The sequence below is a fragment of the Arachis hypogaea genome, chromosome 12, assembly GCF_003086295.3.
Source record: "Arachis hypogaea cultivar Tifrunner chromosome 12, arahy.Tifrunner.gnm2.J5K5, whole genome shotgun sequence".
Classification (NCBI taxonomy): Eukaryota; Viridiplantae; Streptophyta; class Magnoliopsida; order Fabales; family Fabaceae; genus Arachis; species Arachis hypogaea.
In genome coordinates, this window is record NC_092047.1 from 3,195,828 (window position 1) to 3,316,549 (window position 120,722).

At 34.3% G+C, this 120,722-nt stretch overlaps 11 protein-coding genes, 2 long non-coding RNA genes and 2 pseudogenes across 20 annotated transcripts; 13 read left to right on the forward strand and 2 right to left on the reverse strand.

Moving 5' to 3' along the window:
- The first annotated feature begins 2,112 nt into the window (after window positions 1–2,112).
- LOC112729503 (protein YLS7-like) lies at window positions 2,113–7,852 on the forward strand. The gene is made up of 3 exons (XM_072208524.1): window positions 2,113–2,346; window positions 4,161–5,853; window positions 6,803–7,852. Exons 2-3 carry the CDS (start codon window positions 5,560–5,562, stop codon window positions 7,604–7,606), a joined length of 1,098 nt encoding a protein of 365 aa, XP_072064625.1. The 5' UTR covers window positions 2,113–2,346; window positions 4,161–5,559; the 3' UTR covers window positions 7,607–7,852.
- A 6,725-nt stretch (window positions 7,853–14,577) lies between these two features.
- Window positions 14,578–20,332, forward strand: LOC112726384 (putative disease resistance RPP13-like protein 1). 2 transcript variants are annotated; one of them, XM_025775748.2, is made up of 4 exons: window positions 14,578–18,460; window positions 18,876–19,089; window positions 19,443–19,601; window positions 20,040–20,332. In XM_025775748.2, the coding sequence occupies exon 1, from the start codon at window positions 14,657–14,659 to the stop codon at window positions 18,440–18,442; it is 3,786 nt and encodes a 1,261-aa protein (XP_025631533.1). In that variant the 5' UTR covers window positions 14,578–14,656; the 3' UTR covers window positions 18,443–18,460; window positions 18,876–19,089; window positions 19,443–19,601; window positions 20,040–20,332. The 2 variants fall into 2 exon arrangements, with proteins under 2 accessions (XP_025631533.1, XP_072066186.1); XM_072210085.1 differs by lacking the exon at window positions 18,876–19,089 and having other exon boundaries at window positions 14,601–18,460.
- Window positions 20,333–22,075: 1,743 nt separating this feature from the next.
- On the forward strand, window positions 22,076–28,228 carry LOC112726385 (putative disease resistance RPP13-like protein 1). Its single transcript, XM_025775749.3, has 4 exons — window positions 22,076–26,083; window positions 26,347–26,559; window positions 26,980–27,092; window positions 27,863–28,228. Exon 1 carries the CDS (start codon window positions 22,216–22,218, stop codon window positions 26,050–26,052), a length of 3,837 nt encoding a protein of 1,278 aa, XP_025631534.1. The 5' UTR covers window positions 22,076–22,215; the 3' UTR covers window positions 26,053–26,083; window positions 26,347–26,559; window positions 26,980–27,092; window positions 27,863–28,228.
- A 2,235-nt stretch (window positions 28,229–30,463) lies between these two features.
- LOC112729504 (putative disease resistance RPP13-like protein 1) lies at window positions 30,464–32,281 on the forward strand (annotated as a pseudogene).
- Window positions 32,282–32,286: 5 nt separating this feature from the next.
- LOC112726387 (putative disease resistance protein At3g14460) lies at window positions 32,287–35,355 on the forward strand. Its single transcript, XM_025775751.3, has 3 exons — window positions 32,287–34,185; window positions 34,524–34,602; window positions 34,849–35,355. Exons 1-2 carry the CDS (start codon window positions 32,318–32,320, stop codon window positions 34,576–34,578), a joined length of 1,923 nt encoding a protein of 640 aa, XP_025631536.2. The 5' UTR covers window positions 32,287–32,317; the 3' UTR covers window positions 34,579–34,602; window positions 34,849–35,355.
- A 3,864-nt stretch (window positions 35,356–39,219) lies between these two features.
- On the forward strand, window positions 39,220–46,101 carry LOC112726388 (putative disease resistance RPP13-like protein 1). 2 transcript variants are annotated; one of them, XM_025775752.3, is made up of 5 exons: window positions 39,220–43,645; window positions 44,078–44,292; window positions 44,638–44,802; window positions 44,977–45,086; window positions 45,752–46,101. In XM_025775752.3, the coding sequence occupies exon 1, from the start codon at window positions 39,526–39,528 to the stop codon at window positions 43,639–43,641; it is 4,116 nt and encodes a 1,371-aa protein (XP_025631537.2). In that variant the 5' UTR covers window positions 39,220–39,525; the 3' UTR covers window positions 43,642–43,645; window positions 44,078–44,292; window positions 44,638–44,802; window positions 44,977–45,086; window positions 45,752–46,101. The 2 variants fall into 2 exon arrangements, with proteins under 2 accessions (XP_025631537.2, XP_025631538.2); XM_025775753.3 differs by having other exon boundaries at window positions 44,638–44,743.
- Window positions 46,102–48,019: 1,918 nt separating this feature from the next.
- LOC112726389 (putative disease resistance RPP13-like protein 1) lies at window positions 48,020–54,283 on the forward strand. Its single transcript, XM_025775755.3, has 5 exons — window positions 48,020–51,936; window positions 52,259–52,468; window positions 52,811–52,965; window positions 53,132–53,224; window positions 53,933–54,283. The coding sequence occupies exon 1, from the start codon at window positions 48,142–48,144 to the stop codon at window positions 51,916–51,918; it is 3,777 nt and encodes a 1,258-aa protein (XP_025631540.1). The 5' UTR covers window positions 48,020–48,141; the 3' UTR covers window positions 51,919–51,936; window positions 52,259–52,468; window positions 52,811–52,965; window positions 53,132–53,224; window positions 53,933–54,283.
- A 5,110-nt stretch (window positions 54,284–59,393) lies between these two features.
- LOC112726390 (putative disease resistance RPP13-like protein 1) lies at window positions 59,394–64,402 on the forward strand. The gene is made up of 2 exons (XM_025775756.3): window positions 59,394–63,365; window positions 63,805–64,402. The coding sequence occupies exon 1, from the start codon at window positions 59,576–59,578 to the stop codon at window positions 63,359–63,361; it is 3,786 nt and encodes a 1,261-aa protein (XP_025631541.1). The 5' UTR covers window positions 59,394–59,575; the 3' UTR covers window positions 63,362–63,365; window positions 63,805–64,402.
- Window positions 64,403–84,884: 20,482 nt separating this feature from the next.
- Window positions 84,885–87,129, reverse strand: LOC112726392 (uncharacterized). The gene is made up of 5 exons (XR_011868189.1): window positions 86,933–87,129; window positions 86,006–86,119; window positions 85,755–85,782; window positions 85,566–85,667; window positions 84,885–85,225 (listed from the first exon to the last, which is right to left on the reverse strand). It is a non-coding gene; the product is annotated as an uncharacterized lncRNA (long non-coding RNA).
- LOC112726391 (putative disease resistance RPP13-like protein 1) lies at window positions 86,682–92,269 on the forward strand. Of its 3 annotated transcripts, none has more exons than XM_072208525.1 (3): window positions 86,682–87,306; window positions 87,628–91,504; window positions 91,947–92,269. In XM_072208525.1, the coding sequence occupies exon 2, from the start codon at window positions 87,866–87,868 to the stop codon at window positions 90,089–90,091; it is 2,226 nt and encodes a 741-aa protein (XP_072064626.1). In that variant the 5' UTR covers window positions 86,682–87,306; window positions 87,628–87,865; the 3' UTR covers window positions 90,092–91,504; window positions 91,947–92,269. The 3 variants fall into 3 exon arrangements, with proteins under 3 accessions (XP_072064626.1, XP_072064628.1, XP_072064627.1); XM_072208527.1 differs by having other exon boundaries at window positions 86,715–87,306; window positions 87,928–91,504; XM_072208526.1 differs by having other exon boundaries at window positions 86,769–87,306; window positions 87,624–91,504.
- Window positions 90,163–91,500, forward strand: LOC112729507 (putative disease resistance protein At3g14460). The gene has a single exon (XM_025779681.1). It carries the CDS (start codon window positions 90,163–90,165, stop codon window positions 91,498–91,500), a length of 1,338 nt encoding a protein of 445 aa, XP_025635466.1.
- A 1,371-nt stretch (window positions 92,270–93,640) lies between the features above and the next one.
- Window positions 93,641–96,789, reverse strand: LOC140176937 (uncharacterized). The gene is made up of 2 exons (XR_011868190.1): window positions 96,646–96,789; window positions 93,641–94,088 (listed from the first exon to the last, which is right to left on the reverse strand). It is a non-coding gene; the product is annotated as an uncharacterized lncRNA (long non-coding RNA).
- A 4,071-nt stretch (window positions 96,790–100,860) lies between these two features.
- LOC112726393 (uncharacterized) lies at window positions 100,861–104,917 on the forward strand. The gene is made up of 9 exons (XM_025775758.3): window positions 100,861–101,190; window positions 101,284–101,530; window positions 101,658–101,807; window positions 102,917–102,974; window positions 103,059–103,151; window positions 103,300–103,398; window positions 103,774–103,832; window positions 104,322–104,381; window positions 104,466–104,917. The coding sequence occupies exons 1-9, from the start codon at window positions 101,024–101,026 to the stop codon at window positions 104,718–104,720; spliced, it is 1,188 nt and encodes a 395-aa protein (XP_025631543.1). The 5' UTR covers window positions 100,861–101,023; the 3' UTR covers window positions 104,721–104,917.
- Window positions 104,918–107,403: 2,486 nt separating this feature from the next.
- Window positions 107,404–113,998, forward strand: LOC112729508 (putative disease resistance RPP13-like protein 1). Of its 4 annotated transcripts, none has more exons than XM_072210087.1 (7): window positions 107,404–108,857; window positions 108,948–111,629; window positions 112,040–112,194; window positions 112,331–112,423; window positions 112,578–112,752; window positions 112,916–113,006; window positions 113,649–113,998. In XM_072210087.1, the coding sequence occupies exons 1-2, from the start codon at window positions 107,702–107,704 to the stop codon at window positions 111,611–111,613; spliced, it is 3,822 nt and encodes a 1,273-aa protein (XP_072066188.1). In that variant the 5' UTR covers window positions 107,404–107,701; the 3' UTR covers window positions 111,614–111,629; window positions 112,040–112,194; window positions 112,331–112,423; window positions 112,578–112,752; window positions 112,916–113,006; window positions 113,649–113,998. The 4 variants fall into 4 exon arrangements, with proteins under 4 accessions (XP_072066188.1, XP_025635467.1, XP_029146322.1 ...); XM_025779682.3 differs by having other exon boundaries at window positions 112,578–112,739; XM_029290489.2 differs by having other exon boundaries at window positions 107,404–111,629.
- Window positions 113,999–117,745: 3,747 nt separating this feature from the next.
- Window positions 117,746–118,924, forward strand: LOC112729509 (uncharacterized; annotated as a pseudogene).
- Window positions 118,925–120,722: the final 1,798 nt, after the last annotated feature.

The window sequence follows — 120,722 nt, forward strand, 5'->3', positions numbered from 1 at the left end:
TATTTATATTAATTCAATTAAATGAGTGTTTTAATAAAAGAAAAGATGATTATTATTATTATTATTGAATAATAACGATAATTATCGTTATTAATATTAAATTGGTTATATATATATATATATGTGTTGCTTCTACAATGTACAATAATATTTTTTTTCATTTGTTAACTAATTAAACTTGGTTATTTATATTAAATGTATTTAATGATTACTAAAAATTAATCATATAATTATCATTATTAATAACCAATTTATATTTATCTAAAATATAATTTTCTATCTTATTATTATTATTATTATTATTATTATTATTATTATTATTATATAGGTCACCGATTAAGTTTAACAATGGGTTTTAGTCAATGGTTTGAAAACTTTCTTTCTTTACTTATGTTGATTCGTGTAGAAGTTTATTTATTATAACTTCTCACTAATAAAATTTTAGGATAATGAATAAAAAATAGAATTATATCAATATAATTAAAATTAATATAATTAAAATAGTTAAAAATATTTCTAATTGATAATTAAGTTAATAATGTATTAATTATTAATTTTATATAATTATAATAGAGATATTTTTTAAATTATTATAATTATGAATTATTCATTAAATGTTAAGTATAATATTGTTATATAATTATAATTAAGATAATTTTCTGAAATAAATTTAAAAGAGATTAGTATAATTATAATAAAGAGATTATCTTAAATTAGTATAATTATGTATCATTCATTAAATACTAATTATAATATAATTATATCAATTAAAGATAATTTTTAAAAATAAATTTAAAAGAGAGAAATAGTGCAATCATTTTGGAGAAAAAATGGATTCACGAGAAAATGACACCTCATCATCATAAGTTGGGAGAAAACCCAGTTTTAGTATATTAAGTAGATTGGTATAAATTATAATAAATTATATAACATTTAAAAAGAAAATAAAATGAATAAGAAGAAAATAAAAATAAATAGAATAGATAGAAGACTACAATAAAATAAATTAAATGTGAGAATTTTTTTTGGTACATTTTATATCACATCCGTTTCAATAATAATAACAAATAAAAATACGTCAACTTGATATCTAAAAAAAATGATGAGATAAAATCATAATACAGTTCTAAAGTAAAAGTTTAAATTAGAACATAATATCATTACACAACACATATTGAAAGTAATTTTACACTACAATATACCACAAACAGGTAAATGACTTAAATTTAAATACGAAACATTTGTTATTTATGCATACATGATAACACCATGGTCTATAAATACTTCATAGATAACATATCTTATATAGCTCTGAATGATGAGCACAAAAGTTGGAGAGTGTAGTAGTTTGTGTTCACGATAGTTGTCTTTTTGCAACGACGCCTCATAGGAAGAAAAAGAATTGTTGTAAAAGCTATCAAATGAAAGAGTAATTGGTAAACGAATGATATTTTCTTCTAGCATACATGGTCTTTTATACTGGTAAAATAAAAATAGAAGGAATTAAATTTTATATTTTTATATTAGGAATAGAATTTGATATTTATCCTAATAAAATTATTATTATTATCAATATAAATGAGTTAACAACTTGCCACTAATAAAATAATTGGATAATGAATAAGAATTAGAAGGATATCAATATAATTAAAATGTTTAAAAATATTTTTGATAGATAATTAGTTTAATAATGTATTAAATATTGATTTGTATAAATATAATCAAGATATTTTCTTAAATTAGTATAATTATGCATTATTTATTAAAATAATTAAAAATATTTTTGATTAAGAATTGATAAATAATTTAATAATGCATTAAATATTAATTTTATATAATTATAATGAAGATATTTTTTTAAATTAGTATAATTATGCATTATTCATTAAATGCATTCATTTTGGAGGAAAAATAGATTTACGAAAAAGTGACACTTCATTTTCATTAGTCGAGAAAAAATTCAATTTTAGTATATTAAATAGATAGATAAGTAGATAATGATTCCAAGAGGTGGATTATTTTACTAGATAAGATAAGAAATGATGACTACTAGTCTACTAAGCACGATCATATATCGTATTATATTATTATATATTGTATAATAATATAATTTTAATTTTCTCTTTCGGTGAGTGTCATATGCTTAGTAATTTGTAATTGAACGAGATCCTCGCTCCTTTGTAGAAGTGGACAAGCATTACAAGATAAATATAGGCAACAAAGAACACCTTGTCCCTCATTTCTCAATATTATTTCTTCTAAATTCCTCATCCATCCCTTTCTACCACACAATTGCTTGATGCATCTTTCCAGTAGTTCAGAACCAAGGCAACATGGTACTCAAAGGTTTCTGCTTTTTATGCTTCTTCTTTTTGTTTTTGAGTAAAGTATCGTTTTTTTTTTCATCGTTTGATATAAGTTCCAAAGTTATCTCTAACGTTTTAAAGTTATCCCTAACGTTTTAAAACTGACTCAATGTTGTTTTGCCGTTAGGAATCCGTTAACAGAATTTATGGCGGAATAAAATTGAGACGATTTTGAAACGTTAGAGACTTAAATAGGACGAAAACGTTGGAAACCAAAATGATACATAGAAATAAATTTTAATTTTATCCTTTAATAATATCAATTTTTTATTATACATAATATTCAATTATTTTTTAATCACATTTAAGTAAATTACACTTAAACATATTATTTTCATTTTAAATAAATTAAATTTTTTTTATAATTTTACTCTTAAAGATTTTTAGTTATCATGAAATGTTTGTAGAATGACTAGTATATAAACTTGTAGAAAAGAAAAAAATAACATATATACAATAAAATATAAATTATACCTTTTGTCTCTAATGTATCAAAATTCTTTAAAATTATAAAAAAATAAATTTATTAAAAATGAAAGTAATGTGATTAAGTGTAATTTATTTAGATGTAATTAAAAAATAATTGAATACTATGTACAGTAAAAAATTAATATTATTGAAAGATAAAATTAAATTAAATTTATTTTTATGTATCGTCTCAATTTTGTCCCACCGTGAATTCTGTTAACGGATCCCGAACGGCAAGACAACATTGAATCAATTTTGAAACGTTAGGACTTAAATAGGACAATTGAAACGTTGAGGACAACTTTGAGACTTATCCCAAACGTTGGGAACAAAAATGATACTTTACTGGGTATTTATTTTCATTAATACTTTACTCTTTTGTTTTTTCATTAATTGGGTGACCCCATTTGGTTTAAGCTCATTTTCTTTTCTGGTATTTATTTTGGGGGCCACTTAGATAAAGACGGTTAAAACATCTTTTTTTAAAAATATTTTTAAGTAATTAAAATTTAATACATATAATTGATTAAACTATGTTATTTTTATCAAAATTAGATCAGATAAATTGATTTGGCCAAAAAATTGATAAACTATATCTTAAACCGGTTTAAATTAATATTTTTTTATAAAAAATAATTATAATATTTCTTTTATAAAAAATGACTAAAATATTCATATATATATATATATATATATATATATATATTAAGAACCCTAAATTTTAACTCTATTTTTTTTGTGTTGTTATAAGATTAAAATTTAAGATTTTTAAAATTAAAAAATATATATAATAAAAATATTTTAGTTATTTTCTATAATAAGGTTATTATAGTCATTTTTTATAAAAAATAATATTAATTTAAATCGGTTCAAAATTTGGTTTATTGATTTTTTGACTAAATCAATTTGTATGATATAATTTTGACAAAAATAATATAGTTTAACTAATTATATGTATTAAATTTTAGTTAATAATAAACATCTTTAAAAAAAGACGTTTTAATCGTCTTTATCGGAGCGTCCCCATTTATTTTTTGTAGGAAAAATGTGTTCATTAATTGGGTGACCCCATTTGGTTTCAGCTCATTTCCTTTTCTGGGTATTTATTTTTTGTAGGAAAAATGTGTTTTTTATTCTTGGGGTACGAGTTTTTATGCTAAATTCCATTCCTTTATGGTTTCCGAGCTTATTAATGTTGATGAACTGCATGCTCATGTGCTAAAGAGTGTACCTTTCTGCTCATTGTTTCATAGTTTGATTTTATTCATACTTAGTTTGTAATCATAATCATTCCTTAATTATTTGTTTCTGTCTGTGTTTTAACAGTGCTGGTCTTGTGGATTGATTGATGATTAGCAATTTCACTGCTTGAAGAAGCAGCTTTGATAGTTAGTTTAGTAGTTTCTATGGTTTGGGAACTCAAAAAGCCTTTGATGCTTCAAGTTTTAGTGTAGAGCTTATTAGCTTTGTTTAAATGAAAGCCATGACTTTGGATAATCCAAAGAGTTCTCCCAATGAGTCTCCAAGTCCAAGACCTCTTTCTTGGATTGTGGTTTTCTTGGGAGTACTTGCATTGTTCTTGATTTGTGCTTCTGGAATTCTTGCCTCATACCCAGTTGGCTCCACGGTTCGCCAGTATTTCTACGGCATAGATCGTTCGAGATTTTATGATATATCAGTTTTTCCAGTTCATGAAAGTTCCACTGATGTTTCCTCCAATGAACCATCCTCAAGTGATAGGAAGGTAGCGAAAACTGTTATCGAATTAAATTCACAAGAACTCTCTAGTGAATCTGCTTCATCAGAATATACAGAAACCAGTACTGATAAGGTTGATAGCAACCTGCATGCTCAATCTGATTTAACTTCGAATTTGCCTCTGCCAGTGGCTGGTACTATTTCTTCCAATGTGACTGTTAATGTTACAATTGAGGCACCTCCAGACTCAGTATCAACAGCAGTTCCAGCCTCATCTAATGAATCCTATTCTGGTTCTGTTAATTCAGGTTGCATTCTACTTTTCTTATTTTATACAAAATTAACTGTTTTTATGTTTGTTTGCTTTGTTTACTTCTGTAAATACCTATGATGCACGGGACACAACACGACACGGGACACGCAAACACGCGAATTTTAAAATTTTACATGACACGGGATACGCATACATATAAAATATAAAATATTTTTTAGATAAACTGTAATGATATTTTAATATTTTATTGATATTATAATATAAATTAATTTTTTAAATTATTTTTAATGTCTTATTTTAATTATATTAAGTATTTAAAATATTTTTTGTTTTACTAAATAATAATATATACTATATCTAAATTTATTTTAAGAATATATATTAAGAATAAGATCGGACACGTTGACACGTGATGGTATTTAGGTGTGTCCAAGTGTGTCCGGAAAAGAATTTTTTATTTTTTATTGAGACACGATTTGGACACAGCAGACACGCGTGTCGGAGAGTGTCGTGTCCGAAATGTGTCCGACACGCAGATACGGCAACTCAGCCAAGTGTCCGTGCTTCATAGGTAAATACAATGCAGCCATAATATAAGAAGGCATTTCAATTTATCATTATCAATTTGTTACATGTGTTTTTATATGCTTAAGATATGTAAATCATTATTGATGCTTGTATCTTGTTAGTTAAGGATTTCAGGTATAAACTTTACGATAATTTTGTTTGAAACTGGTCTTTGACTGGTGTTTTATGTTCCTTCTGTTATGTAGGCTGTATCTATTCCATGGAACGTGGTTACATGATTCGTTGGGACCGTTATACAGGAACGATTCGTGCCCCGTATTGACACAAATGGAGAATTGCCAGGGTAATGGGAGGCCTGATAAGGATTATGAGAACTGGAGATGGAAGCCCTTTCAATGTGACATCCCTCGTCTCGATCCTAGGAAGTTTTTGGAGGTGATGAGAGGCAAGACATTGGCTTTCATTGGGGATTCAGTTGCTCGAAACCAGATGGAATCAATGATGTGTATTCTCTGGCAGGTTACATTCCTCATTCCTTACTGTTCCAATATCTATGACCAATGAAACATTTTGGTTATTGGAGAAAAATTGGCCAGTTCTCACTAGCATCTTGTTCTTAACATCTTCTCATGATTACTCTATTATGACTTCATATTAAGATATCTTTGTGTGAAGATCATAACTGAGAATCGTTAGATGGTTTGACATGTTTAACTAAACTACTTGACCTAAGACACGACCACATCTCAGCTATCATTTTAGTATTTGTGACTAAATTTTCTAGAAGTTGACCATTACTACTATGGGTGTTCAAATCCAAACCGATTCAAATTAAACTGTTCATCCAATCTGATCTAAACTGAAAACCGATTAAAACCGCACTAATTCGGATTTGATTGGATTCTATTTGTTGCAAACCGCTGGATTGGATCGGATTTCGGATCTATTTTTCATAACCGATCTAATCCAATCCAAACCGTACAATGTGCTATAATATTATTATTTTATTATTATATTTACAATTATACTTATAACATGTTCAATTTGTTATATATTTTTCTATTATTCATGTATTATTATTATTTAATAAATATTTTATGTTCAAAATGTTATTTATTTATTTATTTTAACTAACCTATAATTTATTTCTATTGTTATGTTATCGGTAGCTTTTTAAGATATTGTTAAAACTTGTTATGTCATTGTTGATTATTTAAAATTTGATGTTGAGACTTGTTGTATGTATTTAATTTTTTTATATTTAAAAAACCGCAAATCCAAACCGATCCAAACCGTTTGTAGTCGGATCGGATCGGATCGGATTTTCAAAAAAATTTCATCCAATCCAAACCGCACTGCACATAAATTAAGCGTTCGGATCGGATGACTTTTTTCCTTAAAGCCGAACCAAACCGCACCGCGAACACCCCTACTTACTGCTTTGCATTATGATTGCATCTTTTTTCAGGTAGAAACACCCAAGAACAATGGAAACCGAAACATGCAGCGATTTTATTTTAAGTCCACATCTGTTACTATTATCCGAATATGGTCCTCATGGCTAGTCAAGCACAGTTCTGAACCATTTGATTATGCGCCGGAAGGTGTGGATAAGCTCTTTCTCGATATCCCTGACCAGAAGGTCATGGAATTTCTCCCAAAATTTGATGTGGTTGTTCTTTCCTCCGGCCACTGGTTTGCCAAACAGTCAGTGTATGTCTTGAACAATGAGATAGTAGGAGGGCAATTGTGGTGGCCAGACAAATCTCGGCCGATGAAGATCAACAATGTTGAAGCATTTGGTATATCTGTTGAAACAATGTTTACTGCTCTTGCAATGCATCCAAATTTCACAGGACTTGCAATTCTTCGTTCCTATTCGCCGGATCATTTCGAGGGTGGCGCTTGGAATACCGGCGGATCATGCACCGGGAAGGTTAAGCCTCTTGGACTTGGTGAGTTGGTGGAAAATGGCGATACAAATGCAATGTATGAGCAACAGGTTAAAGGTTTTAATCATGCATCAAAGAAGGCAACAAATGGATCAAAGTTGTTGTTCATGGATATCACTGAAGCCTTTAGTTACCGGCATGATGGCCATCCTGGTCCCTTCAGGAATAAAGCCCGGAATAAGATCACGGTGCGCGGCCCGGACGGAAAGCCGCCGCCACAGGATTGCTTACATTGGTGCATGCCAGGTCCTGTAGATACTTGGAATGAGATTTTGTTTGAAATGATTAAGAGAGAGTTTGAAGGTGGTAATGCATCATGAGATATTTATACCTGTCTCAGGACTAAGACTAGTCCATTCTTTTCTTTTTAAATCTTCTTAGCAGGGGTGTTCATAGATCGGATCGTATCCGCAGATCCGCGGTAAATATCCGCATCCGATTCGAAAATTGCGGATACGATCCGATCCGCAAATTGATCGGATCAGATCGAATCCGATCCGCAAACGCACCCTTTGTGGATCGGACTGCGGATATCTGTTCTACATCCGCATATCCGATCCGCGGATCCGCACAATAATAATTAAAAATAAATAAATATATATGTTTGGTATTATATTTACTTGTTTGTATGTTTTAGTTAGTAATTATTATTCATATATTGTATTATTTTATTTTTGTTATTTAGAAAAAGTTTGATTAAAAATATTTTAGGAATAAATAAGTTTAAAAGTATAAAAAAATATTTTTATTAAATTTTTTTACATAGAAATATGATCAAAAAGAGAAAGTTTAATTATGCGGATATATCCGATATCCGATCCGATCTGATCCGCACATTTGCGGATCGGATCGGATTTGATCTGGCACTAAAAAGCGCGGATATCATATCCGATCCGATCCGATGAAAATTGTGCGGATCAGATCAAATTTTCGACCATATCCGATCCGATCCGATCCGCGGACATCCCTACTTCTTAGAAGTATATTATATAGAGAAATTTATCCTTTTTTTTTAATATAAAGTTTAGGATGATAAGCATCTAGCTTATACCCATGTCTGTTCATGAGTAATGTTGTATGTTCCACATAAGTTCATATATCTTTTTTTCTTGTAATTTCTTATAAGAAGAGTGCTACACATACAAGTCATTTGGTTTACAAGTCATACAAGTTGGGAGAAACTTAACAAAAAGCACGCTGACCCATATACGATTTCCATGGCGTGCTTCGCGTTCCTCCTTCTCCTCCTCCTCTTCCTTCTCCTTCTCCTTCTTCTTCTCCTACTCTTCTTCTTCTTCCTCCATGAAAACGAGTTTCTTGCCAAATTTGATCTCCTTCGTGCGTTTTCTCTTTGTCTTTTCATTCGTTGTTTTATCTGCGTTTATCATTGGTATTCTTGCTTCGTTTTTTTTTCGATTTTCATGGTTTCTGAAATCAAGCTTTGAAATCGTTTAGAAGATAATGGAACTTCAGAAATACACCCAAACGATTACAGAAATACACCCAAACAATTACAGAAATACACTCAAAAGATTACAGAAATACACCCAAACAGTTACAGGAATAATTCACCCAAACGATTATAGAAATACACCCAAAAGATTACAGAAATACACCCAAAGGATTACAGAAATACACCCAAAGAATTTAAGAAATACACCCAAAATTCGTTGAAGTACACCTTATGCATAATTCAGAACTCTTTCTCTTTCTCCTCCTCATCTTCTGCTGCTTCTTCTTCTTCAAAAACGATTTTCAGAGCTTGATGTCAAAAAATAATGGAAATCGAGAATAACGAAGAAAGAAAACAGAGAGAAAAGCACGTAAATGAAGAAGGAGAAAGAGAAGGCAAGAAACGAAAGAAAAGAAGAAGAAGAAGAGGAAGAGAAAGAAGAACGTGCAGCAAGAAGAAGAAGAAGAATGTGCAGAAGATGAGGAGGAAGAAGATGAAAAACGTGCAGTCAAGAAGAACGAGGAAAAACACGACGATGAAGATGAAACACTTTAAAAAAGAAGAAGAAGAAGAAGAAGAAGAAGAAGAAGAAGAAGAAGACATAGAGAAAGAAAAAAAAAGAAATAAATGACTTGTATAACTTATATGGGAAAACACTTGTATGTGAAAAATTTCTCTTCTTACAAATTCTGTTCTATTCCCACTTAATTGCTGTGTTTGTTATCTATTTAATTTTTGTAGTGATTGTTTGATACCAAGTTACATGCAGAGCAATGAGAGCATGTGATATAAGTTTATCATTATCAAGGAAAATGACAATTTAAATCAAAGACAACATAATTCTTATAGTAAAATACTAAAATGAGATATATTTTCAGTTTTTTCACAATCTATTGTTGCTAGAAAAATAATAAAACTCAGCTAACAATTAAACAACAAAATTTTGCAGAGTCAAAATCTAAAAATTACACGTTTAAAATTTGTGTTGGTTGATTATTGTTTTCTCAGATTTATTCATACTAGAATGAGACCCGCGCGATGCGTGGACAATAAATTAATGATAGTATATAATAAATATTAAAAATGGTTATGTTTTGTAGAATTAAATTAAATAGGTGTAAATTAAAGTTAAATATAAAAGGTGTTTTGTTTAAAATAATTTGTAGTACAAAAGATTTGAATGTTAGAGTTGTACAAAGTGACATTTTTATTTGGTGGTTTGATTTTTGTATTTGTTTTGGTCGATAAATTTAGTCTTCTTATGTGGCGCTAGTCATCCTTTTTCTGTCGTAGATTCTTGTGAAGGCATGTTCTTTATGAATTGTTGAGTTGTATGCACTTTCTATTGTGTTGTTTGTTCCATCTTTACATGTATGTTCTTCTTCTAAGGATGTGTATTGAATTTGTATGGTTTTATTTTTCCTTAATCTCTTGATGTGCATGCAGTTTTCTAATAGCATCTACAATAAAAAGAACAAAAATGTGTAGAATTTTTTTTATTAAATAAGTTATTTTTAATAAGAATAATTGAAATAGTTAATATTTTTCTTTGACCCACTCTATCATACAATGTCTCAAGTATTGCAAATTCAAAATAGTGTTGGTAAATGTTCAATTTAAAAATACAATAAATATGTTTGTTTTGCACATTTTCATCTAATATAATCATTTCTAAGCAAAGAAACTCTTCTTTATTTGTGGGTGTTAATGTTTTTCATAGACGAACCACGCGAACTTTGATAAACTAATTTTCTGTTTGTTTGGTGGTATTGTCCAAAGAATGATGCTCCATTGGGTAAGTTTGAGATGTTGTGTAGTGCGAAAATAAATTTTTTGTGCTAAATTTGATGTTATTTGAAGAAATAGTTATAAGAGACTTATATAAGTAGTTCAAATAGTATGGAATTTGAATAATTGTAACGTTAAATTTATTATAATTAATGGATTATTATGACATTTGTAACATTGTTTATTACATTTAATGAGTTATTTATAAAAATTAATAAATTAATTATTGGGGTTATAAATTTATTGTAATGTTTATAACGGTAAAATATAATAAATATAGGAATATTGATTCTTGTAGGTTACAAATTTGGTTAGATACTATTAATTTTTAATTATTGTCATTGGTAATTTTGCAGCCTAATTTGCATATATTTTTATTACTTGTATATTTTATTTTTTACTGATTTGGAAATAATAGTTGATTTAGCAAAAACTTGAGTGGTTGATTCTAAAATTTTGCCTAGTAAGCGATAGCGCTGACATATCTTCTTGTCTTCCTTTTTTTGAAAGGATTGCTCTCCGTCTCTTTAATCTAGCAATTTTGGGTATTAACTCTTTCCATTTGTCATTACCACTGCAAATCCTTCTACAACAAAGAGAATAAGACATGGTCAAAAAATGATAATCCATTCCAAGTAAATTGTGGAAGCAATACTGCACATGTGGAATAACAATTTGACAAAGAGGAACACATAAATGTAAATTGTGGAAGCAGTACTCCACATGTAAAATAACAATTTATTATTTGATGATGAAATATTGCAATCGATAGTGTCTAGGGAGCAATAATTTTAAATGCACATTAATTTTGGTTGTGACAGTTAGACAGAACCGTTTAAAATGATATTATTTATAACAAATAAATAGGACTATTAAAAATGATATTGAACAACAGAATGATAAGAGTAAACGGAAAAATTGAAAATCTTTAGGAAGATACTTGAGACAAATTTCCTACGTTGGCAGTGCCGTTTGGTCTAAGACCCAGAATCGAGCTCCGGCAGAAAAATCTTTAGAATGGAGTTTGCCCTGGTTTCTGCAATTTATGCAATGCGACTCCGTCGGGGATGGACATCGCGATGGACAATTTGTTTTGAGGAAAAAACAATGGCTCATAGGACCAGAAGTAAATGGAGGAAATAGGATCTTGGTACGGAAGAGGTGCCAAGAGGAAGATTTAGGGTAAATGTTAATTTGTGTTTTTGTTATTTTAGAAATAAGGATTGATTTGGAAAATTTTAAGTTGTTAGTTTTGTTTTCTGTGTTTTTTTTTTTATTTGAAAATAAAAGTTGATTTGGCAAGATTTGAGTGGTGGATCTTAAAATTTTGCCAAGTAAGTGATAATTTATTTCTACAAAATATAACAATTTTTAATATTTATTATATACTATTATTAATTTACCGTTCTGGGCATCGCGCGAGTCTCATTCTAGTTAAAATTAGTTACTAGTATAAAATACATATTAAAATACAAAATACATATTAAAAATGTGTTAATTATGACCGATTTTGGTGACTAATTTTAATGTACAAATAACATTTATATAAAGAAAAGTCTAGGGAGTCAGCAACTTTTCCAAATTCTGGCCAGCATGTAACCAGCAGAGAAAAGTAAGCCATTAGATGAAATCTCACACCAATCTCACACTATTAAAATATCATTGATGGCTATTTGATGACTACAAATACCAAAAGTTGCTAGCCCCTATCACTCCTCTTTATATAATTCTAATTATACGTCTACTTAAATGTTTCAACTATTATTACATGTTTCCGCATGATGCCAACTTCTTTTTGTTGAGGGACCTTCGTAATAGGGATGTCAATGGGTGGGGCGGGGGTGGGGGATACCTCTCTGCTTCCCGTCTAAACCCCCAAAATTAATTTTCATCCCCACCCCGATACCCGCCATGGGGGGATAATTGTCCCCATCCTCATTCCCCGCGTTCCCCATATTTTTCGTGGGGTTCCATTCTCCATCCCCTTATATTTAATATTCATATGAAAATTATAGTAAAAAATATCAAAAAAATAAAAAACCAACTACAAAATACTATTACAAACACACAAACATATCTTATCCAAGATTATAAGTCCAGAAATACAACATAACAAATTATAATCCATAAAATAAAATCTTAAAATACAACTTCTATTCTAAAAAAAGCAATAAGATATAGTCTTTAACATCAAGTATTCTTTGATGCTAAGCATACTCAGCAAGAGAAATCATAATTGCTTTAGATACATAGAAGGAGAGAAAATCAAGCAACTATTTCAAAATCAAACCCTAACTATTTCAAAATTATAAACCCTATATGTCTAATTGCTTTAGATACATAAAATGAGAGAAAATCAAAATTATACAACACATTGAGTAGGAAAGACCGAATAATAGGGTTAGGATTTTTTTAATTGGTAAAATTACTAAAAAACCCACCTATGTTAGAAATAAAGTAAGGTTATTTAAGAAATTTCAAACATTCAGGGAATTATCGGGGATGGGACGGGGATCCCCGCTCGAGTCCCCGCACCTGTCTCGGGAGAATTTTGCTCTCCATCCCCATCACACGGGGAAAATTTCCCACCAACGGGGCCCCATTCAGGGTGGTCCCCGCGGGGATTCCCGCCTCCTGGGAATTTTTGACACCCCTACTTCGTAATATGTCGTTATATACCCGTTATTGTTGAATAATAATACCTTGCAAGTAGGGGCGAAGCTAGACAATATTTATCAGGGGACCAATATTCTTTTTAGCTTTTTATTTTAACAAAAAAAGTTAAAAATAACTCTATATATAATTTTAATTAAAAAAAACAACTAAAACTTAAAATTTACTTTTTATAAGATAACTGAACATATTGTATATTAAAATAATTAAATACAAATATCTCAAAACTAATTTCAAATATTGTAAATATAAGTTGTTACATACTTGTTTTTAAAATCTTCAAATACTATTCAATTCTTTTTTAGACGTTTCCTGCAAAATTATTAAAAAAATGTATTATGCTTCAACCTTCATGTAAATAATTTAAATCACAACCATAATTTATGCAATAAAAAAATTAGTAACAATATTATTAAAGGTTGGTGTTGATGTAACAACATTAGAAACATTTTCACTCTTCTGGTTAGTCTTTTTGAAAAAAGTATCTATTGTTTTCATCTTGCTCATGATTCAACTAAATTCCTACAATTAAGAATTTACATAGATAAACATTATGCAACTTAACTAAACTCAATTTATTTTATTTTTTACAAATCAATAATATCACTGTCACAAACAATTAATAATGAGAAAAAAAATTAAAAACAATACAAGGATAATATTATAATTACAATATTATAAACTAGATAAATAAATAAATAAATAAATATATAAATTATTCATAAAAATAAATAAAATAAATAACTTACAAAAAAAGAAGAATGAAAGATGATAATGGAAGACCAAAGACTACTTGCTATTTTCTAAGTTGTAATGATAATGAAAATATGGAGTGATGTTTTGTTTTCTAAATGAAAGAAGAGGAAAGAATGAAAAAAATGATTTGTTGACTTTTTGTTATTACCTTTTAGATTCTTCACTTTTAATATGGATTGAGGCTTTTTTTTAACCAAGTTTATGAGCCACTATTTATAGCCCAAATAAGACACTACTTTCTAAACCATTTTTTGAATGGAATTATGAATAGCATATATTTTTCAAAAGGGGGACGCCTACTTTTTTTTTTGAGAAAAGGACAAATAGGTCCCTGACCTTTTGTCCTGCGAACATTTTCGTCCCTGACCATTGAAAAATACTTTTAAGTCCCTGACCTTTACAAAACTTGGACGGATCAGTCCTTCCGTCCAAATGCCTTCGTCAGGGACTGATCCGTCTAAGTTTTGTGAAGGTCAGGGACTGATCCGTCCAAGTTTTGTGAAGGTCAGGGACTTAAAAGTATTTTTCAATAGTTAGAGACAAAAATGTCTGTAGGATAAAAGGTCAGGTACCTATTTATCTTTTTCTCTTTTTTTAAGGGGTGCTCTTTAATTTTTTATTATTCTTGTAAACAAAATTTTTTATTGGAGGCACTGCCTCCCCTACTAACTAAGAAGCTTCGCCCCTGCTTGCAAGTTGCATGCATTATTGCAGTAACATTGCTCTCCTCTGGTTACATTCTGGAAATCCATTCACTCACGGATTCATTTGCTGTTGTTGTGATCTGTATCATATCATGGCTGAAACACTTGTTGTTGGAGCTTTAATTTCTGGCTTTGCCAACGTTGTTCTTGACCGGCTCATTTCATCTGAGTTTGTCAACTTGGTGGCGGGCAAGAAGCTGGATCGGAAGCTGGTTGACAGGCTGAAGACTGCTCTCTTGGCTGCCAAAGCTCTGGCTGCTGACGCTGAGCAGAAGCAGTTTGGAAACGAACTCGTCAGGGAATGGCTTCATAGTCTCAGGGATGCTCTCTACACTGCTGATGACTTGCTGGACCGTGTCCTCATCAAAGCTCAAATTCGCAGCAAGGTACGCACTCGGCTTCCTAGCTTAATTAATTTGTCTGATAGGAAGATGGCGACCAAGATAGAAGAGGTGGTTAAAAGAATAGAAGATCTTCAGAAAGTCAAAGATACCCTTGGTCTGAAAGAGATTCCAACGGGTAGCTCCTCATGGAGACCTCCATCCACTTCTCTTGAAAGGGGGATTGTGTACGGCAGGGATGATGACAAACAGGCATTAATCAAGATGCTAAATGACAACAATCATCATAACTTGTCCGTCATCTCTATTGTTGGTATGGGCGGGGTTGGTAAAACTACTTTATCACAATGCCTGTACAACAATACGGATTTGATGAAGGGGTTTGATCTGAAAGCATGGATTTGTGTTTCTGAAAATTTTGATATCGTTGAGACTACAAAGAATCTTATAAAGGAGATCACTTCCGGTGTTTGTTGTCTTGACGGCTTTAATTTACTTCAACAAGATTTGAAGGAAAAATTGTCAGAAAAGAAGTTCTTCGTTGTTTTGGACGATATTTGGAGTAATGATGGTGACAAGTGGAAAAGTTTTATTACTCCTTTTCAGCATGGGAGGAAAGGAAGTACTGTTCTTCTAACTACTCGCAAGGAAAATGTTGGTCCAATAGTCCAAAATTATAACTCTTACTTTCTCAATGGTCTGTCAGATGATTATTGCTGGTCTATTTTTGCGGACAATTCATCCTTTCCTGAATCAAATGGGAGTTCAGAACTTGAAGAAATAGGCAAAATGATTGTCAAGAAGTGTGATGGCTTGCCCTTAGCTGCAGAAACACTTGGACGCTTGTTGCGCTCAAAGCATGATGTTGAAGAATGGAATAAAATACTATCAAGTGACATTTGGGAATTTCCTGTGACAGACAGTAAGATTCTTCCAGCATTGTTAATAAGTTACTATCATCTGCCTGCCTATTTAAAACGATGCTTTGTTTATTGTTCATTGTATCCCAAAGACCATAAATTTGATAAAGATGAATTAATCTTGCTATGGATGGCTGAAGATCTTTTACGAGCACCAAAGAGGAGAGAGACTTTGGAAGAAGTTGGTCGTGAATGTTTTGATGACTTGGCTTCAAGACTATTTTTCAAGCAGGTCGAATATAGTGAGAAGTATTTTGTGATGCATGATCTCATGCATGACCTGGCAACTTTTCTTGCTGGAGAATTTTATTGCAGATTATCAGAAGAACTTGGTGAAAAGGAAGAGATGAGGATTCTGACTCGTCATTTGTCATGCGATTATCCAATCTTTGAAAAACTCTGTTCCTCTAAAAGTATAGAATCTTTGAGGACATTCTTGTTTATCAATAATGCTCAATTTCATGTTAGGAAAGAAAGCACAAGGTTAACATGTGACATATTGTCAAAGAATAAATACTTGAGAGTTTTATCCTTTGATGAACTTTGTGTATTTCCTGATTCAATGGGCAAACTGATCCACTTGCGCTATTTGAATCTCTCTCAGACTGAGATTAAGACATTGCCAGAGTCACTGTGCAAGTTGTGTAATCTACAAACATTAAAGCTAAGATATTGTTCAAAGTTGAGGATGCTACCCAATGGCATGTACAATCTTGTGAATTTGCGGCATCTTGATATATGGGGTACTCATCTAAAAGAAATGCCAAAGGGAATGAGCAAATTGAACCAGTTGCACATTTTAAGCAACTATATCGTAGGCAAGAACGAAGATAGTGGAATCCAAGAGTTAGGAGGGCTTCCAAATCTTCATGGATCATTTGGGATTCAGAAATTGGAGAATGTTATTTATGTCAATCAGGCAAGGAGTGCAAAGATAAGAGATAAGAAGCACATTGACGAATTATGGTTGGAATGGTCTTCAAGTGATGACATGGTTTCTGACACACAAACTGAAAGAGATATACTGGATAACTTGCAACCGCACAATGGCTTGAAAGAGTTGACAATATGGGGATACAGGGGTACAACATTTCCAAATTGGGTGGGGCATTGTTCATACCAAAATATGACTAGTGTATCTCTAGAGTCTTGCAACAATTGCTACTTGCTGCCTTCACTTGGACAGCTGCCATCTCTTCAGTCCCTTCGCATTGATGATTTCGGACAGCTCAAGAGTGTTGGCATGGAGTTTTACAAGAATGAAGGCTATCAACATTCTTCGCCTATTGCACTATTTCCCTCATTGCAGCTTTTGGAGTTTGATAACATGCCATTTTGGGAGGAGTGGTGCTTACCTGACTCAGAAGCTTTTCCTCAGCTTAAGAGCCTTCAAATAAACAATTGTCCAATGTTAAAGGGAGATATGCTTAATAGTGTGCTAATGAGAATCGTTTCTTCCTCATCGGATTTTTCGAAAGTGCGCAAACTAGAAATACAAGAAGGTCATCAAGGATGGGGTAAAGAGATGACACTTGGTGGAGATAGTTTATCATTTAGTGAATGTGAATCTGTGTTGGAGTATGCAATGGTCATCAACCATCTAACTTCCCTCCAGGAAATACACATCTCAGGGTGTTTATCTGCTATATCCTTTCCAGGAAATTGTTTACCCAAATCATTGCAAAAGCTCACAATCTTGAATTGCAGCAAACTGGAATTCCCCCAGCAACAGCAGCAGAAGTATGATTTGGTGGAGCTACGAATAGAACACAGCTGTGATTCACTGACCTCATTGTCATTGGATGCCTTTCCCAATCTCAAGAATCTGGAGATAAGAGGGTGTTCAAATCTGGAATCAGTTTCAATGTCAGGGTCACCACACGCTGCTCTTCAACATCTCACCATCTCTAAATGCCTCAAATTAGTGGCATCTCCAGGAGAAGGACTGGCTGCACCCAACTTGACTCATCTCGATGTTAGCTGGTGCTCAAAGTTAGAGGCATTGCCACTTGACATGAATAGTCTTCTTCCAAGTTTACAGTCTCTTGACATTCGAGCTTGCCCGAACATTTGTAGGTTGCCAGAGGGTGGCTTGCTGCCTAAGTTAAGATCACTTACTGTGGGAGGTTGCGAGCAACAGTTGAGGAGTCTATCATGGATGAGCAACTTGGACACCCTCACTCATCTTACCATTGATGGTTCTAACTGTGAAAGCATCAAGTCATTCCAAGAGGTGGGTTCGCTGCCTCAACTTAACACACTGTGTCTCTTTCACTTTCCAAATCTGGAAACATTGGAGTGCAACGAGCTTCTCTGCCTCACTTCCCTCCAACAATTACATATTTCATTCTGTGAAAAGTTGGAGAATATGGCAGGAGAAAAGCTGCCATGTTCTCTGTTACTACTTCAAATTAAAGAGTGTCGTTTGCTAGGAGAACACTGTAAGAAGAAGCATCAACAAATTTGGCAAAAAATTTCCCACATCCCCACCATTCAAGTCAATGGCAACCAAATTTTCTGAATAGAGATTTTTGACCAGGTAATTCTCTTACCTTCATGTTTGTCATGGTACAACAATTAAATTCATACATGCATAAATTTCCTTTCCTTCAAGTAAAGAACTTTTCTCTTTCTTTATACAGCATTAACTATTTTAACTCATATGCCAACAACAAAATTTGCATTCTTTTCTTTCACTTATATGGAAAGCTCTCTATTTGCAGTTGTAGCTAAAGAAATATCCTTTGTTACTCTGAAAAACAGTCATTGCTATCTGTAATATTTGTTAACTGGTCCCATATTTTTCAAAAAACAGCATTTGAAGAAGAAGATAAGAACTCACATGAAAAATAAAATTGAAAGACAGGGAATACCTTTTTTGGGGTATCCAACATTTGAGATTTTTTTTAAACAACTGGACAAATCAAGTTTACTGTTTTTACTATCTTCTGCAGGTAGCTTGTGTACATAGCGAGATGTAATCCTATACCTTTGGCTATATATCTTCATTTTAATTCTAAGTTCATTTGAGGTGGTAATTAAGCTGGATTGATGTGCTGGGAACCAGAAACTGTGTTCTCTGATCTTGGCTTCATGTTATTGAAAAGCAAAGACATGATGGAGAAATTTGGAGTGATACTTATTATTGAAAAGCTTTTCTTGTTGTCGGTATATTTCTCTATTCCTCTCTATACTTTTATTTTTGCATTTTTCACAGAGAAAAAAAAAATGATAGCTTGATTTGTGGAAGAGAAGAGTGATAAAATGGTGTTTCTGTCTTTGCCAATTCTTTATGATCCAAGAGTCTTGTGTTGCAAGATTCATGTAAGATAGTAAAAGGAATCAGCATATGCACGAGGTGTATAAGCTTTAAAAATAGAAGGATCAAGTTATTGCTGTGTAATCTATTTTGTCCATAGATTGAATCATTTGATTAAATTAATAGTATAGATGCCTATAATAAGACATCTCTAATAGTAAGAGAAAAGGTTCTGTAATAATAACTATTTTTTCCTTTCTAGATTTGGAGACTTTGTCAAACAGATTTCCCAAGGTGACAACTAATGCCGTCAAAGAATATGATTTCCACATTGAAAGATGACAATTAGAAGGTGAAGTTGTAGAGATGCCATCAGACAACAATTTCATTTCTATCAACTTCACTCATTGATCTTTATCTGGTATGTGTAGTTTGTACCTATATTAAGCTGCATAAGATCAGAATAAATAATATTATTCTCACATATGGGATTGAAATTATTCAATAAAAAGTATTGTCATAGAATATTTGATCTGTTGGGACTTAATTAAAGAGGATAGCTATAAATATATAGGGTTATTGTCATGTAAAGTCAGTGTATTATGTTTATTGAATTCTTTTTTATAACTGCTCTAGTTCTACTTTGAGTTCCTGTTTTTGAGATGTCATTTCTTTTCACTGCTGATTCAAAAATCAAACCAATGATCCAAAGTTGTGTTCATGAGGTTTTCACATAATTGCATTACTAAAAAGAGTACAAAAATAAACAAGAAAAGAGAGAATGTAGAACAATAAGTGTGTGTGGCTTTTGTGATGACAAACACTTGAGTCTTGAAATGTTTTTTAATTTGTGTTTCAGGAGATACATTGAGGATCAAGCAGCAATTACCATGAGAGTTTTGCAGTTCTGGGTTGGATCTTGAATGGAAAACAAGCAACAGAAATGCAGTCATTTTCCACATTTACTTTTGTTTTTTCAAAGAAAAAAATAAGATAGAAGATTACTGATGTTATTATGAATATTAGATATCCTTTTATCTCATCATCCAGAAAGAGAACTACATGAACTGATTACTATACTTTTGCAATGTATTAAAGAGTTGCCTTTGATTTGATATATCTTTCAATGACAAGCAATGAGTCTGAGCTAAATAGAAGCTAAATAACTCAAATAAATACACACAGAGTAATGCTGAATGATTGGAAGGAGCAAGTCTTTCATTGCAAATTAAAGAACTGCTGTGTGATGTGATGTAGATTTGAGCAAATCCTTAGACTGCCTTTGCCATGTGTGTTGTTCAACTGGCAAATCTGTGGTGAGAATATTGATATGAATTATTTTCCCCTGAAATGATCTCTACCAGGGATATATTATTGAAAAGTAAGCATAATGGATTATGTTAACCTTATTCATGTATTAGAGTATCAATTAAACACTGAATTTCTGTATGATTGAACTGCACTTGTATTTTTAACTTTTTCAAGTGGCTAGTAATATAGTGTTGCTACAGAGAATAGGGATTGAAAATGTGACCTTTGTTCATCACCATCTGCATCAACATTGCCACAAGCTCATTCTAGTACAAGTTTAAGCCTACCATTATAGCAAAATCATTTCCACAAGTAATCTGCAAAGGACCTGCAATTATCAAGCATCATGACCTTAACTAGTTCTAAACTGACTGCTCAAAGAATTGCATCAACTATGCAATGATCTAACTTCATTGTTACTGACTTGGAAAATTAAATTGTCTCGTGTAATTTAAAATAGAGTAAATAGCCATTTTGATTGTCAAAAAGTTCAGATTTTGACAAAAAATAGTCTCAATAGATAGTAATGACAAAATGACTAAAAAATATATTCTATTTGACAAAATGATTCAAGTGGTAATTCGCTAGCGGAGTTGCCTGCATGACATATTAGTTGTTGACTAGGAATATCATCTATCTATCTATTTATCTATTTATACATGTGAATACTGAATAGGTATTTCACACTCTTCCATCTAGGGGTGGCAACGGGGCGGGTTTTCGCTCTACCCAACCCCGCCCCGTTGTACAACAACCCGTATGGAACCCGCCCCGCTTCTACCTACGGGTAGTAAAACGTAAAACGTTGAACCCTAACCAGCCCCGCCTCTACCCACCCCTATAATTATTAAAATTCAATAAATAAAATTAAATTTCAAAATTTATATAACCATCATCACATACATAACATAAATTAAAGTAAAAATTTAAATATAATATAATATTATTAATCATTTACTAATTATTTTACATATATTATATATATTATATATTAAAATTATATATATTATATATATAGCGGGGCCGGGGCGGGTATCACCTAAACCCGACCCCGCCCCGCCCCGCTCCTCCCAAGAACCCGCCCCGCTAAAAACCCGCCCTGAACAGATAGGGACGGAGTGGGTACCCGCGGTTCGGGTGGTATTGCCATCCCTACTTCCATCACATTCAGATTTAATAATCATTTCAATTATATGCGTATTTAAATACTTCAACTATTATTATCGAATTAAAATAGTAGAGAACAGTACTAACTATTAGCTGGGTTGTGCAAAAAAGTCCCAAACCTTCCTCAAGTTGCAATTTTAATTTGTTGCATCTCTCGGAATTAAAAACACAGAAGATTAACCTTCAAGGCAGCTACCACTCAGAGTCAATGTCGACATATTTTAACCTCACACTATCCATTATTGTTATTAATAATAATATGCATTGATATCATATGATGATGATCCTACTTTAAATTATATAGTTAATTAATTTCCACAAAGACTAGTTTCGGTTGGTCACCCTTTTGCTATTTGAATATTGTGTTTCAACTTTCAAAGAATATAAAAATTAGGAACGTGTTTTTGGTGAGGAACCTTCGTGATATCTCGCTATATACCTTTTATTATTGCTGAATACCTTGCAAGCATTATTGCAATATTGCTCTCTCTTGGTCACATTCTGCGAATCCAATCATTCACTGATTCATTTGCTGTTGTTGTGATCTGTATCATATCATGGCTGAAGCACTTGTTGTTGGAGCTTTAGTTTCTGGCTTCGCCAATGTTGTTCTTGACAGGCTCATTTCACCTGAGTTTGTCAACTTGGTGGTGGGCAAGAAGCTGGACCGGAAGTTGGTTGACAGGCTGAGGACTGCTCTCTTGGCTGCTGAAGCTCTGGTTGCTGACGCCGAGCAGAAGCAGTTTGGAAACGATCGTGTGAGGAAATGGCTTGATGGTCTCAGAGATGCTCTCTACACTGCTGATGACTTGCTGGACCGTGTCTTCATCAAAGCTGAAATTCGCAGCAAGGTACGCACTCATCTTCCTAGCTTCCTTAATTTGTCTGATAGGAAGATGGTGACTAAGATAGAAGAGGTGGTTAAAACAATAGAAGATCTTCAGAAACTCAAAGATACTCTTGGTCTGAGAGAGATTCCAACTGGAAGCTCTTCATGGAGACCTCCATCCACTTCTCTTGTAAAGGGGAATGTGTACGGCAGGGATGCTGATCAACAGGCACTAATCAAGATGCTCAATGACAACAATCATCATAACTTGTCCGTCAGCTCTATTGTTGGTATGGGTGGGGTTGGTAAAACAACTTTAGCACAATGGCTCTACAACAATAAGGATTTGATGGACGGGTTTGATCTGAAAGCATGGATTTGTGTTTCTGAAAATTTTGATGTTGTTGAGACTACTAAGAACGTTATAAAGGGGATCTCTTCTGGTGTTTGTAGTCTTGAAAGCTTTGATTTACTTCAACAACATTTGAAGGAAAAGCTGTCAGAAAAGAAGTTCTTCATTGTTTTGGACGATGTTTGGAGTGAAGATGTTGACAAGTGGAGTAGTTTTGTCACCCCTTTTCAACATGGGAGAAAAGGAAGCACTATTCTTCTAACTACCCGCAAGGAAAATGTTGGTCGAATAGTCCAACACTATAACTCTTACACTCTCAAGGAACTGTCAGACGATTATTGTTGGTCTATTTTTGCAGACAATGCATCCTTTCCTGAATCAAATGGGAGCTCGGAACTGGAAGAAATAGGTAGAAAGATTGTCAAGAGGTGTGATGGTTTGCCATTAGCTGCGGAAACACTTGGACGCTTGTTGCGCTCAGAGCGTCGTGTTGGAGAATGGAATAAAATACTATCGAATGACATTTGGGAATTTCCTATGTCAAATAGCAAAATTGTTCCTGCATTGTTAATAAGTTACTATCATCTTTCTGCGCATTTAAAACGCTGCTTTGTTTATTGTTCATTGTATCCCAAAGATTATCAATTTGATAAGGATGAATTAATCTTGCTATGGATGGCTGAAGATCTTTTGCGACCTCCAAAGAGGGGAGAGACTTTAGAAGAAGTTGGTTGCGAGTGTTTTGACAACTTAGCTTCAAGATTATTTTTCAAGCAGGTCAAGAATGATGATGAGAAGTATTTTTTGATGCATGATCTCATGCATGACTTGGCAATTTTTCTAGCTGGAAAATTTTATTGTAGATTGTCAGAAGGACTTGGTGAAAAGGAAGAGATGAGTATTCTAACTCGTCATTTGTCACACGATCATTCAATCTCTAAAACAATTCGTTCCTCTAATAAAATAGAATCTTTGAGGACATCATTGCATATCAATAATGGACGTCGGCTCCAGAAGGAATGCGCAACGTTACAGTGGGACATATTGTCAAAGAATAAATACTTGAGAGTTTTATCCTTTGATATACTCAATATATTTCCTAATTCAATAGCAAAATTGATCCAACTGCGCTACTTGGATCTCTCTAGGAGTAAAATTGAGGTATTGCCACAGTCATTATGCAACTTGTGCAATCTACAAAGTCTAAAGTTACGGGAGTGTTGGTCCCTAACTATGCTGCCTAGTAGCATAGGTGAACTGATCCACCTACGCTATTTGGAACTCTCTGGAAGTGCTGTTAAGACACTGCCTGAATCATTGTGCAAGTTGTGTAATTTACAAACACTAAAGCTAGAAGATTGTTCAAAGCTGACTATGCTGCCCAATGGCATGTGTAATCTTGTGAGTTTGCGGCATCTTGATATAAGGAAAACTCCTCTTAAAGAAATGCCAAAAGGAATGAGCAAAATGAAACAATTGCACATTTTAAGCTACTATATGGTAGGCAAGGATGAAGTCAATGGAATTCAAGAGTTAGGAGGACTTGTAAATCTTCATGGATCATTTGAGATTCAGAAATTGGAGAATGTTGGTGATGTCAATGAGGCAAGGAGTGCAAGGATAATAGATAAGAAGCACATTGACGACTTATTGTTGGAATGGTCTTCAGGTGATGATGTGGTTTCAGACACAGAAACTGAAAGAGATATACTCCACAACTTGCAACCGCACAGTGGCTTGAAAAAGTTTACAATCAAGGGATACAAAAGTAAATTATTTCCTGATTGGATTGGGCATTCCTTCTACCAAAACATGACAAATGTGTCTCTGAAGTCTTGCAAGAATTGCTGCATGCTGCCTTCACTTGGACAGCTGCCATCTCTTAAGTCCCTAAGCATTCAAGGTTTTGATCAACTCAAGTGTGTTGGTGATGAGTTTTACCAGAATGAAGACGATCATTCTTTGCATATTGCTCCTTTTCCCTCACTAGAGAGATTGGAATTTAATTATATGTCATGTTGGGAGGAGTGGCACTTACCTGAATCAAAAGCTTTTCCTCAGCTTAAGTGGCTTCGAATAACAAATTGTCCAAAGTTAAAGGGAGATATGGTTAATCCCATATTAATGAGTATCATTTCTTCCTCATCGGATGCTTCGAAAGTGCGCAAAGTGCAAATACGAGAAGATTACCCAGGATTAGATATAGGTACATCACTTCATGGGGATACTGTATCAATTAGGGGATGTCAATCATCTGTGGAGTGTGCAATTAAAGCAATGATCAGCATCAACCATCTAACTTCCCTCCAAGAAATAGAATTCTTAGGGTGTTGGTCTGTTGTATCCTTGCAGGGAAATTGTTTACCCAAATCTTTGCAAAAACTCACAATCGAGTGTTACAGTGAACTGGAATTACTCCAGCAGCAAGAGAAGTATGATTTGGTAGAGCTACAAATAAAATACAGCTGTGATTCACTATCCTCTTTCTTGTTGGATGCCTTTCCCAAACTCAAGATTCTTGCGTTTCGAGAGTGTAAGAATCTGAAATCAGTTTCAATGTCAGAGCCATCACATGCTGCTCTTCAAAGTCTCTACATCTTTTATTGCACCAAATTAGTGTCATTTCCAGAAGAAGGACTGGCTGCACCCAACATGACTCATCTCTGTGTCAGAGATTGCCACAAGTTGGAAGCATTGCCTCGTGGCATGAATAGTCTTCTTCCATGTTTACAGTCTCTCGACATTCGAGGTTGTCCAAACATTACTAGTTTGCCAGAGGGTGGTTTGCCATCTAACTTGAAAGAGCTTAGTGTGGGAGCTTGCGAGCAACAGTTGAGTAATCTATCATGGATGGGCAACTTGGACACCCTCACTCATCTCACTGTTGATGATACTTGGTGTGAGAGCAAAATAAAGTCCTATCCAGAGGCGGGTTCGCTGCCTCGCCTTCCCTCCCTTACCACTCTAAAGATCAGTTCACTTTGTAAACTGGAGACATTGGATTGCAAACAGCTTCTCTGCCTAACCTCCCTCCAACAATTACACATTAGGTATTGTCCAGAGCTGGAGAATATGGCGGGAGAAAAGCTTCCTTCCTCCCTCTTACTACTCAAAATCGAGAGATGCACATTGCTGGGAAAACACTGCAAGAACAAGCATCAACAAATTTGGCCCAAAATTTCCCACATCCCTGAGATTAAAGTCATTGATTAAGAGAATTTTTGAAAGAAAGATTTCTGAGCAGGTGATTTTATGACCTTCATGTTTGTCATGGTACTACAATTAAATTCACACATGCATAAATTTCCTTTTTCTTCAAGTTAGAAGAGAGTCATGGCTATTTGTAATATTTGTTAACTATCATATTTTTCAAATAATATCATTTAAAGAGAAAGATACGAATTGCCATGAAACACAAAATTGAAAGATAGGGAATATCTTTTTTTGTGTATCCAACATTTAAATAAATGGATGAATCAAATTTACTGTTTTTACTATCTTCTGCAGGTAGCTTGTGTACATATCAAGATGTAATCCTATACACTGGCTGCATATCTTCATTTAATTCTAAGTTCATTTGAAGTGGTAATTAAGTTGGATTGATGCGTTGGGAACCAGAAACTATGTTTTCTGATTTTTGGCTTCATGTTATTGAAAAGCAAAGACATGATGGAGGAAGTTGGAGTGATATTCATTATTGAAAAGCTTTTGTTGTTGCTGGTATATTTCTCTATCCCTCTCTATGATTTTATTTTTGCTTTTTGCACAAAGACAAAATAAATTGGCAGCTTGATTTGTGGAAAGAAAAGAGTTATAAAATGGTGTTTCTGTCTTTGTCAATTCTTTATGATCACAAGAGTCAATTGTTGTGTTGCAAGATTCATGTAGAATAGCAAAAGGAATCAGCATGCCCAAGGTTTATAAGCTTTCAAAATAGTAGTAGATGCCTATAATAAGCTATTTCTAATACTAAGTGAAAAGGTTCTGTAATAATAACTCTTTCTTCCTTTCTGGATTTGGACACGTTATCAAACCAATGATCCATCATTGTGTTCATGATGTTTTCACATAATTGTGGTGTGTTTTTTGTGATGACAGACACTTTTAAGTTTTGAATTGCTTTCTTAATTTGTGTTTCAGGAGATACATTGGGAACAGGAAGTACATTTGAGGTTTAGTAACCAACCATATCTAAATTATCTTCATTCAATCCAAAGTTCATCAGAAGAGGTGCTCTGTAATTTTAGCTTCAGGTTGGTATAGTTACTTTATTCCTGCTTACAATTTACTTTTCCCATTTTTGATGGGAGAAACAAAAAGACATGATGATAGCTTGATTTGTGAAGGAATTAGTGACATGTAGTTCAGGGAAAGATTATGTTTCTTCCTTTCCCATTGTTTAATGTATATGCTAAACTAAATGTACTATAAATATAAACTTAATTTTGGTTCTTTAAATACTGCCAAAGCTGTTACAATGCCAAAACTGCAATTCAATGGTGGAGTTTGTAAATTTAAACAAGTTCTTTAACATTTCTAATGCATTCAAGTTTATTACATGAATTTATAAATACACCTGTAATGTGGTTATTCATTAATAAAATCTGTTATCAAAGACAATCTTGATAAACTTTCTCCTTGTTCAAAAAAATATTAAGTCTGAGCTTTGAGTGTTTGATGGCTTGTGGATTTTGCTGGGAAAGTCAAGCTTACTAGCTCCGCTTTTGAAAATTATGTGAGTTCTTAAACTACTCATCTAGTCTAATAATTGATTGCTTTTTGTTCAAACATTTCATGAAGAGAATCATACTTTTACTAAATTGATAATTTAAATTTTACAATTTTGTGATCATATAATTTTTGGAGTATTCTTTTAGAAGAATTTCATATCATGTAAATACTTGCCAGTACAAGGTCCATTGTGCAACCTCTTTGGCAATTGCAGGTTGGGAACATGTAAATACTTGCCTAAAATTGTTACTGGAATGATAATTCTTTTTTTCTTTTTGGATTGATTATGCAGTCACTATAAATAAGCAGTTGGGATGTGGTTCAATCTTGGATTGGGGTAAAATTTTGATAGCAAGTTCTGAATGTACTTTTCATTCTGAATGGTTGGACGATTAAGATAATATTTGGAGGGTGAGATATGGCTTGTGCGTGCAAAGTAGCTCTGATTTTGTAAATTTTTCATCTTTTTGATTCATATTTATATGCAGTAGTGCTTGGATGTTTTAACTTACTGTAAACATGATTTGTGCACTTATTTGAGACTCTCTTGTATCCTTACTTGATTATAGTTGTACTTCTTTTTTGGTCTGAATAACCCGTGGTTTTTACCTCTTATATTGAGAGGGTTTTCCACGTTAAAATTTTAGTGTCTTGTTCCTATTTTTTTCCATGTTTCTATTATTCGTTCGCTGCCACTGTTTTGTTATTGGTATGTCAATTATTCTAACAATCAGCTATTCCAATTGATGAGGTATTTTCCAAATTGATGTTTCTGTTTCTAAAATTAGGAAGTTTTACCTTTAATATTTGGAATTTGTGTGCTTTTGCAACAGAAAAAGTACTTATTTTCCCAAAAAGAAGAAAGAAAGAAATTTACATAATTTTATATGAGACGCTATCTTTGTATTCATGAGATTTTATATGAATAAATATAAGAAGTATCTTGTACAAAAGATTAATCCTGAGGCTAGGAACAAACACATGGAACTATAGTTGACAGAAATTCTAGAAAGAATCAGAGAGAGCAAGGAATTTCAGAAGTAAAAATGAAATAATTCAAGCTCTCTATATTAGTGTGTTGATACCATTATGCTAAGAATGAAAATCCATAATAGCATTGATCCACAGGAAGATAATTGTTAGGATTAGCCTAATTTCATCGCCATTCCGAGCTCAGTGAGCTTTCACATGAGTTATAATGTCTGTGTATATAATTCTAGTTCTGTAACTTCAATGAATTTTGAAGTTGTTATGTGCTTCACAGCTAAAATTACTACAAAAGTTTCACACATGTACAGATGTAGCACATTGGATATGGCAAATGCAATTTTGCACTGTGTTTATTCTAGCCACTGTGTTCTCTGATCTTGGCTTCATGTTATTGAAAAGCAAAGACACTATGGAGAAATTTGGAGTGCCACTTATTATTGAAAAGCTTTTGTTGTTGCTGGAATATTTTTCTATTTCTCTCTATAATTTTATTTTTGCTTTTTGCACAGAGAAAAAATAAATGAAAGGTTGATTTGTGGAAAGAAAAGTTACAAAATAGTGTTTCTGTCTTGCCAATTCCTTATCACAGAGTCAGCTGTATAGGATCAGAACAAATATACTACTCTCACATGTGGGATTCAAATTATTCAAGAAAAAATATTGTGATAGAATATTTGATAGTTTGGGACTGAATTAAACAGCATAACTAGAAAGTTATATACCGTTTTATCTTATCATCCAGAAAGAGAATTACAGTAAACTCAATAATGTACTGAATTTGCAATCTAGCTCATAGAAGCTAAATAACTCAAATAAACACAAAAAGAAAAGAAAAGAAAAGGGAAAAAACAGTATACAGTGATGCTGAATTATTGGAAGGAGAATGTCTTCATCACAAACTATGTGTGATGTGATGTAAATTTGAGCAAATCTTCATACGAGTAGTTGATTTGGTGGTATTTTTTATATATACTAATCTAAATTTGTTCTTATATTTATGTCATTATAATTTTTTTTTAATTTTAAAATTATATTACAAAACACAATCGTTGCTCCTTATTTTTATTGAAAGCTACTTTTAGTTTGATTTACATTTACTGAACATAGATACTACATCATTTAAAAAATTATCTTTCAAAAACTAAATTTGATAAGTTATTTTCAAAAAACAAAAAAGTTTTAGGAAGATAATAATATCACTTTTTTTGTTCTATAAATTCGCACAAAATACAAAAAAAAAAAGGTAAAGAATGTCATTATAAAAAAAAAAAAAGTGATATTATCTTCTAAAATTTTATCGAAACAAGTCTAAGAAAAGTAGACTTGAAGACAGCTACCATGCACGCTACCATTATTGTTATTAATAATGATATGCATTTATATCATATGATGATAATCCTACTTTAAGTACATAGTTAATTAATTTCCACAAAGACTAGTTTCCGTTGGTGACACTTCTTTTCTTTTGAATATTGTTTCACTTTCACCTCGTCCTTGAAAGAAGAATATAAAAAATGAACATGCAAAGCCAGCTATGCACTCCACTACTTAGAAGTTAGAACCTTTTTATTCCACTCCGCGTGATGCCAACGCCTGTGAAAAAAATCTAGAGAGCCAATTATAATATAAGCTAATTTAAGTTAATTTTTTGTATTTTTAATTTTGAAATTAAAAAAATTAGGATAATAAAGAATGATTTTTTATTTTTTATAACAGACTTTTTGTTTTTCAACTAGATGACTCTAATTAGCTATCCTCCTAGTTGGTACGTCTAATAGCTGAGGAACCTTCGTGATATCTCGCTATATACAATAAGCACTATTGCAATATTGCTCTCCCTTCGTTACAATCTGAAAATTCAATCGCTCACTGATTAATTTGCTGTTGTTGTGATCATCATATCATGGCTGAAGCACTTGTTGTTGGAGCTCTAGTTTCTGGCTTCGCCAACGTTGTCCTTGACAGGCTCATTTCATCTGAGTTTGTCAACTTGGTGGTGGGCAAGAAGCTGAACCGGAAGTTGGTGGAGAGGCTCAAGACTGCTATCTTGGCTGCCAAAGCTCTGGCTGCTGACGCTGAGCAGAAGCAGTTTGGAAACGAACTCGTCAGAGAATGGCTTGATAATCTCAAGGATGCTCTCTACACTGCTGATGACCTGCTGGACCGTGTCTTCATCAAAGCTCAAATTCGCAGTAAGGTACGCACTCGGCTTCCTCACTTCCTTGATCTGTCTGGTAGGAAGATGGTGACTAAGATAGAAGAGGTGGTTGAAAGAATAGTAGATCTTGAGAAACGCAAAGATACCCTTGGTCTGAAAGAGATTCCAACGGGTAGCTCCTCATCATGGAGGCCTCCATCCACTTCTCTTGTGAAGGGGAATGTGTACGGCAGGGATGGTGACCAACAGGCATTAATCAAGATGCTACATGACAACAATGATCATCACTTGTCCGTCATCTCTATTGTTGGTATGGGCGGGGTTGGTAAAACAACTTTAGCACAATGGCTCTACAACAATGAGGATTTGATGAAGGGGTTTGACCTGAAAGCTTGGATATGTGTTTCTGAAAATTTTGATATTATTGAAACTACAAAGAATGTCGTCAAGGGGATCAATTCAGGTGTTTGTAGTCTTGACAGCTTTGATTTACTTCAACAAGATTAAGGAAAAGCTGTCAGAAAAGAAGTTCTTCATTGTTTTGGACGATGTTTGGAGTGAAGATGTTGACAAGTGGAATAGTTTTGTCACCTCTTTTCAACATGGGAGAAAAGGAAGCACTATTCTTCTAACTACCCGCAAGGAAAATGTTGGTCCAATAGCCCAAAATTATAATGCTTACTTTCTTGAGGGACTGTCAGATGATTATTGTTGGTCTATATTTGCGGACAATGCATCCTTTCTAGAATCTAATTGGAGTTCAGAATTGGAAGGAATAGGTAGAAAGATTGTCAAGAAGTGTGATGGCTTGCCGTTAGCTGCAGAAACACTTGGACGCTTGTTGCGCTCAAAGCATGATGTTAAGGAGTGGAATAAAATTTTACTGAGTGACATTTGGGAATTTCCCATGACGGACAGTAAGGTTGTTCCTGCATTGTTAATAAGTTATTATCATCTACCTGCACACTTAAAACGCTGCTTTGTCTATTGTTCATTGTATCCCAAAGATCATCAATATGATAAAGATGAATTAATTTTGTTATGGATGGCCGAAGATCTTTTACGACCACCAAAGAGGAGAGAAACTTTAGAAGAAGTTGGTTGCGAGTGTTTTGATGACTTGGCTTCAAGACTTTTTTTCAAGCAGGTCGAGGGTAATGATGAGAAGTATTTTGTGATGCATGATCTCATGCATGACTTGGCAACTTTTCTTGCTGGAGAGTTTTATTGTAGATTATCCGAAGAACTCGATGAAAAGGAAGAGATGAGGATTCTAACTCGTCATCTGTCATACAATCATTCAATCTCTCAAAATACTTCTTATAAAATAGAATCTCTGAGGACATTGTTGTATATCAATCATAGTCCTTTTTCAATCCGGAAAGAAGGCACAGCGTTACCATATGGCATATTGTCAAAGAAAAATACCTAAGAGTTTTATCCTTTGACAAGCTAAGTATACTTCCTGATTCAATAGGTAAATTGATCCAGTTGCGCTATTTGGATCTCTCTCGAACTGCTGTTAAAATATTGCCAGAGTCACTGTGCAAGTTATATAATTTACAGACATTAAAGCTAGAAGATTGTTCAGAACTGACTATGCTGCCTGATGGCATGTGTAATCTTGTGAATTTGCGACATCTTGATATAAGGAGTACTCCTCTTAAAGAAATGCCGAAAGGAATAGGCAAATTGAGACAGTTGCACATTTTAAGCAACTTTGTGGTGGGAAAGCATGAAGATAATGGAATCCAAGAGTTAGGAGGGCTTTTAAATCTTCATGGATCACTTGAGATTCAAAAATTGGAGAATGTGGTTGATGCCAATCAGGCAAGGAGTGCAAGGATAATAGATAAGAAGCACATTGAATTTTTGTTGTTGGAATGGTCCTCAATTGATGATATGGCTTCAGACACACAAACTGAAAGAGATATACTCCACAGCTTGCAACCGCACACTGGCTTGAAAAAGTTGACAGTTGACGGATACAAAGGTAAAATGTTTCCATCTTGGATTGGGCATTCCGGCTACCAAAACATGATTCATGTATCTCTATTGGATTGCAAGAATTGCTGCATACTGCCTTCACTTGGACAGCTACCATCTCTTAAATCCCTGTGCATTGAAGGTTTTGATAAGCTCAGGAGCATTGGTGATGAGTTTTACAGGACTGAAGGAGATCATCATTCTTTGCCTATTGCACCATTTCCTTCATTGGAGAATTTGGAGGTTGATAACATGGCATGTTGGGAGGAGTGGCAATTACCTGACTCAGAAGCTTTTCCTCGGCTTAAGAGGCTTCAAATAAGAAATTGTCCAATGTTAAAGGGAGATATGCTTAATCATGTATTAATGAGAATCGTTTCTTCCTCGTTGGATGTTTCGAAAGTGCACAAAGTGAAAATAGTAGAAGATCATGAAGGATGGCGTATAGATATGTCACTTGATGGGGATACTTTATCAATTAAGGGATGTGAATCTGTGACGGAGTATGCAATTAAGGCAATTATCAGCATCAACCATCTAACTTCCCTCCAAGAAATAGAAATCTCAGGGTGTTCGTCTGCTGTATCCTTTCCATGCAATTGTTTACCCAAATCTTTGCAAAAACTCAAAATCTATAGTTGCAGCAAACTGGAATTATTCCCCCAGCAACAGCAGCAGAAGTATGATTTGGTAGAGCTACGAATAGATCACAGCTGTGATTCACTGACCTCATTGTGGTTGGATGCCTTTCCCATCCTCAAGAATCTCGAGATATCATGGTGTTTGAATCTGGAATCAGTTTCAATGTCAGAGCCATCACACGCTGCTCTTCAACGTCTCACAATCTTTGGGTGCGACAAGTTAATGTCATTTCCAGGAGAAGGACAGGCTACACCCAACTTGACTCATCTCAGCATGATATATTGCAACAAGTTGGAGGCATTGCCTCGAGACCTGAATACTCTTCTCCCGAATTTACAGTCTCTGGACATAAGATGTTGCGAGGAAATTTGTAGGTTGCCAGAGGGAGGTTTCCCGCCTAACCTGAAAGAGCTTCGTATCGGGAGACAATGGAGGGATCTATCTTGGATGAGTAACTTGGACGCCCTCACTCATCTTACCATTCATGGTGGTGGCTCTGAGAGCATAACGTCATTCCCGGAAGTGGGTTCGCTGCCTCACCTTCCCTCCCTTACCAATCTGTGCCTCGCTGGGTTTCATCATACGAAGACGTTGGAGTGCAGCGAGCTTCTCCGGTTCACCTCCCTCCAAGAACTAAACATTGAATACTGTCCAAATCTGGAGAATATGGAAGGAGAAAAGCTGCCTCCCTCTCTGCGACTACTTTATATTTATCAATGCCCTTTGCTGGAACAATTCCTCCAGAAGGACCAGCGACCTTGGACCAAGATTTATAACAACCCCACCGTTTATAATTCTATATCACTTAGGGCAATTCGTGGTAATGCACAGGCAATAAGGTAATTCTCATGTTGTTTGGTTTTTGGTTTATATTGTATATCAAAAATGCTATTTGTATACCAAAATTCACCACCAATGTATTTGTGTATAAATACATGTGTTTTTTTTGAACCCGTGAACTCTTAGATGAGTACGGGTAGACTATGTCATTTGAGCTATAATTCATTAGCATAAATATATGTGTGGTTTAATTTATTTTCAATGTGTATTTGTATACTGTGGCTGACTTTGGTGGATGATTTGATGGCTGATTTTGGTGTACACGTAGCATAGTCGATATTATATTATGTGCAGAATGGCACAAGGTAATTCTTACTTTGTTTTCTTCATCAAACAGGGCGGCACATTTGTTTGCTGCAGCAGGCACAAACCAAGGGCCTCATGCACCATGAAAACATGACTCAAATTCAGTAATGGTACTCCCTCAATCCCTCATGAAAACATGATGCATTCCTTTTTTATTTTATTCTTTCTCTTATATAACATACACTACCAAGTTTTGTTTAGCAGTTCCATATTTTTAACAAAGAATCTTGTTTTCATAGTACCCCAAAAAGTTTTGAAATAAAAAAAAAAAAGCATAATTAAGGACAAACAGAGTGTGTGCGGTTCTTCTGATGACAAACATTAAGTCTCGAAATGATTTTTAATTTGTGTTTCAGGAGATACATTGAAGATTAAGCAGCAATTGTCCTGAGAACGTTGCAGTTTTGGAATGGATCTTGAATGCCAGTTTCAGTCAAAACAAGCAACAGAAATGCAGAGCCATTTTTCACCCTTACTTTTGTTTTTCCAAAGGAAAAATAAGATTGAAAGATAACAGATGTGATTATGAAAGTTAGATATCCTTTTATCTTATCATCCAAAAGAGAAATACAGTGTACTCAATAATATACTGAATTTGCCATGTGATGTGATGTGATGTGGATTTGAGCAAATCTTCAAAGTGGCTTTGCCATGTGTGTTGTTCAACTGCTATTTTATTAGCTGAATGTCACCAGATAAATCTGTGGTGGGAGTATTGATATGAAAAGCATAATGGATTATGTTTTAGAGCATCAATTAAACACTGAATAGAGAATAGAGATTTGGAGCATCAATTATGATTGGACTGGAATTGTATTTTAAATGTTTTTAAGTGGCTAGTAAAGTAGTGTTGCTATAGAAAATAGAGATTGAGAATGTGACCTTTGTTTATCACAATCTGCTTCTACATTGCCACAAGCTCATCATTCCAGCACAAGTTTGAGCCTACAATTATAGTAAAATTGTTGGGAATAAGTAGTATGACCACAATCCAATCAATCACGTGTCAAATAATTTGTTATTGTTATTATATTAAAATGTTAATATAATAAGGTCCTTGATTAAATTTATAGATTTATCATTGTGATAGTGATCATAATATTGAGAGATAAATCTTTTATAATTTAATCTAAATTGTTCTTGGTCATAAGATTATTAAAAAGGACATTAATAATCCGGAAAGACTAATATATATATATAATGGTCTTTATTGGATGAAGATTAATAGATCTCATTTATTAAATTATATATATAGATGGTGCATATAGAGATATGACCATTAAACTGACTCACTTTGAGAATTCCTAATGGTTATAATTACCGTATATTTGTCAATAGGATATTCTCAAGATGAACATAGTAATAGAGTTTCCTTTGACCTGCGACTGTCATAGTAATTAACAATGTATTTATTATACTTTGATTCCGAACACTTAATACCCTAGGGTGCTAGTTGAATGGATATTGGGTATGATTTAAATACCTGTAGAATTAATGATTAGTCAATAAGGAATCCGTCAACTCTCGGTAAAGAGTTTGAGCTCTATGATTATAATGACTGAGATAAATAAAACCTTGGCCAAGGGGATTGAATGAATGAAGAAATGAGTTTCTTAGGTCATTCACAGTTTATTATAATAATGGTAACAAGTTAGAGTTTGACAATTAAACCATACTCTAAGAGTTAACCAAGAGCTGTAAAGATGGAAGGAATTATACTTTGTTCTTCTAAGGTTCTTAGTAAAAATATATTACTTCATACTATCGGGTCGTTGAGGAGTGTTGCTAGACGCCAACCTTGATTAGTAAATTTAGTATGACTAATTTACTACCCGCTTAGTATTGAACCTATGGGGTCACACACTAACGAGTATTCTAATATTTGCTGTAGAATTATTTAATTATTAATTTAATTTGATCAAATAAATAATTATATTAATTCAAATGGAATATTATTATATTTTTTGCTAGCACTAAGAATATAATAATAGTATGATAATTGAGAATATTAAATGAAATTTGAGAATAATTAGTTATTCTATTTCTAAATTTGGATGAGATCCTAACTGATTCTGTTTCAAATTGAGTTATGATATGATTCATAAATTTGAAGGATTCAGATTTAGAATTTTAAGATATGATTTAAATTTGAATTGAGATTCAAATTTAAAATCAGAAACAAATCTCATACTATATATATGTATGCCAAGTAGGGGTGGCAACGGGGCGGGTAGGGGTGGGTTTTTGCTCTACTCGACCCCGCCCCGCCTGACAAAAAAACCCGCATAAAACCCGTCCCGCCCTACTCGCGGGTAGTAAAATGTTAAACCCTAACCCGCCCCTGCGGGTACCCGCCCCTATAATTATTAAATCCAATAAATAAAATAAAATTTTAAAAATTATATAACCACCATTTACATACATAACATAAATTAAAGTAAAAATTTATATATGATATAATATTATTAATCATTTTACTAATTATTTTATATATGTTACATATATTATATATTAAAAATATATATATATTTATATATATATTACATATACCGGGACGGGTAGGGGCGGGTTTAACCTAAACCCGATCCCGTCCCGCCCCGTTAAAACCCGTCCCGGTGCGGGAGCGGGTAATTACCCACCCCGAGCGGGTAGGGGCGGGGTGGGTACCCGCGGGTTCGGGTAGTGTTGCCACCTCCTAATGCCAAGAATAGAGGAAAACATGAGAAAGACAGAGAGAATAACAAGGGTTGTTATTCCTTTACCTCTACGCACATAAATGTATGTGAGCCTAATTTTTGAAGAAGAATTTTATGGTGTGCAAAGAGTTGCAAGATGTTTCTCAATTTAGATCAGATGTCCATTGGTCAAGGAGTTGACAGCAAATGTTGGTCTCGGTGTGGATACGCATAGCGCCTTCGTACTATCGAAGGAGAAAAAGATTTTTACTAGCGTACTAAGGTATTTAGATCTGATCTATATATTGTATATTATTGGAATAAAGTTTAAACACAAAATAGATCTTTAGGATTACCTTTTTTCTTCCGCTGCGTGTTATGAACACATAGTAATCCTTCAAAAATCAATCCCATTAGGTAGTGTTTGGAAGAGAGACTAAGACTGAGAGATAGAGATTGAAATAAGTTTTAGTATTGTGTTTGGTGTAAAGTGGAAGACAGAGATTGAAATAAAAATGAAGTTATAATTTAATTTGCACAAAGAATAAAGTTGGAATTAATTAATTAAAATTGGGGTATTTTAGGTATAAAGTGTTATTAAAGTTTTAGTCTCTTTTCTACAAAATTTTAGTCCATTGTGTTCTCATTTTTTAAAGGTATTGAAATACTCAGGAATAAAGACTAAAACTTTAGTACCAATCTCTAAGCCAACAAAAAAAATCTGCAATTATATACTGAATACTGAATTTATCTAAATTTACTTTAATTTCAGTCTCATACCTGAAAACAAACACTACTTAAATAATCTGTAACGAACCTGCAATTATCAGGCATATATTAACAGTAAGTTCTAATCTGAGTGCTCAAAGAATTGCATTTATTATTGGTGCATATTTCACTGTCGTATGGGAATGCACCAATAACTACTTATTTCAATATGCTATTGGTTGTTGCTTTTGTAATAACAAAAAAAATTAAATGTTAATAATTTTGTTTATTAATTTTTAGTTATTTTTACTAATATCATAGGAACACTTTTTTATTTAATTATGAGAAAAAATATGATAAATAAATTCAAATATTTGTTATAAAAAAACTAAATTTATCAACTAAAATAAATATAAAAATAAAAATAAATAAAGATATAATTTTATACAACTGTAATAACAAAAACTTTTATATTATAAAATATTTTAAATAAAAAATACATCAAATTTAATATTAATTTATATATATTTTAATAAATTTTTAAATAATATAATATTTGTTAAAATATATTATATACTATCGTCGATTTACCATCTTGCGCATACCGAGTCTTACTCTAATTAGTATCAGTTCCAAACAAAATTAGCCTACAAGATATCAAGAAAACTAACCTTGAAGACAGCTAGTAAGTTAAGTCAATGTCTAAAGTCCAAACAGTACACTATTAATTGCCACCACACTTCAACCCCACACCAGCATTATTGTTCTTAATAATGATAGGATTATTCTCTACATACAAATCATTTACACATACAAATTTATACAAGTCATTTATATTGTATTGTTTAAGAATTTTTTATGTATGTGTATTGATAAGTTTTATATAATTCAAAACTCTTCTTCTTCTTCCTTGCATTATAAAAGTGAATTTTATTGAATTAAGATTAACTTGTATAAACTTGTATGTCAAAAAAACTTGTATCTCAGGTCTCATAATGATATGCATTGATATCAAGATATGATTATGTCCTACTATAATTATATAGTTAATTAATTTCCACAACGATTAGTTTTCCTTGGTCCCACTTTTGCTTTTTAAATACTTTGTTTCATTCTTCAAATAAAAATGAAGTGCAAACCAGCTATACACTCCACCCTTTATAAACTTATTTGGGTGGGTTTGTAAGAAAATATTTTTTTTTAAATTATTTTTTTAAAAAAATTTTAAAAAAAAGTAAAAATAATTTTATATTTAAATATTTTATAAAAAAAACACAAGATAAAAGAGAAAAAGAGTGAAGGAAAAGAATAGGACAAATACAAGTGATCCAACTGAGATTTTATACTGCACCAAAAAAAATCGTATCTCGAAAAATAAAGTTTGAATTTCGGGATTGGGAAAATATTTATTTTTTTATTTTATTTGAGAAAAAAAATCCCCCCAATCAAGCACTTAGAATGATTGCACTGAGGGTCATACCAACTTCTTTTTGCTGAGGAAGAGGAACTTTCGTGATATCTCACTATATGCCTATTATTGATTAATGCTTTGCAAGCAAGCATTATTGCAATACTATTTCTCTCTCTTCGTTACATTCTGAAAATCCAATCACTCACTGATTAATTTGCTGTTGTTATCTGTATCATATCATGGCTGAAGCACTTGTTGTTGGAGCTTTAGTTAATGGCTTCGCCAACGTTGTTCTTGACCGGCTCATTTCTTCTGAGTTTGTCAACTTGGTGGCGGGCAAGAAGCTGGATCGGAAGCTGGTTGACAGGCTGAAGACTGCTCTCTTGGCTGCCAAAGCTCTGGCTGCTGACGCTGAGCAGAAGCAGTTTGGAAACGAACTCGTCAGGGAATGGCTTGATAGTCTCAGGGATGCTCTCTACACTGCTGATGACTTGCTGGACCGTGTCTTCACCAAAGCTCAAATTCGCAGCAAGGTACGCACTCGGCTTCCTCACTTCCTTGATCTGTCTGGTAGGAAGATGGTGACCAAGATAGAAGAGGTGATTGAAAGAATAGAAGATCTTGAGAAACGCAAAGATACCCTTGGTCTCAAAGAGATTCCAACGGGTAGCTCCTCATGGAGACCTCCATCCACTTCTCTTGTCAAGGGCAATGTGTTCGGCAGGGATGCTGACCAACAGGCACTAATCAAGATGCTCAATGACAACAATCATCATAGCTTGTCCGTCATCTCTATTGTTGGTATGGGCGGGGTTGGTAAAACTACTTTAGCACAATGGCTCTACAACAATGAGAATTTGATGGACGGGGTTGATCTGAAAGCATGGATTTGTGTTTCTGAAAATTTTGATGTTGTTGACACTACAAAGAATGTTATAAAGGGGATCTCTTCGGGTGTTTGTAGTCTTGACAGTTTTGATTTACTTCAACGAGATTTGAAGGAAAAACTGTCACAAAAGAAGTTCTTCGTTGTCTTGGACGATGTTTGGAGTGAAGATGCTGATAAGTGGAATAGTTTTATCACCCCTTTTCAACATGGGACAAAGGGAAGCACTATTCTTCTAACTACCCGCAAGGAAAATGTTGGTCCAACAGTCCAAAATTATAACTCTTACACTCTCAAGGAACTGTCAGACGATTATTGTTGGTCTATTTTTGCGGACAATGCATCCTTTCCTGAATCAAATGGGAGCTCGGAACTGGAAGGAATAGGTAGAAAGATTGTCGAGAGGTGTGGTGGCTTGCCATTAGCTGCAGAAACAATTGGACGCTTGTTGCGCTCAAAGCATGATGCTGGGGAATGGAATAAAATACTATCTAGTGACATTTGGCAATTTCCTGTGACAGACAGTAAGATTGTTCCCGCATTGTTAATAAGTTACTATCATCTGCCTGCACATTTGAAACGATGTTTTGTTTATTGTTCGTTGTATCCCAAAGATTATAAATTTGATGAAGATGAATTAATCTTGCTATGGATGGCTGAAGATCTTTTACGGCCACCAAAGAGGGGAGAAACTTTAGAAGATGTTGGTTACGAGTATGTTGATGATTTGGCTTCAAGACTATTTTTCAAGCAGGTTGGGAATGAGAATGAGATGTATTTTGTGATGCATGATCTCATGCATGACTTGGCAACTTTTCTTGCTGGAAAGTTTTATTGTAGATTATCAGAAATTGGTGAAAAGGAAGAGATGAGTTTTCTAACTCGCCATTTGTCATCGGAGACTGCAAAAACCTGTCCCTCTAATAAAACAGAATCTTTGAGGACATTCTTTTGTAATAATTATCATTATCCTTTTATGATAAGGGAAGAAAGAAAAATGCGTGGCATATTATCAAAGAATAAATACTTGAGAGTTTTATCCGTTCATATACTCAGCAAATTTCCAGATTCCATAGCCAAGTTGATCCACCTGCGCTATTTGGATCTCCATTGGAGTAAGATTGAGGTACTGCCACAGTCATTATGTAACTTGTTCAATCTACAAACTTTAAAGTTACAACGTTGTTTTTCCCTAACTACGCTACCTAGTAGTCTAGGTGAATTGATCTACTTACGCCATTTGGATATCTCTGGAAGTTGTATTAGGACATTGCCCGAGTCATTGTGCAAGTTGTGCAATTTACAAACATTAAAGATAAATGGTTGTTACCAGCTGACTATGCTGCCCAATGGCATGTGTAATCTTGTGAATTTGCGGCATCTTGATATCAGGAGGACTCCTCTGAAAGAAATGCCAAAAAGAATGGGCAAATTGAAACAGTTGCACATTTTAAGCGACTATATGGTAGGCAAGTCTGAAGACAATGGAATCCAAGAGTTAGGAGGGCTTTTAAATCTTCATGGATCATTTCAGATTTGGAAATTGGAGAATATTGTCAACGCCAATCAGGCAAGGAGTGCAAACATAATAGATAAGAAGCACATTGACGACTTATTATTGGAATGGTCTTCAACAGATGATGTGGTTTCAGACACACAAACTGAAAGAGATATACTCCACGGCTTGCAACCGCACACTGGCTTGAAACAGTTGAGAATACGGGGATACAAGGGTAACATATTTCCAAATTGGATTGGGAATTTCTTCTACCAAAACATGACAAGTGTATCTCTAAAGTCTTGCAAGAATTGCTGCATGCTGCCTTCACTTGGACAGCTGCCATCTCTTAAGTTCCTGAGCATCAAAAGTTTTGGTGAGTTGAAGAGCATTGGCAAGGAGTTTTACAAAAATGAAGGCGATCAGCATTCTTCGCCTATTGCACCGTTTCCCTCACTGCAGACATTGGAATTTGATGAGATGTCATGTTGGGAGGAGTGGCATTTACCTGACTCAGAAGCCTTTCCTCAGCTTAAGAGCCTTGAAATAAGAGGGTGTCCAATGTTGAAGGGAGATATGGTTAATCAGGTATTAATGAGAATCCTTTCTTCCTCACCGGATATTTCCAAAGTGCGCCAACTATACATAAAAGAAGAAGATGATGAAAGATCGGGTAAAAAGATGAAACTTGATGGGTATTGGTTATCAATTAGTGGATTTGAATGTGTGGTGGAGTGTGCATTTAAGGCAAGGATCATCCGCCATCTAACTTCCCTACAAGGAATATATATCTCAGAGTGTTCATCTGTTGTATCCTTGGGGGGCAATTGTTTACCCAAATCTTTGCAAAAGCTCACAATGTATAGGTGCAGCCAAATTGAATTACTCCAGCAACAACACAAGTATGATTTGGTACATCTACATATATTTCGAAGTTGTGATTCACTGACCTCATTGTCGTTGGATGCCTTTCCCAATCTCGAGAATCTGGAGATATTCTGGTGTTCAAATCTGGAATCAGTTTCAATGTCAGAGCCACCACACGCTGCTCTTCAACGTCTCTCCATCTATGGGTGCCGCAAATTTGTGTCATTTCCGGAAGAAGGACTGGCTACGCCCAACTTGACTCATCTCGATGTTAGCAGGTGCTCGAAGTTGGAGGCATTGCCACGTGGCATGAATACTCTTCTCCCAAATTTACACTCTCTCGACATAGGAGGTTGCCCAAACATTTGCAGGTCGCCAGAGGGTGGTTTGCCGGCTAACGTGAAAGAGCTAAGTGTAGGACAAGTGAGGGGTCTATCATGGTTGGGCAATTTGGACAACCTCACTCATCTTTTCATTGATGGTTCTAACTGTGAGAGCATAATAAAGTCATACCCAGAGGTGGGTTGGCTGCCTCGCCTTCCCTCCCTTACCACTCTACATATCCATGACTTTGATAATCTGGAGACATTGGAGTGCAACGAGCTTCTTCACCTCACCTCCCTCCAACAACTACACATTTCAAACTGTCCAAAGCTGAACAATATAGAGGGTGGTTTGCCGGCTAACCTGAAAGAGCTTAGTGTAGGAGAATGCGAGGAACAAGTGAGGGGTCTATCATGGTTGGGCAACTTGGACAACCTCACTCATCTCACCATTTCTGGTGTTGGGTGTGAGAGCATAAAGTCATACCCAGAGGTGGGTTCGCTGCCTCGCCTTCCCTCCCTTACCACTCTACATATCCAAGACTTTTATAATCTGGAGACATTGGAGTGCAACGAGCTTCTCCGCCTCACCTCCCTCCAACAACTGCACATTTCATACTGTCCAGAGCTGAAGAATATGGAAGGAGAAAAGCTGCCTCCCTCTCTCTTACTACTTCAAATTGACAACTGTTATTTTCTGGGCGGACGCTGCAAGAACAAGCATCAACAAATTTGGTCCAAAATTTCCCACATCCCCACCATTGCAGTCGAAGATTTCTGAGCAGGTAATTCTCTAACCTTCATGTTTGTCATGCGAGCACAATTAAATTCACACATGCATAAATTTCCTTTTCCTTCAAGTCAATTTTTTTTCTCTTTCTTTAAACAACATTAACCGCTTGAACTCATATGCCAACTGCAAAATTTGCATTCTTTTCTTTCACTTGTCGGGAAAGCTCTCAGTTTGCAGTTTTAGTTAAAGAAATATCCTTTATTACTCTCAGAAACAGTATTTGCTATATGTAATACTCGTTAACTCTTATATGTTTCAAAAGAAAATCACATTTAAAAAGGATGATACAATTACCATGAAACAAAAATTGAAACACAGGGAATATCCTTTTTCCATGTATCCAACATTTGAGATTTTTTTTAGATGTATTAAACAAATGGATGAATTAAATTTACTTTTTTAATGTTTTCACTATCTTCTGCAGGTGGCTTATGTACATATCAAGATGTAATCCTATACATTGGCTACATATCTTCATTTAATTCTAAGTTCATTTGAGGTGGTAATTAAGCTGGATTAAGGCGTTGGGAACCAGATACTTTGTTTTCTGATTTTGGCTTAATGTTATTGAAAAGCAAGGACATGATGGAGAATGTTAGAGTAGTGGCACTTATGATTGAAAAGCTTTTGTTGTTGTAGGTATATTTTTCTATTCCTTGCTATAATTTTATTTTTGCTGTTTGGAGCAGTGAGAAAATAAATGATAGCTCAATTTGTGGAAAGAAAACTGTTATAAAAAGTGTTGTTTCTATCTTTGCCAATTCTTTATGATAACAGAGTCAGCTGTTGTGTTGCAAGATTCATATGGGACGGTAAAAGAAATCAGAAGGATCAAGTTATTGATTTATAATCTTTTTTTACCATAGACGAATCATTTGTTAAAATTAATAGTATTAGATGCCTATAATAAGCTATTTCTAATACTAAAGGTTCTGTAGTAATAACTGTTTCTTCCTTTCTGGATTTTGACTGGTTATCAAACAGATTCTGACGTGAAGAAGGTATGTAGCTAATGCAGTCAAGATTCAAAGATTATGCTCTCCACATTTGAAGATGACAATCATGTACCTGAAATGATCATTATGAGAAGGTGAAGTTGTATAGTGATGCCATCAGCAACAATTTCATTCCTATCACCTTCACTCAATGGTGTGTTCAGTTTGTACATATATCAAACCAATGAGTGTCATTTCTTTTCACTGTTGACTCTAAAACCAAACCAATGATCCAACATTGTGTTCATGAGGTTTTCACATAATTGTGTGTGTGGTTTTTGTGATGACAAACACTTTAAGTCTTGAAATGCTTTTTAATGTGTTTCAGAAGATCCACTGGGAAAGGGAAGTACATTTGAGGTTTAGTAACCAACCATATCTAAATTATCTTCATTCAATCCAAAGTTCAAGAGAAGACGTGCTCTGTTTTAGCTTCAGGTTGGTATAGTTACTCTATTCCTCCTTACAATTTACTTTTCCTATTTTTTTTGGGAAAAAGAAAAAGAGATGATGATAGCTTGATTTCAGAAGGAAGTAGTTATATGTAGTTCAGGGAAAGATGGTGTTTCTACCTTTCCCATTTTTTAATGTATATGCTAAATAAATGTACTATAAATATCAACTTAATTTTGGTTTCTTAACTGCTGCCAAAGCTGTTACAATGCCAAAACTGCAATTCAGTGGTGGAGCTTGTAAATTTGAACAAAAAGATGCAACGTTTCTAATGCATTCAAGTTTATTACATGAATTTATAAATACATCCACTTTTGAAAATTGTGTGATTCATTAAACTACACATCTAGTCTAATAGTTGGTTGCTTTTTGTTCAAACATGTCATGAAGAGGATCATACTTTTACTAAATTGATAATTTAAATTCTACAATTTTGTGATCATACTATTGTTGAAATATTCTTTTAGAAGAATTTCATATCATGTAAATACTTGCCTAAAGTTTTCTCGTCTCTTTTGACATTTAGTCCTGCTAACTACTTGAATAATATGCATTGGTATGGATTAATTTTGATGTAATGGACCTCAATTTTCATTACCATATTGTCACTGGAATGATAATTTTTTTTTCTTTTTTGGTTGATTATGCAGTCACTATAAATCTGCAGTCGGAGAGTGGTCCAATCTTGGTTTTGGCTAAAATTTTGATAGCAAGTTCTGGATGTACTTTTTCATTCTGAATGGTTGGACGATTAAGATAAGATTTGGAGGGTGAGATATGGCCTGCACACGCAAAGTAGCTTTGGTTTTGTAAATTTTTCATGTTTTTGGTTTCCATTTATACGCATTGGTGCTTGGTTGTTTTGATTTACTATAAGCATGATTTGTGCACTCATTTGAGATTTTCTTGTATCCTTACTTGATTACAATGGTACTTGTTTTTTGGTCTGAATGATCCATAGTTTTTACCTCTCAAATTGAGAGAGTTTTCCATGTTAAAATTTCAGTGTCTTGTCCCGATTTTTATTTTTCTGGTTTCTGTTATTTGTTGGCTGCCACTGTTTTGTGTATTGTTACGCCAATTATTCTCTCAAGCAGCTATTCCACTTGATGATGTATTTGCCAAATCAATGTTTTCTGTTTCTAAAATTGGGAAGTTTTACCTTTAATATTTGGAATTTGTGTGCTTTTGCAACAGAAGAAGTACTTCTTTTCCCAAAAAGAAGAAAGAATGAAATTTACACAATTTGCTATGAGAAGTTATCTATGTATTCATGAAATTTCATATGAATAAATATAATAATTATTGCCTCAGAGGATTCGTATTTGCTAGGATGTATTTCTTGAGAAGCATCTTGTACAATAGATTAATCTTGAGGCTAGGAACAAAAACATGGAACTATACTTGAAAGAAATTCTAGAAAGAATCAGAGAGAACAAGGAATTTCTGAAGTAAAAATGATATGAATTCAAGCTCTCTATAGTAGTACGTTGGTACCATTATGCTAAGAATGAAAATCCATAATAGCATTGATTCGCAGGAAGATAATTGTTAGGATTAGCCTAATTTCATCACCATTCCGAGCTCAGTGGGCTTTCACATGAGTTATAATGTCTAGTGTATAGAATTCTAGTTCTATAACTTAAATGAATTTTGAGGTTATTATTTGCTTCATAGCTAAAATTACTACAGAGTTTCACACATGCACAGATGTAGCACACTGGATATGAAACTGCAAATGCAATTTTTTGCACTGTTTATTCTAGCCCAAACTGCTTATGATATTATTATAAGGGCATATCCTAAACCTGCATGATATTATTATGGTGCATTATTAGTTAATTGCTGTGTTCATTTAGTAGAGATGACAGCCAAATGAATTTAGAGAAGCAATGATGTTTGAAGAAGAAGAGATCAGAACTAAGACAACAGAAGCTGCTAAAGTTGTTTCAGATTTGAAGCTTCACTAGATTGCATGGCTGCATTTACTAAGTTTCTTAAATAGATAAAGTTTGTCTGCACTCGTATTTTTGGAGAAAATAGTGTAATTAGTTTATTAAATTGAAGAAGTAAAATAAAGCTTAAGATGATGTAGGCTTAGTTTGGAAAACTTTTTAAAGAGGTATTTGTATTTTTTAAAAGCACGAACTCTTAGTTTTGTGTTTGGTAATCATAAATAGTCTGTTTGCAATTTTTGAAAGATAAAGATGCTTTTAAAAGCACTTAAGGTGGAAGTTTTCAAAGTTATATAGTTTGTGGCTTTGTGTTTATCAAAATTAAAAAGTCTAATATAATCTCATATATTAATTAATTTCTAAATATAACTCTTACATTTATGTCTATTATACTAATTTTAAATTTTAAAATTTTTATTTATCAAAAATAGTTGTTTGTATTTATTGATAATTATTTTTAGTTTGGTTTACTTAATATAGATGTTACAACTTTTAAAAGGTTATCTTTTAAAAATTAGACTTCATAAAATATATTTAAAAAAAATGTTACCAAACTAAATGATAGTTAGTTACCTGCAATTAAGCATTGTATCAACTATGCAATAAATGATTCTACTTGTCTATTTTTTGGAAGAGGTAAATACCAAATCGATACTCGAAAGATTCTGTCACTAACAAAATAGTACCTGACTTTTGTGATTGTCAAAATAATCCTTGAATAATAGCATTGATTCACAGGAAGATAATAGTACCTTACTTGTGCAGCAAGCTTCTCTTCATTCTCAGCTTGTTCCTCTTGCTGTGTAAACTTCTTTTTATTGCTTTGGTCTCACTTTTGGTTTTTGATACTTTGTTTCATCATTCAAAGAAGAATATGAAAAAGAAGTAAAGAGAAAACCCAGTATTGCACTCCACGCGATGCCAAAGTCTTTTTGCTGAGGAACCTTTACGTGTGTGATATCTCGCTAAATGCCCATTATTGCTGAATACCTTGCAAGCATTATTACAATATTCCTCTCTCTTCCTTACATTCTGAAATTCCAATTACACATTGATTAATTTGCTGCTGTTGTGATCATCACATCATGGCTGGAGCACTTGTTGGTGGAGCTTTTCTCTCTGGCTTCATCAACGTTGTTTTTGATAGGCTCATTAAACGTGAGTTTGTCAACCTGGTGGTGGGTAAGAAGCTGAACCGACAGTTGGTTGAGAAGCTGAAGACTGCTCTCTTGGCTGCTGAAGCTCTGGTCGCCGACGCGGAGCAGAAACAGTTCGGAAACGAACTTGTGAGGAAATGGCTTGATAGTCTCAGGGATGCTCTCTACACTGCTGATGACTTGCTGGAACGTGTCTTAATCAGAGAAGAAATTCGCAACAAGGCACGCATTCGCGTTCCTCGCTTCTTCCGTAATTTGTATGATTGGAAGATGGAGAATAAGATAGAGGATGTGGTAAAAAGAATAGAAGATCTTGAGAAACGCAAAGATACCCTTGGTCTCAAAGAGATTCCAACTGGAAGCTCCTCATGGAGACCTCCATCCACTTCTCTTGTGAAGGGGAATGTGTTCGGCAGGGATGCTGACCAACAGGCACTAATCAAGATGCTCAATGACAACAATGATCACAACTTGTCCGTCATCTCTATTGTTGGTATGGGCGGTGTTGGTAAAACAACTTTAGCACAATGGCTCTACAACAACAAGGATTTGATGGACGGGGTTGATATGAAAGCATGGATTTTTGTTTCTGAAAATTTTGATGTTGTTGAGACTACAAAGAATGTTATAAAGGGGATCTCTCCGGGTGTTTGTAGTCTTGACAGCTTTGATTTACTTCAACAACATTTGAAGGACAAACTGTCAAAAATGAAGTTCTTCATTGTTTTGGACGATGTTTGGAGTGAAGATGCTGACAAGTGGCATAGTTTTATCGCCCCTTTTCAACATGGGAAAAAAGGAAGCACTATTCTCCTAACTACCCGCATGGTAAATGTTGGTCGAATAGTCCAACACTATAACTCTTACACCCTCAATCAACTGTCAGATGATGATTGTTGGTCTATTTTTGCGGACAATGCATCCTTTCCTGAATCAAATGGGAGCTCAGAACTGGAAGGAATAGGTAGAAAGATTGTTGAAAGGTGTGATGGCTTGCCGTTTGCTGCAGAAACACTTGGACGCTTGTTGCGCTCAGAGCGTCGTGTTGAAGAATGGAATAAAATACTGTTGAGTGACATTTGGGAATTTCCTATGACAGACAGTAAGATCGTTCCTGCGTTGTTAATAAGTTACTATCATCTGCCTGCTCATTTAAAAGGTTGCTTTGTTTATTGTTCGTTGTATCCCAAAGATTATAAACTTGATAAAGATGAATTAATCTTACTGTGGATGGCTGAAGATCTTTTACAACCACCAAGGAGGGGACAGACTCTAGAAGAATTTGGTTGCGAGTGTTTTGATGGCTTGGTTTCAAGACTATTCTTCAAGCAGGTCGAGAACGATGACGAGAAGTATTTTGTGATGCATGATCTCAAGCATGACTTGGCAACTTTTCTTGCTGGAGATCTTTGTTGTAAATTTGGTGAAAAAGAAGAGATGAGTATTCTAACTCGGCATTTGTCATACAATCATTCAATCCCTGAGGTAACATGCTCCTCTAGTAAAATAAAATCTTTGAGGACATTATTGTATATCAATGATGGATCCTATGTCGAGAAAGCACCCGCAACATTACCATGTGACATATTGTCAAAGAATAAATACTTGAGAGTTTTATCCTTTGGTAGAATTGATATATGTCCTGATTCAATAGATAAATTGATCCAACTGCGCTATTTGGATCTTTCTTGGAGCGATATTGAGGTATTGCCCGAGTCATTGTGCAAGTTGTGTTATTTACAAACGTTAAAGCTAAAAAATTGTTTTTCCCTAACTATGCTGCCTAATGGCATGTGTAAGCTTGTGAATTTGCGGCATCTTGATATCAGGGGTACTCCCCTGAAAGAAATGCCCAAAGGAATGAGCAAATTAAAACAGTTGCACATTTTAAGCAAGTTTGTAGTGGGAAAGAAAGAAGACAATGGAATCCAAGAGCTAGGAGGGCTTTTAAATCTTCATGGATCACTTGAGATTGAGAGATTGGAGAATGTGGTTGATGCCAATGAAGCAAGGAGTGCAAGGATAATAGATAAGAAGCACATTGACGAGTTATTGTTGAAATGGTCTCTGTCTTCAGGTGATGATATGGTTTCAAACACTCATACTGATGAACAAGATATACTTGGAGGCTTGCAACCACACACTGGCTTGAAAGAGTTAACTGTTGAAGGATTCAAAGGTGAAATATTTCCAGACTGGATTGGGCATTCCTTGTACCAAAACATGACAAGTGTATCTCTAGAATGTTGCTGGAATTGCTGCGTGCTGCCTTCACTTGGACAGCTGCCATCTCTCAAGTCCCTGAGCATCAAAAGTTTTGATGAGCTGAAGAGCATTGGCAAGGAGTTTTACAAGAATGAAGGCCATCAACATTCGTCGCCTATTGCACCGTTTCCCTCATTGGAGACATTGGAATTTGATGACATGTCATGTTGGGAGGAGTGGCACTTACCTGACTCAGAAGCCTTTCCTCAGCTTAAGAGCCTTCAAATAAGAGAGTGTCCAATGTTAAAGGGAGATATGCTTAGTCAGGTATTAGTGAGAATCATTTCTTCCTCATCGGATGTTTCCAGAGTGCACAAACTGAAAATAAAAGAAGATGCTGAAAGATGGGATAAAAAGATGAGACTTGATGGGGATAGGTTATCAATTAGTGGATTTGAATGTGTGGTGGAGTGTGCATTTAAGGCAAGGATCATCCACCATCTAACTTGCCTCCAAGAAATACAAATCTCATACTGTTCATCTGTTGTATCCTTGGGGGGCAATTGTTTACCCAAATCTTTGCAAAAGCTCAAAATCTTTAATTGCCGCCAAATTGAATTACTCCAGCAACAACACAAGTATGATTTGGTACATCTACAAATATATCAAAGCTGTGCTTCACTGACTTCATTGTCGTTGGATGCCTTCCCCAATCTCGAGAATCTGGAGATAGAATGGTGTTCAAATCTGGAATCAGTTTCAATGTCAGAGCCGCCACAGGCTGCTCTTCAACATCTCACCATCTCTAACTGCCCCCAGTTTGTGTCATTTCCGGAAGAAGGACTGGCTACACCCAACTTGACTCATCTCAATGTTAGCAGGTGCTGGAAGTTGGAGGCATTGCCATGTGGCATGAATACTCTTCTCCCAAATTTAGAGTCTCTCGACATAGCAGGTTGCACAAACATTTGCAGGTGGCCAGAGGGTGGTTTGCCGGCTAACCTGAAAGAGCTTAGGATAGGAGAATGCAAGGAACAACTGAGAGGTCTATCATGGATGGGCAACTTGGACAACCTCACTCATCTCACCATCTCAGGTCATGGCAGTGAGAGCATAATAGAGTCATACCCAGAGGTGGGTTGGCTGCATCGCCTTCCCTCCCTTACCACTCTACATATCCAAGACTTTCATAATCTGGAGACATTGGAGTGCAACGAGCTTCTCCGCCTCACCTCCCTCCAACAACTACACATTTCATACTGTCCAAAGCTGAAGAATATGGAAGGAGAAAAGCTGCCTTCCTCCCTCCAACAATTACACATTTCATGGTGTGAGAAGCTGGAGAATATTGCAGGAGAAAAGCTGCCTCCCTCTCTCTTACTACTTCAACTTGATTTCTGTGGTTTGCTGGGCAAACACTGCAAGAACAAGCATCAACAAATTTGGTCCAAAATTTCCCACATCCCCACCATTCAAGTCAATGGCATACAAATTCTCTGAGTAGATCTTTCTGAACAGGTAATTCTCTAACCTTCATGTTTGTCATGGTATCACAATGAAATTCACACATGCATAAACTTCCTTTTCCTTCCAAGTCAACTTTTTTCTCTTTCCTTAAACAACATTAACCACTTGAACTCATATGCCAACTGGAAAATTTGCATCCTTTTCTTTCATTTATCGGAAAGCTCTCAGTTTGCAGTTGTAGTTAAACAAATATCCTTTCTTACTCTGGGAAACCGTCATTGTTATCTGTAATACTTGTTAACTCTCATATTTTGGGTGTTTATTTTTAAATAAATGGATGTATCAAATTTAATATTTTTACAATCTTCTGCAGGTAGCTTGTGCACATATCGAGATGTAATCCTATACATTGGCTACACATCTTCCTTTAATTCTGTGTTCATTTGAGGTAGTAATTAAGCTGGATTCATGTATTAGGAAACAGAAACTCTGTTTTCTGATTTTGGCTTCAAGTTATTGAAAAGCAAAGACATGATGGAGAAAGTTGGTGGCACTCATTATTGAAAAGCTTTCGTTGTTGTTGGTATATTTTTCTATTCCTTTCTATAATTTTCTTTCTCTTTTGCTTTTTGCACAGAGAAAAAATAAATCATAACTTTATTTGTGGAAAGAAAATAGTTACAAAATTGTGTTTCTGTCTTTGTCAATTCTTTATGATCATAGAGTTAGCTGTTGTTGCAAGATTCATGTAGGACAGTGAAAGGAATCAGGATGCATAAGGTGTATAAGTTTTTTGCTCATAGATTGAATTTTACATAAAATAAATAGTAGTAGATGCCTATAATAAGCTATTTCTAATACTAAGAAAAGGTTCTGTAATAATAACTATTTCTTCCTTTTTGGATTTGGACACGTTATCAAACAGATTTCCCAAGGCGACGAAGGTATGTAGCTAATGCAGTCAAGATGCAAAGAATATGCTTTCCATATTTGAAGATGATAATCATGTACCTGAAGTAGTCGAAGAAGTTGTAGTGATGCCATCAGCAACAATTTCGTTCCTATCAACTTCACTCAATGGTGTGTGCAGTTTGTACCCAATGGGTCTCATTTCCTTTCACTGGGGACTCTAAATTCAAACCAGTGATCCAATATTGTGTTCATGAGGTTTTCACATAATTGTGTGTGTGGTTTTTGTGATGACAAAGACTTTAAGTCTTGAAATATTTTTTAATTTGTGTTTCAGGAAGTACATATTGAGGTTTGGTAACCATATCTAAATCATCATCATTCAATCCAAAGTTCATCAGAAGAGGTGCTCTGTAATTTTTAACTTCAGGTTGGTATATTTACTCCTTTCCTCTGTACAATTTACTTTTCCTATTTTTGTTGGAGTAAGGAAAAAAGATGATAATAGCTTGGTTTGAGAAGGAATTACATGTAGTTCAGGGAAAGGTGGTATTTCTACCTTTCTTATTTTTAATGTATATGATAAACTAAATGTACTAAATATCAACTTAATTTGAGTTCTTTAACTGCTGCCAAAGGGGTTACAATTCCAAAACCGCAAATCAGTGGTGGAGCTTGTAAATTTAAACAAAAAGATGTAGCATTTCTAATGCATTCAAGTTTATTACATGAATTTATAAAGACATCTGTAATGTCATTATTCATTAATAAAATCTGTTATCAAAGACAATCTTGATAAACTTTCTCCTCGTTGAAGAAAATATTAGGTCGGGGATTTGAGTGTTTGATGGCTTGTGGATTCTGCTGGGAGTGTCAAGCTTACTACCTCCTCTTTTGAAAATTATGTGAATTCTTAAACTACACGTCTAGTCTAATAATTGATTTTTTTTGTTCAAACATTTTATGAAGATGATCATACTTTTACTAAATTGATAATGTAAGTTTTACAATTTTGTGATCATACTCGAATAATATGCACTTCAGTATGGATTAATTTGATGTAATGAACCTCAATTTTCATTACCATATTGTTACTAGAATGATAATTCTTTTTCTTCTTTTTGGGTTGATTATGCAGTCTCTATGAATCTACAGTTGGGGAGTGGTTCAATGGTGGTTTGGGCTGAAATTTTGACAGCAAGTTCTGGATGTACTTTTTCGTTCCAAATGGTTGGAGGATTAAGATAAGATTTGGAGGGTGAGATATGGCTTGTGTGCGCAAAGTAACTCTGGTTTTGTAATTTTTTCATGTTTTTGGTTACATTTATATGCGGTGGTGCTTGATTGTTTTGACTTAATGTAAGCATTTGATTTGTTTACTTATTTGAGATTTTCTTGTATCCTTACTTAATTATAGTGGTACTTCTTTTTTGGTCCGAATGACCCGTGGTTTTTACCTCTTATGTTAAGAGGATTTTCCACGTTAAAATTTTGGTCTCTTGTTTTTATTTTTATTTTTTTTATTTCTGTTATTCGATCGCTGTCACTGTTTTGTATATTGTTATCCCAGTTATTCTCTCAAGCAGCTATTCCAATTGATGAGGCATTTGCCAAATCAATGTGTTCTGCTTTCGAGTTCCTCTTCTTTCGAGATCTCAACCTTCACCCAGCCTGATGATTCCTCAGAAGATTGAACCTCTTCCTGCTCTTCCATCTGCTGTTTGGGCTCCGGTTGAGTGTCTTTTGCAGCAACACTACATTCCTCTTCTACAGCAGGTGGAACTCTTTCAGCTGCAACATGCTTCACAAGTTCGGACTCTATTGTTCCTTCTTCATCAAGAAACCCCACCGGAAGCTCCATCATACGTTCCATATCTTTATCATGCTTCACAGATTTAGACTCTATTGTTTCTTCTTCATCAGGCAATCCAATTGGAAGCTCTATAATAGGTTCTACTTCCTCCTCTTCATGATCTGGTTCATGCTTTAAAATTTCTGTTCCACCATCCATGATGAATTCAGATGCTGCAATATCCTCATCAAGTGGTGCTTCATTTGGTGCCACATTAGGTTCTGCTGCCACGTTCAATGCCGGATTAAGTGGTGACTGAAACAAAAGAATAACAAAACAAATACATACTTCATGCAACATTTTATTACCAAATCAAGGTGTATTGAAAAGAAATTGCTGATTTGATATTAAGTAAACAGCATCAATAACACATATCTGAATAATTTCCAGCTTCAGCAAGAGCCTCATTATATTCTCTCCAAGTGCAATCCTCTGCTTCTCATCATTTTGTAGATCAGAAGAGTGCTCAAACGCTTGAATAGAAGCTTTGACATTAGTCAACTCCTTACTGACTTCGGCTATCTCCTTCAGTTTCTCCAATGGCTCTGATCTCCTCACTTGGAAACTGTGATACACAGCTTGAATTCAAATGGCAGCATCAACATCTGATAAAGCCTTTCTCTCCTATCCGCCTTCGTCAGTTGGCTTACTAGCCTCTTCCATCATCTTCTCTGCTCCATTTTGTGCCTTCTTTTCTTCAGTATCTCCAACTGAACAATTCTCATCTGCACCCTTGTCTCCATCGGTCTTATTGTCAATCACCTGAATCGTTTCCTCTTTTGGTTGAACTTCCTTGCTGACATCTGCTACATTCGGAAGGCTTGAATTCGGCTGCGCTGCGCTACAATGCAGAGAATGAGAGACACTATATATAGCAAAGGTCACCTAACAGCCTAACGGCTAGTTATCAAATATAATAGCATAACAGCAACTATCCTATTGCTAACTACCATTTTCATTCTCTTCACTAATAAAGACATCACTGAATTCTTTGCTGCCGGTTCAAGAGTAAGACAGGCTGCTTCTGCCATGAATCTGTGATATAATATTGATCCCATTCTCATAAGTTTAGCATGTATGTATGCATGTCAGCTAGTTAGTTAGTTAGCGGAAAGATATCTTGCTTGTAATTCAATTTCAAACATATCCAATGTACCATCCATCCTAAGGTGTAATGCAAGTTTATGAGTACATCGGAAGTGCATTATTAGTTTATTGTTGTGTTCATTTAGAAGAGATGACAGCCAAATGACTTAGAGAAGCAATGATGTTGGTGGTTGCTGGAAGCTGGCATGGAATACAAATGCCTCAGCAGGTAGTGTATATATATGTTCATGTTGTTTCAATTCTCTTTGAACACCAAATGACCATGAAGTTCTAAACATTAAACATCTGTGTAGTTTGCAGGGATAAACTGGGTTCTATATTACACTCCTCAAATTCTTCAAGAGGCGGGTGTTGAAACACTTCTTAAAGATATTGGCATTAGCTCCAAATCTACATCATTCCTAATCAGTGCTGTCACAACCTTGTTGATTCCTCCTGGTAGAGCTTTAAGCATGAGGCTCATAGATATCTCAGTAAGAAGGTACCTTTTTTTTTTTGTTTGGCAGTTTAATACCTGTTTAGTTGTGTATTTCTGTTATCATTTTGAAGACACTCTGGAGATCTCAAAATTTAACCCTTCAAATTGGCCACCGAGTTGGCTAAATACTTGCTTCATGAAATGAAAGGTTCAAATTATGTTTTAGGATAGTTTGAAAAAAGTACACTTTTTAAGCATCTTTCTATTTGCTTCTATTTGTTGTCTACTTGTCAAAAACAGATTCCTTAATATGCAGGCAACTACTACTCGCCGCGATTCCTTTGTTGATAGTCTCGCTTATGCATTTGTTTCTGCTGCTTTAAGATGGTCTATGGACCAATTCCAAACTTACTCTGCTCTGAGATTTTTCCAACAAGGGTGTGCGGCCTTTGCATAGCTATATGCGCTCTAGTGTTATGGATTGGAAGCATAATTGTCACATACACACTGCCTGTGATGCTCAGCTCAATCGAACTTGCCAGTTTCTTTAGCATATATGCTGTTGCTTGTTCCAACTCCTGGATATTTGTGTTCCTGAAGGTTCCAGAAACAAAGGGCATGCTTCTGCCAAGAATCTGTGACAAAATATTGATCTCATTCTCATGAGTTTAGCGTGTATGCATGCATGTCAGTTAGTTAGTTAGAGAAAGATATCTTGGTTGTAGTTCAATTTCAAAAGTATATGTACCATCCTTCTTAAGGTGGAATGCAAGTTTATGATTACTAGATTAGCTTGATTTATATGCACCTCATCACAAAATGATGTCTCAGTCTTTTTCACTAATTATAGAAACCAATAATGCAGCATTTACTAACATACGTTTAAAATTAAATAATAAAAAATATAATTGTAAAATTTTGATAGGAATAATGAAAGAAAAAAATGAAAAAAAATAAATTGTATCTCTTGTTAGTATTTCTGAACACGATGTTTGTATTCATATCTATCTCATCTGTCAAACAGATAAATTTTGTCTTTGGTGTATCCAACATTTGAGATTTTTTTTAGATGTATTGAACAAATGGATGATTCAAATTTATTGTTTCTACTATCTTCTGTAGGTAGCTTGTGTACATGTTGAGATGTAATCCTATACATTGACTATATTTCTTCATTTAGTTCTAAGTTCATTTGAGGTGGTAATTAAGCTGAATTGATGTGTTGGGAACCAGAAACTGTGTTTCTCATTTTGGCTTCATGATTGAAAAGCAAAGATGATGGAGAAAGTTGAAGTGGCACTTATCATTGAAAAGCTTTTGTTGTTGGTATATTTCTCCGTTTCTCTCTATAATTTTATTTTTGCTATTTTTCATAGAGAAAAAATAAATGATAGCTTGATTTGTGGAAAGAAAAGAGTTATAAAATGGTCTTTCTGTCTTGCCAATTCTGTCTGAGCCAGCTGTTATGTTGCAAGATTCATGTCGGAGAGTAAAAGGAAGCAGCATGCATGAGATGTATAAGCTTTCAAAATAGAAGGATCAAAATTAAACCAATGATCCAACATTGTGTTCATGAGGTTTTCACATATCTGCATTACTAAAAATGGTATAAAAAATAAACAAGAAAAGAGAGAATCTAGAACAATAAGCGTGTGTGGCTTTTTGATGACAAACACTTCTTGTAATGTTTTTTAATTTGTGTTTCAGGGGATACATTGAGGATTAAGCAGCAATTGCCATGAGAGCATTGCAGTTCTGGACAGAATCTTGAATTGCAGTTTCAGTAAAGAAAAAGCAACAGAAAGGCAGAGTCATTTATGACTTCTACCTTTTTTTCATATATATAAGATAAAAAGATAACTGATGTCATTATGAAAGTTAGATATCCTTTTATCTTATCATCCAGAAACTCTATACTTAACTGAATTTGCAATGTATTAAAGATATGCCTTTGATTTGATGTATCTTTCAGTGACAAGCAATAAGTGTGAGCTGAATGATTGGAAGGAGCAAATCTTCATCTCAAATTAAAGAACTGCTGTGTGATGCAATGTAGATTTGAGCAAAGCTTTAGACTGCCTTTACCATGTGTGTTGTTCAATTGGCAAATCTGGGGTGAGAATATTGATATGATTTTTTTTCTCCCCTGAAATGATCACTACAAGGGATATATTATTGAAAAGTAAGCATAATGGATTATGTTAACCTTATTCATGTATTAGAGCATCAATTTAAACACCGAAGTTCTCAATGATTGGACTGCACTTGTATTTAAAAACTTTGTCAAGTGGCTAGTAATGTAGTGTTGAAAATGTGACATTTGTTTATCACCATCTGCATCTACATTGCCACAAGCTCATTCTAGTACAAGTTTGAGCCTACCACTATAGCAAAATCATTTTCATAAGTAATCTGCAACAGACCTGCAATTATCAAGCATCATGACCTTAACCAGTTCTAATCTGACTGCTCAAAGAATTGCATCAACTGTGCAATCATTTAGCTTCGTTGTTGCTTGGAAAATTAAATTGTCTCATGTAATTTAAAATAGAGTAAATAGGCATTTTGATTGTCAGAAAAATCAGATTTTGACAAAATAGTCTCAATAGATAGTAATGACAAGATGACTCCAAAAATATGTTCTATTTGACAAAATGATTCAAGTGCTAATTCGTCGACCAAGTTGCCTACGTGACATACTGACGTATTAGCTGCTGACATGGAATACCATTTCTCTAGTAAAAAAAGAAAAAATATTATTTGTACATGTGAACATGTATTTCACAACACTCTTTCTCCCTTTCTATCACATTTAAACTTAATAATCATTTGAATTATATGGCTATTTAAATGTTTCAACTATTATTATCGAATTAAAATAGTAGAGAATAGTACTAGCTATTAGCTGGGTTGCGCAGAAAGTCTGAAACCTTCCTCAAGTTGCAATTTTAATTTGTGAAGAGTATCCTTGAAGGCAGCTACCACATGATGAAGTCAATGGTCTAAGCTATGTTGCAAACATATTTTAACCTCACATGATCCATTATTGTTATCAATAATGATATGCATTGATATCACATGATGATGATCCAACATTAAATTATATAGTTAATTAATTTCCACAAAGACTAGTTTCGGTTGGTCACCCTTTTGCTATTTGAATATTGTGTTTCAACCTTCAAAGAAGAATATAAAAATGAAGTAAATATAGCAAAGCCAGCTATGCACTCCACGCGATGTCAACGAGATTTTGGTGAGGAACCTTCGTGATATCTCGCTTATATGCCTTTTATTATTATTGAATACCTTGCAAGCATTACTGCAATATTGCTCTCTCTTCCTTACATTCTCAAAATCCAATCACTCACAGATTAATTCGCTGTTGTTGTGATCTGTATCATATCATGGCTGAAGCACTTGTTGTTGGAGCTTTAGTTTCTGGCTCCATCAACCTTGTTCTTAACAGGCTCATTTCACCTGAGTTTGTCAACTTGGTGGTGGGCAAGAAGCTGGACCGGAAGTTGGTTGACAGGCTGAAGACTGCTATTTTGGCTGCCAAAGCTCTGGTTGCTGACGCTGAGCAGAAGCAGTTTGGAAACGAACTCGTCAGGGAGTGGCTTGATAGTCTCAAAGATGCTCTCTACACTGCTGATGACTTGCTGGACCGTGTCTTCATCAAAGCTCAAATTCGCAACAAGGTACGCATTCATCTTCCTCACTTCCTTGATTTGCCTCATAGGAAGTCTAATAGGGAGATGATGACTAAGATAGAAGATGTGGTTGAAAGGATAGTAGATCTTGAGACTCGCAAAGAAACCCTTGGTCTCAAAGAGATTCCAACGGGAAGCTCCTCATGGAGACCTCCATCCACTTCTCTTGTCAAGGGGAATGTGTTTGGCAGGGATGGTGACCAACAGGCACTAATCAAGATGCTCAATGACAACAATCATCATAACTTATCCGTCATCTCTATTGTTGGTATGGGCGGGGTTGGTAAAACTACTTTAGCACAATGGCTCTACAACAATAAGGATTTGATGGACGGGGTTGACCTGAAAGCATGGATTTGTGTTTCTGAAAATTTTGATGTTGTTGAGACTACAAAAAATGTTATAAAGGGGATCTCTTCGGGTGTTTGTAGTCTTGACAGCTTTGATTTACTTCAACAAGATTTGAAGAAAAAACTGTCAGAAAAGAAGTTCTTCATTGTTTTGGACGATGTTTGGAGTGAAGATGCTGATAAGTGGAATAGTTTTATCACCCCTTTTCAACATGGGACAAAGGGAAGCACTATTCTCCTAACTACACGCAAGGTAAATGTTGGTCGAATAGTCCAACACTATAACTCTTACACCCTCAATCAACTGTCAGATGATTATTGTTGGTCTATTTTTGCGGAGAATGCATCCTTTCCTGAATCAAATGGGAGCTCAGAACTGGAAGGAATAGGTAGAAAGATTGTCGAAAGGTGTGATGGCTTGCCGTTAGCTGCAGAAACACTTGGACGCTTGTTGCGCTCAGAGCGTCGTGTTGAAGAATGGAATAAAATACTATCGAGTGACATTTGGGAATTTTCTGTGGCAAATTGCAAGATTGTTCCTGCATTGTTATTGAGTTACCATCATCTGCCTACTCATTTAAAAGGTTGCTTTGTTTATTGTTCATTGTATCCCAAAGATTATCAATTCGATAAGGATGAATTAATCCTGCTATGGATGGCTGAAGATCTTTTGCGGCCTCCAAAGAGGGGAGAGACTTTAGAAGAAGTTGGTTGCGAGTGTTTTGATGAATTGGCTTCAAGACTATTTTTCAAGCAGGTCCATAACTATATTCAGAAGTATTTTGTGATGCATGATCTCATGCATGACTTGGCAACTTTTCTTGCTGGAGATCTTTATTGTAGATTTGGTGAAAAAGAAGAGATGAGTATTCTAACTCGGCATTTGTCATACAATGATTCAATCCCTGAGAAAATATGCTCCTCTAGTAAAAGTGAATCTTTGAGGACATTATTGTATATCAATCATGGAGATCGTTTCTTGAAAGCACGCGCAACATTACCATGTGACATATTGTCAAAGAATAAATACTTGAGAGTTTTGTCCTTTGATACACTCTATATATTTCCTGATTCAATAGCTAAAAAATTGATCCAATTGCGCTATTTGGATCTCTCTTCGAGTGCTGTTATGATATTGCCTGAGTCATTATGCAACTTGTGCAATCTAGAAACTTTAAAGTTAGAAGGATGTTTAGAGCTGACTATGTTGCCTAGTAGCCTGGGTGACTTGATCAACCTACGCTATTTGGATCTCTCTTGGAGTTCTGTTAAGATATTGCCCGAGTCATTATGCAACTTGTGCAATCTACAAACTTTGAAGTTAGAAGGCTGTTCAAAGCTGACTATGCTGCCCAATGGCATGTATAATCTTGTGAATTTGCGGCATCTTAATATAAGGCGTACGCCTTTGGAAAAAATGCCAAAAGGAATGGGCAAATTAAAACAGTTGCACATTTTAAGCAACTTTGTGGTGGGAAAGCAAGACAATGGAATCCAAGAGTTAGGAGGGCTTTTAAATCTTCATGGATCACTTGAGATTGAGAAATTGGAGAATGTGGTTGATGCAAATGAGGCAAGGAGTGCAAGGATAATAGATAAGAAGCACCTTGACGACTTATTGTTGAAATGGTCTCTGTCTTCAGGTGATGATATGGTCTCAAACACACATACTGATGAACAAGATATACTTGGGGGCTTGCAACCACACACTGGCTTGAAAAAGTTGACCGTTGATGGATACAAAGGTAAAATATTTCCAGACTGGATTGGGCATTCCTTGTACCAAAACATGACAAGTGTATCTCTAGAATGTTGCTGGAATTGCTGCGTGGTGCCTTCACTTGGACAGCTGCCATCTCTAAAGTCCCTCCTTATTGAAAGGTTTGATGAGCTGAAGAGCATTGGCAAGGAGTTTTACAAGAATGAAGGCCATCAACATTCTTCGCCTATTGCACCGTTTTTCTCACTGGAGGAATTGATATTTTATATTATGCCAAGTTGGGAGGAATGGCAGTTACCTGGCTCAGAAGCCTTTCCTCAGCTTAAGAGCCTTCAAATAAGAGATTGCCCAATGTTAAAGGGAGATATGCTTAGTCAGGTATTAGTGAGAATCGTTTCTTCCTCATCGGATGTTTCCAAAGTGCGCCTACTTGGAATACGAGAACATTATCAAGTATGGCATAAAGAGATGAGACTTGATGGGGATAGTTTAAGAATTAGTGGATTTGAATCTGTGACAGAGTATGCATTTAAGGCAAGGATCATCCACCATCTAACTTCCCTCCAAGAAATGCTCATCTCATGGTGTTCATCTGTTGTATCCTTGGGGGGCAATTGTTTACCCAAATCTTTGCAAAAGCTCAGAATATATAGGTGCAGCCAAATTGAATTACTCCAGCAACAACAGAAATATGATTTGGTAGATCTACGGATAGAAGAGAGCTGTGATTCACTGACCTCATTGTCGTTGGATACCTTTCCCAATCTCCAGAATCTCCAGATAGAACAGTGTTCAAATCTGGAATCAGTTTCAATGTCAGAGCCACCACACGCTGCTCTTCAACGTGTCACCATCAGTCAATGCTCCAAATTTGTGTCATTGCCATCTGACATGAATAGTCTTCTCCCAAACTTACACTCTCTGGACATACGAGGTTGCCCAAACATTCGTAGGTGGCCAGAGGGTGGTTTGCCGGCTAACCTGAAAGAGCTTAGTGTGGGAGAATGCAAGGAACAAGTGAGGGGTCTATCATGGATGGGCAACTTGGACAACCTCACTCATCTCACCATCTCAGGTCATGGCAGTGAGAGCATAATAGAGTCATACCCAGAGGTGGGATGGCTGCCTCGCCTTCCCTCCCTTACCACTCTACATATCCAAGACTTTCATAATCTGGAGACATTGGAGTGCAACGAGCTTCTCCGCCTCACCTCCCTCCAACAGTTAATAGTTGAAGAGTGTGAGAAGCTGAAGAATATGGAAGGAGAAAAGCTGCCTCCCTCTCTCTTACTACTCAAAATTTTCGACTGTGGTTTGCTGGGCGAGCACTGCAAGAACAAGCATCAACAAATTTGGTCCAAAATTTCCCACATCCCCACCATTCAAGTTGATAACAGACAAATTCTCTGAGCAGGTAATTCTCTAACCTTCATGTTTGTCATGCTACCACAATTAAATTCACACATGCATAAATTTCCTTTTCCTTCAAGTCTTCAACTCAATTTTTTTTCTCTTTCTTTAAACAACATTACCCACTTGAACTCATATGCCAACTCCAAAATTTGCATTCTTTTCTTTCATTTATCGGGAAAGCTCTCAGTTTGCAGTTCTAGTTAAACAAATATCCTTTATTACTCTCAGAAACAGTCTTTGCTATATGTAATACCTGTTAACTCATATGTTTCAAAAGAAAATCACATTTAAAGAGGATGATAACAATTACCATCAAACAAAAATTGAAACACAGGGAATATCCTTTTTCCATGTATCCAACATTTGAGATTTTTTTTAGATGTATTAAACAAATGGATGAATTAAATTTACTTTTTTAATGTTTTTACTATCTTCTCCAGGTGGCTTGTGTACATATCAAGATGTAATCCTATACATTGGCTATATATCTTCATTTAATTCTAAGATCATTTGAGGTGGTAATTAAGCTGGATTAAGGTGTTGGGAACCAGATACTGTGTTTTCTGATTTTGGCTTAATGTTATTGAAAAGCAAGGACATGATGGAGAAAGTTAGAGTAGTGGCACTTATGATTGAAAAGCTTTTGTTGTTGTAGGTATATTTTTTATTCCTTGCTATAATTTTATTTTTGCTATTTTCCACAGAGAAAAACTAAATGATAGTTTAATTTGTGGAAAGAATTCACAGAATTGTTGTGTTGCAAGATTCTTGTAGGACAGTAATAGGAATCAGCATGCATGAGGTGTATAAGCTTTCAAAATAGAAGGATCAAGTTATTTCTGTGTAATCATTTTTAGCCATAGATTGAATCATTGGATAAAGTTAATATTATTAGATGCCTATAATAAGCTATTCTAATACCAAGAGTAAATGTTCTGTACATATATTAAGCTGCGGTGGAATTCAAATTATTCAAGAAGTACTGTGATAGAATATTTGATCTTTTGGACTTAATTAAAGAGGTTATTGCCATGTAAAGTGAGTGTATTATGTATATTGAAATCTTTTTGAGTTCCTCTTCTTTCGAGAACTCAACCTTCACCCAACCATCTGATGATTCCTCAGAAGATTGAACCTCCTCAGGCTCCAATTGATTGTCTTTCGCAGCAACACTACATTGCTTTTCTACAGCAGGTGGAACTGTTTCAGGCTCCTCACGCATCACAAGTTCGGACTATTGTTTCTTCTTAATCGAGAAACACCAAAGGAACACTTTTAGCTAACTGAATTTGCATGTGTCTGTTATCATTACCAAGACACGCTGGAGTTGTCAAATTTTAACCCTTCAAATTGGCCACTAGAGTTAGCTAATATACTAGTATCATGAAATCGAAGGTTCGAATTGCGTTTTAGGATTTTATGAAAAATAGTACACTTTTTTAAGCATCTTCTATTTGCTTTTATTTGTTTTCAAACTTGTCAAAAACAGATTCTTTGATTTGCAAGCAACTATATGAAGGTTCCAGACACCAAGGACATGCCCCTTGAAGTCATCACCAAATTCTTTGCTTTTGGTGCAAGAGTAAGACAGTCTGCTTCTGTCATGAATCTGTGACATAATATTGATCTCATTCTTATGAGTTTAGCGTGTATACATGCATGTCATATTAAACTAATCTTCCAGTCACCAAAAAAAAAAAAACTAATCTTCCACCTTAGCCCATAACAATAATAAAGAAGTCTCGCTGCCCATAAATGCAGCCTAACAGAATACATAAATTCAACATGATAAAGCCATGAAAAAATGAGATAAGAAAAGATGGAGAATATTGTTTTTTTTTTTAAAGAAAAAATCCACCTGAAATATAATGGTATAAACATAGAAGTCGAACTAATTGTTCCATTATGTACAATTGCAATTCTAGTAGCATAAAAATTTAATTATCAGTTATCAACACAGATCCGAACACATCACAACACTTAAACATTATACGAATATGGAGCTCAAGACATGGAAAAAGCGAACCCTAAAGCTACGATCGGCATTGACTTCCACCACTCCCTGTTGTTCTTGTAATCGTCGGAGGGTAAGACCACAATGGGTTTCTTTTGTGGTTTGGTAACAACAACTTCATTGTGGTCGACGCTGCTGTCACGACGATCCTTTGTGATGCGGCCACTGGATGGCAGAGACTTCGATAGCTTCTTCTTATTAGTAGTTGAATGTGGACAGTAGCACGAATTTAATTTGGTGAAGAACTTTTTCATCTTCGAATGAGATAAGAAAAGATGAAAAATATTGTATTTTGTATTTTTTGATTGAATTGAATTGAATTGAATTGTAAATTATGAAGGTAAAACTAAATATATATAAAGTATTGGCCTATGAAAGATAAAAGCAAATAAAGATAAGATAAGAACAAATAAAGATAAGATAAAGATAAGATAAGATAATAAAGGCTAAAATTGCAATTGAATTTATGTATTCTGTTGGGCTGCATTTGTGGGCCGCCAAACTTTTTTATTGTTGTCATGGGCTAAAGTGGAAGAATAGTTTAATACTTTTGATGAGTTTGGAAAACTCTAAATTAATATGTGTGATGACTAAACATTATTAAAATTAATTAATTGCAAAATTATTTGATCTGAATTTTTATTCAATACATTGATGATTATAATTTTGCTGCAGGTTTAATCATGGGCCGGAAACAAATGTATTGTGCTAAGCCCAATTTACACTCAGCCTTGGTTTTAATAACAAAAATAAATGTGGCTGTTTTAATGTTACTTGGGCCCAAATAATTTTCTGCTCTAAGCCCAAGTGGGTTACATGCTTTCCACTTGCTTTATGCATGTTCCAAATTTTATCAGGAAAGCAAATGTTATTAATGGGCCAAGATCAAATATTGTTGCTACCAAGCCCAATGTTGATGAATGTTTCCATGCCTTATTCGAATCCATGAAGCAAATGAAATGCCTAAATGCTTCCAACGGATTCCACTTCATTATTTTGAAGGATTTCAAATTTAATTAATACATTGGAAACATAAGAAAGAGAGAGAAGATTGATTTGATAGCTATTATGACACTACACGCTACTCAACAAAGGGAAGTGGGAAACTTGAATTAACTTTTACATTCTCTCTCTTTGTTCATTGATTATTGTTCAAACCCATTGAATATTTTCTCTTTCTTCTCTCTCACAACTCTTTCTCTCTTCGGTCTTTACTCAGAAAATATTGGCAGCCATGGAAGCAAAAGTAAGCTACCGAGATGAAGAGAAAGCAAGCCTAAAGACCATCACAATGATGGCAAAAAAACATACTAAAATAAAAATGAGCTGTGGCTAAGATATTCACCAAATGTGGTTAGATTTGGTGAGGTTATCTTGAGTCTTTCATGCTCAAAATGGAAGAAGAAGATTCGGCCAGCTGGAGGAGATTCTTGAAGCATGGCTTGTCTTCGATTCTGCTCAACCACCACAGGAAGTAGCTAGAGTGGCGAAGTGATGGTTGAAGGCAGAGATTGAAGCAGATGAAGTCATCATCATCATGAAGCATCAAGGGCCAGAATTCCATCTTGGAGAGCAAGCCAAGGATGGAGAGCTCGGATTGATGAAGGGTGATGATCAAGAAAGGACTAGAGGTAATTGCATGTTGGTTAATGCATGGTTATCTCTTCTCTCTCTATGTGGCCGAACCGGTTTTGCTGAAGGAAGAAGAAGTTGGTTCAGTTTTGGCTTCAATAAGTGGAGGCTCCCCTCTTCTATATTAAGGGTGGACAGCCACTGTTTGAAGCAAGGAGAAAATTTGAGAGTGCAAGGCACAGAGTTCTCAGAGCTACCTGAGCTAACAGTTTTCTCTTCTCCTTCAATGTATTCTGTTTTATAATTTTCTGTTTAATTTTGTCATGTCTTGAGTCTCATGGTAAAAGGCAAACAGTGAGGTTTGTAATGAAAAAGCCATAGAGCGGAAAAAGGCAGAGAGTGCAAAATTAAAAGAAAAAGCCATAGATGTCTTAGAGTTCCTTTGTTCATCTATGTTGTGTTTCATGATTCTGTGGGAATCCCCTTGTAAGTTGGGTTAGCACTTTACAAGTTGTAATCTGTTTGATTATAGTGAAATTCCATCATTGTTGTGATGGAGACTGGATGTAGGCTGCACTGTACTTAGCAGCCGAACCAGGATATATCTTGGTGTAATTTTCTTCCTCTCCTACCCCACTTCTGTTTTCTACTGCACAGGAGCAAAAACCAAAAATGTCTCGTGCCAAGTGACGAGACAAAATGAAAATGTCTCGTGGCTAGGGACGAGCTAAAAACGAAAAAGTCTCCTCTGAATCCATCAAGTGTTAACAAACAAAAAGGGGCTAAGATTCAACCCCCCCCTTCTCTTAGCCACTGAAACCATCAATTGGTATCAGAGCTTGGTCTCAAAGAGATCAAGCTTTGCAGCTTGGAGTAAAGATCCTCATGGCAGAAAACAGTGGCGCAAATGTGGTGTCTTATAATCTAACTGAAGGACAATCAAGCAACAGACCCCCTCTTTTCAATGGGAAAAATTATACCTATTGGAAGGAGAGGATGAAGATATTCGTACAAGCAGTGGATTACAGACTTTGGAAGATTATTCTCGAAGGGCCTCAATTTCCAACTACCACAAGTGCAGAAGGAGTTATTTCTCTCAAACCAGAAGCAAGATGGACTGAGGAAGATAGGAAGAAGGTGGAGTTAAATGCCAAGGCAATAAATCTGCTCAATTGTGCTATCAGCTTCGAAGAGTACCGACGGGTATCAAGATGCACAACGGCAAAGGAAATCTGGGACAAATTGCAAATCACCCATGAAGGAACCACCATTGTCAAGAAGACTCGGACAGATATGCTAAATAGAGAATATGAAATGTTTGCAATGAAGGAAGGAGAGTCCATTGATGAACTGTTCGAACGGTTCAATGCTATCATTGTTGGCTTAGATGCTCTGGGAATTACACATTCTGATTCTGTGCTAGTGAGAAGAGTGTTGAGATGCCTCACAAAAGAGTGGGAAACTAAAGCCTTAATTATTTCTGAGAGCAGTAGCCTAGACTCCATGACACTTGATGATTTGAGAGGAAATCTTCTTGCTTTTGAAAATACCTATTTGAAAAAGGATACAAAAAAGAAAGGAATTGCATTTTCTTCTGTGACTAACCCTCTGGATGATGAATCCAGTGATAACTCTTCTGAAAATGAGTTTGTTTTATTTGCAAAAAAATTCAGGAAAATGGCTAAACTCAAAGGCAAAGGCAGCAGCACAAGGAGAATAAAGAAAGACCTTAGCAAGGTAACTTGCTATAATTGCAAGGAAATGGGGCATTTCAAATCTGATTGTCCCAAGCTGAAAAAGGAGGAAAAACCGAAAAGAGGAAAGAAGAAAGGACTAATGGCCACATGGGAAGACTTGGAGAATGACTCTGATGATGATGATGAAGAAACCGAGACCAAGTCACAAACATGTCTCATGGCAGACCACATAGATCAGGTAGTCTTTCATAACCCTAACACTGAAGATCTCCATCTTATGATAGACCACCTCTCTGAAAAAATAAGATGTTTTCTGTTGGAAAATCAAGAACTTGAACAGCAAATTACCATTCTTAAGGCCGAAAACAGTTTTCTAAAAGAAAAAGTGAGAGAGGCCGAAACTGCTTGTGATCTTGTTGAAGAAAATAAGCAGTTAAGAGCCCAAGTTAAGAGTTGTGAAAGTAACCATTGTGTTCTTGCATATGTGGACTGTTTTAAACAAAATGAAGAGTTGCTTAAAAAGGTTAAAAGACTTGAGGAAGACTTGGCCAAATTTACACAAAGTTCTGAAAGTTTAAATCACATCTTGGCTAGTCAAAAACCTCTTTATGATAAGGCTGGGTTGGGGTTTCATAAATCTGAAAATTCACATTTTGAAAATATTGCTTCATCTTCTAATGACACAAGATTTCAAGATCCCACCTACTTTAACAAAAAGGCAACTCCAAGGTTTTGTAGACTATGCAATCGGAATGGACACTTTCCCATTCAATGCTTTTTCGGTGAAAGAATGGTTGGTGACAAAGTTTATAAAATTGTTTTTGATTACAATGGCTTAGGACATAGAAGATGGTTTAACGTAAAAGGATCCAAAAAGATTTGGATACCTAAGGTTACTTAAGCATTGTTTTGTAGGTGTGCCTAGCATCCAAAAGGAAGGAAAATGTGTGGTATATGGACAGCGGATGCTCTAGGCATATGACCGGAAAGGCAACCTTCTTCATAAAGCTTGATGACTATGATGGAGGACTTGTCACTTTCGGTGATGATGCAAAAGGAAAAATTGTGGCTGTTGGGAAAGTTGGTAAAAACTTTTCTTCTTGTATAAATGATGTTCTCCTTGTACATGGCTTGAAACATAATTTGCTTAGTGTTAGTCAACTTTGTGATTTGGGTTTTGAAGTTATTTTTAAGAAATCTGTTTGTTTAGTTGTGTGTGAAAAAACTGGGAATGTTCTTTTTGAAGCTAAAAGATGCAACAATGTGTATGGATTAACTCTTGAGGATTTAAAGGAACAAAATGTAACATGCTTCACATCTTTTGAATCTGAAAAATGGCTTTGGCATAGAAAGTTGGGACATGCTAGCATGTATCAAATCTCTAAGCTAGTTAAAAGAAATTTGGTTAGAGGGATTCCAAACATCAAGTTTGATAAGGATCTTACTTGTGACGCTTGTCAATTGGGCAAACAAGTAAAATCCTCTTTTAAATCAAAAGATGGAATATCAACCAAACGGCCATTGGAAATGTTACATATTGATCTTTTTGGTCCTACTAGAACTCAAAGTTTAGGAGGTAAACATTATGGTCTTGTGGTGGTAGATGATTACTCTAGATTTGGTTGGGTACTTTTCCTTGCTCATAAGAATGATGCCTTTTATGCTTTTTCCACCCTTTGTAAGAAAATTCAAAATGAAAAGGATTTGAAAATTGCCCATTTAAGAAGTGATCATGGAAGAGAATTTGAAAATCAAGATTTTGAAAAATTCTGTGATGACTTAGGGATTTCTCACAATTTTTCATGTCCTAGAACCCCCCAACAAAATGGAGTGGTTGAAAGAAGGAATAGAAGCCTTCAAGAAATGACTAGGGCTATGTTGTGTGAGAGTGAAATTCCTAAATTATTATGGGCTGAAGCTGTGAACACAGCATGTTATATTTTGAATAGAACAATCATTAGAAAAGGGTTAAAGAAAACACCTTATGAGCTATGGAAAGGAACCCCTCCAAATCTTAAGTATTTTCATGTTTTTGGATGCAAATGTTTTGTGCTTAATAATAAAGAAAACCTTGGAAAGTTTGATCCAAAATCCTATGAAGGAATGTTTGTTGGATATTCCACCACAAGCAAGGCCTATAGAGTTTATCTCAAGGAGCATAGGACAATAGAGGAATCCATACATGTTACCTTTTGTGATTCTAACTTAATTCCCAGTATTGTGAAGGATATTGATTCAGATTGTGAAGAGGCTGGAACAAGTAAAGAAAATCCCAAATCTGTTCAAATTGAAGAATCTGTCAGTCCGGTTTTGTCTCGTCAGATTGGAGGAGACATTTCCATTTTGTCTCCTGAACAGGCACGAGCAACTGAAACAGTGAGACAACCAGAAGTTAATCAAAGCTCTACACCTGTCCGAAAGCCTAGAGAATGGAAGTCTATGAGAGGTTACCCTCATGATTTCATCATTGGTGATCCTTCTCATGGCGTAACTACAAGATCCTCCACCAAAAGGCAAACCGAACCTAGCAATCTTGCTCTCTTGTCACAAATAGAGCCCAACAATGTCAAACAAGCTCTTGAGGATCCATCATGGGTTAAAGCAATGCAAGAAGAGCTTGCTCAATTTGACAAGAATGAGGTTTGGACACTAGTACCTCATCCGGATGGTAAGAAAGTTACTGGTACTAAGTGGGTATTTAAAAATAAACTTGGTGAGGATGGACAAGTTGTTCGTAACAAGGCTAGATTAGTGGCCCAAGGTTACGATCAAGAAGAGGGTATAGATTTTGATGAGTCTTTTGCTCCGGTAGCTAGAATGGAAGCAATTAGATTGCTTCTTGCCTATGCCGCCCATAAAGGTTTCAAAATGTTTCAAATGGATGTTAAGTGTGCTTTCCTTAATGGCTTTATTGATAGAGAAGTGTATGTGGCACAACCCCCCGGTTTTGAACAAAAGGAGTTTCCAAATCATGTTTTCAAATTAACTAAGGCTCTTTATGGTCTTAGACAAGCTCCAAGAGCTTGGTATGAAAGGCTTAGTGCCTTCTTGTTGGAAAATCAATTTCAAAGGGGTACCACCGACACTACTTTATTTATTAAAGCATCTAATGATGACATACTTCTTGTTCAAGTTTATGTTGATGACATTGTATTTGGATCGGCCAACATTTCCTTGTGTGAAGAGTTTGGAAAACTCATGACTAGTGAGTTTGAAATGAGTTTAATGGGAGAGCTTACCTTCTTTCTTGGCCTCCAAATTAAACAAACTCCTAGTGGTACTTTTATCTACCAAGGAAAGTATGCAAAAGAACTTATCAAAAAGTTTGGCCTAGAAAATTCCAAAGCAATGAGTACACCAATGCATCCCAACACAAAACTTGAAAAGGATGATGATGGTCAAGATGTGGATGAAACAAGGTATAGAGGAATGATAGGTTCACTCATGTACCTTACCTCCTCTAGACCGGATATTGTTCAAAGTGTGGGTGTATGTTCAAGATTTCAATCTCACCCAAAAGAATCCCATCTTACGGCTGTTAAACGCATCATTAGATACATTAAGGGAACTTGTGATTATGGCTTGTGGTATCCTAAATCTGATGAATTTTGTGCAGTAGGGTTTTGTGATGCAGATTATGCGGGAGATAGAGTGGATAGAAGAAGCACGTCCGGCATGTGTTGCTTCCTTGGAAGCTCACTCAACATGTGGTCAAGCAAGAAACAAGCCACAGTGGCTCTATCCACAGCTGAAGCTGAATACATTTCCGCATCTGCATGTTGCACTCAATTAATTTGGTTAAAAACACAATTAGAAGATTACAAATTAAAAATCAATAGTATTCCTTTATTTTGTGACAATATGAGTGCCATAAACATTTCAAAGAATCCTGTTCTGCACTCAAGAACAAAGCACATTGAGATAAAATATCATTTTATTAGGGAACATGTGCAAAAGGGTACTATTGATATTCAATTTGTAAAATCTGAAGACCAAATTGCTGATATTTTTACAAAACCTCTCTGTGAAGACAGATTCTGCACCTTAAGAAAAAGTTTGGGAATGTTTGATTTAAGTTTCATTGAAAATTTGTGAATATGTGACTCTGTTCAGTTTTGCTCGTAGGTTTGGACGAGATAAAAACGCAAGCTTGATAGAGGAGCTCTGTTCAAGGGGGAGGCAACACAAATTTAAATTCTCCTGGGCCCCACCTAATAAATTCTGACCCCACCATGGCAGTTTAGTTAGTTATTCCTTGAAAAATAAAAATCACAAAATCTCTTAGATTGTCTTTTCAAATCTAGTTGGAAGATACATGTTGTCAAATCATATCTTTTCCTTCCAACTAAATCCCTTGATTCAAGGAAAAACTCCCTCTTTATCACTTTTTGAAACTCCCATTTGGATAATAACCGTGCCATTATGGTCATTAACCTCCCATCATCTCTCTCCAACCCTCATTTATTGCACCTCTAACCTCCTTTCATCCTCCTCTCATTCGGCCCTCACCCCTTCATATTCAACCCCTCATTCATCCACCATGAAAAAGAAAACCGCTGTTAGGCGAAGTAGCCGAACCCCCATTCCAAAAAACCCACCTTTCTCATCACCTCCAACCCATACACATATCCATCTCCATTCTACCTCATCCTCTACTCAGTCACCTCCCTCCAAGAAAACCGAAACCATGCGCCGAAAGGTTATTGCTCAGAAAACTTCAGGGAGAGGCAAGACAGGGAAGAACAAGCAACCAAGTGTTGAAGAAGATGAAGAAACATCACATACTACTCCACCTCCATCACCACCAAAAAGAACTACCCCTCATGCAAAAAGCTCCCAAAAGAAACAGAAAACCTTTGCTCTGCATGACACAAGCGAACCCCCCAATCTGGAATCTCTAGAGTTCAAAAACAAATTCCACAAAACTCATTCACATTTTGATCCTTCTCGCTTCCACTCATGTGCATTCTATGAATTTCACAAAGATGTTCTTCTGCAGCGCAATCTCTGCCCCTCTTACTTGGTGAACCTTCCAAATCTTGCCACCAAAGGAATGAACTTTTCGTCTCTGTTTGATGCTCTGAAATGGACTCCTCTGACTCACATTCAGAAATTGGTATACCCGGGGCTGGTCCGGGAATTTTATGCAAACATGCGCTTGATTGGTGGGTCAATCCACTCTTATGTCAAGCGTGTTTACATAACACTCACTCCTCAAACCATTGGTGCTGCCCTTGGGTATGAAGATGAGGGACCAAAGGTTTATATGGTTGATAAATGGGATGATCAAGTGGGAGTTACTCAACAAACTGTAATGCGACACATCTGTGCCAACCTGTCCGGGCTTGATGGATTAATCCCAACTCACAAATCCCTCGGCCCAGAGAACTCTCTGTTACACCGTATCATCACTCATATCATCACTCCTCAAAGTGGTTCTCATCATAGAGTAACAGTTTCTGACTCTATCATCCTCTTTGCTCTTATTACTTCCACTCCAATTTCATTTGCTTATATTATGACACGTCATATGTGGGAAGCAGTAAGAAGCACAAAAAAGGCTAATCTTCCTTACGGCATGTTTCTTACATGTATATTTGAATATTTTAAGGTTGATTTGTCTAATGAATCTGTTGAGAACAAAGTGTCACAGATTAAAGGAGGAGGAGTTTCGAACAAGAAAAGCAAGCAGTCTGTTGCCTCCGAACCTTCTCTAAGCGATTTGGAAAGCCACCCTGAACCCTCAAAGGTCACGGCATCCATCAGGGAGGCTCTCAGTGAATTCCGCAATATGTCCAAATTGATGCTAAAGTCAAGCAAGGCTGCCCGAAAATTGGCATATGCAAATGAGAAAGCCTGGACGAAGTGCTATGAAAGGGTCGGTTTCATGATTCAAACCTTTGATGATGAAATGGGAACAGGAGATTCTGAAGATGATTCTGGTTCTGAGTTCAATGTTTCTGATAATTAGTGACTATTCCTCTACTTTTATTTGATATTGGCAACAATAGGCTCAATCCTTCTTTTGTTTTTTGTAAAGGCATGACTTGATACTCCCTGCCGTATGATACTCTGAACAATTACTGCTTTGTTATAAATATTATGTATTGCTCATGTCTCTTGTTGCAGGTTTTTATGCCCCTTGATGCCAAAAGGGGGAGGAAATTTAGATTCCAAAATTGAAATTGGAATAAAACAGGGGCTGGAAAAACAGGGGACAAGGGTTGAAATTTTCAAATTGAAAATTCATGACTATCCTTGTTCAAAGAATGCATTTGTTCTATTATGATCCTTGATGTATGAACTGCATTTGGTGTTTGATTTATGGTGATGCCTGGCTGATGGTTCATATTTGACAAACTTGTTGGTTTGAAAATTTATTTTTGGCAGTTCCTTTAAACTGTGTTATCTAACATCTGCCATGCTTTGATGTGCTATTATGTGTTTCAAAAATATTTTCCTTATTTTGAATGACATTGCTCTGATATCTGGACTGGAAAATATTTGGAAATTTTCTGAACAACACTGGTTTGTGTTCTGTTGATATGTGTAAGTTTGAGCAGAAAATCAAATTATTGATAACAAATGAGTTTTGATTATCATCCAACTCTGCTCATAAATCAAGCATTTAGCATCATGTAATAAATATGCTAAATAACATTGTTATTTGAAGCTTGATTAAAATTGTTACAGGTTAATGCTTCCCTTGGTAAAAACAGCATATATTAAGGGGGAGCAATGTGACAATTTGAAAGGGGGAGAAATACAAATTTAAAGGGAGTACTCTTACTCAATTTTAAATTTCTTTCCATTTCAATTTTAATATTGTTTGTCATCAAGGGGGAGATTGATGAGTTTGGAAAACTCTAAATTAATATGTGTGATGACTAAACATTATTAAAATTAATTAATTGCAAAATTATTTGATCTGAATTTTTATTCAATACATTGATGATTATAATTTTGCTGCAGGTTTAATCATGGGCCGAAAACAAATGTATTGTGCTAAGCCCAATTTACACTCAGCCTTGGTTTTAATAACAAAAATAAATGTGGCTGTTTTAATGTTACTTGGGCCCAAATAATTTTCTGCTCTAAGCCCAAGTGGGTTACATGCTTTCCACTTGCTTTATGCATGTTCCAAATTTTATCAGGAAAGCAAATGTTATTAATGGGCCAAGATCAAATATTGTCGCTACCAAGCCCAATGTTGATGAATGTTTCCATGCCTTATTCGAATCCATGAAGCAAATGAAATGCCTAAATGCTTCCAACGGATTCCACTTCATTATTTTGAAGGATTTCAAATTTAATTAATACATTGGAAACATAAGAAAGAGAGAGAAGATTGATTTGATAGCTATTATGACACTACACGCTACTCAACAAAGGGAAGTGGGAAACTTGAATTAACTTTTACATTCTCTCTCTTTGTTCATTGATTATTGTTCAAACCCATTGAATATTTTCTCTTTCTTCTCTCTCACAACTCTTTCTCTCTTCGGTCTTTACTCAGAAAATATTGGCAGCCATGGAAGCAAAAGTAAGCTACCGAGATGAAGAGAAAGCAAGCCTAAAGACCATCACAATGATGGCAAAAAAACATACTAAAATAAAAATGAGCTGTGGCTAAGATATTCACCAAATGTGGTTAGATTTGGTGAGGTTATCTTGAGTCTTTCATGCTCAAAATGGAAGAAGAAGATTCGGCCAGCTGGAGGAGATTCTTGAAGCATGGCTTGTCTTCGATTCTGCTCAACCACCACAGGAAGTAGCTAGAGTGGCGAAGTGATGGTTGAAGGCAGAGATTGAAGCAGATGAAGTCATCATCATCATGAAGCATCAAGGGCCAGAATTCCATCTTGGAGAGCAAGCCAAGGATGGAGAGCTCGGATTGATGAAGGGTGATGATCAAGAAAGGACTAGAGGTAATTGCATGTTGGTTAATGCATGGTTATCTCTTCTCTCTCTATGTGGCCGAACCGGTTTTGCTGAAGGAAGAAGAAGTTAGTTCAGTTTTGGCTTCAATAAGTGGAGGCTCCCCTCTTCTATATTAAGGGTGGACAGCCACTGTTTGAAGCAAGGAGAAAATTTGAGAGTGCAAGGCACAGAGTTCTCAGAGCTACCTGAGCTAACAGTTTTCTCTTCTCCTTCAATGTATTCTGTTTTATAATTTTCTGTTTAATTTTGTCATGTCTTGAGTCTCATGGTAAAAGGCAAACAGTGAGGTTTGTAATGAAAAAGCCATAGAGCGGAAAAAGGCAGAGAGTGCAAAATTAAAAGAAAAAGCCATAGATGTCTTAGAGTTCCTTTGTTCATCTATGTTGTGTTTCATGATTCTGTGGGAATCCCCTTGTAAGTTGGGTTAGCACTTTACAAGTTGTAATCTGTTTGATTATAGTGAAATTCCATCATTGTTGTGATGGAGACTGGATGTAGGCTGCACTGTACTTAGCAGCCGAACCAGGATATATCTTGGTGTAATTTTCTTCCTCTCCTACCCCACTTCTGTTTTCTACTGCACAGGAGCAAAAACCAAAAATGTCTCGTGCCAAGTGACGAGACAAAATGAAAATGTCTCGTGGCTAGGGACGAGCTAAAAACGAAAAAGTCTCCTCTGAATCCATCAAGTGTTAACAAACAAAAAGGGGCTAAGATTCAACCCCCCCTTCTCTTAGCCACTGAAACCATCAACTTTAATATGTCAGTTAGTTTGTTAGTTAGTTAGAACAAAGATATCTTGCTTGTAGTTCAATTTTGCACATGTTTATTGTACCATCATTCTTAAGGTGGAATGCAAGTTTATGATTACCTTTATTTATATGCACTTCATCACAAAACAATGTCTCTGTCTTTTCTGCATGCAGCATTGACTAGTATACGCTTGAAATTAAACCATTTTATTTTTTTTAATAAAAAAAGTGCTCTCGTTTTTATTCTAATATTTTTTTTGTGCATGACGCACACTTAAATATAGTATATTATAAATTAAAGCAAAGTTGCGGCAGCACATAAAACATAACTCAGAGGATCTTCCAGGCTACCAGAAACTGAAAGGTAGCGTTTGTTTTGAGGTACTGAGACAGAGACTGAGAGACTGAGACTCAGTATCGTGTTTGTTAGTTCAGAGACTGGTACTAAAGTTTCTGTCTCTGTCTCTAAAATTTCAGTATTTCAGTACCTCCAAAAAGTAGGGACACAGGGGACTGAAATTTTTAGAGATGGAGACTGAAACTTTAATAACATTTTATACCTAAAATACTTTCATTTCAATTTATTAATTCTAATTTTACCCTTTGTGCAAATTAAATTAGAGTTTCATTCTTATTTCAATTCCTGTCTCCCATTTTGCACCAAACAAAATACTGAGATTTATTTCAATCCTGTTTCTTAGTCTCTGTCTCTCAGTCTCGTATTTTCGTCTCTGTCTCTCAACCAAACGCTACCTTTAGAAGAAGTAATTAATGGAAACCATGGTGTGCCTTTGGCCACTTAATACCATTTTCCAACTTTCAATATCCTTAGCAAAATCTGGTATTCATGTATGTTGTCTCCTTTTTCATATCAACACCAAGAAACATTCAAACGCTATCTATGCCTCATCATCAAATATTTTCCCAGAAGTTGCTAAGCTATTAAATGATGCATAAATAAATGAATACATGTTTTGGTTCTAAAAAATACACTTAATTTTGTATTCCAAATGCGCACTGTTTAATTCATACACAACCAATTTAGTTGCTCAAAATACACATGATTAGGAGGTATGATATTGTGTGATACAATATTATTTTCCTACATCAAATGTGTACATCGGTAGTTTATTGTTGTGTTCATTTAGTAGAGATGACAGCCAAATGTCTTAGAGAAGCAATGGTGTTGGAAGAAGGAGAAGAGCTGGGAATTAAGACAACAGAAGCTGCTGAAGTTGTTTGAGATTTGAAGCTTCACCATGATTGCATGCATGGCTCTATGGAAATAGATAGAAAGTTTTTCTAACTTCTATCTAAAATGAAAAATGTTAGCTTACTAATATATTCTTTTTAATCTTATATTTGAACAAACACTAACTTTTTATATTTTTTATACTAAAAATGTTAGCTCTAGCATTTCCCTTTCACCTTCTTTCTCTTTTTTCTTTTCTTTCACATTTGAATTTAATAATCCTTTCAATTAAATGTTTTAACTATTATTATTACCTTGGCTGTGCAAAAGTTTAAAACCTCCTCCTCAAGTTGCAATTTTAATTTGTTGCATCTCTTGGAGTTAAAACGACAAAAAATTATCACCACTAACTGATTTTAGTTTTTTGTTCAGATCTGCAAGATAAGCATATAAGTATAACTCATTGTTGCTAGTCTTCTGAAACATCTAATGAAGCTAGACAAAAGCATCTTTCCATTTCATGTATTTAAGGACCATTCTGGTAAGATAAGTACTCTCTGTCACTTTTAAGTGATTCCATGTTCTATTAAAATAATTGATTGTAGTGAATGAATCAGTTCTAATTCAAATTGAAGTATACAGCTTTGAGCTACATTTGGCGACTATTCAAGGACAAAAATACAAAGATACTTGCCTTACCAACAGGATGATTAAGAAGAGATTTCCCAAGATAACTTCTCTTACAGGTCCTAGGGCCGCTGCGATGCTCTTTATGGTATTCGACTAGCTTTCTATGTTTCATATATTTAAAAAGCTTCTTATACTCTTCCTCACAGTAAGGCTTCTCCAGCTCTTGCATGAGTTTTTCTCCGTACTTTGTGCATTTTGTTGCATTGGCTTTATCATCATGCCAATAATGTTCCAAATTCAACTGCAAAGCAACACATAAAGGCATAATATCAAATGCAAAGTAAAGGGTAAGGGTAAATTCATATATAAAATTATAGATACATACACTTGGAACCTTTCGCCTTCTTTTGCAGAGTGCATCGTCATCATCCTCTTCAATCTCCTCCTTTACCTTTATTTCTATGCCAGATGGAGGGTGAATGTGATCACCCTTTGCTATGTGATCATTCTTTTGTGGTGTCTCACCATCATTCTCCTTTGCCTCTGAAGCCCCGCCATTGCAGCTGCCATTAGAGTCCTTAACTGCATCATTTCTCAATTCTTTTGGTTTCCTATCCCTGCGCTTACCGCTATATTTACCATCATTGTTTTGTGCCCTAGAAACCTCCACAACATTGGCATTGCCATCGACATTGGAATCCTTGACAGCATGTTTTCCCAAACCATTTGGTTTCCTACCCCTGCGGTTACCAACATGATTTTGAGACACACCATGAAAATCCTTAACTTAATTACGGTTGTACGGCAAGATCATTTCACGTGATACTGGATTATTAAGTGATTGAACTGCAAATTAGAATCACCTAATGCTGCCATTGAGTTAGACACAGCCCCCATACTCCAATGACATTTTTCTTCGGTTTATTCTACATTAAGCTACATAAATGTGGCAGTGTTACTGTGTGACTCTATCTATCTGGTTTTACAACAAGTTTCAAGAGGCTCCTATTACATTGTTTTGGTAGATAAGTCATGCTTCCGTTTTACGGAGGATGTTTGTTTCCGTAGCAGCATGTGAAATGAAAGTTCGTGCGCACAATCACCAAAAATTTCTGGGTGGTTTTTCTCCTAATTTGTATTTTTTGTTGTATTGTTATTATTTTGCATTATTTTTACCTTCTTGTGCTCTTTTCCCAAGTTGTACCTGTTCCTCTAATTGTGGGAGCTAATCCATGTAAATTAATTAGTGTAATTTTAATTATTTAACTAGTTATCATTGGAAACATATATATATATATATATATATATATATTACAATTTTGATTCATTTATGGTTTAGCACCATTAAGATTCTGAACCAAAGTAAAGCTACTCACTCAGCTAGGGGTGTTCATGGATCGGATCGTATCTGCAAATCCGCGGTAAATATCCACATCCGATCCAAAAATTGCGGATACGATCCGATCCGCACCCTTTGCGGATCGGATCGCGGATATCTGCTATACATCCGCGTATCCGATCTGCAGATCCGCACTATAATAATTAATAAATAAATAAATATATATATATTTGGTATTATATTTACTTGTTTGTATGTTTTAGTTAGTAATTATTATTCATATATTGTATTATTTTATTTTTGTTATTCAGAGAGAGTTTGATTAAAAATATTTTAGGAATAAATAAGTTTAAAAGTATGAAAGAAATATTTTTATCGAATTCTTTTACATAGAAATATGATTAAAAAGAGAAGGTTTAATTATGCGGATATATCCGATATCTGATATCGGATCGGATCCGGCACTAAAAAGTGCGGATATCATATCCGATTCGATCCGATGAAAATTGTGCGGATCGGATCGAATTTTCGGCCATATCCGATCCGATCCGATCCGCGGACACCCCTACACTCAGCCTTTAATTATTTGATCTGAGTTGAGCTAGGTCTTGGAGATAGTTCAATGAACTTGCTTGTCCATCTATACAAGAACATTGATTCAATTATGGAAAAGGCTTTGAAATGTCATCTTAATTAGTATTGATAGCATTTTGAATCTTAGTTTGAATTCTAAAATTGTGGTTTGGATGAAAGTTACTTGGTTATAATAGTGATAATTGTATATCACAAGCAAGTGCGTTATTCTGAACTTAAGGAAAAAATGGTTGCCAGAGTTACACTTATTCTACTTTGAATTAATATTTTTACATTATCAATTTGAATAGAATTTAAGAGAAATGTCAAATCATAGTGAATAACCATCTCCTGTAACTTGTAACTATTATGAATGTTATCGTTCTGACTTTATTAGTTAGTATTTAACAGTATATAATTAATATGTTTTAAGAAGCAAAATTAAATTAGACAATATATGTATTTATATATAATATATGATGATTAATTTAGTGACTAATTTTTAATATGTATATAGTAATTTTGAAAAAAATTATATATAAATATTCTATATTCTATTATAAAAAAACTTTCAAAGAATTCTCACTTAAATTAATATATTTTAAACTAATAATTATTTAAAAAGATACCTTGTTCCTACCTAAAGTCTCGATGGCTTTGCCTAGCCCACCACTCCTTCGGCATTGCCATCAGAGCGAGAGAGCTAGGGGATCAAATATTTCAATACTTACACTATTGTTCTATACATACCTATATTCCTACACCATTGATCAAACTAAGCCATATGCTACCCTCTAATCATGTCAAATTAGCATACATTCACATTTTAGAAAAAAAAAAAAACTAAGGTAATAATTAAACCAAACTAAATATACTACTAAAACAAATATTCAGTCCATCATTTATATATTTTTCTTGCTTGAATAGTCTCCTCCACTTTTCGTAAATTCTCTTTGGTCCAATAAAACACACATATTATGTTATAGTTCTTACATAAAACATTAATTAAAATAGAATAACTACCATGATTAAATAATTCAAAGAATTTAGAGTAACAAATTAAATAATTTTTAGAATAGTAAAAAAACCACGTACGATAATCAATTATGTCATGTATACTCTTTCTTCTTAGATTTTCTCCTCTAGCTCTTTTCTCCTGGCGTTCAAAAAAATTTTGAGAGTGACTAATAACTTGTGCGTAAGTTCTTGTTTTAACATATTCACTTGAAATTCTTGACCATTGTTTTCCTAATTCTTCGTAGCCTTGGAGAAACAACCTGTGAAAGAGATAGTTTGATATAATGAATGATTAGCAGATTTTATAGGAAAGTTCTTTCTGTCTGACCTTTAAACGACAAACATATAATTAATACGTACTTGTGCTCTTGTAAAGTCCAATGAACTATTTGTTGCCATTTATTGTTGTCACTAGAAGCCATAGGTAAAGGTTGGTGTTGGATTATGTTACTGTTGCCATGTCGGTTTTGTTCTCTTGTTGCCCCTGATATGGCTGATAACGGTAAGGTAATTTGCATTGGCACTGCCATGTCTGTTGTGGCCGCCATTGCCTCCATCCTACCATGATAATATTACCAAGATGTATTTACATAACAGAGAAACAGAGTATCCATATATCTATTTGGGCAAAAAATAAATAAAGAAATAAAAAGAGAATGAAAATATTTAGAGTAGCCACCTGTGAAGATGATGATGAGTCCAATGAGGCGGTGGAAGTGGTGGTGTTGCATTGACGATGGGAATGGAGAGAGGGCTGTGTTCCAATGGGTAGCAGGCACAGCTAGGTATCATCATGTTCTCGGGATAACCGTTTTTTATGGCATTAACGTCGGTCATCAGTTTTATGAATCGTTCTTGCAGCTGTGCCGGAGTCTTTCCAAGGAGGCGAGCGGCCACAGTTTCCCAGCGATTGTGTATAGTATCCTAGAAACAATTGGAGATAACTGACTCAAAGGCTTTGTTCTCCTCCCAAGTCCAGTCCTGAGGTTGCGGTTGAGATTGAAGTGGTTGATGACCACCCACTGCGGCAATCATCTCTAACGGTGGTTGATAACCCCAAGTGTTATTGAAAAATTGATCCATCATCTTGCTTATATCCGTCTGCAACTTGGATTGATGCTGAGACTGAAGCGGAGATTCTTGCTGAGGCAGAGGCAGAGGCTGGGAGCAAGGCTGAGGCGGAGATTCTAGCTGAGGTGGTTGATTAACATGGACGTCAATAGCACATTGCTCTTCCATGTTCGTTGTATGCGGCTGGAGCTGAGGCTGAGGCTGAGAATGCTTGGTAGCTTCCGTCTCTTCCCAATTCTCTTTCGTATCCATCATGAAAAAGGTGTCCAGTTCCTCTTTCATCTTTTCTGGGTTATCCTCTATATCCATCTTTGAAAGAGTGTCATCCCAAGAATGCAGTGGTTGATTATCGTCCAAGTCAAACAGATCTTCCATCATCTCCTTGGTATCCATCATTAAAAGAGCATCTAGCTCTTCTTCAGTCATTGCTGCGTCATCTATTTCCTTTGCAATCATTCTGCGTTCTGTAGGTCAGTTTCTTGGTTCTTCTTCTTCTTAGTTTCTTGGTTTAATTTTGTGTTTGGTGTAATCCTAATAACACATTTATAGAAACCTCACTTTAGATTAGAGTTGTTTAGATTAAATTAAATTAAGGGAACTTCCACAAAGATTACATTTCGTTCGAAGATTTTTTCTCTTCACATTTAATATAAGCTTCACTTTTTAAATTAAAGTGGTTTAGATTACATTAAATTATGGATAAAATCCAGAAAGATTTCATCTTCAAAATTTTATTTTAAAATCTTTTAATTTTTGTATAATGTAAATTTGGAAAATTTTAACTAAATAAAGAAACTCTTCTAATAGGATGTCGAGCTTCTTTCCTGGCTTGATGAAGTGAAGTTAATGGCAGCAACTTTTCGAATCCGAAAGAGACGAAAGCCAGTGGAAGAAGCGTATGAGTTGAAAGCAAAGAAGGCTTATAGGCAGAGGCAGGGACTTAGGTTGAGGCGAGAAATGGCTTGATGAAGCCTTCCGTTCTTGACAGCTATGAATTTAAAGAAGGTTTAATTATTCTGTTGGTCCCTATAGTTTCGCGAAATTTTCAATTAGGTCCCTATACTTTTTTTCTTTTTAATTGAGTCCTTGCACCAAATTTTTTTTTAATTGGGTCCTTACACTTTTTTTTCCTTTTATTTAGGTCCCTATACCAATTCTTTTTTTTTTTAATTGGATCCCTATAAAATTAAGCCAATTACTACTAAGAGGGACTTAATTGAAAAAAAAAATTAGTGTAGAGACCCAATTAAAAAGAAAAAAAGTATAGGGACCTAATTGAAAATTTTATGAAACTATAGGGACCAACAGAGTAATTAAACCTTTAAAGAATGATAATGTGAGATTTGTTGTCTTTGGTAGTTATGTTTTAGTTCTTGATGTGATTATGAAACAAGCTCTTCCGTGACTGACTGCCTTCTAATCAAAAATTGATTTAAATTTATTTTTTGAAAGATATATTTTTCAATGTAAAACGAAAATTTAAAGTCTAGATTTTATTAGAGAAATCACATTATTAACTAATTTTGTTAAGTTTAAATAAGTAAAAAAAGTGAGAAAATAAATAAATCTTAAAATAATTTAATTTTTATGCACGTTTTTATATTCAATTAGGATTTGTTACTATGTTTTTTGTTTTGGAGACGCTTTAGTGGAAAATGCCTACTCAGACATTGCCAATTCTCAGAAGCTACGCTTTTTTAATTTCATATATATAATTCTGTATTTTTAATTAAATTAATCAAATATTATAAAATAAAAATAAATGAATAATACAGAATGCGGGTTACAAACAAACTCTTCTCGCTAACTCTCCTCCCCCCTCCTACTGTGTTTGGACTAGAACTTTATAAAGACAATTTAACAGAGGTTTTGCGAGCAAATAGCCATTTGATCAGTTGAGGGACCGAGTCCATGGCTGAGACAAATCCTCCAATTCGGTAACAAGGTCAGGAGTCGCGCGAATTAGTTTTGGTGCAATGATTGCAGTGCCTTGACTTCCAGACACAAATGTATTTCTTCTAATCTTCTCAATCAGTGACTAATCAGCATCGAGGAAGGCATTTCTGAAAAAATAATACATAACAAGTTCATAAAAGTTCAAATATCAAAGTTTATGACTAAAGAAAAAAAAATAATAACTCATGCAAGAAAATTATGATTTGGTGATCCAAGGTCCATTGATACCAAGCATCATTACTTCTGTTCAGTCTGCAGAAAATTATTTTTTCCCCACTTTTGAATAAGTAACTCAGCATATTATTAATAAAAAAATGCATAATTGGAGTAGGCAGCAAGGATATACATAGAAATCCCTAGCCAAACAAGGTTTTTAATATAAAGTGGAAGAGAAGGTAAGAAAAGATACAACAATGAAAATGAGAATAACACAAGATCATAACTGACAGTTGAAATGCCAACGAGCTAGTTAGTATCACAATTGACACTAGGCCCAAGTTGTAAGACTAATTGTTTCCACAGAAGTGGCACACATCCGAGTGAATGCAGCTGACAGGATAATTTACAAGTGATGGGGTGAAAACTTCAACAAAATACTTAAGAGAAAACAACAAGACTTCATGATCACTGATGAACCTGCACCGAACTTGCTCTTCAAAATCTCCTGAAAAAGTAACACATACAAGATAAAATCCCAAGGACCATTTATCAAACAGTGGAATAGAACTCATTCGAATTTCAGGGGAAATTACATGAGAAAGCTGCCAGGAAATAGAATAAGTAAACAGCTCTGGTTGCTTAATCACGTTTCTGATAAAACTTGTGTTCAAGATCAATCATTGAGTTAAAATTGTACTGTCATAATAGAAAGACATATACTTAAGTACCTGCTGACCAATATGAGCCCCTAAAGGACAAATTCGATAGGAAGATGCCACAATTCGAACTTCCTCGTTCGTAACCCCTGCCATGTTAGAAACTCTCTGTCTCACTTCAGCTACCTGCAGGTTGCACAAGAATGAATCACGACATTTGAAAGAGTATTGAATCGGACTGAATGTTTAATCAAAAAGGCACTTTTCACTTTTCATTCTATATTCTCATTATGTGCATGTTTGGGCGCCATTATTTTGTTAAAAAAAGATCTTTTTTTATTTTTTAACGTGTTTGGCAAATTTCTAGTAGTAAAAGTAAAAGCACTAGTAAAATCAAAAAAAGATCTTTTTTGAGAAGCTGTAATTTACATCTTTTTTTAAAAGATCTTTTTTCTTTAAAAAAAAGATGTTTTTCATGTAATAAATAAACAAAAAGTACTTTTATATTGTTATACCCAAACATAATTGATTGATAAAAAGACCTTTTTACATGAGATATCCAAACATAAAATTACTTTTACCTCTCTATAAAATCTTTTAAAAAAAGATAACTCAAAAAAAGATCTTTTTTTAAAAGCTCACTCAAAAATTACTTTTACTTTTATATATATATGTTTTTCCTCAATTATTCCACCTCCACTGAAATATACAATTCCTTACAAGTTTGACCCTCTAAACCAGGGCATTCAGTTATTTATACCACAAAAATCTCAAATCCAGCACTTAATTATATATAAAATGAAGTTAAATATACCTTCTCTAACAATCAGAACCTAGAACCTTAACAATCAGAAACATACATTCTCTATCAATCAGAACCTAGAACCCCAACAACCAGAAACAATACACATTCAGAAGCTAAGCCCCCAAACTTAAAAACCCTATAATCTCAGAACCTCCCCAATTCACAGAACCAAGTTTAGGAAAAACGAAACATACCATTTCTGCCTCGTTTGGCCATTGTTGTTCATCATCATCATCATCATAGCCACACGCACCTTCTTCGACACTGAAACGACAGAAGAAGTGAGGTAATGAGCAAGAAAGAGAAGATAGAGAGTGAATCAGAGAATGATTATCTAGTGAGTGCACGATGGTGAGCGACGAGACGACGATGTGAGCTATGATGATGAGCCAAGGAGGCTTGCGACGATTGGGAGCAGCGACGGTGAGCGCGCGAGACGACGATTGTGAGCTGCGACGGCGAGCTCACGTGACGACGGTGGTGAGCGCACGAGACGGCGATGGTGAGCGGCAGCGACGGCGAGAGACGAAGGGAGGTGAAGAAGTAAACTTCTGAATTCGAATGGCGGGTAAGTTCAGTAACTGGAAAACTTGGCCTTGAAAAATTTTCATTAAGCGCATACTTACCATAGGAAACACTCTTGAAAAATGTCTTAAGTCAGAAAAGTATATTCATATTCATATGTATTAAAATAAAGTTCTACTTTTAGGATTTTTTTCTAAAATAAAATAAAAAAAATATTATTTCTCCAAACCCAATATTCTAAATTTAATTACAGAAATGTCGTATTTAAAAATATACAGAGGGATCGAAATAAGCTATATTAACAATAATGGTTGTCATTCTTAACCGTCCAACTTTTTTTTCCTCACCCAACGTGCAAAGCCAGCTATGCACTCCACTGCTGGGAATTATTTTATCTTACCTCGGAGGTCGATACCACGTGATGCCAACGTCTCTTTGCTGAATGAACCAACTCTGGTGATATCTCGCTGTATGCCTTCAAGGCTGCATAGTGAATACCTTACCTTGCAATCATTATTGAAACATTGCTCTCTCTTTGTTAAATTCTGAAGATTACAATCTCTCACTGATTAGTTCGCTGTTGTTGTGATCCGTATCATATCATGGCTGAAGCACTTGTGATTGGAGCTTTAGTTAATGGCTTGGCCAACGTTGTTCTTGACAGGCTCATTTCATCTGAGTTTGTCAACTTGGTGGTGGGCAAGAAGCTGGATCGGAAGTTGGTTGACAGGCTGAAGACTGCTATCTTGGCTGCCAAAGCTCTGGCTGCTGATGCTGAGCAGAAGCAGTTTGGAAACGAACTCGTCAGGGAGTGGCTTGATGGTCTCAAAGATGCTCTCTACAATGCTGATGACTTGCTGGACCGTGTCTTCATCAAAGCTCAAATTCACAACAAGGTACGCATTCGTCTTCCTCACTTCCTTGATCTATCTAGTAGGGAGATGGTAACCAAGATAGAAGAGGTGGTTGAAAGAATAGCAGATCTTGAGACTCGCAAAGATACCCTTGGTCTCAAAGAGATTCCAACAGGAAGCTCCTCGTGGAGACCTCCATCCACTTCTCTTGTGAAGGGGAATGTGTTCGGCAGGGATGGTGACCAACAGGCACTAATCAAGATGCTCAATGACAACAATCATCATAACTTGTCCGTCATCTCTATTCTTGGTATGGGCGGTGTTGGTAAAACTACTTTAGCGCAATGGCTCTACAACAATAAGGATTTGATGGACGGGGTTGATCTGAAAGCATGGATTTGTGTTTCTGAAAATTTTGATGTTGTTGAGACTACTAAGAATGTTATAAAGGGGATCTCTTCGGGTGTTTGTAGTCTTGACAGCTTTGATTTACTTCAACAAGATTTGAAGAAAAAACTGTCAGAAAAGAAGTTCTTCATTGTTTTGGACGATGTTTGGAGTGAAGATGCTGATAAGTGGAATAGTTTTATCACCCCTTTTCAACATGGGACAAAGGGAAGCACTATTCTCCTAACTAGCCGCAAGGTAAATGTTGGTCGAATAGTCCAACACTATAACTCTTACACCCTCAATCAACTGTCAGATGATTATTGTTGGTCTATTTTTGCGGAGAATGCATCCTTTCCTGAATCAAATGGGAGCTCAGAACTGGAAGGAATAGGTAGAAAGATTGTCGAAAGGTGTGATGGCTTGCCATTAGCTGCAGAAACACTTGGACGCTTGTTGCGCTCAGAGCATCGTGTTGAAGAATGGAATAAAATACTATCGAGTGACATTTGGGAATTTTCTGTGGCAAATTGCAAGATTGTTCCTGCATTGTTATTGAGTTACCATCATCTGCCTACTCATTTAAAAGGTTGCTTTGTTTATTGTTCATTGTATCCCAAAGATTATCAATTCGATAAGGATGAATTAATCCTGCTATGGATGGCTGAAGATCTTTTGCGGCCTCCAAAGAGGGGAGAGACTTTAGAAGAAGTTGGTTGCGAGTGTTTTGATGAATTGGCTTCAAGACTATTTTTCAAGCAGGTCCAGAACTATATTCAGAAGTATTTTGTGATGCATGATCTCATGCATGACTTGGCAACTTTTCTTGCTGGAGATCTTTGTTGTAGATTTGGTGAAAAAGAAGAGATGAGTATTCTAACTCGGCATTTGTCATACAATCATTCGATTCCTGTGAAAACATGCTCCTCTAGTAAAAACAAATCTTTGAGGACATTATTGTATATCAATAATGGATCTCCTTTCTGGAAACCACGCACAACATTACAATGTGACATATTGTCAAAGAATAAATATTTGAGAGTTTTGTCCTTTGATACACTCGATATATTTCAATATTCAATAGCTAAAAAATTGATCCAATTGCGTTATTTGGATCTATCTTGGAGTGATGTTAAGATATTGCCTGAGTCATTATGCAACTTGTGCAATCTACAAACTTTGAAGTTAGAAGGCTGTTCAAAGCTGACTATGCTGCCCAATGGCATGTATAATCTTGTGAATTTGCGGCATCTTAATATAAGGCGTACGCCTCTGGAAAAAATGCCAAAAGGAATGGGCAAATTAAAACAGTTGCACATTTTAAGCAACTTTGTGGTGGGAAAACAAGAAGACAATGGAATCCAAGAGTTAGGAGGGCTTTTAAATCTTCATGGATCACTTGAGATTCAGAAATTGGAGAAGGTGGTTGATGCAAATGAGGCAAGGAGTGCAAGGATAATAGATAAGAAGCACATTGACGACTTATTGTTGAAATGGTCTCTGTCTTCAGGTGATGATATGGTCTCAAACACACATACTGATGAACAAGATATACTTGGGGGCGCTTGCAACCACACACTGGCTTGAAAAAGTTGACCGTTGATGGATACAAAGGTAAAAAATTTCCAGATTGGATTGGGCATTCCTTGTACCAAAACATGACAAGTGTATCTCTCAAGTTTTGCAAGAATTGCTACATGCTGCCTTCACTTGGACAGCTGGCATCTCTAAAGTCCCTCCGCATTGAAAGGTTTGATGAGCTGAAGAGCATTGGCAAGGAGTTTTACAAGAATGAAGGCCATCAACATTCTTTGCCTATTGCACTGTTTTCCTCACTGGAGGAATTGATATTTTATAATATGCCAAGTTGGGAGAAGTGGCAGTTACCTGGCTCGGAAGCCTTTCCTCAGCTTAAGAGGCTTGAAATAAGAGATTGTCCAATGTTAAAGGGAGATATGGTTAATCAGGTATTAATGAGAATTGTTTCTTCCTCATCGGATGTTTCCAAAGTGCGCCAACTGAAAATACAAGAACTTGATGAAGGATGGAGTAAAGAGATGAGACTTGATGGGGATAGTTTAACAATTAGTGGATTTGAATCTGTGGCGGAGTGTGCATTTAAGGCAAGGATCATCCACCATCTAACTTCCCTCCAAGAAATACTCATCTCATGGTGTTCATCTGTTGTATCCTTGGGGGGCAATTGTTTACCCAAATCTTTGCAAAAGCTCACAATCTTTAATTGCCGCCAAATTGAATTACTCCAGCCACAACACAAGTATGATCTGGTAGATCTACAAATATATCAAAGCTGTGCTTCACTGACTTCATTGTCGTTGGATGCCTTTCCCAATCTCGAGAATCTGGAGATAGAATGGTGTTCAAATCTGGAATCAGTTTCAAAGTCAGAGCCACCACACGCTGCTCTTCAACGTCTCACCATCAGTCAATGCTCCAAATTTGTGTCATTGCCATCTGACATGAATAGTCTTCTCCCAAATTTACACTCTCTGGACATACAAGGTTGCCCAAACATTTGTAGGTTGCCAGAGGGTGGTTTGCCGGCTAACCTGAAAGAGCTTAGTGTAGGAGATTGCGAGGAACACGTGAGGGGTCTATCATGGTTGGGCAACTTGGACAACCTCACTCATCTCACCATTTCTGGTCTTGGGTGTGAGAGCATAAAGTCATACCCAGAGGTGGGTTCGCTGCCTCGCCTTCCCTCCCTCACCACTCTACATATCCAAGACTTTCATAATCTGGAGACATTGGAGTGCAACCAGCTTCTTCGCCTCACCTCCCTCCAACAGTTAATAGTTGAAGACTGTGAGAAGCTGAAGAATATGGAAGCAGAAAAGCTGCCTCCCTCTCTCTTAATACTTCAACTTGATTTCTGTGGTTTGCTGGGCGAACACTGCGAGAACAAGCATCAACAAATTTGGTCCAAAATTTCCCACATCCCCACCATTCAAGTCAATCGCAGACAAGTTTTCTGAGCAGGTAATTCTCTAACCTTCATGTTTCTCATGCTACCACAATTAAATTCACACATGCATAAGTTTCCTTTTCCTTCAAGTCAATTTTTTTTCTCTTTCTTTAAACAACATTAACCACTTGAACTCATATGCCAACTGCAAAATTTGCATTCTTTTCTTTCACTTATCGGGAAAGCTCTCAGTTTGCAGTTTTAGTTAAAGAAATATCCTTTTTTACTCTCTGAAACAGTCTTTTGCTATATGTATAATACTTCTTAACTCGTATGTTTCAAAAGAAAATCATATTTAAAAAGGATGATAACAATTACCATCAAACAAAAATTGAAACACTGGGAATAGAATATCCTTTTTTCATGTATCCAACATTTGAGTTTTTTTTTAGATGTACTAAACAAATGGATGAATTAAATTTACTTTTTTAATGTTTTTATTACTATCTTCTGCAGGTGGCTTGTGTACATATCAAGATGTAATCCTATACATTGGCTATATATCTTCATTTAATTCTAAGATCATTTGAGGTGGTAATTAAGCTGGATTAAGGTGTTGGGAACCAGATACTGTGTTTTCTGATTTTGGCTTAATGTTATTGAAAAGCAAGGACATGATGGAGAAAGTTAGAATAGTGGCACTTATGATTGAAAAGCTTTTGTTGTTGTAGGTATATTTTTTATTCCTTGCTATAATTTTATTTTTGCTATTTTCCACAGAGAAAAACTAAATGATAGTTTAATTTGTGGAAAGAATTCACAGAGTTGTTGTGTTGCAAGATTCTTGTAGGCAGGAGCAGAGCTAGAAATATTTTTTGGAGGGGCCAACATGAAAAATATAAGTTAAGAAGAAAGAAAAATTAAAAATTAAAAAGAGACTAAACTAAAACATTAGAGACTTATACGTACACCTTATTAATTTAGAGGGGGCCATTGCCCCCCTTGCTTATAACGTGGCTCCGCCAGTGCTTGTAGGACAGTAAAAGGAATCAGCATGCACGAGGTGTATAAGCTTTCAAAATAGAAGGAACAAGTTATTGCTGTGTAATCATTTTTAGCCATAGATTGAATCATTGGATAAAGTTAATAATATTATTAGATGCCTATAATAAGCTATTCTAATACCAAGAGTAAATGTTCTGTACATATATTAAGCTGCGGTGGAATTCAAATTATTCAAGAAGTATTGTGATAGAATATTTGATCTTTTGGACTTAATTAAAGAGGTTATTGCCATGTAAAGTGAGTGTATTATGTATATTGAAATCTTTTTGAGTTCCTCTTCTTTCGAGAACTCAACCTTCACCCAACCATCTGATGATTCCTCAGAAGATTGAACCTCCTCAGGCCCAATTGATTGTCTTTCGCAGCAACACTACATTGCTTTTCTACAGCAGGTGGAACTGTTTCAGGCTCGTCACACATCACAAGTTCGGACTATCGTTTCTTCTTCGTCAAGAAACACCAAAGTAACACTTTAGCTAAATTCTCAAATGAATTTGAGTAATAGTGGTTCATGATACAGTATTATGATTTGATCAAATAAGAGAGAAGAATTTTGGTTCAAGTTTGACCAATTTAAAAAAAATAAAACACTTCACTTGTCACTTTTTATTATATTCCAATTGGACATAGACAAAGCAGAGGCAAACTAACTGAATTTGCATATGTCTGTTATCGTTACAAAGACACCCTGGAGATGTCAAATTTTAACCCTTCAAATTTGCCACTAGAGTTAGCTAATATGCTAGTATCATGAAATCGAAGGTTCAAATTGCGTTTTAGGATTTTATGAAAAATAGTACACTTTTTTAAGCATCTTCCATTTGCTTTTATTTGTTTTCAAATTTGTCAAAAACAGATTCCTTGATGTGCAGGCAACTATATGAAGGTTCCAGACACCAAGGACATGCCCCTTGAAGTCATCACCAAATTCTTTGCTTTTGGTGCAAGAGTAAGACAGTCTGCCATGAATCTGTGACATAATATTGATCTCATTCTTATGAGTTTGGCATGTATACATGCATGTCATGTTAAACTACTCTTTCACCATATCCCATGACAACAATAAAGAACGCTGCCCACAAATGCAGCCCAACAGAATACATAAATTCAACATGATAAAACCATGAAAAAATGATATAGGAAAAGACGAAGAATATTGTTTTTTTTTAAAGAAAAAATTCACCTGAAATAGAATGGTATAAACATAGAAGTCGAACTAATTGTTCGATTATGTACAATTGCAATTCTAGTAGCATAAAAATTTAATTATCAGTTATCAACACAGATCCGAACACATCACAACACTTAAACATTATACGAATCTGGAGCTCAAGACATGGAAAAAGCGAACCCTAAAGCCACGATCGGCATTGATTTCCACCACTCCCTGTTGTTCTTGTAATCGTCGGAGGGTAAGACCACAATGGGTTTCTTTTGTGGTTTGGTAACAACAACCTCGTTGTGATCGACGCTGCTGTCACGACGATCCTTTGTGATGCGACCACTGGACGGCAGAGACTTCGATAGCTTCTTCTTGTTAGTAGTTGAATGTGGACAGTAGCACGAATTTAATTTGGTGAAGAACTTCTTCATCTTCGAATGAGATAAGAAAAGATGAAAAATATTGTATTTTGTATTTTTTGATTGAATTGAATTGTATTGTAAATTATGAAGGTAAAATTAAATATATATAGAGCATTAAGATAGGAAAGATAAAAGCAAATTAAGATAAGATAAGAACAAATAAAGATAAGATAAAGATAAGATAAGATAATAAAGGCTAAAATTGCAATTAAATTTATGTATTCTGTTGGGCTGCATTTGTAGGCCGCGAGATTTTTTTATTGTTGTCATGGGCTAAGGTGGAATATTTTATGTATTTTGAACATGTTTATTGTACCATCATTCTTAAGGTGGAATGCAAGTTTATGATTATTACCTTGATTTATATGCACTTCATCACAAAACAATGTCTCTATCTCTTACGCATGCAGCATTTACTAGTATACGCTTGAAATTAAACCATTTTTTTTTTTTAATAAAAAAAGTGCTCTCGTTTTTATTCTAATATTTTTTTTTGTGCATCACGCACACTTAAATATAGTATATTATAAATTAAAGCAAAGTGGCGGCAGCACATAAAACATAACTCAGAGGATCTTCCAGGCTACCAGAAACTGAAAAAGAAGAAGTAATTAATGGAAACCATGGTGTGCCTTTGGCCACTTAATACCATTTTTCCAACTTTCAATATCCTTAGCAAAATCTGGTATTCATGTATGTTGTCTCCTTTTTCATATCAACACCAAGAAACATTCAAACGCTATCTATGCCTCATCATCAAATATTTTCCCAAAAGTTGCTAAGCTATTATATGATGCATAAATAAATGAATACATGTTTTGGTTCTAAAAAATGCACTTAATTTTGTATTCCAAATGCGCACTGTTTAACTCATACAAAACCAATTTAGTTGCTCAAAATACACATGATTAGGAGGTATGATATTGTGTGATACAATATTATTTTTCCTATATCAAATGCCTTAGAAAAGCTTTTGTGTTGGAAGATTCATGTAGGATAGTAAAAAGAACCAGCATGAATTGTGTAAGCTTTCAAAATAAAAGGATCAAGTTATATTGTTCTGTAATCTTTTTTTACCATAAATTGAATCATTGGATAAAAATAATAGTTAGATGCCTATAGTAGTAAGCTATTCTAATACCAAGAGAAAAGGTTCTGTAATAATAACAATTTCCCAAGGTGATGAAGGAATGTGGCTAATGCGGTCAACATTCAAAGAATATGCTTTCCACATTTGAAACATGAAATAGTCATTGGAAGGAGAAGTTGCAGTGATGCCCTCAGCATAGTCAGCAACAATTTCATTCCTATCAACTTTTTGGTTTTTCCATTTTTGTGATGACAGACACTTTATGTCTTGAAATGTTTATTTTTTTGGTGTCTTGAGAGGGTTTTCCACGTTAAAATTTTGGTGTCTTGTCTCTATTTTTATTTTTTTGGTTTCTGTTATTCAATTACTGTCACCGTTTTATGTATTGTTATGGCAATTATTTTCTCAAGCAACTATTCATATTGACGAGGTATTTGCCAATTTAGGTCTATAACTAATTATATTATGAATTGTAATTTTACCAGATTTTTAACTCATGACTTGAAAATGATATGCAAAGTACTTCTTTTCCAAAACAGAAGAAAGAAAATACTTACACAATTTTATGTGAGATACTATCTATGCATTCATAAGATTTCATGAGTAAATATAATAATTATTGCCTCAGAGGATTCCTGTTTTCTAAGAAGGTGTTTCTTAAGAAGTATCTTGTACAAAAGATTAATCCTGAATCTAGGAACAAACACATGGAACTAAACTTGAAAAGAAATTCTAGAAAGAATTAGAGAGAACAAGGAATTTCTGAAGTAAAAATGATATGAATTCAAGCTCTCTATAGTAGTGTGTTGGTACCATTATGCTAAGAATGAAAATCCATAATAGCATTGATTCACAGGAAGATAATTGTTTTAGCCTAATTTCATCGCCATTCCGAACTCAGCGGGCTTTCACATGAGTTATAAACTTATAATGTCTGTGTTTAACTGTTTATAATTCTAGTTCTATAACTTCAATGAATTTTGAGGTTATTATTTGCTTCATAACTAAAATTACTACAAAGTTTCACACATGCACAAATGCCACATTGGATATGAGACTGCAAATGCAATTTTGTGCACTCTTTATTCTAGCATAATAAATTGAACAACTGCCAAAACTGCAATATATAAAGTTTACAGCATAATAAATTGAACAACAAAGACAATAATAACCATCAAGCATTTTCCCACCAAGTGGGATGCAAAATAAATGGGAAATTAAAGGAATATAATCTGAAGGTGGTAGTATAAACTAGCAATGAATTCCTCATGTGATGCATACAACTTTGGTAAAAAAAAAAAATTAGATGTGTATTGTTAGAATTAACAAAAAAGTAGATTCTGTTGCATTTTAAAGGCCAAGATCAAAGCCAAAACACCTTTTGTATATGATGAAGAATGGGAAATTAAAGTTATTGAAATGAAGACCGCTGATACAATGACCGGTGAATAAAATTGACTTGTCTCAGAATCTTACCTTGTGCATGTAGCAATTCAATCGCCAGCAACAGACTCTTAAATGGAGTTCTGATCCGTGGGCAACCAAAAAATTGACTTGCCTCATATACTAGAGGTTGAGGTAGAGAAACAAGGTTCCTCTGTGAAAGAAATGAGATGGGTTAAAGAGTCAACTTATCTATCTATCTATTTATATCAAATTATATAATTAAATGAGCTTATGTCATATTGCTTTTCGTATTTGTGTCACGTAAATAATTTCACAAGTAAAATGAGTCCCGTGATGTGCGGGGCGGTAATTTTTTTTATTCCTGTTTAGGATTTTTTTTTATATTTATTAAATTGAATAATTAAATAAATGAATTAGTTTTTGAAAGATTTATTAGTTATAAAATATTCATAAATTAGTTGTGCGAATTCTTCCGTTTGTGAATTGATGTAGATTTTTATATTTGAAATTGTGCTAATTAAATAATCACCTAAAATATTATAATATAATAAGTTATATAAAATAAGATTGTGTTGTATTTATCTCATTTAATATATTATATAAAATATAATTCTTTGAACTAAAGAAAACAATGAATTTAAATTTTTTTGAAAAAGATTGTATCTTTGTATTCACTCACCAATGTAGATGTGAGTGCAACAATTTGTTTGTCCTTTATTTGTGTTGTAATTTTTTGTTTATCTTATTTTAGATATTTCTTCACAACGTAACTTTTAACACGATGTTCCTAAAATTATTAGTATTTTGTTAATAATTATATATGTAAATGAAAAACGAATTGTTTGTATATTTTTTTACTCTTTAAGTATCATTTTTATTCTTCGTATTTTTGTGAGTTTTTCTTTAACATCTATGTGTTCTTCTTCTACTAGTGCATACAATTTTCCAATGACATCTACAATAAAAAGAACAAAAATGTGTAAAAAAAATTTTGAATAAATTATTTTTAATAGGAATAATTGAAATAGTATAAAATGAAATTACTTGTTAATATTTTTCTTTCAAGCGATGCAAATTCAAAATAATGTTGGATAATATTCAAAACTGGATCTTTAATTTATTTTTCGACAGTTGTGAGTAAAAAATTTGCTTTTATTATACCTTTAATTAGTCTATACAAATCATTTGCATTTTCTATTTTCAAATTTTTTATAGTATAAACTTTTTCTTCTTGTAACAAATGTTTGAATTTGCTTATCATATTTTTCTTCACAATTACATGAAAAGGTGTTCCCTGTAAGACTGCAATGTTAGTAAATCATAGTTAATAATTAATTAAAAAATTGATTATATTTTTCTTTAAATTATTAGAAAAGGAACAATGAATAGCATATTGAAATAAGCATAACTTTAACGATATTAAAATACAATTATATATAACATATTATAAAATAATATAAAAAGTATAAAAAGCAAAAAAAATTAAAGTATTTTTTCGTAAATTCAATTTAAAAATATAATAAATATGTTTGTTTTGTAACTTTTCATCTAATATAATTATTTCTAAAGCAAAAATACTCCTTTTTTTTTGTGTGTGTTAATGTTTCTCATAAACGAACCTCCTGAACTTTGATAAACCAATTGTTTGTTTATTTGGTAATATTGTCCAAAGAATGATGCTCCATTGAATAAGTTCAAGATGTTGTGTAGTTCAAAAATAATTTTTTTATGCTAAATTTGATGTTATTTGAAGGAATAGTGATAAAAAACTTATAACATAAGTAGTTCAAATAATATGTAATTCGAATATTTGTAACGTAAAATTTATTATGATTAATAATATTATTAATACATTTGTAATATGGATGTTTATTACATTTAATGAGTTATTTAGAAATTAATAAAGTAATTATTGGAGTTATAAATTATTGTATTGTTCATAACGGAAAGATATAATAAATATAGGAATATGAATTCAATGTCTTTGTAGGTTACAAATTTGGCTAGACACTATTGATATCTAATTATTGTCATTAGTAATTTTGCACCCTAATTTACATATATTTCTATTACTTGTATATATATATTTTCTATAATTTCAAATTATGTGTGAATTTATGTATATAATAGAATACATTTTTATTAGCTATAATTGAATACTTATTACTTATAGTTTATATTTTCTTTTCTTTGTTTTTGTTGATTTGGAAATAATAGTTAATTTAACAAAAATTGAGCGGTTGATTTTAAAATTTTGTCCAGTAAGCGATGTTGCTGACATGGTAAGTTTGAGATATTGTGTAGTTCAAAAATAAATTTTTTGTGCTAAATTTGATGTTATTTAAAGAAATAGTGATAAGAGACTTATATAATAAGTAGTTTAAATAGTATGGAATTTAAATATTTGTAACGTAAAATTTATTGTGATTAATAATATTATTATGACATCTATAATATGAATATTTATTACATTTAATGAGTTATTTATAAAAATTAATAAATTAATTATTGGAGTTATAAATTTATTGTATTGTTTATAACGATAAGATATAATAAATATAGGGATATGGATGTCGGTTACAAATTTGGCTAGACAGTATTAATTTCTAATTATTGTCATTAGTAATTCTACACCCTAATTTGCATATATTTCTATTACTTGTATATATATATTTTCTATAATTTTAATTTATGTGTGAATTTATGTATATAATAGAATACTTTTTTATTATCTATAATTGAATACTTATTACTTATAGTTTATACTTTTTTTTTGGTTGATTTAAAAATAATAGTTAATTTAATAAAAATTGAATGGTTAATTCTAAAATTTTATCAAGTAAATGATGTTGCTGACATGACATTAATAAAAAAATATTTTAAAAATAATATGGATAAATTTATTCATTTACTTTTATATATTAAGAATGAATAAATAAATAGATTTGACATATACAAAATAATTAGATTTTTCTATAGTATTAATATGTTATTTATTATGGTTCATTACAAAATTTAAATCAATTTTAATATGCTACTAAATAATTTTTTACACTTTTTAATCAATTAAATTTAATACATATTATTATTGTATTGAATTAAAAGATAACGGTTAAATATGATTTTTTTTTTCTTATATTTTTTATTAAATAATTATAGTAAATCATATATAAATTTTCAACCGAATGTTTTATATAATATTTTTTACATATTATATTATTATCTAATTTATTTTTAAATAATATAATATTTTAAATTTGTTGCAATTTTAATTTGTTGCGTTTCTCGGAAATAAAAACACAAAAAATATCAACTCCAAACTTTTAACGGAGATGTTACACTACGAAAAGAATTTGTTAGTGATAAATACCTTATAATTTCCTATCCCAAAAATGGTTGGGTTATGTTATACTAAATTATATTTTATTTTAATAAATTTTTTTTATTTTTTAATTTTAACTATATTCGACCTCTTTTATTTATTTGTTTCTTTATTTATCATTAAGAATTAGAACTACCAAACGCGAAAATTATTCTAAAAGCAAACGTGAGTCACGATTCACGATTCAATATTTGGGATTTCAATTGGATAAATTAAAATTTCAGAGTCAAAATTGAGGTCAAATTAAAATTTTCCAAATCAAAATAAGTATTTAATCAACAAAATTCTCTTACACTCTCTTATAAATTTCTAATTCTATTTTTATATATTCATCTTAATTTCACAACAAAAACATCAAATTTTGATATTTTTTTTTGCAAACTTAGTTAAAAAAAAATATTTTCATTCTTAAGTTTGGTAATTTTAAAAACTAAGCAGATATTTTTTGTGTTTTTTTTAAACGGTCAAAATTTTTTTGAAATAAACAAAATCTACAAAAATAGCAAATATTTATTTACAAAATATTTAATATATATTAAATAGTACACAAATACTTAAATATTAAATAATAAAAAATTTTAAAATAATAATAAACTGGTAATTTATATTATTTTTTATTAATTTTTAATTTTTAACACTTAAAATTTAGACTCATATATTATATAATATCATAATATTAAAAATTTTATTTATTATAATAATATTATAAATTTTCTTGTATGTATACTATAATAATTAAAATTTCAATTTAACTCTTAAAATATTTTAATATTAATAATTTTAAATAGATAAATTAATTTTATAAAATTTATACTAAATTTAATAATTTTACAATGTAAATCTTATTACAATTTCAAATTTTAAGTATTTAATTTATTTTTTTTTATTTCCCGTAAAATTTTGAATTTTGTTCAACTTGGTCTGCACGGCAAGAATACCCTGGTTTAAAACAAAACGGAGAGAATGAAAGGGTTTTAGGGTTTAGGCCAGGGTTTAAAATCCCAGTCATTGAAGAACCAAGGGATTGCTGTTCCAGACTCCAGAGAAGAAATCCCAAGCTTGGAAATGGCGACTACGATTTGGAGAACCAGTTTAGCAAGAAACGGAGTTGGCTATCTCACTCAGCTATGCCGTCAGACCCATCTCACTCATCGCACAGCTTCTTCCCCTTCTCTTCCATCTCGAATCTCCTCCCTCCGCCACTTCCGATCTAGTCGCGATCCTATCTCTAGGTTATTTCATGTCTCTTCTCACCGCATTCATTCATTTGCACTGAATTTTTTTGTTTATAGATTTTATGAAAATTTAATTGACTGATTGTGCAGGAATTATGAGATTATTCCTCCGATGAATTGGGGGATTCGCATTGTGCCGGAGAAGAAAGCCTTTGTGATAGAGAGATTTGGAAAGTACGTTAAGACACTTCCCTCTGGAATTCATTTCTTGATCCCCTTCGTTGACCGCATTGCTTATGTGCATTCCCTCAAAGAGGAGGCTATTAACATTCCTGACCAATCTGCTATCACTAAAGATAATGTCACTATCCTCATTGACGGTGTTCTCTACATCAAGGTCTTCATTGTTCTTTGTTTTCTTGCATCTCTATTTCATTTATTGGTCAACGGCAAAGACTGGTGTTGATAATTATCTATTTAAATTTTGTGTTTATTTAATTTAGTATTTGAATTTCTGGGTGTAGATTGTGAATCCTAAGCTAGCTTCTTATGGAGTAGAGAATCCCATTTATGCTGTCATTCAGCTGGCACAAACGACTATGCGTAGTGAGCTTGGTAAGATTACCCTTGACAAGACATTCGAGGAAAGGGACACGCTGAATAAGAAGATTGTGGTAAGTAATTGAGTATAGTTTTCTGAATCAGTTTTGGTCGTTTTGGCATCTGTTTTATTTTTCCTTTTTTATTCTTACTTAAGGAAGCATCCTAGCTGATTGAATTTCAAGTTGTATGGTGTTGGTGTAAATCTTGGATATGAGGGACATGGTGCCTCTTTACATGGAACTGTTGGACTTCCGGGAACTGCAGCTGGTGTTCTATTTATCATATAGTAATTTTGAAGTCTTATTTGAATTTAGTTATACATGAGGGACAAGTGCGGAAGCATAATGTTCACCAAGTTTGTGACTGTTTTGTTATTAGTCCCTATCCTCCAATGAAATAAACTTGTTTCAAAATCCAATTCGGAACCAATAGGTTTGACTGAAGTACATTTATCTTGAGAGGCTATTAATATTATAATGGTGACTGTAAATACATGCAAAGTATAAATAAGGCTCATGTTAGAAATATCTTGTCACTGTGTATCATGTATGCTCTTCTACTAAATACCTTATCAACGTGTCAGTGTGTCATGCTGCAAAATTAATTGATTGGAGCATTCTAGCATATGTAATAGCTGAATATCTCTCTTTCTTTACCCCAACGATTGTTTCTTGAACTGTAGTGGATTTGGAAAGGCACAGTAATATGTTTCAAACATATCTGCAGTAGAGAAATTGAAAATATCCTTCCACAAACATAGATCCTAAGGCTTGCAGTTACTGGAAAGAAAATATCTCGTCATGCATTTACGCTGTATTCTGATTTTGGGCTAGGACTTAGGAATTAATTCTATTATTTGATTATGGGTTTATAAGCTAGGTTTATTTTCAAAGTGAAAGCAAGCTTATTTTGTTAACCAAATTTGAATACTATCTTTCAAATCCTGAACATAGTTTCTAAATTTCCTTTGTCCCTTGGTTTCATTTAACAATGATGAGAGAGAATAGACATGAAATAATCGCTATAGGCTTTTCCATCAATAGGTGTTAGACTAGTGTTTTCTTTGTGATAAAGAAAAAAAACAGGATTTTCAAATTCTTCTCAATGAATAGAAAGAACAACTCTTTTCACATCTGTGTTCAAATAACGAAGATTGATTATATGTAAAAAATTGTTGCAGGAGGCCATTAGTGTGGCTGCTGAAAGCTGGGGGCTGGAATGCCTTCGATATGAAATACGTAAGTTTAACATATTTTTTAAACTGAAATATTTTCCTTTTCCCCTGATTTTGTACTTGACAGTATGTGTAATTTTTCTTTCAGGGGATATCTCTCCTCCACGTGGAGTGAGAGCCGCTATGGAGATGCAAGCAGAGGCAGAGAGGAAAAAGAGAGCTCAAATTCTTGAATCTGAAGGTAATCAAATTGATTTTCCATTTATTGAGAGGTTCTACTGTGATATTTTTACATTTATTCTCATCCTGGAATTGACTTTGGCACCCATGTCATCCAGCTTTTTAAGATTGTGTGTACACTGGAATTGATGATGTTTAATGTTAAACAGGAGAGAGACAGGCCAACATCAACATTGCTGATGGTAAGAAGAGTGCAGTGATCCTAGCATCAGAAGCTGCAAAGATGGATCATGTCAATAGAGCTAAAGGTTAATTTCGTGTTTTGCTCTGTTTCCATCTTTCAATTATGTATCCGTATTTATTCTTAAGAAGGATTTGACATCACCGCTGAGCATCACAGAGAAACTCTTCATACTTATAACGTGTCATATGTATGTTCTCTTTGTGATAAAATGTTGTTTCGTGTGAGAAGGGAGGGGGATGATGAAATGTAGGCTGATGGTCCAAAGTATTACTAGTATTCTTTTATATCAAGCCACCATTACATTGTGTTCCAATTGGCATGCAATCACTTCTCTATTTCCTTTATGTATCCTTTACTTTTTTTTGAAGAAACTAAATTGTTGCTTCCTCTTGATATCTTTAATCTCTAAATCTTTATAATTACTATTATACTTCTTCAGGTGAGGCTGAAGCTATCTATCTTGTGTCAAAAGCCCTGAAAGAAATTGGAGGAGCAGAGGTGAGATTTGTCATTTTATTCATATTCCATTTGCTGCATCTTGTGCAAGTAATAAAATTATATTTTGGTCCATAACTTCTTAGTATTTTGGCCAATTGTGTAACTATTTGAATATGTTTACCAAAATAGATGCAGCATCTAAATTTCTACTGTTTACTTGCATCTAAATTTCTACTGTTTACATGATGCATTTTTTTGGTGTTGGGGGGCTTGGGGCATGCCAGCATTTTTTTTTTGCATGTGTGAGTGAGAGTCATTATTACAGTTTTCATTGCAGGGTCTGGTTGACTATTTTATGTAGTTTTGATTTATTGTGAGCAATCCATAATCAAATAGGCTAGAATGGTGTTTGAGTTGACATCATCTCTGAAGCTGATAAAGGAAATCTGGTGTATAGATTTGCTCCTAATTGGCTCACTTATTTCAAATTTTCCATGTATCATGAAATAAAAGGAGGGGATGGAATTGATGTTGTCATTTGCTTTGCAGGCAGCAAGTTTAAGGGTTGCAGAGCAATATATTCATGCTTTCAGTAACATAGCCAAGGAGGTAGTAGATTACAAGCTAACAAGCACCATTTAACCATTTTTTTCGCTTTGAAATTTGTCTTATGTTCTCTTACTTTTTTCTCAGGGAACGACAATGTTGCTTCCTAGCTCTGCATCCAATCCTGCTAACATGATGGCTCAGGCCCTTACTATGTATAAAAGCCTGCTTGGTAATGTTTCCGGAAACAAATCTTCTTCAACGTCAGGGCAGTTGGAAGGAAATGATTCCTCTGGCGAGGGTAAAGATGAGGGTACTGCAACTGCTACTTCAGCTCTGGAAGACCCAGATCATCATGAAAAAACGGGGTTTTCACTTCAGAGCCCCAAAAGAAGGGAATAGTCTTTGATTTTGCAAAATTTTGCCATTCTAGTGATTTGATTTGATTTTAGAGAGGGAAGTTGAAGTTTGTTTGGACTAGCATTGATCACAGGATACACATAGAATTTATGACCATATTTCTGTCTATCATGTATATTCGTATACTGCTACTCCTTGTTTACTTCCTTAAATAATTCTTGCTGCACCATTGTTACAAAGCTTCATTTGAAGTTATTTAATTTTTCAAAAGGGGGGGTTGATTATAACTAATAAATAGGAGGTGCGGTCTATGGTGGCCATAAATGTGCTGTGCTACAATGATTATATCCTTTCCACCAATTAGTAAAACTACACGTGGATAGGAGGAAGATGTTTGACCTTGGCTTTCATGTTGTTAATGACGGTAAAATTCTTAATCAGGCACGGTAAATACACTGGTGTGATTAAATCTGAAATCATAGAATTTTTTCAAAAAAAAAAAAAGAAATATAAATAGGCATTTGATGAGGGAAAATCGAAGTAGGGTTTTGTGGTGGTCTTAAACGACCTATTGGAGCAGGAGTGGCTCATTTGGAGCAGAGCATCTGTAACCGAACGGAAGAAAAGGAGGTTGGCAACACAGGTGGTAGTAACCGTCGGTGCAGTTCTTGGCCAGAGGCGGTGGTCACAAGGGTGTACCCCATGCGTAGGCTGAGTCCAATTTAAATTGCTTCATGCGTCTACTGCTGTGTTCATTCTTCTAATACTTCTAAGTTCTAACTTCTAACAATACTTCATAATAAAAAAACATCATTATTTTTGCATTTTTTTTCTTTTAGAGGAACACCTTCTCTTAAACATTTAATTGAGTCTATTGTATTAGAGTTTATCACTAATTAGTGATTACTTTTTAGTATATTTCTTCTATCGAATTAGCTTTTAATTTAGTGATGGATTTGCGACTATTTATTCGATCGCAAAAATTTTTTTCGATGAATTACTGTTGTATTTGCCTCACTGATTTGCAACTTGTAATTAGCAAGAAAATCGTTGATTGCTAGGCAGTAGCTAATTTTCCGTCACAAATTATATTTTACGTCAAATTAGCGATAAATTTCTGACTATTTTTGTGGGTGTTGATAAGCCTTATTCTTGTAATATAATAATTAATTAAAATTAATTTATATATTTATTCAAAAATATTATACTGATAAATTAAAGATTTTAAAAATTTAATATTTTTACTAAGCAAAAATGTATAACAGTTAGAAATTTTTTTAAATAATTTTACATGGTGTGTTTAAGGGCACTTGTTAACAAAATTCATATACATATTATTTATATATAATAAGAATTGCTTTTATATTTGATTTTGTATTTTATACTAATAGTATTAAATGAATAAGTCATTGATCGAAAATAAACTTTTTAATCAAGTAGTACAAAAGAATTCAAAAAATGGAATACATAAAAAAGAATTCAAAGTTTTTCTTTTCACCCCTTGATCTGCATTTTTTTTTTTATAATTTTTGCCTCCTCTTTTGTTATTGCAGCTATTCTTTTTGTTCTCTTCTCTTTTTTTTTAATTAAAAATTAATCACTTGTATAAAATATATATCAAATACATATTAAAAATAGATTAAACAACACATGTAATACATAAATATATAGTAATTAATTTAGTTATTGTATTTTTTCTATGCACATAGCATTTTTGTATATTATAATAGTAATAAACTAAGATGAAAGTTGATTCAAAAATAATTGTGACTATATGTCTTTAAATATTCAATTGATTTTCATTTCCTTGAGATCTTTATTTTTGGCCAACCGAAATTATTGTAGCAGATTGAAAAGTTAGAGCCTCCACCAAGAATTTAAAAAAGCGAATTCTTATGCGAATAAACTCACTTTACATGAACATTATGATTATCATATATTTCCTTTCATACTTCTTATATTTATCTTAGTTTCTTTACAGATTTGATTAGAATCATGTTTATTAAAGTGATTGTGTAATCTGTTTTTTCTCTTACGTATTTTTAACCTGTTGTTTATTAAAGAAAAAAAAAATAGTAACAAATTAAGAATGGAGAATTGGAGATAAAATTTTTTAGTCCATAATAATATTTTCTAGATTAGGGAGTTTGTTAGTTGATACTTGATATCTTTTTACATAATGGACCGCCATAAAAAAGTAGTCACATAGGTATAATTGTTATTGTTTTAAGGGAGATGCTATATAAATATTTAATTATATTAAGTGTATATTAAAATTAGTTATTAATATAGAATACATATTAAATTATATATTAATAATAAGTTAAACTACATATGTATTTATATATTAATATGTAGGGATCGATAATTTTAGTGTATAAATAATATTTTTGATAAATATTACTTAATACTACAAAACAATTTGTTAGCGAAAAATACCTTATAATTTGTTAAAAATATTTTTTATATGATACCTTTTACATAATGAATCGCCAGCCAAAAGTAATGTAATCATGTACGTATAATCGTTATTGTTTTAAGCAAGATTCTGAGAATCGATTTGAATTGTTCGGTCGAACCGTGAACTGATAAAATTTGCAGTTCGATTAGAAACTATAACTGCTAGATTTGAAAACTGCTGTTGAATTGCTGAACCGATCGAGAACCGGCCAGTCGAACCAAATCGGAATTTGACCGGTTTTCAAAAATTTTCCCAAACGGCGCCGTTTTGTTTCATACCAAAGAAACCCTAACCAAACTACAGGTACCGCGTGAAGCCATTGTCTTAACACACTAGTTTCCATTGATCACACTTTAGATTTTTAAATACATTGTTTCATCCTTCAAAGAAGAGGATAAAAATGAAGTAAACTGCAAAGTCAGCTATGCACTCCACTGCATACAATTATTGCTGAATACCTTTACCTTGCAGCATTATTTCAATATTGCTCTCTCTTCCTTGCATTCTCAAAATCCAATCACTCACTCATTCATTCATTTCCTGTTGTTCTGATCATCGTACCATGGCTGAAGCACTTCTTTCTGGCTTCATCAACGTTGTTCTTGAGAGGCTCCTTTCACCTGAGTTTGTCAACTTGGTGGTGGGCAAGAAGCTGGACCGGAAGTTGGTTGACAGGCTCAAGACTGCTATCTTGGCTGCTAAAGCTCTGGCTGCTGACGCTGAGCAGAAGCAGTTTGGACACGAACTCGTCAGGGAATGGCTTCATAATCTCAAGGATGCTCTCTACACTGCTGATGACCTGCTGGACCGTGTCTTCATCAAAGCTCAAATTCGCAGCAAGGTACGCACTCGGCTTCCTCACTTCCTTGATTTGTCCGGTAGGAAGATGGTGACCAAGATAGAAGAGGTGGTTGAAAGAATAGTAGATCTTGAGAGATGCAAAGATACCCTTGGTCTGAGAGAGATTCCAACGGGAAGCTCCTCATGGAGACCTCCATCCACTTCTCTTGTGAAGGGGAATGTGTTCGGCAGGGATGGTGACCAACAGGCACTAATCAAGATGCTCAATGACAACAATCATCATAACTTGTCCGTCATCTCTATTGTTGGTATGGGCGGGATTGGTAAAACTACTTTAGCACAATGGCTGTACAACAATAAGGATTTGATGGACGGGGTTGATCTGAAAGCATGGATTTGTGTTTCTGAAAATTTTGATGTTGTTGAGACTACAAAGAATGTTATAAAGGGGATCTCTTCAGGTGTTTGTAGTCTTGACAGCTTTGATTTACTTCAACAAGATTTGAAGGAAAAACTGTCAGAAAAGAAGTTCTTCATTGTTTTGGATGATGTTTGGAATGAAGATGCTGACAAGTGGAATAGTTTTATCACCCCTTTCCAACATGGGAGTAAAGGAAGTACTATTCTTCTAACTACCCGCAAGGAAAATGTTGGTCCAATAGTCCAACACTATAACTCTCACACTCTCAAGGAACTGTCAGATGATTATTGTTGGTCTATTTTTGCAGACAATGCGTCCTTTCCTGAATCAAATGGGAGCTCAGAACTGGAAGAAATAGGTAGAAAGATTGTCGAGAGGTGTGATGGCTTGCCGTTAGCTGCAGAAACACTTGGATGCTTGTTGCGCTCAGAGCATCGTGTTGAAGAATGGAATAAAATACTATTCAGTGACATTTGGCAATTTCCTACGGCAAATTGTAAGATTGTTCCTGCATTGTTAATAAGTTATTACCATCTGCCTGCTCATTTAAAACGCTGCTTTGTTTATTGTTCATTGTATCCCAAAGATCATAAGCTTGATAAAGATGAATTAATCTTGCTGTGGATGGCTGAAGATCTTTTACAACCACCAAGGAGGGGACAGACTTTAGAAGAAGTTGGTTGCGGGTGTTTTGATGACTTGGCTTCAAGACTATTTTTCAAGCAGGTTGACAATGATGATGAAAAGTATTTTGTGATGCATGATCTCATGCATGACTTGGCAACTTTTCTTGCTGGAGATCTTTATTGTAGATTCTCAGAAGAACTTGGTGAAAAGGAAGAGATGAGTATTCTAACTCGTCATTTGTCATATTGTAGATTCTCAAAAGAACTTGGTGGGAAGGAAGAGACGGGTATGCTAACTCCTCATTTGTCATACGATGATTCAATCCCTGAGAAAATATGCTCCTCTAGTAAAATAAAATCTTTGAGGACATTATTATATATCAATCAAGGAGCTTGTACCTGGGAAGATCACGCAACATTACCATGTTACATATTGTCAAAGAATAAATACTTGAGAGTTTTGTCCTTTGGTAGACTTAACATATTTCCTGATTCAATATATAAATTGATCCAATTACGCTATTTGGATCTTTCTTGGAGTGATATTGAGGTATTGCCGCAGTCATTATGCAATTTGTGCAATCTACAAACTTTAAAGTTAAAAGGTTGTTCTTTCCTAACTATATTGCCTAGTAGCCTAGGTGAATTGATCCACCTGCGCTATTTGGATCTTTCTAGAAGTGATGTTGAGACATTGCCCAAGTCATTGTGCAAGTTGTGCAATCTACAAACATTAAAGCTAGAAGGTTGTTCAGGGCTGACTATGCTACCTAATGGCATGTATAATCTTGTGAATTTGCGACATCTTGATATAAGGGGTACTCCTCTGAAAGAAATGCCAAAAGAAATGGGCAAATTAAAACAGTTGCACATTCTAAGCAACTTTGTGGTGGGAAAGCAACAGCAAGAAGACAATAGAATCCAAGAGTTAGGAGGGCTTTTAAATCTTCATGGATCACTTGAGATTCAGAAATTGGAGAATGTTGTTGATGCCAATCAGGCAAGGAGTGCAAGGATAATAGATAAGAAGCACATTGACGAGTTATTGTTGGAATGGTCTCTGTCTTCAGGTGATGTTATGGCTTCAGACGCCCAAACTGAAAGAGATATACTCCACAGCTTACAACCTCACAACGGCTTGAAAGAGTTGAGAATATGGGGATACAAGGGTACAATATTTCCAGATTGGTTGGGGGACTGTTCCTACCAAAACATGACAAGTGTATCTCTGAAGTCTTGCAAGAATTGCTGCATGCTGCCTTCACTTGGACAGCTGCCTTCTCTTCAGTCCCTCCGCATTCAAAGTTTTAGTCAGCTGAAGAGTGTTGGCATGGAGTTTTACAAGAATGAAGGCCATCAACATTCTTCGCCTATTGCACCGTTTCCCTCACTGGAGCGTTTGGAGTTTCATAACATGCCATGTTGGGAGGAGTGGCACTTACCTGACTCAGAAGCTTTTCCTCAGCTTAAGGGGCTTGAAATAAGAGATTGTCGAATGTTAAAGGGAGATATGCTTAATCAGGTATTAATGAAAATCGTTTTTTCTTCCTCGGATGTTTCCAAAGTGCGCCAACTGAAAATACAAGAAGATCATCAAGGATGGGGAAAACGAATGACACTTGATAGGGATAGTTTATCAATTCATGGATTTGAATCTGTGGTAGAGTATGCATTTAAGGCAAGGATCATCCACCATCTAACTTCCCTCCAAGAAGTACATATCTCAAGGTGTTCTTCTGTTGTATCCTTGGGGGAAAATTGTTTACCCAAATCTTTGCAAAAGCTCATAATATATAGGTGCAGCCAAATTGAATTACTCCAGCAACAACACAAGTATGATTTGGTACATCTACAGATAGAAAAGAGCTGTGATTCACTGACCTCATTATCGTTGGATGCCTTTCCCAATCTCAAGAATCTCCAGATAGACGAGTGTTCAAATCTGGAATCAATTTCGATGTCAGAGCCACCACATGCTGCTCTTCAACGTCTCTCCATCAATTATTGCCACAAATTTGTGTCATTTCCGGAAGAAGGACTGGCTGCACCCAACTTGACTCATCTCAGCGTCATAAAATGCCTCAAGTTGGAGGCATTGCCACGTGGCATGAATAGTCTTCTCCCAAATTTACAGTCTCTCGACATACGACGTTGCCCAAACATTTGTAGGTTGCCAGAGGGAGGTTCGCCGCCTAACCTGAAAGAGCTTAGTGTAGGAGAATGCGAGCAACAACTGACGGGTCTATCATGGTTGGGCAACTTGGACAACCTCACTCGTCTCACCATCTCAGGTAACGACCCTAAGAGCATAATAGAGTCATACCCAGAGGTGGGTTTGCTGCCTCGCCTTCCCTCCCTTACCACTTTACATATCCAAGAGTTTGATAATCTGGAGATATTCAACTGCAATGAGCTTCTCCGCCTCACCTCCCTCCAACAATTACACATTGAGAAATGCTCATTGCTGAAGAACATGGCAGGAGAAAAGCTGCCTTCCTCCCTCTTACTACTCAACATTAAGAGATGTTCATTGCTGGGAAAACACTGCAAGAACAAGCATCAACAAATTTGGCCCAAAATTTCCCACATTCCCACCATTCAAGTCGATGGAGAACAAATCTTCTGAAGAAATTTCTAAGCAGGTAATTATCTAATCTCCATTATACCACAAATTAAATTCACACATGCATATTCCTTTCCCTTAAAAGAAAAAGTTCTCTCTTTCTTTAGACAATATTAACTAGTTGAACTGATATGGCAACAAAAAAGATTGTATTCTTTTCCTTCATTTACCAGTGAAGCTCTCAGTTTGTAGTTGTAAGAAAAATCCTTTGTTGCTCTGAGAAAAAGTCATTGCTACATGTGAGATGCTTATTAACACTCATTTTTTCAATCAAATTGCATTCAAAGAGGAGGATAAGAATGACTAGGAGATGGAAATTGAAAAACAAGGAATGTCTCTTTTTGTTTATCGAGCATTGAGAATTTCTTTAGATATATTAAACAAATGGATGAGTCAAATTTTCTTTTTTTTTTTAATCGTCTTCTGCAGGTAGCTTGTGTATATGTGGAGATGTACTTCTCCTCTTATACAGTGGCAATCATATCTACGCTGTTAATATCTACACTACAATGATCAGGATAGAGAACGAAGACATGAAGGAGAAAGTTGGAGTGACACTTATTATTGAAAAGCTTTTGTTGTCGGTATATTTCTCGATTCCTCAGTATAATTTTACTTTTTCTTTTTTGCTTAGAGAAAAAATAAATGACAGCTGGATCTGTGAAAAGAGAAGAGTCCTAAAATGTTGTTTCTATTTTTGCCAATTCTTTATGATCACAGAGTCAGCTGTTGTGATGCAAGATCCATATAGGACAGTAAAAGGAATCAGCATGAATGAGGTGTATATAAGCTTTCAAAATAGAAGGATCTAAGGTATTGTTGTGTAATTTTTTTAACCATAGATTGAATCATTGGATAAAATTAATGGTATTAGATGCCTATACTAAGCTATTTCTAATACTTAGAGAAAAGGTTCTGTAATAATAACTATTTCTTCCTTTCTGGATTTGAACACATAATCAAACAGATTTCCCAAGGTGATGAGGGTATGTAGCTAATGCGGTCAAGATTCAAAGAATATGCTTTCCACATTTAAAGATGACAATCATATACATGAAATAGTCATTAGGAGGAGAAGTTGTAGTGAAGCCATCAGCAACAATTTCATTCCTATCTTCTTCACTCAATGGTGTGTGCAGTTTGTATGTATATCAAACCAATGAGCGTCATTTGTTTTCACTGTTGACTCTAAAATCAAACCAATGATCCAACATTGTGTTCGTCAGGTTCTGACATAATTGTGTGTGTGGTTTTTGTGATGACAAACACGTCGAGTCTTGAAATGTTTTTTAATTTGTGTTGCAGGAAGTACATTTGAGATTTGGTAACCATATCTAAATTATCTTCGTTCAGTCCAAAGTTCATCAGAAGTGGTGCTCTGTAATTTTAGCTTCAGGTTGGTATAGTTACTCTATTCCTCCTTACAATTTACTTTTCCTATTTTTGTTGGGAGAAAGAAAAAGACATGATGATAGCTTGATTTGAGAAGGAATTAGTTATATGTAGTTCAGGGAAAGATGGTATTTCTACCTTTCCCATTTTTTAATGTATATGCTAAACTAAATGTACTATAAATATCAACTTAATTTTGGTTCTTTAACTGCTGCCAAAGCTGTTACAATGCCAAAACTGCAATTCAGTGGTGGAGCTTGTAAATTTAAACAAAAAGATGCAACATTTCTAATGCATTCAAGTTTATTACATGAATTTATAAATACATCCGCTTTTGAAAATTTTGAGTTCTTAAACTACACATCTAGTCTAATAGTTGATTGCTTTTTTTTTCAAACATTTCATGAAGAGGATCATACTTTTACTAAATTGATAATTTAAATTCTACAATTTTGTGATCATACTATTGTTGAAATATTCTTTTAGAAGAATTTCATATCATTTCGTGTCTGTTTTGACATTTAGTCCTGCTAGCTACTTGAATATTATGCACTGGTATGGATTAATTTTGATATAAGGGACCTCAATTTTCATTACCATATTGTTACTAGAATGATAATTTTTTCTTTTTCGGTTGATTATGCAGTCACTATAAATCTGCAGTTGGAGAGTGGTTCAATCTTGGTTTTGGCTAAAATTTTGATAGCAAGTTCTGGATGTACTTTTTCATTCTAAATGGTTGGACGATTAAGATAAGATTTGGAGGGTGAGATATGGCTTGCGCACGCAAAGTAGCTCTGGTTTTGTAAATTTTTCATGTTTTTGGTTCACATTTATATGCATTGGTCCTTGGTTGTTTTGATTTACTATAAGCATGATTTGTGCACTCATTTGAGATTCTCTTGTATCCTTACTTGATTATAGTAATACTTCTTTTTTGGTCTAAATGACCCGTGATTTTTACCTCTCACATTGAGAGAGTTTTCCATGTTAAAATTTTGGTGTCTTGTCCCGATTTTTATTTTTCTGGTTTCTGTTATTTGTTGGCTGCCACTGTTTTGTGTATTGTTACGCCAATTATACTCTCAAACAGTTATTCCAATTGACGAGGTATTTGTCAAATTAGTGTTTTCTGTTTTTTAAAATTGGAAAGTTTTGCTTTCTAACTTGTAATGTTTGGAATTTGTGTGATTTTGCAACCGAGAAAGTACTTCTTTTCCAAGAAAGAAAGAAATAAAGCAGTTGCACAATTTTATATGAGACACTATTCATGATATTTCATATGAATAAATATAATAATTATTGCATCAGAGAATTCTATTTGCTAGGAAGTATTTCTTAAGAAATATCTTGTACAAAAGATTAATCCTGGGTTAGCAACAAACACATGGAACTATAGTTGAGAGAAATAGTATCAACTGATATAAGTTTCCAGAATACTTACCCTTTCTATTTTTGTTCAGGTATGTTATATATCAATTGTACATATGAGAAACTGTATATGTCATCTTAAGTAAAGAGTTACTGATATGCTATTAACACGTTAGAAATAGTATCAACTTGAATTTCAGCTATCTTGAATCTCGAGCATTATATTTTTCCAACATTTCTAACATATCATCTAAGTTTTTCTCTTTTTTTTTCAACCACTAACAACTTTGTCGCTTTGTTTTTTGATTATTCTTTGAACTAATCTTGCACAATGATGATGCTGGTTTGAGCCTCTAGTCCTCATTCTCTTCTTGCTCCTTGCTAATCTCTTCTCCAAATCCTTAACCCTTTCTGTCATGTCTGATATCACTTTCAATTGTTCATTCCCAGCGTCAAGCAACCTGTTCATCATATTTCTCAGCTTCTCATTTTCTTCCAATACTTCAGCATCACCATTCTTGAGTTTTCCATTATATTCAGCAACATGATCTACCTCTTTTGACAATCCTGTATCTTCTTTGTTAACACTGGTTACTTGTTCAGCAAGCTTCTCTCATTCTCAGTTTGTTCCTCTTGATGTGTTAACTTCTTTTCATTGTCCTCTTCCCTATGTGAGCCACTAACAAGTTCTGCAGCACGTTTTGCGGACTCCATGGTTGGCAATTCAGCTTCATTTCGAGTTTCTTCGTCACATTCAGTTGCTATATCTTGCTGCTCACCGCCCTTGAGTTCCTCTTCTTTTGAGATCTCAACCTTCACCCAGCCATCTGATGATTCGTCAGAAGATTGAACCTCTTCCTGCTCTTCAATCTGCTGTTCAGGCTTCGGTTGAGTGTCTTTTGCAGCAACACTGCATTGTTCTTCTTCCGCAGGTGGAACTCTTTCAACTGTGTCACACTTCACAAGTTTGGACTCTATTGTTCCTTCTTCAACAAGCAACCCCACTGGAAGCTTCGTTATAGATTCCATATCTTCATCACCCTTCACAGTTTCAGACTCTATTGTTTCTTCTTCGTTAAGCAATCCCAATGGAGCTCCATAATAGGTTCCACTTCCTCCTCTTCATGATCCGGTTCATGCTTCGAAAATTTTGTTCCATCATCCTTGTTGAATTCAGATGCTGCAGTATCCTCATCAAGCACCACCGCCGGCAGCACCACAAAAGATTCGACATCTTCAAGCTTTGTTTCCCCATCGTCCTTCACGAATTCGGATGTAGTCTCATCGAGCATTCCTTGGAAACTCTTTTAGTGCATAGTTGCACGATGAATCTTGTTTTGCTTTCTCATTTTGTTCTTCATTCTTGGATCTACGTTCAGCGCCATCCTCGTCTATAACTCCCACAGGTAATTCTCACAAAGCATTTGTGTCTGAATTATCAAACTGAAATTTCTTTTTTGATTGATTTTAGAAAGACGAAAAATTTTAGTTGTCTTAAAATAAATTTTAATCTCTAATCTCTAATACAAGTAAACAACTTTGATCTTATGAAAGTATTCTGCTAAAAGATTAATTTTTAGTTACTTAGCCAACATTTTGCTTAATAACTTTAAGGTAAATATCCATAATTTATGAATTTTCTTTTTCACCAAATAAGACTGACAAAAATCCAAAACTTTTTAATTTTCTCGACAAGAGCAACTGTTAGGAGAGGAGAAGAATCAAAGGATGAATTAATTTCAGAAGTTTGGCAAGTGAGATTACAGAGAGCTAAGCTATGCATGCTGCAGGCTTATATACACGAATTTGTTGCATCTGCTTTACACTTCATAACTAACTTTTCCAACTACTCAACTAACTTAACTAATTAACTAAATTGGCTGGTGTGCTAACACCAGCAAAATTTTTTAAATATTTTGTGACCATCTAAACTGGAGCTCGGTTTTCAGTGCATCTCACATCCCTTAACTTCTGAATAGTTTAGTAACACTGATTTCTATGGCTTGTTTGGAACTTGGTTATCTTTTGCAAACTGAATGATTTTCATTATTGAAGATATCTCATGTGAATGTGCAAGAGAGAGTGAGTGACATGTTTGCATATTATATGTTCTCATATGCCTAGTAGTTAAATATATGAATAAAATTTGGTGTGATCAATTCTGATGCACTATCTCAATTAAGCAATCATGTTACAAATTTTATCCACAGAGGAGTTTACATTGCAAGCAAGCAAGAAAACTGAGTCTTATTATATGGATTTGAAGCTGGTTGTCTCTCTTGGGTTGCAAATTCTGGAAGCATGTTAAGGAGCACAGTTGAGCTTCATCATGATGTTAATAATGAACAATTTGATGAAGAGAACCTAGGAAGAGAAGGTGATCAGGAATACTACCCTTCATATGCTGCTGAGAGAATTCTGATGATGATTTGCGTAGTCCTTTAGGCTGTGTTTGATTTTGAAAACATACGCTCAGAACAAAATACAAAAGATATAGACAAAAAATAATGTTTTTGTATTTTGTTTGGTGACAAATAAAATGTAAGGAAAAACTTATTATGAAAGTCTAATTTACTTTTGTTTTATACAAAAAATTTAAGAAAAAAATATAATAATAAAAAATATAATTATAAAAAATTAATAGGAATAATAAAAGAAAAAATAAAAAATAAGTTGTGTCTCTATTTCTGTTTATTAAAAAAAATACAAAATATATTAATTCAGGATATAATAATTGCGCTCTAATTCAGTGATTTTGAAGCTGATTTAGTTTAAGCACTGTGTTTCAAAGAGGGCATGACAAACCACCGTTTCATGAGAGCCCATAATTTAGTTACAACTTACAAATGTGGTAACTAACTATTTAAAGATAGATAGTTAATTCGATTAGTTTTGACTTTTGACTACTTTATGTTTTTTAATGAATATTAAGTTAATTTGTATTTTTTTTATTGTTCAAATCCTTCGTGATGAAATATGTTTTGCAAGAGTTTGGTAATAGATTTATAGGTTTCTAAAAGAAATATAATTCTTAACGAGTCTTTGTTTGTGACAGAGTAGAGATGAACTAAGGATTTTAATGAGAAAGTTCTAAGTTTGAGCATGAAAAAAATGACGATATGTTTTTTTAGGTAAAAACTCTCAACTTATTGATAATTGAGAGTCAATAGATGAAAATTTAGTCAAATAGATAAATTCAATTACAATTTTATTCTTTATTATTTTATCTTATCTTTAGTTGTTCTTATCTTATCTTTATTTGTTTTTATCTTTCTTAAACCAATACTCTATATATATTTAGTTTTACCTTCATAATACAATTCAATTCAATCAATCAAGAAATACAACGTATAATATTCTTTCTCTCTTCTTTTCTTATTGATCATATTGATCATCGTGCTTACGAAATACCAATGGATCAATTTGGCATGGGTGATTACTACATCGGCGAGGAAGATGAAGAAGTCTACGTGAGTCATGATGATGATGATTTTAAAAATTATTACCACTGTCACCCTGTTTCTTCTATTGAAAAGTCAAATTTGGAACCGGGCAATAAGATTATCATGCCCCCTTCAGCACTTAATAAACTTTTGTATGCTGGAGTGGAATACCCTATGTTATTTGAAATGAGACATCTTTCTAATGGAAAATTTTCTCACTGCGGGGTCCTAGAATTCTCTGCTGAAGAGGGAAAAATTTTTGTACCGAGTTGGATGATGAAAAATATGCACCTGGAAGATGGAGATCTTGTGCTTCTGAAAAGCACTACACTTGCAAAAGGAACATACCTCAAACTGCAGCCTCACACAAAGGATTTCATGGATCTCTCAAATATAAAAGCAACGCTGGAGATTAATCTGAGGAGCTTCTCATGTGTAACAACTGGTGACACAATAATGATTCCATACAATAACAAAGAGTACTACATTGATGTGATTGAAACTAAGCCATCTCATGCTATCAGCCTCATTGAAACAGACTGTGAAGTTGATTTCGCCCCACCTCTTGATTATAAAGAAGAAGTTAAGAAACAGTTGCCATCTACTTCATCTAATACGAAACAAGAGCAAGAAGCTGATGACACTGATATTCTAACAAAGATTGGAGAGTTTGTACCATTCTCTGGTTCTGCAAGGCGTTTAGATGGTAAGCCATCCACACCATTAGATAAACAAGCTTCTTCTTCCTCTTGTATGGCAAAACAGCAAGGTGACAATGAACACAAAAGTTCTGATTCCAAGTCTTCCTCCAATAATGTTTCATCTACAACTTCTGGGAAGCTTCTCTTTGGATCAAGACCACACAAGGCCTCTCAGAAATCCACTAATCAAGAGTCACATCACAAGGCAGAAACAACCCAGAAGCCACAAGAACCAAAATTCCAAGCTTTCACAGGAAAAAAGTATTCCCTAAGAAGTTGATCCTTTTATTAGGCCTTTTTTTTTCTTTGTCTTTTTTAAGTTTAATTTTTATTAGTCCAACCGTTTTTTAGTTGAGCTGAATTTGAAGGCTATAAGACTTTTTTTATTGTTATCATAAACTAAAGTAGAAGAGTAATTTAATAAGCATGTAAAAGAACAATAATAAATATTTTTACTGATTTTTTTTATATTATTCAAGACCAAAAAAAAGTTTTAAAAAAGTACGGACATATAGGTTTTTATAAAATAAAATACAAAATAAGTTTATACTATTAAACTTATAGGTTTTGAATTTTTTTTTTTAGTTTCTTATCTTATTTCATCAAGATTCTATAACATTTATTAATAGACCTATATTAGTCTATTACAAAATTTTCTTACTTTTATTCCATTGTTGACTTATAAATCTATGGAAGAATTATCTATTTTGTTATATATGGTTTCGAAATCCATACAATTCAATTTTTTCCCTCCATTTTTATATTCTGATTTAGATGAGCAAATCTATTGTGTTCATTGAAATGAAGTGTTTTTAACATTTTAACTTAAAGTTTCAAGTTAGCTTGTCTCGCCTTAAATACATGGTTTTATTTCTGATTTTTTTATTTGAATAAAACAAAGGAGAATCAATATTTTTTTACCAGGGCGTTGTGCTTTTTGATAATATGTAAATTACCACATGCTGGGACGATTTATTCATTGAACTCATTCTAGAAATACACATAAATCGTCCCAAAACTTTAAGCTTTTCAAATTGAATATAACTAGTTCCAAAATAGCATGGTTTATAGAGTTTTTAACCTATAACACTATGGAGGAGCATGATTTACGTACAAAAGGGTAACTCATAATACCTTTGTATGGTTTATATAGTGTTTATAATTCTTTGTGGGTTAAATTTTAAGCTAATTTATTTTAAACAAAAGTTGTATGATAAAGAAAAATATTGTATTTTTTTAATGAGATCTTATATAAAGTTTTTAAAAATTTCTTTTTTGTCACCTATTTTTTATTAAATTTTAAGCTAATTCATTAAAAAATTGTAAAAAGAACACAGAGTTTTAAAATTACACAGAAATTTTGCAAAAACAACACATACATAAAGTTTTAAAAAATATCACATAAATTATAACTAAACAAAAGATAATACTAATAATAGAAGAAAGACTGAAAGACTTTTTATCAAAAAGTACTGGTTTTTAAAAATTGAAAAATAATAATTGATTGGAAATTTGGTTAAATAAAATTACTCATTTAGAACTAATGATGTTTAAAATAATATTAATTTTTGACCATTTCAAATTGCATTTTATTTTAGTTAGATTAAATAATATTTATATAAGTAATTAGACATATAGCATTTATTCTTGAATATTAATGTGTCAAATATTTGTTATTAATTCTTTTTAACAATAAAAAGAATATTAAAATACATTTTTTTCTAGTATAAGACACTAAAATGATTATTTAAATTCATATCATTTTTTGTAATTTTTTATCTAAAAGTGATTTTAAATAATGTAATACAAACAATATTTAATTTACTATAATCTATTTTAAAGAAAAATTACCAAACATAAACCCCGTTAATACCAACTCACTTTTGATCAACGTCAATTTTACAAAATTACTTTTATACAAACATTCGTTTACAAAAATTAATCAAATACATACTTAGTGGTGGCTGATTTTTTTTATATATACATAACATGCTTTTTATTTGTTTATTAACATTTTTAGAGTTTTGTATGTAAATAGTGATACCCATAGTACTTTAGGTTAAAAATACTGTAAACCATGGTACTGTAGGACGAGTTATATTCAATTTAGAAAGTTCAAAGTTCTAGGACGATTTAGATGCATTTCTAGAATGAATTCAAGAATAAATCGTCCATAATTTACATATTATCAAAAGCACAAAATAG

What these genes read in the sequence shown, in the direction of transcription:
- LOC112729508 (XM_029290489.2), top strand. Translation starts at nt 107,702, where the DNA reads ATGGCTGAAGCACTTCTTTCTGGCTTCATCAACGTTGTTCTTGAGAGG.
- LOC112729507 (XM_025779681.1), top strand. Translation starts at nt 90,163, where the DNA reads ATGACAAGTGTATCTCTCAAGTTTTGCAAGAATTGCTACATGCTGCCT.
- LOC112726390 (XM_025775756.3), top strand. Translation starts at nt 59,576, where the DNA reads ATGGCTGAAGCACTTGTTGTTGGAGCTTTAGTTTCTGGCTCCATCAAC.
- LOC112726385 (XM_025775749.3), top strand. Translation starts at nt 22,216, where the DNA reads ATGGCTGAAGCACTTGTTGTTGGAGCTTTAGTTTCTGGCTTCGCCAAT.
- LOC112726387 (XM_025775751.3), top strand. Translation starts at nt 32,318, where the DNA reads ATGCTGCCTGATGGCATGTGTAATCTTGTGAATTTGCGACATCTTGAT. An exon ending in GGTAATGCACAGGCAATAAG is followed by an intron (nt 34,186 to 34,523) that starts GTAATTCTCATG and finishes TTCATCAAACAG; the next exon opens with GGCGGCACATTTGTTTGCTG.
- LOC112726393 (XM_025775758.3), top strand. Translation starts at nt 101,024, where the DNA reads ATGGCGACTACGATTTGGAGAACCAGTTTAGCAAGAAACGGAGTTGGC. An exon ending in TCATGTCAATAGAGCTAAAG is followed by an intron (nt 103,399 to 103,773) that starts GTTAATTTCGTG and finishes ATACTTCTTCAG; the next exon opens with GTGAGGCTGAAGCTATCTAT. An exon ending in AAGAAATTGGAGGAGCAGAG is followed by an intron (nt 103,833 to 104,321) that starts GTGAGATTTGTC and finishes TTTGCTTTGCAG; the next exon opens with GCAGCAAGTTTAAGGGTTGC.
- LOC112726388 (XM_025775752.3), top strand. Translation starts at nt 39,526, where the DNA reads ATGGCTGAAGCACTTGTTGTTGGAGCTTTAGTTAATGGCTTCGCCAAC.
- LOC112726384 (XM_025775748.2), top strand. Translation starts at nt 14,657, where the DNA reads ATGCATTATTGCAGTAACATTGCTCTCCTCTGGTTACATTCTGGAAAT.
- LOC112726391 (XM_072208525.1), top strand. Translation starts at nt 87,866, where the DNA reads ATGGCTGAAGCACTTGTGATTGGAGCTTTAGTTAATGGCTTGGCCAAC.
- LOC112729503 (XM_072208524.1), top strand. Translation starts at nt 5,560, where the DNA reads ATGTTCCTTCTGTTATGTAGGCTGTATCTATTCCATGGAACGTGGTTA. An exon ending in TGATGTGTATTCTCTGGCAG is followed by an intron (nt 5,854 to 6,802) that starts GTTACATTCCTC and finishes ATCTTTTTTCAG; the next exon opens with GTAGAAACACCCAAGAACAA.
- LOC112726389 (XM_025775755.3), top strand. Translation starts at nt 48,142, where the DNA reads ATGGCTGGAGCACTTGTTGGTGGAGCTTTTCTCTCTGGCTTCATCAAC.